Raw genomic sequence first — 144179 nt, 5'->3', positions numbered from 1 at the left:
AATGTAAATTAGAAAATTGTCCGGCTTGATGAGAATAATATGTGTACCGAGTTTGGTGACTGTAGGAAAAACTAACCCCCACTTTTGTCAAAAGGTGGCGCTACTGAGCCCCTCCACCACGCCCATTTCTATGGCTTTGTCCATGTCTACTGGTTGACAATATTGATGTGTGTGTCGAGTTTCATGCAATTTGAAGCATGTTAAGAGCCTCAAAAACACTCAAGAATATTATTACAGTTTGACCTGTTGCCATGGCAACAATATTTCAAATATCAAAAATCCTGTCATAGGTCTACATCTGCTGTGTATTGACATTACACTGATGAAGTTTGAAGCAAATCAGGTAAAAATAAGAGGGTGATCTCAAAGCATTTCAAAAAGTGATACACTTCCTGCTGCCAGTTGGTGGCGCTATAACTTTGACTCACAATAGTCACATCCATGTGATCAGACTCCTATAACGAACACACTCGTGAAGTTTCATAAAGATCAATATATGTATTAAGACGTTATAACACATTTCCTGTTTCCTTTTTCTCGCCATAAATTCGTTGCCTCGCCACGGCCAAACCGTTCGAGATATCAAAAATCCCCTGGCAATTTTTAATCATCAGTGTCTTGACTTCATGCTGACCGAGTTTGGTGGCGATCGGATTAATCGTCTAGGAGGAGTATATCAAATTCCAGAGCATGCGTTTTTCAAACAACCCTTAATAGCTGACTTCCTGTTGGCGTGGCGATTAACTTAGAGCGCGAAAGTTGTTCGGCCCGATGAGGTCTATATGTGTACCGAGTTTCATACTAATACGTGCAAGCATGTTTAATATATGGACCAAATTTTCAGACTTTTTTCAAGGGGGCGCTGTCGAGCCCCCCTGCCACGCCCGGGTACCAGCCTCTCTGGCGTCCTAATGGCCGCGGATTCCAATGTGTGTGCCAATTTTCAAGAGTTTTTGAGCATGTTAAGGCCCCCAAAAAGCCCCGGAAGACGAAAAAAAAAAAAAAAAAAATCCTTAGAAGAACAAGAGGGCCCTGCGCGAATTTTCGCTTGGGCCCTAATAATCCTTAGAAGAACAAGAGGGCCCTGCGCGAATTTTCGCTTGGGCCCTAATAAATATAGCTGCGAGCAGCGATGGCGGGCCCAAGCCCGGTGGCACCGCCACCCCGGTGGCTTCAGGGCAACTGTGCACAGCGGGCAATAGGCACTTAAAACGGTTAAACATCACAGGACTATGTCAAATTCACTCCACATTTACTGCACTACAAGGTGCCGCTATAGACCCCTTCCTCCCTGCCCATTTTCAAAGGATTACATGTGCCAAGTTTTAACATTATTCTGATGAATTTTGAAGCAAATCAGGTAAAAATAAGAGGGTGATCTCAATGTATGCTGAAAGTGACACATTTTCTGCTTCCAGTTGGTGGCGCTATGACTTTGAATCACAATAGTCAAATCCATGTGATCAGCCTTGTACAACGAAGACTAAGCCAAAGTTTCATCAAAATCAATTAATGTATGCAGAAGTTATAACACTTTGTTTCCCTTTTCTTGCCATAAATTCGTTGCATCGCCACGGCCAAACCGTTTGAGATATCCAAAATCCGTTTGCAATTAAACAACTTCAATGTGTTAGCAACAAGTTAAAAAAAGCTTGGTGTAAATTGGATAAACCCTGTAGGAGTAGTAGTATAAAATTCATAGCCTGTTTTTTCAAAAAATTAACATTCAAACCAAAATAGCTGACTTCCTGTTGGTCGGAGCTAATGAATGTAAATTAGAAAATTGTCCGGCTTGATGAGAATAATATGTGTACCGAGTCTGGTGACTGTAGGAAAAACTAACCCCCCCACTTTTGTCAAAAGGTGGCGCTACTGAGCCCCTCCACCACGCCCATTTCTATGGCTTTGTCCCTGTCTACTGGTTGACAATATTGATGTGTGTGTCGAGTTTCATGCAATTTGAAGCATGTTAAGAGCCTCAAAAACACTCAAGAATATTATTACAGTTTGACCTGTTGCCATGGCAACAATATTTCAAATATCAAAAATCCTGTCATAGGTCTACATCTGCTGTGTATTGACATTACACTGATGAAGTTTGAAGCAAATCAGGTAAAAATAAGAGGGTGATCTCAAAGCATTTTAAAAGTGATACACTTCTTGCTGCCATTTGGTGGCGCTATAACTTTGACTCACAATAGTTACATCCATGTGATCAGACTACTACAACCAACACACTCCTGAAGTTTCATAAACATCAATCAATGTATGCAGAAGTTATAACACATTTCCTGTTTCCCTTTTCTCGCCATAAATTCGTTGCCTCGCCACGGCCAAACCGTTTGAGATATCCAAAATCCGTTTGCAATTAAACAACTTCAATGTGTTCGCAACAAGTTAAAAAAAGCTTGGTGTAAATTGGATAAACCCTGTAGGAGTAGTAGTATAAAATTCATAGCCTGTTTTTTCAAAAAATTAACATTCAAACCAAAATAGCTGACTTCCTGTTGGTCGGAGCTAATGAATGTAAATTAGAAAATTGTCCGGCTTGATGAGAATAATATGTGTACCGAGTTTGGTGACTGTAGGAAAAACTAACCCCCACTTTTGTCAAAAGGTGGCGCTACTGAGCCCCTCCACCACGCCCATTTCTATGGCTTTGTCCATGTCTACTGGTTGACAATATTGATGTGTGTGTCGAGTTTCATGCAATTTGAAGCATGTTAAGAGCCTCAAAAACACTCAAGAATATTATTACAGTTTGACCTGTTGCCATGGCAACAATATTTCAAATATCAAAAATCCTGTCATAGGTCTACATCTGCTGTGTATTGACATTACACTGATGAAGTTTGAAGCAAATCAGGAAAAAATAAGAGGGTGATCTCAAAACATTTCAAAAAGTGATACACTTCCTGCTGCCAGTTGGTGTCGCTATAACTTTGACTCACAATAGTCACATCCATGTGATCAGACTCCTATAACGAACACACTCGTGAAGTTTCATAAAGATCAATATATGTATTAAGACGTTATAACACATTTCCTGTTTCCTTTTTCTCGCCATAAATTCGTTGCCTCGCCACGGCCAAACCGTTCGAGATATCAAAAATCCCCTGGCAATTTTTAATCATCAGTGTCTTGACTTCATGCTGACCGAGTTTGGTGGCGATCGGATTAATCGTCTAGGAGGAGTATATCAAATTCCAGAGCATGCGTTTTTCAAACAACCATTAATAGCTGACTTCCTGTTGGCGTGGCGATTAACTTAGAGCGCGAAAGTTGTTCGGCCCGATGAAGTCTATATGTGTACCGAGTTTCATATTAATACGTGCAAGCATGTTTAATATATGGACCAAATTTTCAGACTTTTTTCAAGGGGGCGCTGTCGAGCCCCCCTGCCACGCCCGGGTACCAGCCTCTCCGGCGTCCTAATGGCCGCGGATTCCAATGTGTGTGCCAATTTTCAAGAGTTTTTGAGCATGTTAAGGCCCCCAAAAAGCCCCGGAAGACGGAAAAAAAAATAAATAAATAAAAAAAAATAAAATAAATATAGCTGCGAGCAGCGATGGCGGGCCCAAGCCCGGTGGCACCGCCACCCCGGTGGCTTCAGGGCAACTGTGCACAGCGGGCAATAGGCACTTAAAACGGTTAAACATCAAAGGACTATGTCAAATTCACTCCACATTTACTGCACTACAAGGTGCCGCTATAGAGTCCCTCCTCCCTGCCCATTTTCAAAGGATTACATGTGCCAAGTTTTAACATTATTCTGATGAATTTTGAAGCAAATCAGGTAAAAATAAGAGGGTGATCTCAATGTATGCTGAAAGTGACACATTTTCTGCTTCCAGTTGGTGGCGCTATGACTTTGAATCACAATACTCAAATCCATGTGATCAGCCTTGTACAACGAAGACTAAGCCAAAGTTTCATCAAAATCAATTAATGTATGCAGAAGTTATAACACTTTGTTTCCCTTTTCTTGCCATAAATTCGTTGCCTCGCCACGGCCAAACCGTTTGAGATATCCAAAATCCGTTTGCAATTAAACAACTTCAATGTGTTAGCAACAAGTTAAAAAAAGCTTGGTGTAAATTGGATAAACCCTGTAGGAGTAGTAGTATAAAATTCATAGCCTGTTTTTTCAAAAAATTAACATTCAAACCAAAATAGCTGACTTCCTGTTGGTCGGAGCTAATGAATGTAAATTAGAAAATTGTCCGGCTTGATGAGAATAATATGTGTACCGAGTTTGGTGACTGTAGGAAAAACTAACCCCCCCACTTTTGTCAAAAGGTGGCGCTACTGAGCCCCTCCACCACGCCCATTTCTATGGCTTTGTCCATGTCTACTGGTTGACAATATTGATGTGTGTGTCGAGTTTCATGCAATTTGAAGCATGTTAAGAGCCTCAAAAACACTCAAGAATATTATTACAGTTTGACCTGTTGCCATGGCAACAATATTTCAAATATCAAAAATCCTGTCATAGGTCTACATCTGCTGTGTATTGACATTACACTGATGAAGTTTGAAGCAAATCAGGTAAAAATAAGAGGGTGATCTCAAAACATTTCAAAAAGTGATACACTTCCTGCTGCCAGTTGGTGGTGCTATAACTTTGACTCACAATAGTCACATCCATGTGATCAGACTACTACAACCAACACACTCGTGAAGTTTCATAAAGATCAATATATGTATGCAGACGTTATAACACATTTCCTGTTTCCTTTTTCTCGCCATAAATTCGTTGCCTCGCCACGGCCAAACCGTTCGAGATATCAAAAATCCCCTGGCAATTTTTAATCATCAGTGTCTTGACTTCATGCTGACCGAGTTTGGTGGCGATCGGATTAATCGTCTAGGAGGAGTATATCAAATTCCAGAGCATGCGTTTTTCAAACAACCCTTAATAGCTGACTTCCTGTTGGCGTGGCGTTTAACTTAGAGCGCGAAAGTTGTTCGGCCCGATGAGGTCTATATGTGTACCGAGTTTCATACTAATACGTGCAAGCATGTTTAATATATGGACCAAATTTTCAGACTTTTTTCAAGGGGGCGCTGTCGAGCCCCCCTGCCACGCCCGGGTACCAGCCTCTCTGGCGTCCTAATGGCCGCGGATTCCAATGTGTGTGCCAATTTTCAAGAGTTTTTGAGCATGTTAAGGCCCCCAAAAAGCCCCGGAAGACGGAAAAAAAAAATAAAATAATAATCCTTAGAAGAACAAGAGGGCCCTGCGCGCTTAATTCGCTTGGGCCCTAAAAAGATGTCTGTCGTATGCACATAGACACATGAGTTATATTGACACTGCTAATAGGGTAAACACACCTGCTTTCAACCACTTGCTCTTGTCCATTGTAGTATGTTGCGGAGGCAAACACTGTGGGAAAATGGGATCATCGTGTGTGCATGTCTTGGATATGATTAAGAATTGACGTTCACTTTGCCACTCGCTCTGGCCCTGATGAAGAAGAAGCTGCTGTCCAATATATGTGTTTTTTTAAACTGCGATGTATATCATATTTTTCACTGTCTTTGTTCTGAGCAATCCTCAGCAGTTTCTTTGATACTCCTAATAATATAAACAAACAAACTTTAATTCAGCCATGCAGAAAGATACAGTGTGTTTATTAAACACAATATAAAATAAAATAAAATAAAATAGTTCTGGTCAAAGGTATGGTTTTGTATCATACTGTTTTGTAATAAAATTGTCTGTAAAAAAATCTGTTTAAAAAATAACCAGTTTGTGAGACTATGCCAGTCATTAGGCACATAAACAACACATACCCCGACAGGATTTTTTTTCATTTACAGTTTCATTGCCTGGAATATCTAAGGTCAGAAAAGAGGATTCCTTCATTTAGCATGACTTCAGGGACAGTAGAACATACTGTGTCCCTGAAGCCATGCTAAATGAAGGAATCCTCTTTTCTGATTTATTTATGTTCAGGGTTAATCTTTGTGATATTACTTGCAATAGTAAATTATTATAAGCTAAATTATAATCCTCACCAACCTACCTGTTTAACTTTGAAGAAAGACGCACCATTTGCATACACTGCAACAGAAAGCTGGAGGTTCCCTGCAGGACTGCTTTGTATAATTGGCTGACTATTCAATTTCCTGAAGAAGTCACAGTGTGGGCAGCGTTGTTCCACAGAGAGGAATGTGCCAAATACTGTTCTCCGTACATTGGTAACACGTTGACACACAGGGCACTGCTCAAAGAGCTGTAGCAGGCAGTTTTCATAAACAATGTAAATTGCTGTCTTGTGAACCAGCTTTGAAGACTCAAATCTATTAGAATAATAAAGAATAAAAAAAATCTAATAGAATAATTTCCAAATTCCACATAACATAATAAAAAAAATTAATACAATCGAACTGATTGCAACATTAACAAAAAAATAGTCTTGTCACTTGCGTCACATCTGTTGTGTTTAGGACCCTTGAAACCAGATATGTTGAATAAAGACCCGGAGTCAAAGTTTAAAAAATGTCTCAAGTCTCAAGGAGTTCGTAGGCCGCTCTGTGTACATTCACATTTCCACAACAATTATACTCTAACAGAGTCAACTAAGGGTGTTTTCACACCTATGGATCGCTTGTTTTGTTCCGAAACAGGGACTAAATTTGTTACAATGTTGCTTTTTTTTCTTGGTTCGGTTCGCTTTCACATGGCAAAATTTCAAAGCGTACCAAAATGCGTTAAGATAAGTCACATGGGAGTAAAACTGTCCTCTTATTGGTCAGAATTTTCTCTGCGTCATCCATCAAAATAATGATTGACAAGTTCACTCCATGAGTTTATTGTGGCTTTATTTGTAACTGTCGAGACACACACAAACACTTTATAAATGTAGCTCTCTCCCGCAGTTAATTCATATTTGCTGCGGCAAATTCAAACCCGCGCTCTTTCTCTCTCTCCGTCTCTGGATTTCCCAGCGCTGTCTAGTAGGCGACCTGTTGTCCGTGTGTCTGTCGAGAGAGACCATTTGAATTTTATAATAAAGCAGAGCGGGAATTGAGACTTCGTCGGGACAGCATTCTCGCACGGAGAAGTGTAATTACACACCAGAGGCGATCGTTGGCTTTCAGATAATGTAAATAATGTGCTCACTCACAGAATCAGACATTACTGATTTTTATATCATATTTTCCGTTATGAAAATGATATAATTTGGTTCGTTGGTCCGTTAACTGGGTCGATTGCTTTCACATCTCAAGCGAACCGCTCCAGAGTTCGTTTGAAAGCGTACCGAGACCACCTCTTCAAGCAGGTCTCGGTACGCTTGTTTGGTCCGCTTTTGGTGCGCACCCGAGTGCGATTGCTGCTTTCACACCTGCCCAAACGAACCGCACCAAAGGGGCAAACGAACTCTGGTACGATTCAACCGAACTAAATGAGGCAGGTGTGAAAGCACCCTAACTTTGTCTTTACTTCAGGTCGAATTAGATATAAAAAAGTTAAAATTAGTAATCTTCAACACGTGGACAGATAGTCAGAAGCATATCTCCATCCATCACGATGTTGACGATCAGACCCTGAACTTAGGCACAGGATGTCCTGTTAAGTCATGAAAAAGCATCTGCAGGTCTCAAGCAGAATGCCAGTTGTCCATTGATACCAATACAGGACCTACACACAGAACACTAGAACACATATACAGATACACATGATTCACAGCTTCTTCAAGGCTGAAGTTGATCTGAGCTCTGCTCTGAACAGGAGACTTTGCCAAAACATACTGATAATATGTTCTTTTCTCTCATTGAGAGGAACAGACAATATTCATCATTATTCTCTAGTGTTTGAAGATGAATGCTTTAACATAAGGTGAAGAAGTCATTCAAATAATGGGTAACACTTTAGAATAAGCATTAGTTAAGCATTAGTAAATAGTCAATTCATCATTTATAAAACATTAATAGACATTAGTAAGCCATTTATAAATACAGCTATAAATGCTTGGTTCTTGATTATAAGCATATCTATAATGAGTTTATTTTCATACTTTATTAATGGTCAATTTATTATTTCTAAATTATGTATTACATTATTCCCAAACCAGTTATTCAGGAGTTGTCAGTTGTTCATAAGATCATTTAGGAAGTGTAAGTAAATGATTAATAAAATATTTAAATGTACATTTATGCATCTTATTATTTAGACATATAGTATTAGTTACCTGGTGTGTTAATAAAGGCTTTATTAACACATATTCCTAGTGTCAAAACTACCTCTGTACTAATTTTAAAACATTAGAGAACAGCAGTACAGAAGATCACTGAACCTTTAAATCTCATTTATAAAAGCTTTAGAAAGCATAAATAGTCCTCACTGTAGATAAGCTCACAAAAATAGTTAACTGACCACTTCTAAATGTTTTATAACTACCTGAATTAATCATGAATTGCAGTAGGAATATGTGTTAATAAAACATTTACTAACACACTAAGTAACTATTACTATGTGTCTAAATAATAAGATGTATAAATTAATGTTTTAATAGTTTATTAATCACTTACTTACACTTCCTAAATGAACTACTGACAACTTCTGAATAACTGGTTTGTAAATAATGTAATACTTAATTTAGAAATGATAAATTGATTATTAATAAAGTATGAAAATACAATTATTAAAGGTGCCCTCGAATGAAAAATTGAATTTACCTCGGCATAGTTAAATAACAAGAGTTCAGTACATGGAAATGACATACAGTGAGTTTCAAACTCCATTGCTTCCTCCTTCTTATATAAATCTCATTTGTTTAAAAGACTTCCGGAAAACACTCGGATCTCAACATAACACCGACTGTTACGTAACAGTCGGGATCATTAATATGTATGACCCCAATATTTGCATAATGCCAGCCCATTCGACGCATTAGACAAGGAAAGGCAGTATTAACGTCTGGATCTGTGCACAGACAAGGTAAGCAAGCAAGAACAACAGCGAAAAATGGCAGATGGAGCAATAATAACTGACATGATCCATGATATCATGATATTTTTAGTGATATTTGTAAATTGTCTTTCTAAATGTTTCGTTAGCATGTTGCTAATGTACTGTTAAATGTGGTTAAAGTTACCATCGTTTCTTACTGTATTCACGGAGACGAGAGTCGTTGCTATTTTCATTTTTAAACACGTGCAGTCTGTATAATTCATAAACACAACTTCATTCTTTATAAATCTCTCCAACAGTGTGTAATGTTAGCTTTAGCCACAGAGCATAGCCTCAAACTCACACAAAATCAAACGTAACCATCTAAATAAATACTTTACTCACATAATTCGAAGCATGCATACAGCATGCATACAGCATGCATGACGAACATCTTGTAAAGATCCATTTGAGGGTTATATTAGCTGTGTAAACTTTGTTTATGCGATGTATATAGTCGAGAGCTCGTGGGGCAGAGGGAACGCATCTCTTAAAGGGGCCGTGCTGAAAAAATCAGTGCATAGTTAATGATGCCCCAAAATAGGCAGCTAAAAAAATTTATTTAAAAAAATCTATGGGGTATTTTGAGCTGAAACTTCACAGACACATTCAGGGGACACCTTAGACTTATATTACATCTTGTAAAAAAACAATCTAGGGCACCTTTAAGCACATTATAGATATGCTTATAAATCAAAAATAAAGCAATTATAGCTGTATTTATAAACTACTTACTAATGTCTATTAATGCTTTATAAGCGATGAATTAACTATTAACTAATGCTTAACTAATGCTTCATAGCGTGCAGTTATTATAAAGTGTTACCAAATAAGGTAATATTTAGAAAGAAATTGTCAGGCAATAACACGGATTCAGTTGCAGGTAACAGAAAAGTTTATTTTTGCTCTCACTGAGCGCAGGGGGAAAAAGAAAACAAACAAAAGAGAGAGAATGTCCAAAACAAGGTCCTAGCGTCGCTTGTGACGCAGCGTGGAAGTCACTCTGCCCAGAGCGTTGACAGTGACGCAGCGTCGAAATCTCACCAATTCTCCAGGAGAGAGCGTTGAGATTGCTGAGAGGGGCTGGAGCGATACATCCAAGTCTCAACTGACACAAAGATAGTCAGGGCAGGGAGAAGAACAAAAATGTCTGGCAGAATGAGAAACAACTGATCAAAACAAAATAAATAAAACAAAGCAGCACTTGGAGTCTAAATACACGATACAGCAAGACAAGACAAACAAGAGAAGGACAAGAGCGAAGCGTTGGCTCAAACATACAACAACGGTCTGACAAAAGACTGAGCACAAGAGGATCTAATATAGGGGAAAGCTAATGAGGGATAAGTGGCAACAGGTGTGACAGAGAACACAATAGAAGATAAGGTAACGAGTGGGAGGGAAAAAACGCCACACTGACAGCAGAGCACATGGAGAGCTGTCAAAACAACAGATCAGCATGAAGACAACAGGGCACGCAGACACAGGACAAGACAACAAAACTGGGCAAATCAGACCGAAGTCATGACAGTACCCCCCCCCCAGGAGCGCCACCAGGCGCAACCGGGAGGGGCTCACCTCGTCGCCGACGGAAGTCCTCAATCAGAGTCTGGTCCAGAATGTCCCGAGCCGGAATCCAACTCCTCTCATCAGGGCCATAGCCCTCCCAGTCCACCAGATACTGGAAACCCCGACCACGGCGTCTAACGTCCAAAAGCTTTCTCACAGTAGACCCTGGGGAGCCATCCACTAGCCGAGGGAGGGGGTGTTTAGGGGAAGAAACAACAGGATTAAGAGTAGACCTAAACACAGGCTTGACCCTGGACACATGAAAAACAGGGTGAACCCGACCAAGAGTGTGAGGAAGCTTGAGCTGTACTGCCACCGGACTCAGGACCTTGGTGATGCGATATGGCCCAACGAACCTGGGTGCCAGCTTCCGAGAAGGCACCCGGAGAGGCAGGTCCTTGGTGGATAGCCATACTTTCTGACCGCAAACATACTGGGGAGCCGGAGTCCGGTGACGGTCAGCCGCCTTCTTGGTCCGTCTGGAAGCCCGGGCCAAGGCCTCCTCAGCCCTTCTCCAGGTGCGTCGACACCGACGGACAAAGGCCAAGGCAGACGGGACCGCGGCTTCGGGTTCCTGTGCAGGAAAAAGGGGAGGTTGATAACCCACAGAACATTGAAAAGGAGACATACCCGTAGACGCCACCGGAAGGGAGTTGTGGGAATATTCGACCCACGGTAGCTGCTGACTCCAGGAGCTCGGACTATGTGATGCCAGGCAGCGGAGAGCTCGCTCGAGATCCTGGTTGGCTCGCTCAGCCTGCCCGTTGGTCTGGGGGTGAAAACCTGAAGACAAACTCGTTGAGGCCCCGATCTGTCTACAGAATTCCTTCCAAAACCGGGAGACAAATTGTGGTCCTCTGTCGGAGACCACATCAACCGGAAGACCATGGATCCGGAAGACATGGTCCACCACCACCTGCGCTGTCTCCTTGGCGGAAGGGAGTTTAGGTAAGGGAATAAAATGGGCCGCCTTGGAGAAACGGTCCACCACCGTCAGAATCACGGTGTTACCTCTCGACGGGGGAAGACCAGTGACGAAATCAAGGGCCAGGTGTGACCATGGACGAGAGGGAATGGGTAAAGGCTGTAACAGACCAACAGGAGACTGGTTAGACGTCTTATTTTGAGCGCACACTGAGCAAGCCAACACGAACTGCCTGACATCTTGGGCCATGGATGGCCACCAAAATCGCTGACGGATGGCAGCCAGCGACCTCCGAACCCCAGGATGACAGGCTACTCTGGACTCATGCCCCCACCGAAGGACCTCAGGGCGCAGCGCAGCTGGCACAAACAATCGACCCCCTGGACACCCCCTTGGAACTTCCTCCCTCCGCACGGCCTCCCCCACCCGCCGCTCGACATCCCAGGAAAGGGACCCCACCACCATCTCCCTCGAAAGAATGGCTTTAGGGGCCGCCTCCTCCCCAGGATCCTCGAACAAACGAGAAAGGGCATCAGGCTTGACATTTTTGGAGCCTGGCCGATACGAGAGGGAGAAGTTAAACCGGCCAAAGAAGAGTGCCCAGCGGGCCTGGCGAGCATTCAACCTCTTGGCCGAACGGACGTACTCCAAATTCTTGTGGTCCGTCCAGACCAAGAAGGGCCGCGCTGCTCCCTCCAACCAGTGGCGCCACTCCCCCAGAGCCAGCCTGACTGCCAGCAGCTCCCTGTTACCTATGTCATAATTTCGCTCGGCGGGGCTCAAACGGTGAGAAAAGAAGGCACAAGGGTGCACCTTCCCATCTCTGGGGAACCGCTGGGACAGGACCGCGCCTACCCCGACATCGGAGGCATCCACCTCAACAATGAATTGCCGTTCAGGATCTGGAAGACAAAGAACAGGAGCAGAAATGAAACGGGACTTAAGATCATCAAAGGCCTCCTGAGCCTGGGCACTCCATCTGAACGGTACCTTAGGTGAGGTGAGTGCTATTAAGGGTGCAGCAACCAGGCTAAAGTTCCGGATGAATCGCCTATAGAAGTTGGCGAACCCCAAGAACCGCTGCAGCGCCTTCCGAGAGTCAGGGGTTGGCCACTCAGCCACGGCCCTTACCTTAGCAGGATCGGCTTTGATCCCCTCCGTTGAGATTATATGCCCCAAGAACGAAACAGACTTAGCATGGAACACGCACTTCTCCGCCTTGACGTAAAGCTGGTTCTCCAGCAGCCGTTGGAGCACCTGACGGACATGTTGAGTGTGTACCTGCAAGGAGGGAGAGAAGATGAGAATATCATCAAGGTACACAAAGACAAATCTGTTCACCATGTCTCTCAACACGTCGTTCACCAGGGCCTGGAAGACAGCTGGGGCGTTGGTGAGCCCAAAGGGTAGAACCCGGTATTCAAAGTGTCCCGTTGGGGTGTTAAATGCGGTCTTCCACTCATCCCCCTCGCGTATGCGGACCAAATGGTAGGCATTACGGAGGTCTAGCTTGGTAAAGACCCTGGCTCCCTGTAGCAATTCAAAGGCTGATGACATCAGAGGCAGAGGATACCTGTTCTTTATGGTGATGTCATTAAGACCCCGGTAGTCAATGCAGGGTCGCAGGGAGCCATCCTTCTTCTTAACGAAGAAGAACCCAGCCCCAGCGGGTGAGGAAGAGGAACGGATGAGGCCGGCATTTAAGGATTCCTGAATATACTTGTCCATGGCCTCTCTCTCAGGACCAGATAGGGAATACAGACGACCCTTGGGCGGAGAAGTGCCTGGGAGGAGATCGATGGCACAGTCATACGGTCGATGAGGAGGTAAGGATGTGGCCCGGGACCTACTGAAGACCCGACAAAGATCACGGTACTCCTCCGGGACTCCGGTGAGATCGACCTCCTCAACCTGAAAAACAGAAGACACAGAGACAGGAGACAAGGCAGCACCCAAACATGACGCAAGACAAGACTGGCTCCAAGAGAACACAGAATTACCAGACCAATCCACGTGAGGGTTGTGCTGCACCAGCCACGGGTGTCCAAGAACAACGGGAGCGCCCGGGGAATTTAGGAGGTACAGCTCGATCACCTCACGGTGATTGCCAGAAACAATAAGACTTATGGAAGGTGTGGTGTGGGTAATGGAAGAAATGAGGAGACCATTGAGGGAGCGGACAGAGATAGGAGAGGAAAGTGGAATGGCAGGAATACCCCACAATGCCGCAACAGAGACATCCAGGAAGTTGCCTTCGGCGCCCGAGTCGATCAGAGCAGAACAGGAATGGACAGTGTCTTCATACTGAACAGAGACCTTTAACAGTGTATGTGAGATGGGGGAGTCATGACAAGGAGTAGTGCCCACCAGGATCCCCCGGGTTACTGATGGGCTCCGGCTTTTAAAGGACACCGGATAGCTCGATGGCCTGGCTTCCCACAGTAGAGGCACAGGCCTCGAGTCAAACGATCCTGCTTCTCCTTAGGGGTGAGTCGAAGACGCCCCACTTGCATAGGCTCAGGGTCCACTGAAGGAGACGAGGAACAGGAAGCAGCACCGGAGACACCCTCCTCCACCATCCAGGAAGATTGAGTTGTCCACCGCTGGCGTCGACGTTGAAGACGCCCCTCCACACGAAGCGCCAGCTCCACAAGGGTGTCGAAATCATGAGGCAGGTCGTGAGTGACGATCTCATCCAGGATGTCGTCATTCAACCCTTCCCGAAACCTTGCACGTAAAGCCGCCTCGTTCCAGTCACAGGCGGCCGCAAGAGTTCTGAACTGGATTGAGTAGTCGGTAACAGAATGTCTGCCCTGACTCAACCGTGCCAACTGGGAGGCTGCCTCATCACCCTGAGCAGAGCGGTCAAATAGCTTTATCATCTCAGCTCGGAAGTCCTTGAATGTTGCACAAAATGAAGCTCGAGCATCCCACACAGCCGTTGCCCAGTCACGGGCCCTTCCTTTCAAGAGGGTGATAACAAATGCTACCTGGGACTTCTCTGTAACATAACGGCGAGGCTGGAGTGCGAAGACAAGAGAGCACTGGGACAAGAAGGCCCGGCAGGAGTTGGGATCCCCGTCATAGGGTGGCGGATTGTTGGCATGGGGTTCAGGCTCAGCATGAGATGGAGCATGGCCAAAAGTAGCAGCTGACCTGCTGGCCAAAGCTTCCCGCTGGAGTTCATGTATCTGTTGATTGAGATCCGCTACTTGAGCTGTCAGGCACTCAACCTCCCTTGAAGTGGCAGTTAACTGACTGGAATGCTGTCCCAGAAGAATTCCCTGTTGACTTACTGCAGTTCGGACTTGGTCTGCACCTGCTGAATCCATCTTTGGTCAGACCGTTCTGTCAGGCAATAACACGGATTCAGTTGCAGGTAACAGAAAAGTTTATTTTTGCTCTCACTGAGCGCAGGGGGAAAAAGAAAACAAACAAAAGAGAGAGAATGTCCAAAACAAGGTCCTAGCGTCGCTTGTGACGCAGCGTGGAAGTCACTCTGCCCAGAGCGTTGACAGTGACGCAGCGTCGAAATCTCACCAATTCTCCAGGAGAGAGCGTTGAGATTGCTGAGAGGGGCTGGAGCGATACATCCAAGTCTCAACTGACACAAAGATAGTCAGGGCAGGGAGAAGAACAAAAATGTCTGGCAGAATGAGAAACAACTGATCAAAACAAAATAAATAAAACAAAGCAGCACTTGGAGTCTAAATACACGATACAGCAAGACAAGACAAACAAGAGAAGGACAAGAGCGAAGCGTTGGCTCAAACATACAACAACGGTCTGACAAAAGACTGAGCACAAGAGGATCTAATATAGGGGAAAGCTAATGAGGGATAAGTGGCAACAGGTGTGACAGAGAACACAATAGAAGATAAGGTAACGAGTGGGAGGGAAAAAACGCCACACTGACAGCAGAGCACATGGAGAGCTGTCAAAACAACAGATCAGCATGAAGACAACAGGGCACGCAGACACAGGACAAGACAACAAAACTGGGCAAATCAGACCGAAGTCATGACAGAAATATGTTGATTAAAGGGATAGTTCACCCAAAAATGTACATTCTGCCATCATTTACTCACCCTCAAGCAGAATGCCAGTAACCACTACCACTAAGTAGTTACTACCATAGTAGGAAAAATAAATACTATGGCAGTCAATGGGGAATAAGATCTGTTTAGTTACTGACATTCTTTCAAATATCACCCTTGTTCAGCAGAACAAAGAAAGTCATACAGGTTAGGAACAACTTGAGGGTGAGTAAAGAGTTTCAGGTAAAGGAACGACTGCTTCAGAACATGAGTCAAGCCATGCGTTCCATTCGTTAGAGCTCATCCCTATGTCCTAATCCCTTTAAAGGGATTACCCTCTGGAGTGAGATCTTCGAAGGAATGAAGGGTGTCACGGTTCATGAATCCGCTGTCTCATTCTGGTGTCTGTGTGATGGTGTGGGTGTGTCACCTGATTGTTTTGTGTGGGCGTCGCCGCTGATTGTTGATCAGCGGCAGCTGTGAGCAATTACCATCTGCCTATATAACGCCTTGTCTTTCGTCTCTTGTTTGTCAGATCGTTGTACGGTGTCCGCGTGTTGTTTCCTGTGTTGCTTGTTGTGTGTTTCCCTGGACTGGACTTTGATTCATTGCTTCCTGGTTTTTCGTGTTCTCGTTGGATTACTCTCTGGGCTTCACGCACGGATTACTTCACGGACACTGCTCTTCGGTCATCACTCTTCACGGATCTTCACCGCCCATCGACGTCCCTGTGTTACCACTCTCCTGCTGACTGTTATATGTTCTTTGTGTATGTTGAATCTGACTACCTTCGGTGTGAAGCTCTATTAAAGAGATTTAACTTGCATCTGCATCCTTCCTTCATTCCGTGACAGAACGATCTGACCAATATGGATGCAGCAAGTTCAGCAGCTTTAACGGAGTTCATCAACCACAGCATCTCCCGCATGGACCAGCAGCAGGAGAGCATCACTTCCACCGGACGCGCTGTCCAAGCGCTGGTAACACAGGTGTCCGAGCTCTCCCGGGAGCTTCAACAACTTTGCGCTCCCACTGCGCCACCCACACCGCCTGTTCCCCCCGCGTCGCTGGAGCGACGCGATCTACCGGAGCCCCGCCTGCCTGTGCCCAGAGTTACGCCGGTGAGCCAGAGTTTTGCAGAGCTTTTCTGAATAAGTGTTCCCTGTATTTTTCTCTGCAGCCTCGTACATTCGAGCATGAGGAATCCAAGGTGGCGTTCGTCCTTACATTGTTGACTGGGAAGGCGGCTTTATGGGGAACGGCGGTGTGGGAGAATAAAGACCCATGTTGTTCCTCGTTCCAGGCACTCTCCGCCGAGATGAGGAGGGTGTTCGACCGTGCGGTGGCAGGAAAGGAGGCCGCTCGCCGAACTCAAGCAGGGCAGCCGCACGGTCGCGGATTATGCCATCCAGTTCCGCACCCTCGCAGCGGAGTGCCGTTGGAACGAGGAGGCGCAGTGGGATGTGTTCCTGCATGGACTGGCCGGCCGTATTCACCGCGAGATTTACACCCTGGACCTTCCTCAGACTTTCAACGGGCTGGTTGATCTCGCTTTACGGGTGGATTCCCGCCTCCAGAAACTGGAGTTTTTGGAGGTCCCCAGCACCAGACTACAGGGAGCGGAGGGCTGGACGGCCAGCGCTGCTAATACGGTCGGTCCCGCCACAGATCCTGAGCCCATGCAGGTAGGGAGAGCTCGGCTTTCCCGGGAGGAGAGAGAAAGGCGGAGATCCCTGGGCTTATGCCTATACTGTGGAGCATCGGGACATCTTCTCAGGTCTTGTCCAGTAAAAGACCAAGCCCGATAGTAAACTCGAGGCTACTATCGGGCGGGATCTCCGCTGAGAAGTCCTCACCATCACCTCTTCTCCCGGTAAGACTGAGATGGGCGTCTCACAACATCACCTGCAATGCACTCGTTGACTCCGGGGCTGAGGGGAACTTTATGGACACCAACTACGCACTACAGCACGGACTACCCATCTCTTCACTTACTCACCTGGTTACAGTCAACGCTCTCAACGGTCAACGTCTTCCTAACATCTCTCAGATCACGGATTACGTCACCCTCACCACCTCCGGTAACCACAACGAGAGGATTCAGTTTATGCTTTTGGACTCACCGCAAGCACCCGTAGTTCTCGGACACCCCTGGCTCACCAAGCACAATCCTCGGATCGACTGGCAACTCAACACCATCACCGAGTGGAGCACTTTGTGTCACAGGTCTTGTCTTAAGTCTGCTTGTCCCACTGTGTCTGTCTCTGTGTTACAGGAAAAGGCTGCGGATTTGTCTAACGTGCCCACGGAGTATCTGGACCTGAAGGAAGTGTTCAGTAAGTCCCGTGCTGCTTCTCTCCCTCCGCATCGTCCCTATGACTGTGCCATAGACTTAGTTCCGGGTAAGTCTCCGCCTAAGGGCAAATTATACTCTCTGTCTGTTCCCGAGAGGGAGGCCATGGAGAAATACATTTCTGATTCTCTGGCAGCTAAGTTCATCCGCCCTTCCTCTTCTCCAGCGGGGGCGGGGTTCTTTTTTGTGGGGAAGAAGGACGGATCTCTGCGACCTTGTATTGATTACCGAGGGTTGAACAACATCACGGTAAAGAATACTTACCCTCTGCCGTTGATGTCTTCAGCCTTTGAGAGGTTGCAGGGAGCGTCCGTTTTCACTAAATTGGACTTGAGGAACGCTTATCATTTGGTCCGCATTAGGAAGGGGGATGAATGGAAGACCGCTTTTAACACCCCTAGAGGGCACTTTGAATACTTGGTTATGCCCTTCGGGCTTTCCAACTCGCCCGCGGTCTTCCAGGCACTCGTCAATGACGTGTTGAGAGACATGGTTGATCAGTTCATTTATGTCTACCTGGATGACATATTGATATTTTCGTCGTCTCTCCAGGAACATGTTCAACACGTCAGACGAGTGCTCCAGCGTCTGCTAGAGAATGGGCTTTTTGTCAAGGCGGAGAAATGCGAATTTCATGCACAGTCTGTTTCCTTTCTAGGGTACATCGTCTCGTCCGAGGGAATTCGCATGGATCCTGACAAGGTTAAGGCTGTGGTGGATTGGCCAAGTCCAGATTCCCGTAAGGCCCTACAGCGGTTTCTGGGGTTTGCCAATTTTTACCGGCGTTTTATTTGCAATTTCAGCCAGCTAGCCGCGCCTCTGACCGCCTTGACCTCACCACGAACGACCTTCAGGTGGTCAGATGCAGCTCAGGTTGCATTTGCCAAACTGAAGAGCCGCTTCGTTTCGGCTCCCATTCTTATCGCCCCTGATCCTTCGCGTCAGTTCGTGGTGGAGGTCGATGCGTCAGAGGTGGGGGTAGGAGCAGTTCTTTCCCAGCGGGCGCCCTCGGACGATAAGATGCATCCCTGCGCGTATTTTTCTCATTGTTTGTCTCCCGCTGAACGCAATTATGACATTGGTAACAGAGAGTTGGTGGCAGTCAAATTAGCGTTGGAAGAGTGGCGTCATTGGTTGGAGGGATCGGGGGTACCCTTCATCGTTTGGACTGATCACAAGAACCTAGAATATATTCAATCGGCTAAAAGACTCAACTCCAGGCAGGCTCGGTGGGCACTTTTTTTCGGACGTTTTGACTTTGCTCTATCGTACCGCCCGGGCTCCAAAAACATCAAGCCCGATTCTTTATCTCGTATTTTTGATCCATCCGAGCGCCCGTCTACTCCCGAGTGTATTCTTCCTGAGACATTAGTAGTCTCCACTCTTACATGGGAGGTCGAATCGAAGGTCCTGGCGGCCTTAGAAGGGGTAATGCCTCCGCCCGGGTGCCCACCGAACCGTTTGTTTGTGCCGGAGGAGTTAAGGTCCTGCGTCATCAAGTGGGGGCATTGTTCCAACGTGGCTTGTCATCCAGGGGTTAATCGAACCAGATTTTTGGTTAAGCAACGATTCTGGTGGCCTGCTATGGCTCGGGACATCCGCAGTTTTGTTTTGGCTTGCTCGGTTTGTGCCACTGGTAAGACGTCCAACCGCCCTCCAGATGGGTTACTCCAACCGCTGTCTGTCCCTTTGAGACCCTGGTCCCACATCGCTCTAGATTTTGTCACCGCCCTCCCACCCTCCCAGGGGTACACGGTCGTTTTGACCGTAGTGGACCGGTTCTCGAAGGCGACTCATTTCATTCCCTTGACCAAATTGCCCTCTGCCAAGGAGACAGCGGTTACTGTCGTAGACCACATCTTTCGGTTACATGGCCTCCCGGTGGATGTGGTGTCCGACAGGGGTCCCCAGTTTGTGTCCAAATTTTGGCAGGAGTTTTGTAGACTGCTGGGCGCGACGGCTAGTCTTTCCTCTGGGTTCCATCCCCAGACCAATGGACAGACCGAGAGAGCCAACCAAGATTTAGAGCGTATGTTGCGATGTTTGGCGTCCAAGAATCCTTCCTCCTGGAGCCAACAACTCTCTATGATTGAGTACGCACACAATTCGTTACCAGTGTCTTCTACGGGCCTCTCTCCGTTCGAATGCAGTTTAGGTTACCAGCCACCTGTGTTTCCCAGTCTGGAATCCGAAGTCGCGGTCCCCTCTGCTCACGCCTTTGTCCAGAGGTGCCACCGCACTTGGAACAGAGCCCACGAGACCCTGTTGCAAGTGAGGGCGCGCACCAAGGCTAAGACTGATCGCCACCGGTCAAAGCCTCCCGTATACGTCGTGGGTCAAAAAGTGTGGCTTTCTACCAAGAACATTCCGCTCCGTTCCGTTGCCAATAAGTTAGCTCCCAAATTCATTGGCCTGTTTCCTGTCACTAAGATTATTAGCCCAGTGGCAGTCCGACTCAAATTGCCTCCGGCGTACAGGAGGATTCATCCCGCCTTCCATATTTCCAAAATTAAGCCTGTTTTTCACTTGCATCTTAATCCGCCTACTCCAGTTCCCCCACCGCCGCGGCTCGTAGACGGGGAACCAACCTATTCGGTTAATCGCATTCTGGACTCGAGGCGGAGGGGACGCAGATTCCAGTACTTGGTGGACTGGGAAGGTTACGGTCCGGAGGAGAGAAGTTGGGTTCCTGCTAGAGACATTCTGGATCACTCCCTTATCGATGATTACAATCGGCAGGTAAGGAGTTCTGGGAACGCCGTGAGGCGTTCCTAGGAGAGGGGGTACTGTCACGGTTCATGAATCACCTGATTGTTTTGTGTGGGCGTCGCCGCTGATTGTTGATCAGCGGCAGCTGTGAGCAATTACCATCTGCCTATATAACGCCTTGTCTTTCGTCTCTTGTTTGTCAGATCGTTGTACGGTGTCCGCGTGTTGTTTCCTGTGTTGCTTGTTGTGTGTTTCCCTGGACTGGACTTTGATTCATTGCTTCCTGGTTTTTCGTGTTCTCGTTGGATTACTCTCTGGACTTCACGCACGGATTACTTCACGGACACTGCTCTTCGGTCATCACTCTTCACGGATCTTCACCGCCCATCGACGTCCCTGTGTTACCACTCTCCTGCTGACTGTTATATGTTCTTTGTGTATGTTGAATCTGACTACCTTCGGTGTGAAGCTCTATTAAAGAGATTTAACTTGCATCTGCATCCTTCCTTCATTCCGTGACAAAGGGTGCAGGGGTAAAAAAAAAAAAAAACGCACTTCAGCGTCATCTTAACGAGACAGTCGAGGAGGACAGATTGTGCAAGCTGCGACTTTTGTTTAAAGTCAGTTTATATATTTATTCATTTTTGGTTTATTGCACCATAATTGTGTCTATGTATTTGAAATATTTGAATGGACTGATTAAGGGAGCTGTAAAGTATTTTTGTTGAAGTACAATGTTGTTTTGACCATATTAATGAGCCAAATCTAACTCATATAAATATTACAGTAGTATAGAAAAATAATATATAGGTAAATCGAACTCCGAGCCTCCCGTACACATTGTGTGATGTCAAACAACTTCCCTGTGCAAATGATCATGGGAGCCCAAAGTGTCCATCAGTTGTACCCTTCGAAATCCTTCATTCCCAAGGGCCCTTTGAAGTGGCCAGCTTTGAGCACTTTGGTATGGAATGACCCTTCAATGTGGCAGCCATGATTGTTTTCACTCTGAAGTGCCCTTCGGAGGGCACATTAACACAGGCACTGAGATTAAAAGATGAATCCATTGACTTTTGCATTTCTTATCTTCTCCTCTGAGTCCACACTTTCGTGACATAATGCTGCTTTGACTGCCGGGTAAAGTCCTCTGCGTAGTTCACAGACTTGAGTGCTCAAGTGTGCATCGAGGGCGCATAGTGGCCGCAAAGGAGGCATTCGCGAGCACCCTTCTGAAACCTAAAATGATGAATGGGACACCCTACGGTCTTGTGGACTTAACGGACACACACACGCGGCAGTCACTGTAAGTAGACAAGACTGAAAGTGCATAGAAGTTTATTTTTTCTTTTTTTATTGATGCTCAAAACAGTACATAATAACAAATAATAAAATACAGGGGAAAGGGGAAAAAACAACTGGGGGACTTATACAAATTGACAAATTATGAGAATTACATGACACTGAAAAAAGAAAAATAATTACAATTGGGGGGCTAGTCTGAATGAGGTTGAGGAGATCATTAAGGCAGCTCGCTCAGCATCTACTCCAGGCCCAAGTGGCGTACCTTATTTGGTCTATAAGCGCTGCCCGGAGCATCTCCAGCACCTGTGGAAGACCTTGAAGGTGATCTGGAAAAGAGGAAGAGTTGTAGTAGTTACACAATTCATCAGAGAGGCCCATAAGAACAGAGGCGACCTAGTTGTGGTTGGACCTGGCAAATGCCTATGAGTCCATACCGCACAAGCTGGTCGAGCTTGCTCTACACCTCCATCATGTTCCCAGTAAGATTAAGGACCTGATTATTACAATCATTTCAGGATGCGGGTCACTTCGGGGTCAGAAACATCAGACTGGCATCACATTGAGAAAGGAAAAATAACAGGTAGAGGAATGTAGAGGGCCCTTAACCAAGTCAGGCATACGACAGCCCCCTATAAGAGCCTATATGGATGATCTTAACATCACAACAACATCGGCCCCAGGAAGCAGGTGGATCCTACAAGGACTAGAGAGACTCATCACCTGGGCAAGGATGAGTTTCAAGCCCTCCAAGTCAAGGTCCATGGTGCTGAAGAAGGGGAAAGTGGATGAAACGTTCTGTTTTTCCATCTCAGGAACTGACATCCCAACCATCACGGAGCAACCTGTCAAGAGTTTGAGGAAGCTCTTTGACTCCAGCCTGAAAGACTCTGCCGCCATCCAGAAGTCCAACAAAGAACTTGGAGCTTGGCTCACCAGGGTTGACAAGTCTGGGCTGCCTGGTAGATTTAAAGCCTGGATCTACCAGCATTCCATCCTGCCCCGAGTCCTGTGGCCTCTACTGGTCTATGCAGTCCCAATGACACAGTTGAGTCCCTTGAAAGGAAGATCAGTGGCTTTCTTTGAAAAGTGGCTGGGCCTCCCACACAGTCTTACCAGCACTGCACTGTATGGGATGAGTAACATCCTGCAGTTGCCATTTAGCGGCCTCACGGAAGAATAGAGAAGCCTTACAGTACATGGACTCCAAGGACTGCAAGGTGTCATCAGCCAGCACTGAGGTGAGGACAGGAAGGAAATGGAAGGCTGGGAAAGCTGTGGAGGTGGCAGAGTCACGCCTGAGACAAAAGGCACAGGTGGGCACAGTGGCAACAGGCAGAGCGGGCTTGGGCTACTTCCCAAAGACTCCGGTTAACCAGGCCCGTGGCAAGGATTCTTGGATTATTGTTTAAATGAGAAATAAAAAACTTGAGAGCCATTACCAGTCCTGTGCACTTCAGCCTGTGATTCTTGGGGGTCTATTTTGTAGGATTCTTTACCTAACCTATGTAAGGGAATTTACAGTTAAAGACCCAAAGACCCAATATGATGAATGAAGACCCGGAGTCGGAGTTAAAAAAAATATATAAATTGAAGAAAATTTTACAGAAGAATAGTTTGCAATTTCATCAGCAGAAGCCAGCTTCATGTCTCACAAAGAGTTCATTAGCCACTCTGTGTACATTCACATTTCCATAACAATTATACTCGAACAGAGTCCGCTAACTACGCCATTACTTCAGATTAAACAATTCAGGCTTCAACAGGAAAGATTTCCAAACATACTGAGACTTTTCTCTCAGTGAGAGATACAGACAATATTCATCATTATTCTCTAGTGTTTGAAGATGAAAAGAAAAAAAATTCTTTAATAAAGTTGAAATGAAAAACATTGAATGAGCTAAAAATGATTATGATCTCTTCTTCAGCTGAGTTCATTTAAAAAACTACTTATGTTCTTCATAAAAAGAACTGAGTGACACAAATTCATTAAGGAAATTACACAAACTCCTGAAATTGAACTTTGTCAACTTTAAATGATGTTTCTTTTTCGTGTCTCATTGCAGCTGATCAGTACAGATTTCTACGGAAGAGATGCTTTATCGTCACGTTTGGTGTCACAGCTGGATCTGAAGATGATCTAGATACTGTGATTGTGACCGTACACTAGATCAGTGATCAAACTCTAACATGTTTCTCTCCAGTGTGAATCCTTTCTTGTGTTTCTAAGGTTTCAACATACAGCGCTGTGTCTTTTGTCCTGTAATATTAGGAATGAATCTTCAGGACTGATGCTCAATGAATCTGTTTTCTGCACTGATCACAGTTAAATGCCCTGCAGAAAAATCCATCTTAACCCAGCTACTTCCAGCTTAAACCAGCTACGACCAGACAACCAGCTTAAGCTGGTTTTAGCTGAATTTTTCAGCAGGGTGGTCTTTCCTCAGAATGAGAAGACGTGATTTCAGACGGCACTGCATCACATACAGGAATGCTACTGTAATGGAAATCACAACATGGGCTCAGGAATACTTCCAGAAAACATTGTCGGTGAACACAATCCACTGTGCCATTCGCCGTTGCTGGCTAAAACTCTATAGGTCAAAAAAGAAGCCATATCTAAACATGATCCAGAAGCGCATGCATTTTCTCTGGGCCAAGGCTCATTTAAAAAGGACTGTGGCAAAGTGGAAAACTGTTCTGTGGTCAGACTAATCAAAATTTGAAGTTGTTTTTGGAAAACTGGGACGCCATGTCATCCGGACTAAAGAGGACAAGGACAACCCAAGTTGTTATCAGCGCTCAGTTCAGAAGCCTGCATCTCTGATGGTATGGGGTTACATGAGTGCGTGTGGCATGGGCAGCTTACACATCTGGAAAGGCACCATCAATGCTGAAAGGTATATCCAAGTTCTAGAACAACATATGTTCCCATCCAGACGTTGTCTCTTTCAGGGAAGACCTTGCATTTTCCAACATGACAATGCCAGACCACATACTGCATCAATTACAACATCATGGCTGCGTAGAAGAAGGATACGGGTGCTGAAATGGCCAGCCTGCAGTCCAGATCTTTCACCCATAGAAAACATTTGGCGCATCATAAAGAGGAAGATGCGACAAAGAAGACCTAAGACAGTTGAGCAACTAGAAGCCTGTATTAGACAAGAATGGGACAACATTCCTATTCCTAAACTTGAGCAACTTGTCTCCTCAGTCCCCAGACGTTTGCAGACTGTTATAAAAAGAAGAGGGGATGCCACACAGTGGTAAACATGGCCTTGTCCCAACTTTTTTGAGATGTGTTGATGCCATGAAATTTAAAATCAACTTATTTTTCCCTTAAAATGATACATTTTCTCAGTTTAAACATTTGATATGTCATCTATGTTGTATTCTGAATAAAATATTGAAATTTGAAACTTCCACATCATTGCATTCTGTTTTTATTCACAATTTGTACAGTGTCCCAACTTTTTTGGAATCGGGTTTGTAGATCTGAAACATTTTTTACACAATTTTCAAAAATCAAAAAGGTTTTAGGAAAAAAAAAATCACTTGGGTTTTTGTGTGCTTTAGTCTCTCCTTTTATTTATTTTTGAACTGAAACAATGTAACTCTAGTGATCATTAGCATGTTCCTCAGCTTTATAATGAATGAAGAAAAACCTCTTTTTTTCTTCAGTATTGTGATGGTTCATTCTGCAGGCTCTGGATCACTGGTGTTCTCTCTGTCCTCCTCTTCCAGATGCTTTCTGGTAGTTCTGACAAAAACAAACATGTTTTATTTCCAACAGACAAGATGTGAGATGAATAATCAATATTTCAGACTCTGCTCAGGCTAATCATGTGTTTAAATCACATAATCCAGTCTTGGGTTTGATGTGGACCAAACCTTCAGTTTGTGTTGTTCAAAACTTTTACTAGGATTGGGACAACTTTCAGGAACAATGTAATAAAACTTTAAAATTGGTTAAATCCTACAATATTTATATATAGTATACACATTTTGCAGTTTATTTGTTTACAGTGATAAAGCACACACACATCCCTGACAGCAACATAATGTCGTCCCAGATCTGGCCCACATCTGGTCCGCATGTAATCCACATGTACCAGATGTGGGCCAGATCTGGGCCACATTCTGTTGCTGTCTGGGATTAAGACATTTATTAAAGCAGTTATCCTGTCAGTTAAGAAACTAACTTACACAGAAGCAACAGTTTCTCAACACATAAAGAGGCACTACTCACTGTAATTGTTTTTCGTAAGATGATAACTGAATGAACCTCTTCCCACACGGATCACGGTAATATGGTTTCTCCACTGCATGGATCTTCATGTGTATCTTCAGGTGACTTTTAAAAGAGAAACTCAATCCGCAATGATCACACGTGTGCGGCTTCTCTCTGATGTGGATCCTCTCGTGTACTTTCAGATATGATGACGCACTGAATCTCTTGTCACAGTGTGAACACTTGTATGGTTTCTCTCCAGTGTGGATCATCTCATGTGTTTTCAGATTTAATGACACACTGAATGTCTTTTCGCAGTATGAACACTTGTACGGTTTCTCTCCACTGTGAATTCTCTGGTGAAGTTTTAAACTGCTTGCTGCAGTAAAACTCTTCCCACACTCAAAGCACATGTACTCTCTCACATTATTATGAATTTTCTGATCCACTTGTAAACTGCAGAGCAGTGAAAAACTCTTTCCACACACAGAACATGAATGTGGCTTCTCCTTCGTATGAACTACCAGGTGTGTCTTCAGGTTTGATGCCCTAAGAAATGACTTGCCGCAGTGATTACATGTGAACGTCTTCTCTCCATTGTGGATCCTCATGTGAATCTTAAGGTGTGGTGATTGTGCGAAACTCTTCCCGCACTGATCACATGAGTGTGGTTTCTCTCCAGTATGGATCTTCATGTGTCGACTAAGATTAGGTTTTTGTGTGAAGCTCTTTCCGCACTGATCACATGTGTGTGGTTTCTCTCCAGTATGAACTGTCATGTGAAGCTCAAGATTAGGTTTGTTTCTGAAGCTCTTCCCGCACTGATCACATGTGAACGGCTTCTCTCCAGCATGAACTGTCATGTGACGCTCAAGACTATCTTTCCTTGAGAAGCTCTTCCCACACTGATCACATGTGAATGGCTTCTCTCCAGTATGAGCGCTCATGTGACGCTCAAAATTACGTTTGTTTGGGAAACTCTTTCCACACTGAGTGCAGGTGAAAGATTTCTTGGCTCTTCTTTTCTTTAAAAATGTATTTTTAGTCGTTGAGCGACTCAAAGGTTTTTCTCCAGGTTTGACATGATGTTTCTCCTCCACTTCACTCAGTTCTTCACTCTCCTCCTTCACTTCCATCAGCTCTGAAATGAAAGAAATATGAAGTGAAAGGACATAAAATATCCCTGATATAACAGCAGAAAGTAGACAACTGCTATAAAATACAACCATTTTGCTGTTTTTCTTCATTAATTGAACGAACATTCACATTTTATTGACTTCCATTCATACACATGTGAAAGTGGGACACCAGAAACAAAAGCTCGAGCGAGACGTCATATCACGACCGTTGCGGTGTCTGTAGAAATTTCACATGCTCAAAGTCGAGCGATCGTGGCTTTAACTAGTTTTAAATGTCTATCATGCAAGTCAAACTACTGGTTTATTTACATTACCACACTGGTGCACGATTATTTAATAAATAATTCACTACATTTGTGTCTGTATATTGTTTCACAAAGTAATGTTTAAGTGAAGCCTGATGTCTTTCACAAAAGAAAGATCCCAGTCGCTTCCAAACAGTGAGGTGTTGGAGATCTCAGAAGTGAAGACCAGGAGACTCAGTTGTGTCTTCAACAGGATTGTTTATTGAGAACATGTACTGTTGGTCGCTGCAGTCATCATGTCCAGCTAAGGCAGTGTAAGTTGCAGTTTAAATACATTTTAGGGATAGAGACTGTTAAATAATTTCTTATTTCTTGGGCTTCATTTTTTGACTATGTTTTTCTTGGGATTTTGGGGGCTCGTCCGGGATATTCCTAAGAAACCTAAACTTTATTTATTGACTGATTGATTGCATTATTATTATAATATGTCCTTATTATAATATATCCTTGGAGCTGTAGCTGCTGAGGAAAAATGAGAACAGTTATATTTGCTGTAGTTCACCGCTACATTACCAATATACTTCCACTAAACTGAATCTATGTTTACCCAGCCACAATTATATCAGTTCTAAGAACTATAGAAAAGTGAAAAGTGTCCATTAAATAGTTGTAACTATGATTCTAAATCCAAAATTGCTTCATGTGGCTTTGAATGAAAGATGAATCACTTGTTCATATCAGTAAGCAAGAGTTGTTGTGTAAGCTTTTTGTTATCATTCTTTGTCAGTTTAATATATTGTCAGGTAATATATTTTCCATTAAATACAGTATAAAAGGGTTAGAGCACTTTACCCCGTTGAAAAGTTGCAGTTAAAGTTAAGATACAGTACTCAGTATGAATGATCATACCCCTCTGAAACCCAATTTAGAAAATAATCTTGATATCCATTTTAAATCTGATGATTTGCTGGGAAGAAATATAATGCATAAATTGGGAGTGGAAATTGTGTTTACTAAAAATGATGTTTCTCTTTTCTTCTCTTTTGTGCTGATGGTATCCACTGAGCCACACCTTCATCCTGCTGATTACATGCTGAGTGAAGCTAAGAGTGAAGGACGAAGCAGGTTTCATCAATCATAAACCGTACACTGCAGATGGACAAAGTTGGCGACTGACACAAGATTTGAGGAAGATCGATGACCTGATCATTCCGCTTTCACCAGTGGTACTGGATGTGGTAACTATAATAAATGTATGTGTCACCTATACAGAAATTCTATAATGTCCTTGATATATGTTCTGCTTTTTGCAGCATACCGATATCTGAAGAGGCGCAGCCATTATTTTAGTTTACGTACAAACAACAACAATTTACATGGACAGGTCTTCCTCAGGGCTACGTTGACTCGCCTGCTGTGTCTGTATGACAAGGCTTTGCGTCAAGGCATTGATACCATAGCTCATCACAACAAACAATCAAGTGGACTGATGAAATGGATGCTGCCTTCAATGAGTTGAAACACTCCATCATGTCGGCCCCCGCGGCCCCCCTGACTACAAAAAGGACTTCCACCTTTATGGTATTGCAGCGGGGATACTGGCCCAGAAACACGGTATGAGTTATCGCCCTGTGGCGTATCTTTCCAAAACATTTGACAACATTGCACAAGGTCTGCCTTCGAGCAGTGGCTGCTGCCCTGATGGTACAAGATGCTGAAAAAACAGTCCTCTCACATCCATTGACATTACACACCTCACGCCAAGTAAATGCAATTTTACGTAATCTTAACACACAGCACATGACAGCACAGCGTCTTTCAGGTTATGAGGCAACGTTGTTAGCGAATACAAATTTAACAATTAAGCCAACATTCATTCACTGTCATTGCTTTGAGAGAGTTGCTCGGCACTGCCGACCAAACCACTGAGAGCACTGATGAGGTACATGATTGTACATGATTTACAGCCCTAGAAGAGGGGGATAGTCTATATGTTGACGGTTCATGTTCTAATCCATCAGATGGTGTATATTTATGTGGCTATGCAGTTGTTAGACTCCCTGATGAAGTGGTAGAAGCAGAATCATTAACATTCACATCAGCACAGGCAGTGGAACTAGTGGCACTAACAAGAGCTTGTGAGCTTTCAAAAGATAAAATTGTCACAATTTATACTGATTCTAAGTATGCGTACAGTGCAGTCCATGACTTTACCAAAACATGGAAACAAAGAAATTAAGACAGCAAATGGAAAACCAATAGCACATTCTGATTTGATAGGTGATTTAATTAATGCAGTGCAGCTGCCGAACAAAGTGGCCACAGTCAAGGTGAGGGGACACACAGCAGGAGATTAGGGCTGGGCGATATATAGCATGCGATTGTCACGCGCATTTTGTCAGTAAAGCCGGTTCCCTGATTACCGCTAAATCGCCATCACCTGCTTTCAAATGGAGCGGCATTTAATAGACAGAGCCGTAGTTCACTGATAAGCCACGCAATATCGCGTTCATATCGCAGATGTATCGCCTTCGATAATGAACGCGATATTGCGTGGCTTATCAGTGATCTACGGCTCTATCTATTAAATGCCGCTCCATTTGAAAGCAGGTGATGGCGATTTAGCGCTAATCAGGGAACCGGCTTTACTGACAAAATGCGTGTGACAATCACATGCGATATATCGCCCAGCCCTAGATGCAGGTATGTTCCGTTTATAACTTAGGTCGTATGATATGCGTGATGAAGAGGGAATCCTGGAATCCAGTCATGAAAATGGAATGTACAGTATAATGCAGCGATGTCAGGTAAAAACGCGCGATTTGTTGGACTGATGAATAAAACGAAAGCAGAGCTGTACTATAAATCAAATCGCGGCATGGTCTAGGCGGGGTCTGTGAATATTAAAGCGCAAAAAGACTGCTGTATAAATATATCTGTTTTGTTTTGCGTGTCTGCCTGTGTGAATGAGCTGTGCTGTTTCGTGTACTACATACTTAAGTATGCGCGACGCTCTTATTGTTTTTTCAGTGTTTGACGTCTCGTTATCTGAGGACATGAACACAAACATAGGTTGCTCTGAGCGCTTAATGAGCATTTCATCATTTTATTTGAGAAAAACCATTGTCAAATACACTGAAACTCAAAGCTCTTCATTACATCTTGTCAAAATAAAAAACAGCTTTTTAACCCGAAGTTTTTAACTCGAAACTGAAATGTATTATAATTGTTAAATAGAATGTACTTCTCAAAATAATAATAAAAAAGTTAATTTCATTTACATCATTTTTGATAATATTTGTATTAAAAAATAAAAGCCAGAAGAATTAAGTCAAAGCAGAATTTCTGAATTTTAATTATTAATAAAAGATCTTCTAATCCATAATCATTTATTAAATGTATTTGATTGTTTTTGATTATTGAAATCTGAATAGAGAAAACAAACATTTTAATTAATTTATTGGTCATTTTAATTGATGGTATAAATAATAATTGATTGTTTAATACCGTGATACTGTGATACCGTGAAACCGTGATATTTACTTAGACGGTTATCATACCGTGGAAATCTCATACCGTTACAACCCTAGTTATAATATAATGTAACCAGGGGTGGAAATGGGGGGTAACGCAGGGGGACGGCGTCCCCGGAGTGAATTCCAAGGGGGGACGGCGTTCCAGTTCAAATTGGTTCGATTTTTTTTTTTTATTTTTTTTTTTTTTTATAGAAATTAAGGGATTTCTGTATTTATTCACTCAATAGCCTACGAAAACGAAACCGATTCAGTTGCAAAAATTGCATGATTAATCATAAAAAGATCGCAATCTGAATTCAAACACCCATGCGATCTTACTCAGTGCTCGACGTGGGCCGGTACGCACCGGCACTTTAATCTGTAGCGTACCCACGCTTTGTCTTGCATACCGGCACTTCTCACATGTTGCCGGTACTCGATCTAACCACCACACCGAAACATAGAATCAGGCTGTTAATTAATTGTATATATCACGCGTTCTGAGCTTTTATAAGCATGAGTGGCGCACCGCACGCGAATCACCGCAGGCGCGTTCACCAGCGCGCTCCAAAAGTGTGATAAGATTTGCGCGAGCCGTTCCTATGATAAAATAGAACGTTCTCAACAGAATTCAAATGGGTTTCATTTGAATTATATTCAGAATGTAGTAAAACTTTATGGAGAAAGTCATCATGATCTAAAAACAGCCAGTAAAAAGACTGATGAAAAGAGGGGAAAACATGATGATGATCTTGCAAGCTTTTTAAACTTCTCGTGACCACCTTTACTAGAATTTATCACGTTCTATTGTATTTATTGTGGTACATTTTAACTAACTTGCTTGAAGAATTTAAAATATATAATCTATTAAGGCAATAGATTTAAAAAAGAGAAAAAAGTTAACATTGCCCTAAGCATGCAATGAGGAGCCATCAATGGTCTAGCTGTAATTATATTATTGTAACAATTACAAGAACTACTTTTTCATAAGGCCAAGTACAAGTTAGAATCATGGATCTTTTTGAATTATTGACTAAACTTTAGTTTTCCTCATGTGTAAAAATGTGTTCTGCTAATATGACAGATATGCCCATTAGGAAAAACCTGGCTGTATTCCAAGAATCAACAAGTTTGGTATAAGAACATTTAAGTAGATAGTTTGACTTCCCATGGTACTTTGTAAACAAGTAATTGTTAACTATAGGCTGTTACTTTATTGCAGTTGTGTTATCAACCAACTTTGCATGTGTGGACCATTTTTCAAAAATAAAGCAACAAACAAATAAACCTCACGAGGGAGCAAACCCAAACTCCTTGCAACCAAGGAAGACAACCAGTCCCCCATCCCAATTGGAAGTGAACAAAATAGAGTAAATTACCCTTTGAAAGTAACTTGATACTTCAAATAAAGATTGCGTCAATTGCATCGTTACACCAGCAGGTGGCGACAAATGATTGTTAAAAATGTATTCGTCATTGAATCATTCATTACAAAGAATTGTTCAAAAACGTTGATTTATCTATGAAACAAGTGACATCTTTATAATTGAGTCATTGAATAATTTATTCAAACCGATTTTTATAAGATAATTCATTCAAAATAATTAATGTTTTTTTGTAAATAGACTGCAGCAACTAACATGATGTCAGAATCAGTAAATTACATTTTTTTTTGTTGTCTATTCAGAATCATGGGAGAATTGCGAACACTATTTAAAAAAAAAATGATCCTCAATTTCCAGAATCTTATTGAGTAAAAATCAGCAGTTTAAATTATTTCAGCGAATATTAGAATAAAACTGCATGTTCAGGTAGCAATGTTTTTTTTTTTTTTTAAACTTCATGTCTATGGTAACATCCTCAAAAAGTTTTATAAAATGATAAACATCACATTTCAACCCTTTTAACCATTGTTTAAGAAAAGAGATGAGTGAATATTATTATATTTACATTATTATCCAAATTATTTTGCTTTTTAGAATGCACATCAGCTTCCTTTTGCATTAAAACTGGATTCCCTTTTAAATGTGTAATTGTTGATTTTCAAAGTATACTAAACTGAGCAGTAGCCATCCAAAACATTCAGTTTTTAACCTGAGGACGAATGTATTTAAAATGTTTGTGACCTGTTCAATTCAGTCTGCACCACATATGCAAATTCCTAGACAATGTATCTTTAATTTGGCCAAAATCAAACAGGTTATTTTCTCCAAGCAAAGATTCTGTTGAATTAACATGTTTGTGCCACACACAATTCATAAATGTTGTTCATTGACCTTTCAATGTGCTTGCTTGATAATTAAGAAAATATTGTTTGGAGGAAACATGAAATAGGCCTGTTTAATGTTAGCATATTATATAATTGTATAATATTTAAATATGATGAAAATATTTAAATATCTGAATATTTATATTTATATTTAAATTTAAATATCTGAAAAGTCATTGAAAGTAAAAAATAAAATAAAAAAAATCCTTCCCATATAGAGTCCCCCCAGTGAATCTCAGCCATTTCCAGCACTGAATGTAACAAAATTATTCCAAGCAGAAATGACGGTAAAAACTGTTGAAAGCATAAACCCAGAAATAAATGTACACATTTGTACCCAACAAACACCGTCAGTCTGTTGACACCAATGAAACGAGCTTTAAGTGTCAATTTACAGCAGATCTGAATAAATGAGGTGAAAACAGTGTTTTCAGCAGCTCCCTTAATACTGATGATCCTCAGACTATCAACACTCATTCAACAAGACATTCAGATCATCATCAGATCTGATTATTTGAGTCAGGATATATGAGAAAAGACTATAAACTGCTCTGCTGAGAGACATTACTGTTATTTCTCAAAATATGACATGGATAAAACACCAATAACACAAAAACACGAATGACACACACGTTCATATCCACAGCATAATGTCCATATTAATCTAAATATAGTTTGATTTTCTGACAAGTACATTCATTGCAGTAATTAAATTAGATCAAAACGACAATGATTATAAAATATTTAAAAATAAAGAACAGCACAAAGCGATATTTAATGTTTCTGTCAACCTGCTATATTAACATTTATGTATATAAATGTCTCACGTGGCTCATTATAGGCTCAATGTAAAGCATTTAACAGTTTCTGTTCCAGTGTATTTTAACAAATAACTTACCAATTTGATCAAAGATGTGAAAAGAGTGATAAAATGGCAGCAGCAACACCTGAGATCGATTCCCATCGATTCCCCTCACAGATCTCAAACTTTGACTTCACTAAACATTAAACAAACACACAAAAGCACTCAGAGTCGCTCAGGTCTGAATGAATTCAACACATTTTCCTCACACACTCCTGCCGCTGCTGCACTAATGTTATTTCAGCAGGAAGACGCCAGAAAAGACACAAAAGTAGCGCTGTGCCCGATGAAAACAACACAGAAACGAGCCTGTCTTAAACGAACTGTATCCACAAGTAGTGATGGCCGATTTCGAAACGCTGCTTCATTAATCTTTTTGTTTCGAATCAGTGATTCGGAGCGTGTATCAAACTGCCAAAGTCACGTGATTTTAGTAAACGAGGCTTCATTACGTCATCACTGTACTATACTTTGAACTTGAAGAGTTCACTCAAAAAAGAAAATAATGTCATTAATTACTCTCCCTCATGTCGTTCCACACCCGTAAGACCTTTGTTCATCTTCAGAACAATATTATATTATAAAGCGACAACAATATTTTTGGTGCACCACGTGACTTTGGCGCTCCGAACAGCTGATTCGACACAAAAGATTCATAACGCTCCGAAGCTTCCTGAAGCAGTGTTTTGAAAGAGGCCATCACTATATAAGTCGTTATTTTGTTTTTGTTTTTTGCACACCAAAAATATTCTCGTGGCTTTATAATATTAATATTGAACCACTGTACTCACATGAACTGATTTAAATATGTTTTTAGTACATTAATGGATGTTGAGAGAGGAAATGTCATTGCTCAGGCCTCACTGAGCCAGATTTCATCAAAAATATCAAAAATAATTTGTGTTCTGAAGATGAACAAAGGTCTTACGGGTGTGGAACGACATGAGGGAGAGTAATTAATGACATTATTTTCATTTTTGAGTGAACTCTTCAAGTTCAAATTAAGTACAGTGCACAGAATTTATGAGTACAGCTGACCACATCTGAACATAATGTTATTAAAAAAAAAAAAAGTGTCTTAGATATAAAGATTAATTTCTAAATTGGGTTTCAGAGGGGTATGATCATTCATACTGAGTACTGTATGTTAACTTTAACTGCAACTTGTCAACGGGGTAAAGTGCTGAAACCCTTTTATACTGTATTTAATGAAAATATATTACCTGACAAAGAATGATAACAAAAAAGCTTACACAACAACTCTTCCTTACTGATATGAACAAGGGATTTATCTTTCATCCAAAGCCACATGGAGCAATTTTGGATTTAGAATCATAGTTACAACTATTTAATGGACACTTTTCACATCTCTATATTTTTCAGAACTGATATAATTTTGGCTGGGTAAACATAGATACTGTTTAGTGGAAGTATAGTGGTAATGTAGCGGTGAACTACAGCAAATATAATATGTGTTCTCATTTTTCCCCAGCAGCTACAGCTCCTTAAAAATAATAATAAATCAAGTTAATATAGTATCTGGTAAGGACATATTATAATAATAATGCAATCAATCAGTCAATAAATAATGTTTAACTCACTTGCATCTGGTCCATTGATGAAGCCATGTCTAATCGTTTTACAACAGGCGTCCAATCACAACAGACTGGAAAAACTGAATTGTCCAATGACATTTGAGCTTACACTGAAATAAGTAAAGTCCCGCCCCACGACTGACAAAAATCAAAAGTGTTCGCGCGAGCGAAATAGAAGATCGAGCGCGAGTGTGGGGAATGATGACGCGCGTGCTGCGAGTCTTGTCCGAGCACGCGAGGGCTTGATTTGCGCGCAGAGGAGATGTCATGCGCGCGCGCGGGTTTAAAATGAGCTCGCGGGCTCCCGTTTCCTCGCGTGTAGATCTGTTATCCTCTCGCGGAAGTGATTTACTGCGCGCGCAAGCATCAGTTGTGCGCTCGGTCATTATTGGCAGTATAATGCCGCCATAATGGAGGTGGAAAGAGAAAGAAGGAGAGAGAGGAGAGGGAGGGAAGGAAAGACAAAAAAGGGGGGAAAGAGAGGGTTGCGGGTGTGTTTTAGTGATGGGCAGATCGAGGCTTCATGAAACAATGAAGCAGTTGAATCAAATGTGCCGTAATGATTCGAGGCTTCGAAACAATCTGACACCCGTCTCCACGGTGACACCTAGTGGTCAGAGCAGTGCAAATGCAACAAAAACTCAGGCCAAACATGCATTAAAAATACACTTTAACAAATGTATTCCAAAAGTTTTATTTAAAGTAAAATCAATTAAATGGAATTAACTAATCATCTAATAAGATTAAATATAGAGTGTCTGTATAATATGTGTTCTTTTATCAATTTTAAAGGCTTGTTTCTCTGTTCCATGGCTCAAGCTAAACAGGCCAATAAGATATTAATAACTACCACTATTAATTTTAATTATTCTAATGTATAATTAAAACATCTACAACTGTATAAAACTGAGCGGAGATCTCAGTGAATCTGCATGATTCTTGGCCTTACTTTATCATCGCCCTCTATCGGTGAACCATTGAAATTTCGAACTGTTTCGAAACAGTGATGACGTAATGACGCCTCGTTTACTAAAATCACGTGACTTTGGCAGTTTGATACACGCTCCGAATCACTGATTCGAAACAAAAAGATTCATGAAGCTTCGGAGCTTCATGAAGCAGCGTTTCGAAATCGGCCATCACTAGTGTGTTTCACTCGTTCTCTTGCAGCATGCCATGGGTGTGTGTTTCTGGCAACTGCATAGTGTAGGTTCTCTCCATCTTCTACAGAAGATAAGGATTCTCATCAGATTAGAGTTGTGCTCAGCTTTATGCTGCTTCACTCAGAGTTGGTAAGTACAGCTGAGGGAGCAATCAGAGGAGAAGAGAGCAAGAGGCAAAAACAACAACAGAGGAAAACACATCACAGTAGCATGAAGATATCACAAAAATATATGTCTTTGGATGTAACAACTATATATCAGGTCGGCTTTGTTGAGTTCAGCAGCCCTCCCTCCATGACACACATTATTCATTCCCGCACGCACGCGCGCTCTGCCCCACCTCGTGTTTGCTGCTGGCTGAAAACTATTCCCGGGAAAATACAACTGCTGTCTGGCGATGAGAAGCGAAAAAGAAAAAGCCCGAGATGAAACCTGTGCATCTCTTTAGGTACCCTATCTATGTTCACAAACATGTTAAAATTTTTCTTATTTAAAGGTGAGATTACACGTTTAACGCTGCATTAATAATTTTTCCACCAGTAGCGCATCTGATCTGATACTAATGTAATTTATGTCATGTTATAATTTCAGCTATTTTAATGTGCTCTGCAGTGCGTTTTGAACCATGTAAAGATATCTGTAGGGCCGTCAGTACCGGAAGAGGAGCTTTCCATGGACATAAATCCATGATCCATTAGTAGACAGTTTTCTAAAGATGCACGATTTATTGAAACCATTAAAAAATACATCATAATACAGCATTGCATAATGCTATCATTCTTAAAGTCCGCAAACGTCTTTTCTCCAGTGTTGTGACGTATTTCCAAGTGAAACAGAATATTGAATGGAGGGCAGAGTTTTACTTTAGCGCTCCTCCTCTCCATCTCACTCAGAGCAGACGAACGGTGCAGTGGAGTGGTTTACGTTTTTTTTTTTTTTTTTGTATGTTTGTTTGTTTGTTTTTTTAATGTTTTTTTTTATTTTATTTATTTATTCAAAGACCAATAACATACAGTATGTGATGACACAACATCAAAAGGAAAAGGGAAAAAAAGGAAAAGAACAAATTACAACAAATAAAACAGGGTGCCAGGGGGAAGTATATAAAAGATCAAAACATAGATAGAAAATATACATACATTATATATACATACATATACACATACAAATCAAATAAATGTATTATAGAATTCACAAGCTTTCAAAGTTCTTAAAGCTTTCGTTTAAAGAGTCTCTGATACTGTCAATATATATAGATATTTCAGTCAACAAAATAATAAAGTTTGGTTTCTTATTAGTAAATTTGCACTTATGAATGTCAAATTTGGTGAACAATATAATTAGATTTATTAGATAAAAACACTGTTCTTCTTGATCAGAATAATCAGCAAAGCCAAAGAGTACGTTTTCCCACAAAAGTGAAAGAGATTTTGAACACTGAATATTTTCGTTGATAAATTTTTGATCCTCACACCATAGTGTAACCGAGTATGAACAGTGCCAAAATAAGTGCAAGGCAGTTTCCTCATGTTTGTTACAAAAGATACAATTCACATTTATTCCTTTTTTAATTTTTTGTAAATAATGATTTGCTGGATAAAATCTGTGAATAAGCTTATAAGAATCTTTAATCTTATTTCTAAGATGATATTTCTGTGGCAATAACCACACTTTCCTCCAGCAAATCAATTTCCCACTTAGTAAAGAAATCCAATGAGACGAAACATAAGGGACAGTAACAATTTCTCTTTGGAAAAGAGTATGAGTAGCTCTATTATTATTTTTAGAATTTAACGAAAAACAAATGTTACCAACATAAGATTTTGTAACATCAAAAGACATTAAGTCAGGGGAATGTTTTTTTTATCAATACCTCTAGAAAGCATAAGAGTACCCGAGGGAATTGAACCAAAAACAATTGAAAACTCTCTTGGAGTAACTGGTATTTTATAATAAGAAAGGAATTCATCATAAGAAAAGAACATTCCTTCTTGGTTATATAATTGACTAATTTAATATTATTGTCAAACCAGTTCTTAAAAAAAGAGATTTGTGTTTGTATAGAATGTTTCTGTTATTCCAGATAAAATAATGATGAGGAGAAAAATTATGCTTATATATTAATGACCAAGATAGGAGCACTTGTTTGTGAAAGGCAGATAATTTTGCTGGGATTTTATCTATATTGTAATTGTAACAAAATTGAGACCACCAAAATTTGAAAAAACATAATGAGGAATAAAGTTCCAGACAGAAGTGGGATTTTTTTAAGTGATGTTTAATCCAATTAATCTTGAAGGTGTGGTTCATAGTGGTGAAATCTAAGAAATTAAGGCCACCATTCTCATATGTATTCATAATGACAGGTTTTTTTTAACATAGTGTGTTCGATTTTTCCAAAGGAAATCAAAGAGCATTTTATCTATATTCATATTAGTGTGTTTATCAAGATAGAGAGATAGAGAGGCATATGTGAGTCGGGCTATTCCTTCAGCCTTTGTAAGGAGAACTCTCCTCTTTAGGGACAGATCTCTTTGAAGTTGAGTTTCCTTCTAGTTTTATCAATTATGGGTTTAAAATTCAGAGAGCATCTTTCCAACTGGTCTTTAACAATAATGATACCCAAGTATGTTACATTATCTTTTACAGAAATGTTATAAATATTGGTTAAATCTCAATCTTTGACAGCCATTAGTTCACATTTATTAATATTAAGACAGAGACCAGAAGCACCAAAAAAATTATTAAGAATATTAATTGCAATTGGAATTTGGTCACTATTCTTTAGAAAAAGGGTTGCATCATCGGCTAACTGACTAATAATAATTTCTCTGTCCGCAAGTTCCATGTTTTAGTTTAATTGAGCAATTTGCATTATTATACAGGGTTTCAACTGCTGTACAAAAAAAATCACCAAATCCAAAAGCCTTTAGAGAAGAGAATAAAAAAACTATGTTCCACAGTATCAAAAGCTTTACAAAAATCCAAGAATAAGATAAAACTATCTTCATTAATTAAATATGAATAATCTAATATATCTAATACTAACCTAATGTTATTTGAGATATGTCTATTTTTCATAAATCCTGATTGAGTTTCATCTATAATAGAATCTAGGACATTATTAATTATTTTAGCAAATATAGAAGCAATTAATTTATAATCATTATTCAAAAGACTAATTGGCCTCCAATTATCGATAATAGTCACATCTTTTTTGGGCTTGGGGATAAGGGTAATTAATCATTGAGTCATAGTAGATGGAAACTTTCACAAAAAACTAAAAGAAGAAAAGGGGCTAGCTGCTCAGCAAATAATTAATAAAACTCAGATGTTAGATCGTCAGTTCCGGGAGATTTATTATTTTTTAAATGATGAATTGAATTGATTATTTCTTCTTAAATAATAGGTTGGTCACACATATCCCTATCTAAATTATTTATTTTTTTAATCTCACCTACTGAATTTAGGAAGTCATTAGAGGCTTTAGCGTCAAATTGTGATGCATATAGGTTACGGTAGAAGGTGGAGCAATACTCTGAAATCTCTTTAGGGTCTTTTGATATGTTATTATTAATTTGTAATTGATGAATAGTATTTTCTAGTCTGAAGAAATAGGAGGTATTCTGTTCACCTTCTTCCAACCATCTTTTCCTAGACCTTATAAAGGCTCCTTCAGCCTTTTTTCTATAGATATTGTCTAATTTGTTTTGTAAATCTGTCATATTTATTTGATCTATATCTGAGAAATTATTAGATCCTTTGTTTAAGAGTGAGGTAATTTCAGTTATAATTCTGTCTTCCTGTTCTTTATGAATTTTAGCAAGGTGACTACCAACATGTCTTAAGTATTTAGAAGCCTCAAATTTAAAAAGTTCCCAATTAATGCATTTTTTTTCTCTCTCTGTATTAGCCTTTAAAAAAAATCTTAATGAGGCGAGTAATTTCTATTTTTACTGATTCTATTTTCAATAAAGAATTATTAAGTTTCCAATAAGATGATTTTGCCAAACTGTGATAAGGGGATATCTGCATATTGAGAAAAATGGCTTTGTGGTCAGTAAGAGGAGTTGGAAATTTGTCAACAGAAATATTATGTAAAACAACATTTTTAGAAATAAGCCAGAAATCTATTCTTGATTGTCTGGAAAAATTAGTATTACACCAAGTATAGTTTGTTTTGTCTGGATATTTTTGTCTCCAGATGTCTATTAGGTCATATTTCTCCATAAAGGTTTTTAATAGCAAATTATATGGGGCATTTTTTGGTGGGATACGATCTAACATATTATCTGGAGCAATATTAAAATCTCCTCCCAAACAAAGTATACTAGATGGATATTTGTTTAGCCAAAACACCATTTTGTTTTCAACCGTTTCAAACAAAGCTTTGTTTTCACTTAAAGAATTGTAACCATAAATGTTAACCAAAATAATGAAAATATTACTGATCCGGAGAATCAAAAAGATAAAGTGCCCGCAGGGGTCACAATAGTAATGTAAAAGATCACCAGGAAACTTATTCTTTAGTGTTAAGACACCTGCGGAGCGTTCAGATCCATGAGAAAACCATGCATCACCTCCCCACTGTGATTTCCAAAAATTACAGTCATTTATAGTTGACTGAGACTCTTGACAGAAACAGAAAACTGTATTGTATTTCTTTCCAAAATGAAAAAGAGCTTTACGTTTCACAGAATCTCTCAAACCCCTGGCATTTCGAGAGAGAACAGAGATAGAAATAATGAACAAGTTAGTAAACAAAAAAGTTACAGTAAGTGCAAAAGAGCACAACAAGTAGTGAGTACTATTAAACCTGAGAAACATAGCTCAGCTGAACATACTAAATGAAAATACCACTGTCAAGGTATGACAACTGGTTGCCTTAAGGAAATGTACTTAAAAACGCAAGCCGTAACAGAGGCATCATCTGTAGATGTGAACGTAGGCTAATGGGTAATCGAAAACTTAGTTTGTTGAGTTTGAAACGTTCAACGACAACAACCTGGATGGAAAAGGGAATTGTTCATAAAAGAGAAACTAATTTGTGATTTTTCTTTTTCTTTTCACTTTTCAACAGACGCAGGCAGATGGATTTTAATACCATCAATGTAGGCGCGCGCTCACATAGTAAGCAGCCTTTCCAGCTACGCATGCTTCTTCCACGATAGGCCACAACTTCTTTCGTCTTTCTCTATCCAGCGGAGTAAGGTCTTCCATAAACCGGATCCCATTGTCCTTTAAGAAAGCCGAAGATTTCGCTGCCTTCCATACCGCATCCCTGTTAATGCACGAGATAAACTGTACTATGACAGCACGAGGAGAAGACTTGCTGCCAATTTGATTCTGCTTTTTTCCCAATCTGTGAACTGAATCTATGGCAAAAGGGAATTTGCCCTTCCCTTCAGGATATGTTTGCTCACATGCGAATGACTTCATCCCTGATGTTCTTCTTCTCTTTTTCTGGAAGCCCTCGCAGCCGAAGGTTCCAGCGCCTCGAGTATCTTTCCAGGTCAGCTAGCTGAGTTTCACACATCTCAATTCGTTGCTCCCCGAGTTGTAACCGAGAAGCTGGGTGATCTACTTTAACTTTTACATCTTTAACTTTGGCAGAGACAAAGTCCACAGTCTTTTTCAGCCCCTCAATTTTCATAGCGTTAGCACTCACCAACTTCTCAAGGGAATCAGAGCACTCATTGATCAGTGATGAAATTGATAATAACTTCGCGATCACATCTTCCAAGGTTTCAGTTTTCCCTTTCTTAAAAGTAGGTTTAATTGGAGTGTCGGGAAGATGAGTTGAGCAAAGATCTACGGTATTTCCAATACCGGGATCAGAAAGTGCGTAGTCGTGCATATCTAGATACATCCATCACCCGTTCTTTGCATTTTTCTGCACTTTTTGGCATGTTTAAGCCACAGTTACATCCTTAATATAAACACATAAGGATTACGTACAGTAACCAGTTGAAAGCAGACAGTTTATGTGAATTATTGAATTTCTTGTCAGCAGAGCTACTAAAAGTTATCTTAACATGCCGCCATCTTGGAGCTTTTTCCGAGGAGTGGTTTAAGCGTTTTCAACCCAAGCCGTCAAATTGACGTTATCAGAGAAGGAACGCCATTCCAGACCGGAAGTAACTTTTCAGATTTTGATTAAAGATTACCATGACAAACAATTTTTTTCTGTGTTTTAACTTGCACGGATTAATTGTTTACCAAAGACTAGTAATATGAACTGTAATGACTGAGGCAAATCAGACACAATTATTGGTTAGTTAACCAATAGTTTTAAGCTCACTCTGGAGTCTGTCCCCATCCCCCGGGAAGTTTTCAGTTACAAGTTTATTGCGCTGAGGAATGTGGTTGCCGCATGGAGAACAGAGTAGAGACACAGAAAAACGTGCATCTTCCCTGCATTTTCCACACATAACACAGACTCTATGGCATTAATGTATAGACAGACTGTGCTATAAATGAATCCTTCTCAGGAAATGGTATCCATTATTACCATTGCTGTATTACAATCGTTGTATTCACGTATGTATGTGTATGTTTTATGATGCATTTAAGGTAACTTCAATCATGCCATGTTTAGTGTCTATGCGTTCGTATCGGGATGATTTAAATGCTTGTGTATGCGGTATGTCCATACCTGTGCAACACATCAGTATTACAAGAATCTTTAATAGTTCTTATTCAAAAACTCAGCTTGTTAATCTACTTGGTCATAAAAGCCCTGACAAGGGGGTGTGTTGTCACCCGGAATTACAACATCTTCATTGGCCCCCATCATTCCTAAGAGGTGTGACTTTGACCAGAGGTTAAAACCCAGCGAACTTTGCCACTCTCTCTCTTCTTCCTTGCTTCTGGACGACTGAACAGGTCTCCTTGCAGCCGGCCTCTCTAGGCCCGGCCGCAAGGCTGATAGGCCCCTGGCCTACAACACCCAGCCATGTGCTCATCACCCAACAGATTGGCAACAACTTCAGACGATAACCTCAAGATTTATCCTCAACCTGCAGATCCGACGCTCCTCAGCCTAAGGGCACATTGCAAGTATCGTACATTTTAACGCTAAACAGCGATTTAGTATTTATTTGTAAGACTTACCTTTGCTATTGCTGAAGAAACTGATTCCTTTCCTTTCCAGAGTGCCTTTGACTTTCCTATAGCTCTAGTAACAGCATCTCTTCCGGTTCAACTCTATCATTACTCATTCTGACCTACATATGTGTGTGACCTTTGTGTATGTTATGTTATGTGTTTGTTAGTTTAGTTATGTGTTTGTGAGTTAGTTAATAAAGACTGTGCACAATACCTGTTTGGTTCTGACTCCGTCTGCTAATAAATTGCCTCTTAAGTGATTTAGATCCTGACTACATGCTCTAAGTAGCACAGTACAATAAGAATGTTATTTTTCATAACCTGGAAATGAACATTTCTTAGAATTATTAAACAATCAACACTAAGTGTTGCCTGGACAACAGGTTAATTGATTGTAATATTAAGATTAATGTAGCTATATCCAGTAAATCTGATTAACTGATTTACATATTCATAATTAATCATAATTAATAATCATATTGAGTTATGAATAATTATTAATATTTCCCCTTTGAGTTAATTCGCTACAGAACTAACAAAGTAAATAGAGTCGATTTTGATTTCATGTGTACTTTAAATCTACGCTTACACAGGAGAATACATAATAAAAGTCAATAATAAAAGCCCTCGCTCTGAATGTGCATTTTTAGATGTCCACATATTCTTGTTCAAGACGTTACAATCTGCAGGCTTCTGGCGCCCTCTGCAGGCATTTGTTATAATATTATATACTTCTAACATTTCAGGAGAAAAGACTCTTGATGTGTTTAAATATGCAGATTAGCTTGAATTGGTTAATATACAGATAACACAGATGCTAACAGATGGAGGGTAATAGGCTTAAATCAAACTCCATCTAAATGTGTATTTTGGAAGTTTTCTTTCCATTACAGTAGAAGCCTTGGAAGCAAAATAGACGAAAATCTTAAAATTGTCCACAAAATGAAAGAAGTATTCCAATAACAACAAAAGAATTAAAATGATTTATTGATTTGTGCAATATATATATATAATATATATATATTAAGCTTACTGATATTTTAAATATTATTGTGGGATTCAATAGATAATAGAAGGATCTAAAATTTGAATACATAAATGCTTTTTAAATGTGTGTGTGTTTTTTGTTGTTGTTGTTGTTGTTGTTGTTGTTGTTGTTGTTGTTTTGTTTTTTGGTTGTGGGACAGCAGTTTACACCAATTCTGTAGAATGCCCATATGTCAACTGATCCATTTTTAGCTCATAGGCTAAAGGCTATACTAGTCTTCTCTGTCTCTTTTCAGTAAGTTTGGGAAAATTATAATATTCCTCACTTTATAATCTTTGGCCAGCTGTTTCTGTAGGTCTGTAATTGATAACTTCTGCAGTTTGTCATTGTTATCAGGTCCATAGTAACCCTGCACCATGACCACACCATTCTTTACACAGCAGGTGGCTCTCCAGTAATACTTAGAGACAGTAACTCTACGGTTATTTGTTGGAATTTTTATGTTGATATCAGGAACTACACCAGTCACTACATAAGCCAAAGCATAGTCACAGCCTTGCAGATCAACTTTAACAGCCTTCTCATGTGTCTTCCATGCTCCCCGATTGAACGTTGAGTTCTGTGGAGCGGCGTTGGTCAGGGTGGAGGTGGCCAGCATGGAGAGATGATTGTTCGTGTGCTGCACCGGGTACAGATGACCTTTGTCATAGCCAGAGCCATCGTAGTCACTATTCACAGCCTGATTATTAATGATTTTGCGACCTTTAGGACTCATACACGGATCAGCATTATTTCCATTACATGGATCAGCATCTCTATCCAGCTAAAGGACATGAGGGAAAAAAAAGTCATACATCAAATGCATTATTGTCATTTTTAAATAAATATACTGGTCCCACTTTAAATTAGGTGTCTTTTACTAATACGTAATAACATTTAATTTAATCATTTGCTACAATGCACTTATTGTGTATGTACATGTTTATCATTACATGCAGGTGTTTTTTAAAATACACGTACAATTACAGCTGTAATTAATTTCTGTAGTTACATCTATAATTATTGACCAGAGTTTACCTGTCCTAACTTCACCTGTATTCACCTCAAGAGCAGCACAGGTGTTTACAGTACAACACCAACACAATAAGCCTATACTGTACCTTTTTTTTATGTAACTACATAGTAGTTAAGGACACCTAATATAAAGCATCACCAATATACTGTAATAATATACAGTTGAACATTTACCTGAGGTTCGATGTACCAAAGATCACACCGTCCAATGCTACGGGGCTTCTCAAACACATAGGCAGAGTAGATGGGGATCCTCCATGCTGTGTTGTACAAAGTTGCATAAACATAAGTTTTCACATCGCTCTCATTCCAAACACACTGACAGATGTGTGCTGTCGAGCTCAGTGGTGGTATGAACCGAGGAGGGACATTTTTCAAAAAGAACTGACTGCATTGATTAAAATCCTGAAAAACCTCACTCAGAGAGAGGTAAGGCAACAGAAGAAACACCAGAAGCTTCATGATGTGAGAGCGAGAGAGTAGAGAATATAGATGCACTCTGTCTTTTATAGAGTTTAAGACACAAGGGGAGGGAATAAAGTCACATGTTTGTAGGTTTCACAAACAAGTGTTTAAAAAAATAGCTGAAGAGGTTAACTGTGTACTGCTGCATCTTATGGACCATATACCTTGAGTGAAAATGAAGAGGAAATTATGCTTGTTTTGTTGTATTGTAGCTGCGGGTATAGAGCCCCTCAGACAGATTGCAAATCAGTCATCTTGGTGTCCACTTAGCAAGATTGTTCTTAAATAGTGAATAGACCTAATTTTATGAGCACTCATTGTTTAGTGATGACTGTAAGAGATGGCCCAGTGGTCAGAGGGAATAATTACAATCAAGCTAGTCAGAGGTTTAGTGGATCCCAAAAAGGTGGTTTATTGCCGTGAGGTGAGGGAAAAATTATAAGGTCACATACTGGAATCAGTATGAAAAGTATCAGCTGCTATTCCCCCCTTCCCCCAGACAAACCTATGGTTCAGTCCAATTAGAGACATGCTAATGCTATAAAAACCAGATTGATCCAGGAGGAGGAGGAGTGCGGTTTGGCAACACTGGATTGTGACTGGAGCACTGATGGCAGGAAATGACGGTAGCTCTGGTAGTGATCCGGAAATGGAAGATGAATCGTGTAGCGGGAGTACAGGGGGGAATGAATGGTGGAAAGTAGTCAATCGGAAAAGAAAGAAAACTAATAGTCAAGGATCATTTATGGATAGTGGAAAGGAGGATCGTGTGAGTAGGAAAAACATTGAAGAATATAAAGTGATGATGAAATTTGCAGAATCAGGCATGAGGATAAACCCAATTAAACTGACAAAATCTCTGAATAAAGCGTTTGGAGAAATAAATAGTGCAAAGACTCTGAGAGATGGAAACTTGATTATGATGTGTGAGGATGAAAATCAACAAAAGAAGGCACTAAGTATAAATTCGATGCTCGGTGTCATGCACATTGATGAAGACGAAACCCTGGGTTAGAGGAATAATAACTGGAATTCCTACTGATGTGAATACTGATAAAATTAAAAGTTGCATCGAAGGGGGGGAAGACAATTGGAGCAAAATGGCTGCGATATGTGAAAAATAAAAAAAGGATGGAAAGTCTATCAGTTATGCTTCAATTTGATGAGGAAAGAATGCCAGAGAGGGTAAAAATAGTTACCAATAACGTAAGTTACCCAGTAAGACCTTACGTGCCTCCTCCGCTTAGATGCTTCAAGTGCCAGAAGTATGGCCATGTTAGTGCTGTTTGCAGAGGAAAACAACGTTGTGTGAGACGTGGGGGTGACCATGAAGGCAAAATGCAGCTGAGAGATACTTGAAAGTAGCAGGTGTAACACTGGGGGAAAAATGACATGCTTAAGACTCAAGTACTCAAACAGCATGTGGAAGTACATAATAGTAATGGATTTAGCGATTCTCCAATGGAATCCCAGAAGTCTCATTGCAAATGGATCAGAATTTAAAAAGTTTATAGACCTATTAGATAAGAAACCAAGCATAATTTGTGTACAAGAAACATGGTTAAAACCTAAATTAAATTTTGTTCTGCAAGGATATAATATTGTAAGGAAAGATAGAAAGACAGGTAATGGAGGTGGGCTGGCCACTTTTATAAAAAATGAATTAGAATTCAGAGTTATTGATGAGATTGAAGAATATGAATTGATGGTTATAGAAATATATACAGAGAAACATAATTTTACAATAATAAATTATTATAATCCTTGTAATAGATTAATTAAAGATTTAGAAAAGGTTATAGGGTCAAAAAAATTGGTGTGGAGATTTGAATGCACTTTATGGGGAAGTAGTAAAGATGATCATAATGGGGATGTTGTTAAAGAAATAATAGATAGTAATGGGTTAGTTTGTCTGAATGATGGTAGAAATACAAGAATAGATTTGGTACGTGGTATTGGGTCAGCTATAGATTTAACATTGGTTTCTGAAGGTATAGATAATAAACATGTATGGGATGTTTGGGTAGTGATCATTATGTAATTATATGTAAGGTAGGGATGAGTGTAAGAAAACATAATGTGATTTTAGCTCCAAGATGGAGATTTAATAAAGCAAACTGGGAAGCATATTAATATCTAAGTGAGGTAGAACTAAAAATGATGGAAGACATAGATGAATGTAATGGGGAAATATGTAAAGTATTTTATAACTGATTATATTATAGGAAAAAAAGGACAATGTAAAAAGAAGAAAGCAGTTCAATACATAATAGGAATAAAGCATTTAGAAAAAGTCTAATTTATTTAAAGATTTTATTAATTATAAGAAAGCACAAGCTGAAGAATAGTACGAGCAGCTAAAAAGAAGTTCTGGAGAGATTGGTGTAATACAATAGGTGAAGTATGGGGATCGGTTAGGAAAATGGGAGGAATTTATAGAAATCAAACTTTACCTGTTTTAAAAAATGATGAAGGAAGAATAGCCGTGACAGATTTTGGCTAAAGTTTTCGTTAAAGTCCATAGTGATGATAATGTATCAGAGGATTTTAAAAAGAGTACAAATCAGAACAAAAATCATTATCCAGATTTAATGATGAAAAGAAGTTCTTCTGGTGAAGCTTTAGATGCAGATTTTACTATGTAGGTATGAATTAAAGATAGCTCTAGGGGGCATTAAACATTCATCTCCTGGAAGAGATGATTTATGTTATTGATTCAACATTTATCAGAAAGATCTTTAAATATTATTTTAAATCTTTTCAACAAGATATGGAATGCAGGAAAGATTCCTTCTTCATGGAAGCATGGAATAATTGTACCAGGCGGTAAACCTGAAAAGGACAAATCTAATCCAATTCATTATAGGCCAATTGCTTTAACTTCTAATTTATGTAAACTGATGGAAAAAAATGATCATATGTATCAGAGTGGATTCAGGGCAGGTCGGAATACGATGGACGCTGTTTTAAGTCTAGAAGCCGATATCAGGAAAGCTCAGGCGAATAAAGAAGTATTGGTAGGGGCTTTATTTGATATTGAGAAAGCATACAATATGCTTTGGAAAGAGGGACTTTTAATTAAACTTCAATGTATGGGAATTGGAGGAAAGTTATACAACTGGATTATGGATTACCTTCTAGAAAGAACAATACAAGTACGGTGTACGAGTATTCTAAGACTTACATGATAGATAATGGAACTCTGCAAGGAAGTGTGTGCAGCCCAGTATTTTTTAATATTATGATTAATGATAATTTTAGTAATTTTAAGGGTGACATTGGAAGGGCATTATTTGCAGATGATATGGCAATATGGAAAAGAGGATGTAATATTGCATGTGTGTCCCAAAGATTACAAAAGGCAGTAGATAAAGTGTAACTATGTGCAAATAATTGGAGCTTTAGATTATCTGTGGCTAAAACTCAATTGATATGTTTCACAAAAGGGAAAATAGTATCAGAGGTTAAGTTAAAGTTGTACAATCAGAAGCTGGAGCAAGTAGTAGTTAAATATGTCAGTGTATGGATGGAATCTAGATTGATGTTTGCAACGTATGCTAAAAAGCTGATCAATAAATGTAAAATAAACAGGAGTAAATATTTTAAGATGTTTAACTGGGGTAGAATGGGGAGCTTGTAAATTGTCTTTGAAAATAATCGATTGTATTTATTGTATTAATTAGACCAAGTTTAGATTATGGAAGTATTATTTATGGATTTGCATCTGAAACAATGCAGAATCAAGCTCTAAGAATATGTTGTGGTGCGTTTAAAACATCTCCCATTGCAGCCATGCAGGTAGAAGTTGGGGAAGCTCCTTTATACCTTCGTAGGTTTAAAATAATAATGAATTATTGGGTTAATTTAAAAGGACATAAAGTGTCTCATCCAGTAAAGGGGGTTGTTGAAGAATGCTGGGAGCATGGGAAAAAAATCATCAATAGCTTTGGATGGATTGCTAAAAGGGAAGCACAAGTAGTTGGTATTGCAGACTGTGATCTTAGCCCAACTGTGATAGTATCCAGAATTCCACCGTGGATTTTAGAATCTATAGTGATATCAATATAATTTTGTGTGTGTGTGTGTGTGTGTGTGTTAGTTGCTTATTAGTGCTTCACACTCCAGTCCAGTTGGTGGGGGTAAATGCACCAAATGTTGGTTTGCCATCCACCATAAAAAAGAAGAAGAATGGTCTGTTTGATGGTGCAGCATTACCCTGCGTTCTATTCGGAAGGGCTCATCCCTATGCTCTAATCCCTTCAAAGGGTTTACCCTCTGGAGTGAGAGAAATAAATGTAATATATATATATATATATATATATATATATATATATATATATATATAGCTGATGACGTCTGTATAGCAGAATAAAGAAAAATCTCTCATCAGTCAAACCATTGTTATGGTTTCTATGGAGTTCATCTAAAATCCAAACATTGTATGGTATGCACATGAATAATTCTTTATGAATTGAACATACGAATCTATGAATACTTAAAATAAATGTTTATGTTCACACTCAGACTAAACAGAAGTTAATAAACTAGCTTCAACTGATCTCTAACTCTGTTTATTTCAGTAAACACAGATGAACCGATCAAACCGATCAAAAAGTATTTGCTTGTATCCTGTGGATCTGAATTCACCATGGATGACGCCACCAGCCCCGCACCCACCCCAGCGCCCAACCAGAGCCCACTGAACTGGGTGGAGCAGCTGGAGCTCACCACAGACGTTGAGCCCTTTTGTGCCAACCATCAGGGGCGTGTGAGCTGAACAGTTGGAGACACTTGATATTAATCAATGTTTTTGATCTGCCTGCATTGACACCAATGTATGCAAACTCAACTCTTTGCAAACTGAATGCTTGTATCTTCTATCATAAAGATGAAGATAGACATTGTGTTAATTAAAAAAAAGCACTTTAATGTTGTAAAAATAAACAATTTATGTTCTGTTAGATATGTTTTGACTACTTTTTGTATGTTGTTTAATTATATCTCTAGGTAATGGAGATATTAACAAAACAGCTTTTAGAAGAGCCTCATTAAATAATTTTGCCTGGGGCTCCCGCTTAATGTTGATTCACCTCTGGGTGTGTGTCTCATTATCTCCACTACTTACGTTCAGTTCTGTTTGAGTTTCATGGTTGGGTCTCATCCGTGTGTATTTTTTCCTGCGTGTCATGTCCAGGGCTCCATAGATTTGGAATTTGCCTTGTGGATTATTAAAGCTGGTTATACTTCATTCTATTTCATTGTGTGTTTGTTTTGCACCACAACCCATGACAGCTAATTTACCAGTATCACACAGACATTCAGTATACAGTTTAAAATAAACTGATAACCAATATTAAAAGACGCATGACTTAATGGAAGGCCACATAATTACTTACACATCATCTAATGTGGCTCATCCAAGCTACATGTACAATACAAATGAACAGACAGTGCACAGTGTTACCCATACACAAGACAAATCAGCATCAGGGTAACATACATGACACTGAAATAACAGAAAATGCAACAGAAAACACTGCAATTTATATAACATCCTCCTTTCGTGATACTTTCTGTCATGATCTTTCTTTTTCTCTCTTTATCTATTCCCAGAATGCAAACTAGAGCTATTTCTGCTGATCAGAGCATGCTCTAGCAAACAGTTAGCACACATTCTCCAGATACGTTGAGCTGTGATGCTTACCTTCATGACACCTCATACAGCATGTTATTTAAGATCCCTCTCCACCCTGCATGTGTGCTTGGCAGTATTGGGAGATGCAGCCACTGGTACACTGAACCTTAGCCAAACATTCACAACATCAGAGTATTTAACTTCGGGTGGAACATGAACAGAGAGCCTGACGAGATGAAGTGGATCCTTTTCCCTTGGTCATTTGAGAAAGGCATGATATTTATGTTGAAACCAAAAAGCAGAAGTAAGGCTGTGTTGCACAGTTGTTTGTGTACTAGGTAATAAACAAGCCTGAGCTTCATAAGACAACCTGCCACTTTATTAACGAGGCGCAGCGCCAACAGCACTGGAACATCAACGTCACAACAGGATACAGACCATATATGGAATTCACCGTGTAACATCTCCCTTTCTTTAAAGAACTGCAACACTTCACTAAGAACCCCCTACATTAATTAACAACCACAACCCCCAACATGAGGGTGTTTGGCGTCAAGGCGTGTGTTTCCAGGCGGACCAATAAAGAATGTGACACACACGACTCCCGGACATCCTGTAGAATTCAACCAACCAGATGACAACCTCGAAAATTGCTGCTTTCCTTCCTCCCTGCATCTTATTAATTGAACTGTGCGGAGTGCTTAGCCCTCACAATGTGCCATGCACATCCAACACATACAATTGCAGATTCAACTTTCCCAAACATATCAAATACAGTATAATAAATATGTAATCTCTTCACAGCCGACCAAGAAGTCCAAGACTAGGAAACTCTGCGGGCACGTCAGCCACGGGCATGTTAGAAAGGTCACATAGGCGGAAATACAGATTCAGTGTTTACAAAGCGAATATGCAAAGACTAAGAAAGAATGATTGCAGTGCAGGGGACAGACTCAGACATGAAATCATGTGTGGGGAAATCCGTTTGATTGTAGTTTAAATGAGAAATAATTGCAGCTATTCAAATAAAATAGAAATGGCACACTGAAGTTTAAAGCTGTATGATGAAACCATTTTCGTGTGTGTGTGTGTTTATGTACACTGTACAGGTCTGATATAAAGAATGTTTTTGCTCAGGTGGCCAAAATGTGCGCTCAACAGAGAAAAGTGTTGCTCAGCGAGAAAAAAAAAAAAAAAATAGAGGGAACTATGATTAGCACCCTTGGTAAAAATGATCAGAGATGACTGTAAAAATAAATCTGCATTGTTTATCCTTTTGATCTTTCATTCAAAAAATTCACAAAAATCTAACCTTTCATTGAAGTTAAACAATTGAAAGTGGGAGGAAACTTACATCATGAAATAAATGTTTTTCTTCAAAACACATTGGCCACAATTATTGGCACCTTTTTTATGAGTAGAATATCTCTGAAGTATATTCCCATTCATATTTACATTTTTTTAGCACACCAGGGTGACCATGAACATGAAATTGTCCAGCCATGTAGAAGCTCAAATGTGCTGCGTAACAACATTTTAGCAGCAGATAATTAAAAAAAAAAAACATCCTTGATGCAAGTAAACCTATATTTACTGTGGTTGGTGATAATGACCATATACGTCTATACGTCTCTTGAGCTGTCACAACCTTTTTGCCGCTCTTTAATGTGGTGTAACAGATTATGATGAGTAAAATGTACCACTTCTCAGGAGCAGGAGTCTTGAATGGGATTGATGGGGACCGCTGACAACATGCCGGCGGTGACATGACCTGTATATCAGAAATTTATACAAACTATAACTTTTGTGTTTAGCTGTTACGTTGGTGTTGAAGTGAAGCACAAATGAAACATTTTCAGACAATTAGTAAAGGCCTTCTTTTTGCGCTTGGGCACTACAAATAGAGAAGCCAGTGCCACCCTGTTTTAAAATGACACTATGAGGTATATGCGTCCACTTATTTTATCACCCTTGCCCATTATTTCATAAACTATTAAGTTGTATTTCACAACACTGAAGAACAATTCCAGACTATAATTTCTAACTTCATATAATTACAGTAATATAATAACTATAACTTCACCCGTGTCCTGCATATCAAGTCTGCATATCAGTCTCGACATCAAATGAGGGAAACCTCATTGATTTCCAAAGCTTAAAAAGCAATGAATGAAAAATCACAACTTCAGATAAACATACAGGTTTTATGCACAAGTTGAGGCCAATAATTAGAAATATCCCAACTGATACCTGAAATTGGTGTTATAAAGACGAGACTCGCAGTAAACATTTTGTTATTTATTTAAATATCTATATCTACACAAAAGGTGTGTGTGTGTGTGTGTGAGAGAGAGAGAGAGAGCATGCATAATGGGGTTAACATGGAAATTTGTGGTGGAAAACATAAATATAAAATAACCATTATAAGCAGTAGATGGCAGCAGAGGACAACTTATTGGCTCATTCTGCTCACTTATATGATCAAAGTTTACCACTTCATTTGGTTTCACCAGTTTTCAGAATCAGAATGAGATTTATTGTCAAGTATCCTTACACGCACAAGGAATTTGTGTTGGTGACAGATCCACAGTCCAGTGCACAGACTTAATGACAACAATAAGACAGATAATAAAAATGAAATAAGTGAATAAATATATATACTACACAGACAAAAATAGACCAGTATGTACAGATGTTATATACAACATATATAGCAAAAAAATATAATCATGTTGGGTATTGCACATGTTTTTAGTGGGGAGATCATTAAACTGTTCAAGAGGTAGATGGCCTGAGGGGAGAAACTTTTCTTGTGTCTGGCTGTGGTGTTCAGCTCTCTGTAGCGCTGACAAGATGACAATAGTTCCAAGAGGAGCTCTGGATGAGTCCAGGGTGATTTCCTTTTCCTCCCTCTGGATGAGTACAGTTCTTGGAGAGTGGGAAGATGAGTACCAATAATTCTCTCAGCAGACCTGTAGTCTTCTGAGGTCTGATTTAGTAGCTGAACCGAACCTGACAGTTATTAAAGTTAAGTTTTTACAATTAAGCCACATTGTGATTACAGTGAAACGGTGTCAGCCATACATTTGGGGGTGGCCAAGACCCTGAAAGCATAAGTAATAAAGCTCTTAAAGGGGACATATCATGACTTTTTCTGTGTTTAAGTTTTTATGTCAATAAATTATAGCTGCATTAATCTGCACGTTTCCACCCACGGCGCCGCCACTGTGTTTTCACAAGCGTCAATGGTGTACCAGTTCTAATGCCAAGACAAAACATGCAACAAAGGCCATGTTGGGCTGCTTTAGAGAAGAGGAAGAGTTGTTGTAGTCGAGTGTTGTTGTCATGCCGTCATTTTACGCCGGACTGCTTCACAAACGAGGGTCAATTCAACACAAAAGATGAACATGACGGCACATGCTAGTGGATGAGTTGATCAACTCCACAGCAACTACATCAATTTATCCACTAACCCAGGGGTACTCAAGTTCAGAGGCCAAGAGGGCCGCATTTTAACCCAATGAAATGCGAAGGGCCACAAATTATAACTTGGATCGTAAGACTTTTATTTAGGCCTACTTAATAAGACAATATTTGTAGTTTTACTGTTTATTTACCAAAAGTGCAGTTTATTATCTAGCTAAGTCTTAATAGTATGGTGTCCTTTTTAAAGTGTCACTGAACATGGTAAATGGCATTTAAAAAATGATTAATAACTTGTCTCGCTGTATTGTTAATGTACAAAGTTTTTGTCCATAAGACGAAAACATTGCACTTTTTATAGTCTTTTTATCCTCCATTGCACCTTTTTAACACTTTAGCACCTATTTATACTCAGAGAATAAATGTTTTATTATTTGTATTATTATTACCTACCTTTTAATTTGGTCAGAATCCAAAAATCTTTTTTTTCTTTTAATTTTCAATCACAATTATGAATTATCTCAAATATGAATTATCTAACTATAACCAATGTTGTAAACATGATAAATAAGATATTCTCCGTGAGCTCAATGATGTGATGACAGATCTGTAATGGGAGCGCTGCTTGCTTTCTGTTTATAACACATTGACATTAAGAATAAAAGGTTTGTTTTTCATGATGAAAAGTTTGGGGAATGTCAACTGCATTTCATCATGGAAAAATAAGGTTACTTTGTTTTTTACTTGCGCGCACAGTCACGAGCCTTTGATGGCGTTCACGAACACAAGTGCTCGACACATGCGCACTAGAGAGATTCATGCTTGTCTAGTCTTTTTCGCTCAAATAGTTACAATAAAATGTCTTTGTACTTGTTTAAAATTAGAGTTGCTGCTATCTTTTAATCCCCTCAAACGAGCGCTCTTCAACGCGGTCGTTTGTTGTTACTCTTGTTCTGTCTTCTCCGTTTCTTTTCAGACTGAAACAACAGCCCGTTTCAGTGCTGACACCTTGTGGACAAACTAAATTAGTGCAAAAAATATTCAATGCGTGTGCAAAGTGCTTTCAGTTTATATTGTTCTTTGCGGTTAGAAAAACTGTGCTGCATGCGTACACTGTACGCGTTCTCTGCTGATAATTACAGCGTCACACGCACTGTACGCCTACCCTAGTGTACGTGTAAAAAAATGAAATAACGTTAATATTCACGCTAATTTTGAATGCAAATTATAATAAAAATGCATTTATATGTAGCATGATGCGGGCCACAAATTTAATGCTGACGGGCCGGATGCGGCCCGCGGGCCGCCTGTTGAGTACCCCTGCACTAACCATTCAGAAACGTCTAAAAGTTGTAACTTCTTCCTGAGTCTCTCCATCAGTGTCGACTCCGGTTTGAACAATGTAAGGCTGAACACTTTCCTCATTTTGGCTGCGTGAGATTCTCCAGCTTTGTTGTTGTTGAGCTGTTAAAGCTCCGCCCTCTTCTGGAAAGCGGAGCTCATTTGCATTTAAAGGGACACACTCAAAAACGGTGTGTTTTTGCTCACACCCAAGTAGGGGCAAATTTGACAAGCTATAATAAATGATCTGTGGGGGATTTTGAGCTGAAACTTCAGAGACACATTCTGGAGACACCAGAGATTATATTACATCTTGTGAAAGGGGCATAATAGTATTTGAACCCCGATAATCGGTTGCAAATTTCTTAGAATTCTTTTATTAATCTAGTATTCTGACAACCCAAAACTTATAATGATTTAGTAAGTTATTATGGCTTTAAGAGCTGACAGACCACTTCCCCCAATATACAATATTGCAGTGACAATTTTTTCATTCAGCTTTATTCCATTGAGCAAGCACAAACAGTGCTTTCAAGTGATTGCATCTGAAAACAGCAAAACACAGAGTCAACAAAAATAAATTAGAATTGGAAAAAAATACTCAAAAAAGGATAAACAATCAATTGACAGATTGGAGGATAAAACCGATAAACAGGTATTATAAATATTACTGGTGTCAAGTTTACTGAAGCAAATCAAGGAAATGAGCCATTGTGTTTATTATGAGGAATTGTTCCACAGAAGAAAGAAAATCATATGTTTGGAATGACATTAATAAGATAAGTATGATAACAGACATTCACTTTGTAACATCTACGGTTTGAAGTCTGCCCAGATGAAAAACAAGAAAACAGGAGGCGAGAAGAAAAACCCGAGGCAAATGAACTGGTAGTCCCACAAGTCTTTATAGATGGTTCGCACAATATAGCACACTCTTCACATACATGCAAAAGAGTGAGGATAAACAGGAAAAAGAAAGCACTCTGATAAACGCTATGAATCAATGTGGAAAAGTAACATTATTACACTGGAACATCAGTCAGCAGTAGAGCAGTCATCTCTCTCTCGTCACACGAGCATTCTCTCTCAACACTGTGCGTGCGCGCTCACATGAGAACAGCGTGCACACTACAACGTACGCCATAGAAGAAGTTATCTTAAAGGCACATCGACATTAACGTCATGAACAGTATTTAACATAATTTAGGTGGCTGTTACAACTTCTGAAGAATTCTGAAGCTCTGCGTTCAGTCTGAGTATGCAGGGTATGAACAGGACACAAGGGCTGGGTCTGCTTCCTCCAGGGGCAGCGCTTGCAAGTTCACCAAATGGGGTAAGTAAGGCTGAGGTGCCTGAGCATAACAGATCTCGAGAGTGAGCTACAATGAGCCATTCATCAAGATAGTTTAGAATGCGAATGCCCACTTCCCTTAGAGGGGCAAGGGCAGCTTCTGCGACTTTGGTAAACAACCAGGGAGACAGGGACAGCTCAAAGGTGAAGACCTTTTATTGGTACGCCCGACCCTCAAAGGTAAACCGAAGAAACGGTCTGTGTTGAGGTAGAATCGAGACATAAAAGTACACATCCTTCAGGTCGATTGCTGCGAACCAATCCTAGGAATGAACCCATGTGAGAAAGTTTTTTTCTGCGTTAGCATCTTGAACGGGAGCTTGTGAAGGGCCCGGTTCAAGACTCACATATCCAAGATCGGTCGTAATCCACTGCATTTCTTGGGTACGATGAAGTAAACACCGACTTCATTGGGGGGCGGTGGTGGTGGCCTGGTGGCAGGGGTATCATCGTGGGGCAGGATGTGTTTAATGGCCTCCGTCTGCTTCTGGCCTGCCAAAAACTGATGGACGAAGTCCTCGACAGTACTGCCAAAGAGGTCACCTTGCAAGATGAAGGCTAGCCAAAGATGGCACCTGTGGACCACCAAGGTGGCCATCATCTGGGCGAAGGCCTGTGCTGTGAATGTCATCACCTGGAGGGTGAGGTCAGTCTCCGTACACAGGTCCTGCATCAACCCCAGCTCAGAACTACCCTACTGTGCAGTAATTTCGGTGCTTTGGCCTTGTGTACTTGCAGGCCATTGCATGCAAGGCGGAGGCGGCCTGACCAGCGACACTGTAAGCATTAGCAGCCAGAGCTGTCGTCATCTTACAGGCTTTGGATGGGAAATATGGACGGTACCGCCAGGTGCACCACAATTGCACGCTCCACCTAGGAGAATATCCACATACCTTCTGGCGGCCCCACCATTGAGCATAGTGAGAGTGGGTAGGCTGCAGAGTGGCTTTGGGCAGTAAAAGGTCCTTTTCACAAATTCTGAACCTCATGCACTTCCGGGAAGAAAGGCACCAGGGCAAAACGTGGCTGTGAACGGGGCGCCGCACCCAGAAACCAATCATTCAACTGTGAGCACTCAAAGTGGAGGGTCTGATACACGCGGCAGCCTGGGCAAGCATGGCCGTCAACTCTGAATCAGACTCAGTATGAGTTATCAACCTGAAGGGGAAAGCTAAGCCTCATCTTCCTCTCCAGAGTCAATCGACATCTGATCCTCAGCCGGAACAACGAATGACATGATGGGTCCCCTGTAAAGCCCCAGGTATACTTCACTTTCCGCGCCCGGACGTGTCACATGCGCAGTCACGTCCGCGCATCTTTCAAAGTATACTAAACCAAGGATGCGCGCAGATGACCGAGTTCGACACATGCGCAGTGCAATTTTTTCTATACTATTACCAGACATCATGTCATCAACCGGACATTCGCTGGGCAGGATCGGAGAAGAAAAATAGTGCATCCACCATTGCAGCATAGTTCAGAAGATACACCAAGAGAACAGGAATCAAAGACGATGGAGAAGGCATGCTTTTGAGTTTTTTCGTCTTATTTTTGAATCACTTTTCTTCGACGACTACACATTGTGCTCAGTACTGTGCGTATTGCCACCTAGTGCACTCTTCTTTCCTGCGTGCACATGCGCTGTTGCATGTGCACCGTCCGCGCGGTCTCGAAATTTGGGCTGCACACGGACAGGGTGTGAGGCCAGCCGTGAGCCCTGCACATGATGAAAATTACATCATGTGGACTGTGCACGAACGAGGACGGCTGAAGTATACCCGGGGCTTAAGAAGACAGCTTAGGGGCACACAACACCCTAGAGGAGCGGGAGGTCCGAGGGGACTGGCCTGGTGGAAACGCTCCCACTATAACACTCAGAGTGTTTTGTGCAGAGGCAGCAGGCTGGGTAACATCAGAGGAGACTCTAGCCTTCGAGACTGCAGTGTTGACATAATTGTCTTCGCAGGCAAAACACCACTGACTGCACCTTAGATCTTCCAGCTAAGAGAGATCCCTTCTGCAACTCTTTTAAGCTCTTTTTAGCAGGTGAATGGAAAGACTGACTGCTGTGTGCAACCACTCGGCTCCGAAGTAAACATCTGAATGAGTAGATGCATGCTGCCATCTTATATACCCGTATGTACGGGGGAGTGGCTCGGCATGCAAATTCTAATTTCATTGGCCGGCGAGAGCCTGGCATGAGAGTGACAAAGACCACACAATAATAGCACAAACACATCTTTCCATTGATTTGTCTTTGGGGGCTTCCATCCATCCAGACATACAGTGTGACTTCTGACTCTAATAGTAATAGATAATAGACTCTAATAATAACAGCTCTTTTAATGAATTATTCAAAGACTCGCAAACTCACGAGTTACCTGTTTAAATAAGTCTGACAAATCCTTCACTGAAAGAACTCATCCAAATCTGTTGAAATGTTTGTTAATAAATCAGATTTAAAATTAATTATCCTTAAATTAATCAAAGATGGTGTGATCAGTCATAGAGAAAATCATAATTGCAGCTATCAGGCACATGGATTAATCTGACATTACAACCCAAAATACTTCCACCTACACAAAATTACTTATTAAATTATATAATTACAACTAAATTACTGAAAACTGCAAAAGTAAGCAATACAATTTGACAACTGAAGTAGACTTTATTTCTTTTTAGTCATACATTACATTACACAGCTACACAAATCACTAAAGAACATTGTGTTTCTGGTTTAAGGCAAGCAAACAAGATATAATTTATATGCATTAATTTAGTAGACATGTAAGGCAGTAAATAATAAACATCATACTTAAAAAAACAATATGACTGCTCTGCTTTATATTTAAGACCATATAAATATAACAGCACAGAAATGGTTTATCTTTGGAGCTTGAAAGTTAGTTCGTGTCTTTATGTGGTTCCTCGTGAGGTTGAGCTGTGTTTGCTTTTACTGTACAATCCATTTGGTGCAAAAAGTAAATGTTGATCAAACCCACAAACCTCAGAACAGTATACAGATGTGTTAGAAACCTAACAGTCTATGTGACTTTCTAAATGATTCTGTATAAAAGCTAAAACATTACTGGACCTATTATGGAATTAATGGTTTTCAAGTCTGTTACACTCTATGAACACGATGTGAATAATGTTCCACAAAGTTAATGCTTGCTCAATGTACAGATAATGAATACGCTATTAAGCACCATTAAATATGAAAAGCGTCAAATGTACAAAAGAATTAAAGGCATCAGAAAAATACCATCATACAACGAATGTGAAAACATGAATTTCCGAGGTACGTTAGATTAAAAGAATGAAAGAATCATCACAACGACGCATTCAGAAGAATCAGTAAAGGCCGTCCACTTAAAAGAAGCTTGGACGATCCAAAAATGAATATAAATATTTAAAATTAATATCTATAAGGATCAGCGTAGGATCTAATTGCATTGTGACCTCTGATTATGTTTTGACGTCAATTTGTCCTAATAATTGAAATGTTCATTAAATTAATAAAGTTCCTATAAATCCTTACGATTTCTCCCATATTTAGTCTTTGTCATTAAATAAGGATTGGAGATATTTTCAATCACATGAAACTGCAAACAAAGCAACCAGAAACCTTAAGGGTTGAAATAAACTAAATTAAATATCACATTTCAATCAAAATATCTAACAGCCCTTTTTATGGTCAAACTGGTAAATTGTTAATTCGATTGAGGTTTTAATGCCTATGAGCATTTCATCAATGTATAAAAACAGTTCAATTTGATTTAATGTGATGGTTATGATATTTACATATGTCATTTGTTTAAAGAATCAATTAGTAGGAATAATAATTATTCATAGGCTAGAAACATACTCAAGTATGTAAAAGTGAATGCTTGGCCAACGTGTTGCAAGCATGTGGTTTCGTACCTTACATACTTTAACATTTGAGCTTGGTATCAATCTATGATAATAGGTGCTAAAAACCTCAGGACTCAAATGGGCGATAGATTTACAATGTTTGTTTTTATTTCATAGGACTACTTGAATATTACAGGCAGGTAAACTGCTTTACGCTGATGTCGGCCACCTGCTACATTATGAATCATACTCTGACGCAAAGATTCACAAAATCAAGCTCACGTAGCCAGAAATGTTTTTGTTCACATACTTGCGTAGAGTATTTTTTGGGCCTTAGCATTTTCCCAGGCAACAGGGAACGTTCTGGCAAGGTTCTCTCAAAGTTATGAACAAACGTTATTCCAGTAACATTAATAGAATGTTCGTTTAAAGTTTTCTGCTCTTTAATAATGTTCTCAAAATGTTAGCACATAAACATTATTTATACATCAGTCATGGAATTTTTTCTGAAACGTTTTAGTTGGATGTTCAACTAATGTTTTTTAATGTTACTATTTGTTTCAGAACATTCAAAAGTAACGTTGCCATAATGTTTGAAGAATGATAATATGGAAAAAAACTGGACATTTTGAATGTTGAGAGAACATTCCGAAATAACGTTTTCCTAACTTAATGGGAACGTTCTTAGAACATATTTTGTTAGCTGGGTTGTTGTCATTAGTAAAGTTCATGGCTGCTGTGGCACATTCATTGAAAGAGAAAAACTGAGGAAGATGAATATGATAAAAAGAAGCGTTGAGCACACAAATCAGTGTGAAGAACTGTACAATATGAAGGCAAAGGCAGTGTGCACTGGTCACAGGCTTTACTTTAGACCTAACGGCACGTATTCGTCAGTGGAATGTAAGGGTAGAGACTCTGAGGCTGCGGACGTCAGTAGTTTTTGCAGGGCGTGTGCGATATGGAGCGTGAGCGCATTAGAGGACTGTGACGCGTCTCCTTACTCGTCACGCTGTCCTCCGTCCGTGTCTTTCCCTTCTCCTCCTTCATGAACAGATCCATCATGAGGATCTTCTCCTTATGGATCTGCAAGCTGATGTCTTTGGGAATATCTGGGATGATCCAGTCCACAACATCACTCATCAACATCACCACATTCTGCACAAATAAATCACAAAGTTCACCACAGTCTCATCCATGATGGCACTACAATAAGAAACATCCAGGGGTGCATTTCCGAAAGCATCGTTAGGCAAGTATGGTCGTAAGTCCCATTGAACTCTATTGGTAACGAAGGAACTTGCGACCATAGTTCGCTTTGGGAAACGCACCCCAGTTCACCTGATGTACTCAACTGTACTCATTTTCTGAGCAACTAATTGTATTTGATTTTATTTTTTTCTTTGGGAATCATTTAAGGTAGCGCTGCACTGATACCGTCTCCATGAGCCATTAGATATCAGACACTCACCTGAAAGACAATGACAAATGCTAGTCTGGCTGCCAGCACAGCCCAGAACTCCTTAGAGATCTCATACGGTGTTGGAGACCATGGAGGCTCTCTGTAGTCTTTATACCTGGAGGAGAAGGTCATTAAACACTATGTAGAGTGTTAATGGAGTTGTTCTGATAGTGAGCACTCCGTACCTGCAGATGTCCACACGGAAGCCCAGGTGGAACGGCTCCAATGGGGCGGTGCCGTTCTGGAAGTGACTGACGTTGAAGTAAGACAGCGTGTGATTGACAAAGCCGTGCATCGAGCCGTCTGGACTGTACATGTACTGATAGACCAGCCGTGGAATGAAGTCTGAAGTGAAGGAGATCACAAATGCCTGCAGGAAAGATGGCGGTTTATAAGAGGTTTTTGACATGTGATTGTGCAAAGGTGTTGTACTAATGTTATAGTTACTTTTTTCATAAATTTAGAAAAATATTAATGGGGAACTATAATGCCCCTTTTTACAAGATGTAAAATAAGTCTCTAGTGTCCCCAGTGTGTGTGTGAAGTTTTAGCTCAAAATACCCAACAGGTAATTTTTTATAGCATGATAAAATTGCCACTTTTTGGGGGTGAGCAAACAAATGTTTTTGTGTGTGTCTCTGTAAATGCAAATGAGCTGCTGCTCCCGGCCCCATTTCAAGAAGAGGGCGAAGATTTAAGAGCTGATACTCCGGCATACCAGCACCAAAACAAAAACAGGACAATCTCACACACTGAAAATGTCAGTAGCAGTGTTCGGCCTTATATTTTCAGTTATCTGACTGTATTGTGCATAATAAATGTGCGTTTATAAATTATGCAGGTGGTGAGCATGGTAGGACAAAAATAATGACATAGTTTCCTGGTGCCTTCACGTGCTATCAGAAAATTACAAGCTTTCTTCGGGACATTTCCTCCAAAAATAAATTTTAACCACGGTGTCCTCAGTGACTCAGATGGCAGGAGTCTATGGAGAATCTTATGTGCATTGTTACATCCTAAAACACAACTGTGGTAAGGGGGGCGTGGTTCAGCGAACGCTGCAGCGGGGGAGAGCGTCAGGAGACGCGCAGTGGATGAGTGGGTTAAGCGGAAATAACAAACACCTGTCTCTTGTTGCAGTAATTGGCGTGGAGAGAATATTTAACGCCTGGAGAAACAGGAGCGAGCGAGAGAGAGAAGGACTACTGGCTGCCACACTCCTGGAGACCTGCTGAATGTTGGAGTGAATTATTATATTGTTTATGACTGTTTTTGTGCCTGTCTGCACGCCTTTTTGTTTGGTTCAGCCAATAAAGCAACCAGTAGTCATAGCCGACCCTTGTCATCTTCCTTCCTTTTATTACGAACTCTGTTACACTGGTGCCGAAACCCGGGAAGGAAGACGGACGTCACCGCCATGCAAACGCCCTCCGCCACACCATTTGCAGAGCTCATCACGTCCCTCGCGGTCATGCAGCGAGAGCAACATCAGGCCCTGCTGGACTTACGTAAAGATCAGGAGAGGCGGTTCCAAACTGTCCTCCAAGTCCAGCAGGAAGACTGCGAGAGGTTCCGGAGCTGGATGGACCGGGAGGTTTGGCCGGAAGCTCTGGAACAACGAGCTGTGCCCACACATATTCCACTCCACAAAATGGGGCCTGAGGACGACCCGGAGGCATTCCTTGACCTATTTGAGAGGTCGGCGGAGGTATGTGGTTGGCCAAGGGACCAGTGGCTGATGCGCCTGGTCCCGCTGCTCTCCGGGGAGTCCAATGGCGGCGGCACAGCAGCTTCCGGTGCAGAACCTCCTGGTGTTTGAAGATCTGAAGAGGGCCATAATCCAGCGGGTCGGCCGGAGCCCTGAACAACACCGCCAGCGGTTCTGGTCCTTGGAGCTGGCGGAGTCCGGTCGAACCTTCGTGATGGCCCAACAGCTCCGGGACTCCTGCCGCAAATGGTTGCTGGCCGACAGAAGCGACGTGGAGATGATCATCGACCGAGTGGTACTGGAGCAGTTCATCACTCGGCTGCCCAGGAGGACGGCCGAGTGGGTCCAGTGCCACCGCCCCACGTCACTGGAGTCGGCTATTCATCTTGCGGAGGACCACATGGTGGCGTGCCCAGGGGTCGGCGAACCTCTTCCATCTGCTTCTCTCTCTCCCTCTCTTCCATCTCCTTCTCTCTCTCGCCCTGTCCCTCTACCCAGGTCCCGTCCACCCGGCCCTCCTCACGTCCCACCCCGGGAGCGGGGCGGAAATAACCACGTCCCCTATGCGGCGCCACGAGTCCCACCCAGGAGGGCGGGGCTACCGTCGGCCGGGGTGGACCCCGCTCCTGTTTCTCCGCTCTCTTCACGCCAGCTGCTTAATGCCTGCTGGCATTGCGGGGACCCGGACCATTTTGTGGACAGGTGCCCAGTTATGGAGGCGGGGACAATGATCCGGGTCCCGGATGTCCCGCAGGCTGCCCCCGGTCAGGCTGGGTGGTACCAAATACCTGTGAGTATCAAGGGGGGTACCTAACAGGCATTGGTGGATTCAGGATGTAACCAAACCTCAATCCATCAAAGTCTGATACAATCCGGGGCATTGGATACGGGTGCGGTGTGATGGACAGGGTGTTACGGCCCCATGCTGCATATGCGGCTGCCTATCTAGATGATATTATTATATTTAGTAACGATTGGCAGCAGCATATGCAGCATCTGAGGGCGGTCTTGAGGTCGCTGAGAGGAGCTGGGCTCATGGCCAACCCGAAGAAGTGTGCGATTGGGCGCGTGGAGGTAAAGTATCTGGGCTTCCACTTGGGGCATGGACAGGTGCATCCCCATATTGATAAGACTGCAGCAGTTGCGACCTGTCCGCGGCCCAAGACCAAAATGGACTGGTGGGATATTACAGAAGGTTTGTGCCTAATTATTCGGACCTCACCAGCCCCTTGACCTTGATCTTACTAAAAAGGAAGCGCCTGATACGGTCCAATGGACGGAGCCGTGCCAGCAGGCGTTTACCCAGGTAAAGGCTGCTCTGTGTGGCGGGCCGTTGCTTCACTCTCCTGATTTTTTTCTCCCTTTTGTGTTGTAGACTGACGCGTCGGACAGGGGGCTGGGTGCTGTCCTGTCCCAGGAGATAGAGGGGGAGGAACGGTCGGTGCTGTACATTAGTCACAAGCTCTCTAAGAGAGAGACTAAGTACAGCACCGTGGAGAAGGAGTGTTTGGCCATCAGGTGGGCTGTGCTCACCCTCCGCTATTATCTCCTGGGACGGGAATTCACCCATCTGTTCGGAACACACCCCTCTGCAGTGGCTCCACCGCATGAAGGATACCAACGCGTGGATCACTCATTGGTATCTAGCTTTACAGCCTTTTAAATTCAAGGTGGTCCACAGGCCAGGTGTTCAGATGGCTGTGGCTGATTTCCTCTCCAGAAATGGGGGGGGGGGTACTCATAGCCGACCCTTGTCGTCTACCTTCCTTTTATTACGAACTCTGTTACAACAACACATGTAATGCCTCTTTGGTGCAGATATTGTACAACTCCAGCTGCTACAGCGAGGATACAGAAATGGCGGACTGTGTGCTTCTCACTCAGGGCTGTGTCTCTGCTAATGGAGCAGATCATCAACGGCTGTGAGCAGGGCTTCTCCTTACCATGACGTCATTGTTGGGGAGAATGTGAATCAACGCATTTGAAGAGACTGCTTTTGATTTATGGGAATTCTAAAAAAAAATGAGTGAGTGGATTTTTATTACAGGCTGGTTTTTCTCACACACTGCGGACACCTTATTAAAGTGAATTTGGAATAATAGGTACCCTTTAAAATGAACTCATGAATCATAATCAATGTGTAGAATCTTTCAGAGTTTTACAACTTCTGAGCACTTTTACAATCTTAAGACCTCTGCAGATGACTCGTTTGTAGTCATTTTTGACTTCTCTCCAATTCCTCATCAAGTGAAGCTCGCCAAAATTAAAACAGGAACGGTGCAAACATAAACTGTTGTTATGTGACTTTTGGAGTATTTGTGGAGCAACTTTAGTTTAGACCATTTCTAGTTTTAGTCTTTTAATAAGTTTAAGTGAAATCTGTAAAAACATTTGGTTGTTGTGTTTGTTGAGGGATATCTCTGGATCTGGATTGTATGACAACAGCTCTTCAGAAAATCATTGGTTTCTGCTACATCAATCAGACTGCCTCCAATGTTATCAAACGAGTAACAACCTCACTCTAGCGCGTTACCTCGTTAGCGCGACTAACGCTAGAGACTGTGGTCTTTAGCTTCTTTGTTAGAGCGCCTGACTCACGTGCAGATGGACAGGGGTTCGAGTTTGAACTGGAGAGGCTACAGTGGTGGCACCGTATGGGAATGGGAGTGTGGTTTAGGGGTGTGAGTGTAACAGCAGTAGGGTAGTAAGAGCTGTGCTTGTAAACCTCACTCCCCTGAACTCAAGAGGCACACTAGAGCACCAGTCTCCAGGGTCTGAGTCTCACTTAGAGTGGGCTGTTTAAACCAGAGGGGCTACAACACAAGTCCTAGTGCTACAATTTTAGTTTTCAGTGGAATTAACTCAATGGGGAGTTGAGGCACTACAGTTTAATTAATTCATCTCATCTAAGTCATCACAGTTGGAATCCACACTGAAAATCAGTGGTCTCAAACTCCTAAAGAGAGCACTGTCCTGCAGAGTTCAGCTCTAATCCTAATGAAACACACCTGAATCAGGTCATCAAGCTCTTCAGGATCACTATGAACTTCCAGACAGGTGAGTTGGAGCTGGTTGGAGCTAAACTCTGCAGGAGCAGTATTTGAGACCACTGCTGTAAAGAATCCTGCCTGATGGACTATAGCCCTATATGGATTGTAATTGTTTCTCATTGGGACATAAGATAATTTCAACATTTACGGGGGTTTGTCAGTGATTTTATTGCCGTCCGAATCCAGATTGTTAGTCTTTTACTCCAGCCACCCTCATAAAAATTCCTAGTCGAATCACAGACAAACAACAAGGTCTGAGTTTATAAGAGGGGATCAATCCAGAAGTCATTTTGTAAATTCTTTCTGTCCACTGTCGAGCACCATACGGTAATTGTTGTGCTTCATGATAAAGTGCACACTTTTCAAAGATGAAGGCAATAACAGACATTTGTTTATGTGAGCAGTGTGTTCCCGGGTTCGTATGATCACAGAACTCAGACGCCATGCAGTTTCTACAGAAGTCCTCATGAGAAACTGTTATCATCTGAATAGACTGAGAAATGTTCAAATTTCAAAAGGTTCCTCATGCAAATTTGACTAGTGAATTTGCAGTGCTGACCGTGGGTGATGCTTCATCAATGCAACACTAAACATTCAGTATCTATTCAGACACTTCTTTATAATGGCACTGTTCAAGACTATGAAGTGCAGGAGAAATAGAGGTGGATTCTGTTCAAAGGTAAATGTGATTTTCTAGCATTAGAAGGACCACATAACAAACAAACAGACTTACATTGACAATAACTGCCACTTTTGCGACTCCTCTGAGAATATTATACCAGATTCCTGTAAAGACATCATGAAGAACACCATCAGTTCATCAGGTGAACCTCTTAAAATAAACGCAATGGATGATGCAAAAAGAGTTATTGATGTAAAGCTTTGCAAAAATATTTCAATAATATAATTTATATTCCATAAATATTCCACTCTTTTTCTCAAACTGGAGTTCAAATGTTTTTTTTTTTAAAAGTGCAAATACAGACCGATGTCTTTGCCTCTGGCTGCATCTGGTCTTCTGAGTTCTGCCACGAACTTCTTGGCATCCAGTCGTATTTCAATGATGTTGTTGAGGAGGGCAAACAGAGGCGCCAGCGGGAAAGATGCCACAAACAGAGTCACAAAGCCAAACTGGATTACTGCAGGAATGGAACAGTAATAATTACTGCAGTAATACCAGAAATGAGCCATCTTACAGCTGAAGCTTTATTACAAGATCATTACAGCTCATGAGTCAGCGTTTCTGGTGTTAGTTTGACCCATATCAGATCTAAATGAGAATTAAAAAAGACCCGCACCATTCTGTTCCAGTGAAATAGATATGAAAACAGAGAAGTGATGAAGAGTTTATGTGGTCTGATGATTTGGTCTGGACACTCACTCATCTCCATGTACTCGGGCGTGAGGCCAACAAAGGGCTCTAGGAAATAATCCGTCTCATAACGCTGCAACTTCTTCTCATTTTCCTGTTCCTGGTAAGAGCCTCTCTTGGATTTAATGTATCTGATCAGTTTCTTCAGTTTACTGCAATAAAGCAAATATGACCCAAACCACAGCAAGGCAAAGCGTTCAGCATGTCCATAAAGCCGGTCATGTTAAAGTGTGTGTTAGTGCAGTACTCACGGGATGCCGATCTCAAACAAGTTGTTCTGGATGAGCTGTTTTCCCAACATTGTGATGCTGAGCTGGATGCAGAGCTCCATGAGACAGCCGCCGTGAGCGCACTGATCAAACACATCAAAGCAGCCATCATTCACCCGCTGCAATCAATCTGCTCATTACAGAACTCACATGTGTCTGATTTATACCTCCTCCATGCGATAGGACTCAAACACGTAGAGATAACTGCCTGGACGCCCACCGAGTCTGTGCGGAAACACGGCTTCAGCATGAACACATTCATATTCAGCGTGGATTCAACAATACCTTTTAATAATAAGTCTTTAATAAACGCACATAGAACTCTCCTCATAATTTCAAAAAGACTGTGTGAGATAAAACGGGTCTGCAAATGATGGAAGCTTGTTTCCACCACAGAATACAAAAATTAAAAAATGTAATTGCTACTTTTTCTCACAATTCTGACTTTTTCTTGCAAGTTTGCATTTATAACTCGCAATTCTGACTTTTTCCTCACAATTTCGAGTTTATATCCCACAGTTCTGACTTTATTTCTTACAATTCAGATTTTTTCTGGGAATTTTAAGTTTATATCTCACAATTCTGACTTTTTTCCTCACAATTGCGAGTTTATATAAATATTTGGTTTATTTCTCGCAATTCTGACTTTATTTCTCACAATTCTGACTTTTTCTTGCAAGTTTGAGTTTATATACCACAATTCTGATTTTATTTCTTACAATTTTTTCTGACTTTTTTCTTGCAATTCCAAGTTTATATCCAGCAATTCTGTTGTTTTCTTCCAATTTCGAGTTTATATCCTACAATTCTGACTTTATTTCTTACATTTCTGGCTCTTTTTTTGCAATTCCATGTTTATTTCTCATAATTCTGACTTTTTCTCGCAATTGTGAGTTTATATCTTACAATTCAGACTTTTTCTTGCAATTTCGAGTTTATATCCCACAATTCTGACTTTATTTCTTACAATTCTGACTTTTTTTTTGCAATTACAAGTTTATTTTCTCATAATTTTGTGTTCATATCTCACAATTCTGACTTTTTCTTGCAATTTCGAGTTTATATCCCACAATTCTGATTTTATTTCTTACAATTCTGACTTTTTTCTTGCAATTCTAAGTTTATATCTCACAATTCTGACTTTTTTCTCACAATTTTGAGTTTATATCCCACAGTTCTGACTTTATTTCTTACAATTCAGATTTTATCTTGAAATTCTAAGTTTATATCTCACAATTCTGACTTTTTTCTCACAATTGCAAGTTTATATCAATATTTGGTTTATTTCTCACAATTCTGACTTTTTCTTGCAAGTTTGAGTTTATATCCAGCAATTCTGATTTTATTTCTTATAATTCTGACTTTTTTCTTGCAATTCCAAGTTTATATCCAGCAATTCTGATGTTTTCTTCCAATTTCGAGTTTATATCCTACAATTCTGACTTTATTTCTTACAGTTCTGGCTCTTTTTTTGCAATTCCATGTTTATTTCTCATAATTCTGACTTTTTCTCGCAATTGTGAGTTTATATCTTACAATTCAGACTTTTTCTTGCAATTTCGAGTTTATATCCCACAATTCTGACATTATTTCTTACAATTCTGACTTTTTTTTGCAATTCCAAGTTTATTTTCTCATAATTTCGTGTTCATATCTCACAATTCTGACTTTTTCTTGCAAATTCAAGATTATATACCACAATTCTGACTTTTTTCTTGCAATTCCATGTTTAGATATAAACTCAAAATTGTGAGATATAAACTTGGAATTGCAAGAAAAAAGAATTGTGAGATAAAAAGTTGCAATTAATTGCTTTATTTTGCGGCAGAAACAAGCATCCATAGGATATTGAATACCCACCTGCCTCTGAAAAATGCGATGTATATGATGGGAGTGAACGCATTCACAAACTTCAGGATGAAGGTTTTGAAGATCAACCTTTCTTCAAAGCTCTTGTCTGTTTTAGGAACCTCTGGGAAAACCAACAGAAGACAAATGATTGAACTAACCCTTCCATTTAAAGTTTCACACAAGAAGTCAAATGTCATTAAGACTGGTGAGATAAACGCATGATGAGAGAAGCACTGCTAATCGAAGCGACTGACCGAGGACAGTGAGCCAGCGTGCCACGGCCCCATACACTTCATCCAGGATGAGAATGACCACCAGGTTGATGATGGCCGCAGTGGTTTTAACCGTCAGCCTGACGTTGGAGCGGGTCATGGGGTTTGAGCTCATAGCGAGAGCGGCTTTGGTGGAGATCCGGTATAAAATCACACCAAACACAATAGCAAACGTCACACCGATCTGTAAAACAGTGAGGGTGCACTTCATTCAGCGTGTTTTCAAGCACATACATGTGTTTTATTGTAAATGAAGACAGCTATTATGAGTACACAACTGAAAGTACAATCAGATAAACACTAGCATGAAAGCTGTGAAAAACAGGATAAAATAATAAAAATGATATGCCATGATATGATGATGATATTAAGTATTTAAGTACATGTTAAATGCACTTACTATAGCAATGACAGTAAATTATGTATAATTACATGCAACTAACCCAAAACCAAGTTTAGGTTTAGTTGCATGTTGTTAATTAATAGTATGCAGTACTTAAATTTATATTTACACAGTAACAACAACACCTCAAAATAAAGTGTAACTAAAAATCTATATATATATATAAAAAACACTGAACAGATTTTGAGTATCATATTAAATAAATATTTGCAGGTGTTTATTTACCAATTATTGCTTTGATTCAGGATGAAAAAAAAAAAGATAAACAATAATATAAATGTTACTATGAATCTTTCAGTGCATTATCAACAAAGGACACATTGCTTTATTAAATTAAAACAATCTTTAATTTAATATTTTTAGTTTTCATGTTAATTTTAGTTTAATTTTTAGTTGTTTTTTAGTAATTTTTTAACATTTAATTTTTTGTTGTGCTTTTTTATTTTATTAGTATTATGTTTTTATGTTTTTATTTTTATTTATTTCCACTTAATTTTAGTGCTTCACGTTTTTCAGCTAATATGTTTATTTCAGCTTTATTTTAAGAAACAGAAATGCCTTTAATAGTTTTAGTTAAGGATAATAACCCCGCTCTGTACTTGACATTTAAACAGTCAACAGGGTGTGTGAGACTCTTCCTGTAGCTGCCCATCAGATTGTGTTGAGAAGCTGGAGGCGTTTTGGCCCAGTCCCGTTATACTGAACTATTTCTGTTCATGTGTATTTTTGGGATGTCCCAAAAGCTTCAGTGTTTGACCGTAAGGTCGTGATTCTGGACCAGTTTTTTGCTTTTCTTGCCATTTGTTGTGAGTTTGAGATAACAGCAGATGCCTGGACATTCTGCTGGAGAACGTATGACTACATGATGGGGATGAAACCAGAAAATTCTGCCCTCTTTACCAGCCCAAAACAAACTGTGTGCCATCTTTGAGGATAAGACAACTGTTCATTTTGTAGAGCTTCATATCAGGATCTTTCAATAGACAGCTGCAATCTCATTTAAAGCAAAAAAGTTGGAAGACTATCTGGAATCTGGATCACCTCAGACACATTAATGGGTGTAGGACTCGAGAATAAACAGCAAACAATATAGAAAAAATAAGATTCAGTTTTCAGTGGGCAACAAGAACTGACCCACACTACCATTCAAACATTTTTTTTAAATGTTTTTGAAAAAAAGTATTTTATGCTCACCAAGTCTGCATTTATTTAAACAAACATACAATCTCACAACTTAATGCTGAAGTAAATTTTCAATACTGAAATTTTAAAAATGTAACGATACTAGTAATACCAAGTACTGACTCATTTCGGTACCGGATACTTTCAAACACTATTTACAATGTGTATTTGCAGCATTGAGCACTGTTTATTCAAGCACATCATTATTTGTTTAAATTCATGTGCCTCAGAAACTTGGATCAAAATAACTTTCTTTCCTCTTGCAGCAACATCTTTTCTCTTCTCTGATGATGAGGGCGGGACAACCTGTCACTCACATGAGATCCACTAATAGCAAACCACAACCATCCAATCAGTTCCTCATGGACAAAATCAATGTGAATATATTGTAAAATGTAATTTATTCCTGTGGTCAAAGCTAAATTTTCAGCATCGTTACTCCAGTCTTTAGTGTCACGTGATACTTCAGAAATCATTCTATTATGCTGATTTGCTGCTCAAGAAACATTTATGATTATTATCAATATTAAAAGTGGTTCCCTTTCAAAGTGGAACTTCACCGCTGTGTCTCGGTGTTGACGGTATGGGGAACCCCATCAGCGTGACTGGTGTCTGAGGCAAAGGTAAACAAATGTGCCACAGTAGTCATTGGTAGAATGCAGTCTATGATGTCACATGTAGAATGCCAGTGAGTATAAATATCAGCTTTTTTGTTTCAGGATTTGCTTGTTTGTATGCATAAGATAAGAGTCTGTTGGAGCGTGTTCAACTCTCGAGGGAGCTGTTGCATTCTCGGTAAGAATCTTTCTCCTCGATGCTTTGATCTCACACTCTGAACTCTTGGGTCTCCTGATGAGGTAGTTGTAAGAAGATTATAGAGCTGGGGTCTCAATCAGCAGCTTTCAGGAGATATATCCCTCTCTGGGGGTCCGTGAGGGCTGAAGGTTACACCATTATGGTTGATGCAGGGTGAACGGAGTTGTGCAGGGCAGTATAGATTCCCTCTACTTCATCTACCTCCCTCCCAAATACTGTTGGGTTTTGAAGTAGGAATGTATGCTCTCCTTTGGATGGGTACTCTACTATAGCTCTGGTTCAACAATACTCATAGGTAGAGGAAATTTGCCTGCGGGACAACCGTCCTTATCTGTCGCATACTGTGGTCTAGTGCTAAAAGATAAAGATGAAGTGCTAGCTATACTGGGAGTTAGGTATAGTGCCTTGACTCAAGGCAGTGTATGATCTGCTCTTTAGTTACATTGAAGACCCTATGCCCCTTGGGCTTTACAGCCTGGGTGATAAGAGTTATGTCCTGCTCTCGTTTGCCTCCCTTTCCTGAGTAAGGGTAAGGATGCATGCTTCCCCTTGGATGAGTGGCAATAGCAATTACTGAGGTTGTTAGCACTTTACATGCTCCCTTTGGTAGGCTGCTCAAGTACCCTTTAGGGAGCTACGATGGGCAATTCACAAGAGTCCCTCTGTTTCATTTACCTCCCACCCAAACTGTTGTTGGGTCTTGAAGAATGGATATTCTCCCCTTTGGTGGGGTGCCTCTATAGGGATGATCCATGTTACAAACTGATGAGTAGAGGTGGCTCACTGATGGCATCCCTCCTTATCATTGTAGCATTCTATCATTTATTCATAGAGTCCTGAAGAAGTGCCTTTACTGTCAGGGTATGAGATATTCTCCCCTGATCACTCTAGGATCATTAAAATGGAGTAGAAGCTCCCCTGCAGTAGGCTGCTCCCTAAGAGCCTTGTCAAATATTGCTAAGCTATGCCTGACATGGCTGAGGCTATGTTGGGTATTTTCCCCTTAGAGCTCTGCTCTTGGGGCCGTATAAGGCTAAGGTATGTCCCACAGGGAGGAGGAAGGTCTAACAGCTGGGACTTCCCTTCTTGTAGAGCATAGAAGCTTGGGGATCCTTCCTAGTATTGCGGGGTATTGGCTTAGGGAGTAGTGCCACTATATGAGTCACATGGGATGGGGTTGAAATGCTTCTGACATCAGCTGGGTAATCAATAGTGTCAATTTACGTTATGCCCACTTTGTTTGTGCATATTCACAGCCTAGTGAGACAGGCATTCCCTCAGCATGGTGTAGTAAGTATTGGTTCCCCATAGCGTCATTACCAAAATGCAGCATTGAGGTTCCATTTTGAAAGAGAACCTTTTAAGTTACGACTGTAACCCTGGTTCCCTGAGAAGGGGAATGAGACCCCTTTTCCACCAAGGTAGTTTGAGTGCTGGTTCAGAGCCAGAGCCTAGTTTCAAATCAGTTTTTTGTCTTTCAACACCCAAACACCAGTTCTGAACCAGGAAAAGTGGTTTGTAAGTAGCACCCAAACATTGCTGGTCTAGAAGTAAGAACCGTTTGCATCAGGGGCTGGGTTACCATGACCAACAAGATGAACAGAAACTTGTGACTGCCATTTTTGAAATAGCTGATAATTGAGCTAATAGCAGCTCAATTGTAATCTCAGTTTATACAAATTATGGCAAGCTTCACCATGTTTGGATGCCAATGTAGGTTCACATGAGCATCAATAGTAATGCAACATCTGCCATTGTTGATGGAAGGCTTGTTCGAGATGCATTGGCGCTTTGCAGACCGATCAGTATATGACCTATATTAAAGTACAGTGAGAGCATATGACTCCTTATGCTTTTGAATCGCTTTCATGGTACTTTGATGTCATACATGGATCGGGCTGCGAGAAGCCGATGCATCTCAAACAAGCCTGTTGTATTTGGGGTTGGCACTGCTGTGAGACATATACAGTGACAAAAGACCTGGCTCTTTGGTGGCTCTCCAGCCTGTGGAAAGGCAAACAAGTTGTTAGATGGCTCGTCAGTCGAACCGAATTCGAACCGGTAATAGCACTAGCTTTGAACTAGCAACCAGTTCATGCTGGTGGAAAAGGGGTATGAGACGCTACTTCTATGGCACCTGCCTATCTCCTTTAGACAAAATGATAACATGTAACTCAGGAACCCTTTTATACTTGCAGGTGCTCTGTGTGTGACGTCATGGACTGCTGTCTGCCATTGATTATTAATGTTTGTTCACACGTGTTTCAGACACGGGTCACACTGATGGCGTTCCCCATCGCATCGATACCAAGACCCAGCGTATTGTTCCCCTTCTCAGGGAACCAGGGTTACAGTCATAACAGGAGATGTTTTCAACACTGTAACACATCTTTTCAGACTTTTTATTCTTTACTGTCACTTTTGACTTTTGATCAGTTTAATGCATCCTTTCTGACTCTACGTATTCATTGCTGACCTCAAACTGTTGAATGTTAGTTTATATTGTAAATGCCCAGTGAAGAGATGTACATGATGCATGGTGCCCACTACCACAGTGAACAGCAACAAATACATTAACAATACCCAGTGTTCCTAAGATCATATTCTATTGAAAAGTGTATTTTTACCTGTCTGGATCTCCTGGAATAAAAGACAGAAGCTGATATTCCAGAGGCAGTTGATGCTTCATCACTTTCGTCAGCCATGTTGAATTTATGTTGTCGTAAATAAAGAACACAACGACATATAAAGAGCAAAGTCATATAGAGTGATGGGTAAGGGTCAAAGGTCATCGCCCGTGGTGGTTTGGATGGTTAAAATGGTAAAGATCTCTAGTGGACACCATGCATCAGAGGGTTACATGAAATTATGATGTCTATCTGTGCTATTCATGACATTCATGACATGCTATTCTATCTGTGGTATTCATGACAAAATATTCATATTCACATGCGAGACTGAATATGAATATTGAATTTCAAATGGGGGTAACACTTTACATTAAGGTTTCATTTATTAGCATTATTTAATAGCAATTACCAATGCTTTTACAGCATTTATTCGTCTTAGTCTATGCTAATTTCAACATTTACTACTGCAAAATCAAACACTGTATCAACAGTTAATGAACATGAACAAATATTAAATAACTGCATCTCTATTAATAACATGAAGGTTAAGAAATGCTGTTAGCTAATGCATGAACTAATGTTAACAAATAAGACTTTATGGTAAAGTGTTACCCAGAGGTGGGGTCAGATGTATGGATTCATAGGAAACACAAGCCTTACCATTAAAAGCATCATGATGAGGTTTGTCATGTATGCAGGGAATCTGTCTCTACATGTCAGCTTCTCTTTCTCTGGCTAAAGAACAAAAGATCAATAAAACATGTCAGAAAGACACTGAAGCACAAAACATATTGAGCTACGCTGCAAAAAAAAAAAAATGTTCTTCCTCAGTATTTTTGCTTTTTTTGCAGTACAAATATCTAAACATTTTTAAAGGGGACCTATAATGCCCCTTTCACAAGATGTAATATAAGTCTCTGGTGTCCCCAGAATGTGTCTGTGAAGTTTCAGCTTAAAATACCCCACAGATCATTTATTATAGCTTGTCAAATTTGGGTGTGAGCAAAAACACAGCGTTTTTGTGTGTGTCTCTTTAAATGCAAATGAGCTGCTGCTCCCGCCCCCTTTCCAGAAGAGGGCGGGGCTTTAACAGCTCAACAACAACAAAGCTGGAGAATCTCACGCAGCCAAAATGAGGAAAGTGTTCAGCCTTACATTGTTCAAACCGGAGTCGACACTGATGGAGAGACTCAGGAAGAAGTTACAACTTTTAGACGTTTCTGAATGGTTAGTGGATAAATTGATGTAGTTGTTGTGGAGTTGATCAACTCATCCACTAGCATGTGTCGTCATGTTCATCTTTTGTGTTGAATTGACCCTCGTTTGTGAAGCAGTCCGGCGTAAAATGACGGCATGTCAACAACACTCGACTACAACAACTCTTCCTCTTCTCTAAAGCAGCCCAACATGGCCCCGCCCCCTTTGATGAGTGTTCTCGGGGGCGGGGTTTATGTAAATTTTGGGATTGGGATGTCACTAACCCAGGAAGAAGCTCGTTGTAGTCCCTACCAGCCGTTTGTTGTAGTCCTTAAACAGAGATTTCTGTAAAAGAAAATATCTCTCTTTGCATTGAACTTTGAGCGTCGTAACTTTGCAGATGTTGTTTATGATCAAACAGCAACATTACACACTGACTAAAGTTAAAAAAAGTCAAATCATAATCAACCACTCCTTTAAAGATAATTTTACTGGAGAAGAAAAAGTCTTGTTTACTAAAAAAAATAACCAAAATTGAGTGACTTTGTGCTTAAAACAAAACAAATGAATATCTGGCAATGGGTTCAGAATTAATTAATTCTATTTTTTCTGACCCCACTGGCAGATACTTGTTCTTGTTTTCAGCAAAAAAAATTTTTTGCTTCTCTAGTAAATCTTTTTTGATTTAAGAATGTTTACATATTTGTGCTGGAAAACAAGACAGTGATACTGAGGAAGAACACCATTTCTTTCAGTGTACACATCAGAGAGGAGTATTTTTAGTGCTGGCAAGGTCAGGTATCTTATTTTAATCTAGTAATTCTATGGTTATAAATATTTAATCAAAATCTATAACTATTAAATAATTTAAATAATAGATGTACTTGCAAACATTAAAGGCTACTGCACATATTTCCTTTCATTTCGGCAGTACATACTGTTTCAAAGCAGCTTCACAGAAATGCTATAGAGCAGCGCAAACATATTCATAACAAAATCACCTTCTGTGATTTGTGGTCTTTCTTCAACGTTTTTTGCATGACTCTGAATTCATATTCGGCTCGCGGGTGATCCTGACATAAGCAAATGACAAAATATATGAAAAATTGACACAAAACCATTGCGAAAGAAAGAAAGAAAGAAAGAAAGAAAGAAAGAAAGAAAGAAAGAAAGAAAGAAAGAAGTGAATTCTTTCTGTATGGTTTTCTTCAGGTGAGTGTTTCTGAGAGCCTTCAGCACTGTAAGAAAGCGCATGCTAGAAATCCTGCGAAAGATTGGTTAGGAAAGTTATGAGTGGAGGATAAAGGGAAAACAGTCAGAGATGATGTGGAGAGATTTTAACATGTTCAAACCTTTAGTGCTTCCTACACACACACACACACCGGGGGAAGAAGAGGATGACAACATTAAATGACAGACTAGAGAAATGAGCTGCAGTGATCATGTGACTGTGTGTGTGGTCATGTGTTCAGACCTCCTCGTCCTCATAGCCGGTGAGATCCCACTCGTAGTTGAGGCGCATCTGTCTCCTCTTCCAGTGCTCCATGAAGAACGCCGCTGAAACACACACACACACGCCAGCATTAATCACACTGACACCAGGAAATGAACTCCATCACACACCTGAGGAACTGCTGCTAAATGTAGCAGGAAATTATCAAATATTAACATTTCAATTATAAAGGTGACTAATAATGATGAGAGCAGCTAAATCAGTCTGAGTGTGCAGCAGACTTTCACACATTGCCGAATTAATGGATGAGAATTCAAATGATCGAACACAGACGCTTCAGTTTTCCATCCATACAAGAGCTCAAATAAAGAACAACGAAGATTTCTGCCCACGGCTCTCGAGGAGCTGTTCCTCCAGGCCTTCGGTGTACTTTAAAACCTTCGCTGATACTCGTATCTTTGTATTCAAAGAGCAGCAGCTGTCATGTCTCTCTTCCAAACAGATGGAAGCGCACTAAATCTGGTGTGTGAACTTCTGCCCTCCTAACAGAGCCGAAGTCACGACTTCCTGTCCAAATCCCACAGCACACGACACTGAGCAGAGCAGAGAAACCTCACAGAAACGAGCAGGTCTGCCTACAGTCACACAGACACACGGATGATAAACCCACCAGACGAGAGATGTTTAGTTTAAAATGGTGAGATATAGCGACGCACACTGAGAGAACGGCTCTAGATTCTCCAACAAACACACATTCACAAAATAGTTGCTAAATTGAGCTACTCCAGATTGCACTTGTAAGGCAATATACTAAACTGTGTCTTGAAGACAGAAAATGATCATTTAAGACACTTGTAAACAGCTAATATTCAGCATACATTGGTTAGTTTTGACCCTTGAATGTGTGTTTTTTTGTTTTTTGTTTTTTTGGAGGGACGATCCAAGCCTGCTGATATAACAGTCCAACAGCACAGCGATGCTTCACTGTTACAGACCGAGCGCTCAAGCGCTTTCATTTCAGTGTAACGCTTGATTCTGCTTTTCTGGCTAAGTTTGGGACTCTTTGCATTGGCAAAGCAAAAACAGACAAGTTGGTAAACACATTTTGGTTACACTTTATTTTAACTCTTTACCCGCCAGTGTTTTTTAAAAAAAGTTACTAGTCAGCGCCAGCATTTTTGATAATTTTCAGAAAACTTTGTTGTATGAATATCTGAACCATTTTATTCTAGCTTTATGCATTCTGCATTCTTGAATTCTTGAAAATCATGTTTTTGTCAAAGACTTAATCCAGATGGGATTCAAAACACAGATGGAGTAGATCATCAATACCTCAAAGCGTCACAGTCCTATAGCTCGTCCTGGGTCGACATTTCATTCAGTAACGTTACGCAGTTTTGATTTAAGCAATGCTTCTATCACTCGATTCTGCTTCTTCTTCTCCTGTGTTTTGATCGGGAGATTCTGTTCTCTTTCAGAAGATGTGTAATAGTGCCTCCTACTGTATAACAGTGAAAACATGGATTGACGGGAAAGAGTTAAGGTGTCCTTGTCACAGTGTTTACCATTACACAATCAAGTACTGAGTATTATTAATGAACAACATTATGGTTTAGTTGCTTAGTTGTTATGGATAATTTACTGTTATTTACTGGAGGAAGTACATGTGACATGTAACAAGCACACTGTACACTCTTATAAAAAAGGTTCAATGCGGTTCTATATAACTCTATTGTTCTCGACTTGATTTTAAAGAACTCTTTAAGCCAAAAAGGGTTCTACATATGGAGAAATGTCTTAACTGACAGCATAATACTTTCATTTTTAATGGGTTATTTCCATCTTTTTTCTAGAGATAAAATAATTTTTACAAGCTGCTTAATTCATAAAATGTAATTAAACAAAAATTAATTAAAACAAAATTAATGAATAATAACTAAATCCATAAAATTATCCCATAAAAGGCTCTAAATATAAAGCACCTGACAAGCAATTTTCTTCTAAGGGGCCATTTACATGATGCCATTTTCAACTAAAAACGGAAAACTTTTTATGCGTTTTGGCCATTCATTTACATGATAATGGCGTTTTAGTGGCCTGAAAAATCAAACTTTTGAAACTGGGTTTCATAGTTTTAAAAAAAGGTACAATTATCATCTCTGTGTTAACTGCAAAAAAGCAAATCTGTGAAAACGTGTGTATTACGTGTTTAGTCTATCCAGTTTATGTTTCAGAGAGTTTTCTGTGAATGTGCGAGACTTTATTAGCTGATAGGAAAATAATCTCATTATATCAAATAATCTCAGAATATCAAAGTGCAGTAAACTGTAAAAATAAGGTGGACAGACATGCGCGAGGCGAGTGCTCTGTAAAAGAATGCATATGCGCAATCGTTTGCGCAGATTGGTGTGAACAGAGATAGTTTTAATAATGTTGTCACCTGTACAAAGAAAAACTTTTACATTTTTAGTACATCGTTGTCATGTAAACATACCCTAAGGGTGTAAAATAAAGTGTTAAAAAATTTGGTAAAAGTTTGGCCTATTATAGTTTGACAAAAGTTTTCATTTTGCACATTATTGTCAACTAAAATTATTTTATATTTCAGTCAGACTGAAATGGACTAAGATGACAATGAAATATTGACTAAAATTAAAGGATTTCTTTGTCAAAAACAAATAAAAGTACAAATCAGTGTTTTATTTAAATCGTCAGAGCTGTTTTCTTGGCCAATGATGAGAAATTATGGAGAATAATGTTATGATCAGGCATATATTGAGATATATACAGCACAGATTGGGTGTCTTTAACTTCTATGTGCTTAAATTAAATTTGGTAACATTATTTAGTAGCACTTTATTTTACAGTCCTGCTCTGCATGTACATATTATCTACTTATTATAGCAATTACAATAACTGGGTGATAACTAGGGACTAACCCCGAACCTACCGCTAAACCACACCTTAACCCCAAGTTACCCAGTAGTATCTTAGTTCACTGTTAGTGAATGTACTGTAAACTTCAGCACAACCCTTTTGGCACATGCATTTAAAGGACATCGCTGACTGTCTTTCAACCCTGAATCACCTGCACCTACCCGTATACAATCCTCAGTAGGTGCAAAAGTAAATCAGGCAAGAATGTGCAGGACAGCATGTGTGTGAGTCCAAACAAACAGGAGCAGAAATGAGGAAGGCCTGATCTCACCCCACAGTGCCATGAAGATGGAGAAGAAGACGGTGGTGGGGTTATCAAACAGATGGCTGGCCCGGGCCGTCCCACACGCGATGCTCAGGTTCCAGTAACTGCACACGCGGTCACACAGCGGACACATGGTGATGTTCTTCCGCTGGTCACAGATTTCCATACTGCCAAACAGAAAAAAAGGCTTGCGTAGAGCTACTAATGTAACTACCCCACAACCCTGTTACCTTTGTGCTGTTTTTACATACTTCTCTTCATTTTCTGAAGGTTAATCAATTCCTATCTCCCGTTCTGTCTTCACTCTCATGGACAAACACTATAAAGCATAATTTTAAATTAAACTAAAATTAAACTATTTTATAGCTATTAAACTATTTTAGGTGTAGTTTCTGGATAAAAGCCGCAGGATCAGCTCCAGCAGGCTCTTTTCAGGCTGTCATAATATCCTGACAGTGACAAACTCCAGAGGGACTTTCAGACAGATGTTTGGTTTTATATGCTCTTTCTCAGAGTATGAACTTCCTCTTGAGCAGTTTGAGGGTTTAAGCTCAGGATGGGGGGCTCGCACTTTATTACCCAACAGTGTTTTTTGGCGTCACAAAGCAAGACTGTTCAGAAACTGTTATGCAACTGTGCTTAACTGAGACATGAGTTAAAAGTAGTTCCAGTTATTAAAATAGAACTTGTCAAAGATGTTATGGAGAATACACTGTTAATTTTTACCCAGACTGCTGGGTTCGGTCATTTTGGTGAGTTATTTTAAAAAGTGTTGGGTAATGTTGGGTTCCTAGATAAATGTAATTGTTTAGCAATATACAATGCTGGGTAGTAACTGATTACATGTAATGTGGATTGCGTAATCAGATATATATAGTGCTGGGTAGAGCTAAATCCTATCATACTAAAATAAGGTGAACCAATTTACTTCTGAAATCTAACATTTGTAATTTTCTGATTGAGAGTAATAATGAAAATGCAATGATAACACTGCTTTGTTTTACAGTTATTAACAACAAACACATATGAGATTGTGTCTCGCACTTGGTGTCCACTGACCTGGGAATGTCATCATCAACAGTAACACATCCATAGAGGAACACAATGACGCCTACTAAGGAAGCAGGGATCAGCATTTGGGTATAAACCCCAAGCCAAGCGAAGTAGAGGCCGATCTTCTCCCCGAAGTACTTCCTGTCAGATAAGCGAGAGATTACTAATGAACCTGCAGCTCTGAAAGAGCAGTTTGAGAGTTTGAGATGTACCTGATCAAGCCGATGGGCTGGTACTTGTAGAAGACACTGTAGCTGGCCCACTCTTCGTACAGCAGCTGGAATACAGGCAGAAACATCATGACAGGCCTCACACACAGAACTCGTCTTCACAATCAAATGAGACCGTCGGCTTTTCGACTGCTTGCTGCGGCAAGCAGGGCGGGGCCGAGAGCCATGGGAACGGAGCGAGGGCAGTAGTGCGAGTGTTGATGAGCGTCACCTGCATGACACATCGGTCTTGAGCCACACAGAGGAGCTCCAGAAGGGTAAAAGGAGGAGTGACAACAATGAAGGATGAGAGAGAACAAGTCCTGGACGTTACATTGTGTTTTGTTTATGTTTGTGAAGCAGTCGTCCATGAGTGGCTGCCACTTTACTTTCATTCTGTTGTTTGTTTATTTTATGATTAAAGTTACATTGATCGGTTCCTGTCTCCTTCTTCCTTGAACTTTAAACATGGTGGGTCTCCAAACTCTTAAAAATAAAAGTTTTTATTTGCATCAATGGTTCCATGAAGAACCATCAACATCCATGGAATCTTTCTTTTGCACAGAAAGTTCTTATATTCTGAAAATGTTCTTCACACTAAGAAAAAATAGTTCTTTTAAGAAATGATCACTGGTTTTCTTTAGGAAACCGAAATGGTTCTTCAGTGGCATCACCTTTTGGAGACTTTATTTTTAGGAGTGCAGGACCAGGATTAAAAACCTGATAGATATGGTGACGGATGAATTGTTTATTAAGTTCTGCACATGTGGCTTCCTCAAGCTGATGACACATTAGCTACATTTACCTGCACTCAAATCATCTATTAGTGATGGGATTGATGGCTCAATTGGACTGAAAAGACACCTCAATCCGACTGAGCTCGATCCCAGTGACATTTCAAGAAGATTGAAAGCACTGCTGACGTTATTGCAGTGGCTCTCTTGACCGACTCACTGCCCATACGTTTAAGTTTTGTTCGGAATACGTGTAATGCACATATAAAAGAATATGTTAATCAGATTGCAACATTTAAATAAAGGGTTCAAATAAACAGAGCATTCAGAATCTGAAATTGGTTTGGTTTCATTTCAATTGGTGAAAATTAGTGCATGCAACCTATGTTTGGCTCAACCCATGCTGTTAGCCACAACTATGCTGTTATCAGGGTGTTGTGCTGTGTTTGATTTTGGTCAGTATCCTGATTTATAAAGAGATCAGCTTTAGTTTCTTCCAAATGGTTTGGGTTTTTTCCACAGACATGATGTAATTAACTTCATTCTACCGTTCCAGTGACTGCTGGTTTCTCTCGATGAGACACTGTCAGTCAGTGTGAAGTTCTTGTCTGTTTGCTTAATTGCACAAATCCATTTACTCCTGTTAAAAGTCTCAATCCTTTTTCACATTCACACAGAAGACACTACACACATCTAGAGGTACAGACGGCACTGAAACTCACCTTCCTGTCATTTGGCTCAGCGTTTTCCCCTTCGACATCACCCTGTTAGTAAAGAAAATAATCATATTTAACAGATCTGAAAAAGCCCATACATTTACCCACCCATAGACCCTCCCCTCAAAGAAGTGGTAGAAAGTGGACAAAAGAGACAGATTAAAACCAGGCATAAACAGGAATGTCTTCCTCGTCTACTTGTGATCCGATTGCATCTTAATGCCAGGTGGAAACAGAGCCCTATAGATCCATCCAGTGCTACTAATGTGCATCCATTAATCAAACAACTCTGTCACTACAATAATGCAACTGTTGATCAGCTCTGTACATATAGCTTAAGATCCACAGAAACAGCAGTAGTGACGGATACTCACATCATGTAGTGGATAGGCAGCCAGATAAACGCCGCTCCCAAGCAAGCTAGTTATTCCTGAACGACATGTCAAAAGGATTATTCCATCAAGTACAGGTCAATGGTGCAAATTAACTGGGTACCAAAGTGTATGGAGCACTGAAACTTATGTACAAACAAAACAAAAACTGTATAGACAAAGTAGCAACTTACCCATGCTAAATTTGGCTTTTGTGCACTTGGTTCGCTTCAAAACTTCACATACCTAAAACAATACACATTATCAACCTCAAAACATTCAAATGAGAAAATATTAGGGGTGGGAATCGGAGGGTACCTCACGATACGATACGATCACGATAAATGGCTCACGATAACGATAATATCGCGAGTCAGCGATTCTGCTATAATCGATATATCGCTAGACAATCCTATAATGATACATCGCGATATTGGTCTTAACATGAAAACAAAATGCACGTGAAAAGGTTAAGTGCAGGTTAACGGATAAATCCGAACTTATATGTACATTTAATAGAGTTCACATCACCGAAAGCAAGAAATATGAGGTGCATTTTATTGACCATCAGTTAATTTCAAAATCAAAGACTGCAATAGGAGAGACCGGCAACAGCACTGGTATAAGGTCTCATTACTTTTAATGAAGATAATTGTGTGTTATGCGTCTGCGACTTACTTTCACTTTCATATGCGGCAGTTTGCGCGTCAGCTTGCTGAAGAGATCTGCGGTGATGTGTGATGCAGTAGCATTGTCATATCTGACTCTCACATGTTTCAGTTTTAGTATCTTTGGGAGAAGTAAAATTTACATATGTAGTTTCAACAACCAGATGTATTTAGATTGATGCATAGACAGTTTTGACTGGAATGCATCCCAGACCATCTCCTGAAATGGTTTGAGCGATCGGATTTAAATCCGTCTCAAATGCGTTTTTAGGCATTTAGACCTGGTCTTTTCACGATCAGATAGCTATCCGATCAGAGAAAATGCATGAAGTCACCAGGTGCAAACAGACCCTTTGACGTTCTTCAAGCGCTTAGATATACACGGGAGCGTTTGAAAGCAGGCGTCTATCAGAGGATCCCTAATATATGCTTTTGAATGCTCCCGTGTATATCTAAGCGCTCGGTGAAGAACGTCAAAGATGTCTACAACTGTCACATCAATGGTATAAAAGTGCGTCAAGACTTTGAACTTAAACGTGGCTGGGGCATCTATTTTACTCACACAGCTGTCCGCCATCCTGTTAATAACCTCTTTTTCTTAGGCTAGTTAACTTAAGTTCACGTTTCCCTCATTCATGTGTCGAGCGCCGCCTTGAAGTAGGACGTTTTGAGCAAAGAAATCGTCTCAGGTTACAGATGTAACCCTGGTTCCCTGAGTAGGGAACGAGACGCTGCGTGGTAACGCATTGGGAACCTTCTGCGTGATGTCGTCACTGAAGCACTCATGTATCTAACCAATCGCGTAGCGAGACGTCAGAGACGGGTGACGTCACGGACCAGGAAACTATAAAGCATACCCGGATGCAGAGCACGCTAGCTTCTGGATCAGTCTGAGACAAATGCTCGCAAGTATGCAGGGGGTACGGCAAGAGACGCAGCGTCTCGTTCCCTACTCAGGGAACCAGGGTTACATCTGTAACCTGAGACGTTCCCTTTCGTGGGAACTGTCGACGCTGCGTGGTAACGCATTGGGAACGCTATCCCAACTGTGCCGTAGCGGCAAATACTTGCCAGGTTATCTTGGCAGAACTGATGACCCCGGAGTGGAGCCGACATCAAGGTTATAAAACCTTACAAACGTGTGCTGACATGACCAGCCAGCCGCGTCACAAATGTCACCGATGGAGACACCTGACATCAAGGCTTTTGATGCCGCCATACCCCGCGTAGAATGGGCACGGACATTCAGAGGAGAAGGCTGTCCGGCCGCATCATATGCAAGTGTGATGGCCTCGACCACCCACTTGCTCATCCTCTGCTTAGATGCAGGGCCCCCTTTTTTAGGGGACCCATAACAGACAAAAAGCTGATCAGTCTTACGCCACAGGGCAGCTCTGTGGACGTAAGTATCCAAGGCCCTCACAGGGCAGAGCAGATTTAGTTTTTCCTGATCCGAAGATTTAAAAGGAGGAGGGCAGAAAGCCTGGAGCACAATGGGACCTGGAACGTGGGTAGGGACCTTAGGGACATAGCCCGGTCTAGGATGCAGGAATGCTTTCACCATTCCTGGAGCAAATTCAAGGTATGAGGGAGCAACTGACAGTGCTTGTAAATCTCCTATCCTTTTCAGAGAAGTGATAGCAAGTAGGAAAATAGTCTTTAGAGTGAGGAACCTCTCAGGAACCTCCTCTATTGGTTCAAAGGGCGCCTCGGCCAACCCTTGTAAAACCACGGCCAGGTCCCAGGCCGGAACCCTTGTGCGCACTGGAGGCCTCAACCTCAGTGTGCCACGGAGGAAGCGAGTGACCAGGGGGTCTCGACCCACCGAAAGGCCACCTACAAGGGGAATATGAAAGGCAGATATAGCCGCAACGTAAACCTTTAACGTTGAAGGGGATAGGCCCTCCGAGAACTTTTCTTGGAGAAATGTAAGCACGTGGCTAATAGAGGCGTGGACAGGGTCCACATTAATACGTCTGCACCAGGCAGAGAACAGATTCCACTTGTATAAATAAAGCTTCCTCGTGGCGGGAGCTCTGGAGTTTAATATGGTCTCCACAACCTCGGTTGGGAGACCAGCATCTACGAACCTGGCCCCCTCAGAGGCCAGGCCCATAGTTTCCATAATTCTGGGCGGGGGTGTATTATCCGACCGCCCGCTTGTGACAGGAGGTCCTGTCTGAGGGGAAGCTCCATTGGGGAGCCGTCTAGTAGGGACACTAGGTCCGAGAACCAAATTCTGGTTGGCCAAAAGGGAGCCACCAGTATTAGGCTGACCCCCTCCCGGCGTACTTTCTCCAGAACTCCCGGGAGCAAGGCGATCGGGGGAAATGCATACAGACGCCGCCTCGGCCACGTCTGTACCATGGCATCCAGCCCCAGAGGTGCTGGATGGGTGAGGGAGTACCAGAGTGGACACTGGGTTGACTCTCCCGAAGCAAATAGGTCGACTTCCGCTCGACCGAAATTTTTCCATAGGAGATCCACCACTTCTGGGTGAAGTCTCCACTCCCCGGGCCTCGGGCCCTGCCTCGACAGGGCGTCTGCTCCCATATTTTGGCGCCCTGGGATGTAAGCTGCTCTCAGGGAGGGCCCACAGGAGGATCTGACGGGCCAAGTAATAAAGTTGGCGAGACCGCAAACCCCCCTGATGATTTATATAGGCGACCACAGCAGTGTTGTCCGTGCGGACCAACACATGATGGCCTCTCAGGTCTGGGAGAAAGTGTTTCAATGCCAGAAACACCGCCATCATCTCCAGCCGATTTATGTGCCAGGAGAGCTGATGGACCTCCCATGAGCCCTGAGCTGGATGGCCACTCATGATCGCCCCCCAGCCCGTGAGGGAAGCATCTGTCGTAAGCATTACGCGACGACCAGAAGTCCCCAGCACGGGTCCCTGGGACAGGAACCAGGGATCTTTCCACATGACCAGAGCACGAAGGCATCGTCGTGAGACTTTGATCATGCGAAAAGGATTTCCCCTCGGGGAGAATCCCCTGGTCCTGAGCCACCACTGTAAGGGTCTCATGTGCAGGAGGCCAAAAGGTATCACGTTGGACGCAGCTGCCATCAGACCCAACAGCCTCTGGAACTGTTTTACAGTGAGTGACTGGCCTAACTTCACCCCTTTCATAGCCATAAGAATGGCACTCACCCGAGCGGGAGACAGATGTGCCCGCATCGTGGTGGAGTCCCAAACTACCCCCAGATAAGTGATAGTTTGAACCAGAACTAGCACACTCTTTTTCGCGTTGAGCCTCAGCCCAAGCCTCTCCATGTGACGCAGAACAACATCTCGATGCTGGACTGCCAGTTGCTCTGACTGAGCTAGAATCAACCAATCGTCGATGTAATTCAGCACGCGGATGCCCTGAAGCCTTAGCGGGGCCAGAGCCGCATCCACGCACTTCGTGAATGTGCGGGGTGATAACGATAGGCCAAACGGAAGAACCTTGTACTGGAAAGCTTCGCCCCCGAAAGCAAACCTGAGGAACTTCCTGTGAGAAGGATGGATGGACACATGAAAGTATGCATCTTTCAGGTCTATCGCCACAAACCAGTCCTCGGACCTGATCTGTGGGATAATCTGTTTGAGTGTAAGCATCTTGAACTTGAGCTTCTGGATTGAGCGATTTAACACGCGTAAATCTATGATAGGACGTAGTCCTCCATCCTTCTTTGGAACAATGAAGTAACGGCTGTAGAAGCCTGACAGCTTGCTGGGAGGAGGGACCCTTTCTATAGCTCCTTTTTGCAAGAGTGTCATAACCTCTTGTTCCATCACCAGAGACTGCTCGGGGGTCACCACTGTGGGAAGGACCCCATTGAATATGGGCGGGCGAGACCCGAACTGTATTCTGTAACCCTTTTCTATCATGAGCAGCACCCAATTTGATATATTTGGAAGTAGTTTCCACTCTGCCAAAAAATCTACTAAGGGAACCAGTCTCTCGAGACTGGTCTCTGGTGTTTTTTGAGCACTTGGCTCGGTGATCTGACACGGCGCGCCGGCAGACAACCGAATCAAGTGGCCGGCCCTCCTCGAAGGACCGGCGGGGACCGCCGTGCCCTGACGCACACTGGGTGGCAGGGTTGACGGACTGTCCCCCTGAGGGTGCCGAAGGGAAGCGGGGATTAGATGTATTTTTTCCCGGCTTCCTCCGGAGGGGACCACCCTCATTGGGTCCTGACCCACAGATGTCAGGACCGCTTTGAAGCCTTCCTGGCGATGATAACGGCCCGCAGGTCCGTTTTACCCTTGGAAGGCTTCTTATGAGCGGACCGACCCGGTCCCCAAGCTGTTTGTGGGGGAGCTCGAGTGGCCATGCTCACTTTCTGTTGCGCTCTGTGGTGCGCCGAGGAGCTCGTGGACGGCCGAGGCTGCTCCCGCTCAGCAGCCTCGGGGGGAATAGAGCGGCGGGGGATGAACCTCTGGAACGCCGCTGATTGTTTTTCCGCCTCCCGGAACCTCTCGACGACTGTATTTACAGCGTCGCCGAAGAGGCCCGCAGGGGACAGCGGCGCGTCCATAAGGGCAGCTTTGTCTCGCTCCCTTATATCCGAGAGGTTCAGCCACAAATGTCTCTCCGTAGCCACCAAGGCTGCCATAGACCGGCCGATTTCTTTGGCCGTCTCCTTGGTGGCACGGAGAGCGAGATCAGTTGCCATCCTGATCTCTTGAATACAATCATAAGTGGCCTCCCCGCTCTCATCAATCTCCCCCAGCAGGTCTGCTTGATATGCTTGAAGCAGCGACATGGTGTGTAGACATGCCGCCGCCTGACCTGCTGCCGTGTATGCTTTGCCCACCAAGCTTGATGTTGTTCTTAAGGGCTTGGTGGGCAATGTCGGGGCTTTTAGTGACGATGCCGACTCGGGCGAGAGATAGCCCGCAAGCGTCTCTTCAACCCGGGGCATCGCCGCATAACCGTGCCGTTTCAACCCCACTATATTACTATATACAGACGTTTGGGGGCTGAATACGCGGTGCTGCACGGGCCTTTTCCACGACCTCGACACCTCGGTGTGGAGGTCCGTGAAAAACGGCAACCCCGACGCTGGGGTAGCGACCGAGCGGGCAGAAAGCGCTCATCTAGCTTACTTTTTGGTTTCGGTTCTGCCCGCTCTGCTGGCCAATCAATCTTTAACTTGGCCACAGCCCTGGTCACTACCTCCAGGAGCTCCTCATATGCTGGGGAAGAGGATGGCGGGTCCTCTTCCCCAGTCTCGACGCTCACCACATCAACCTCCTCGGAGGAAGAGAGGTGAAGCGCCGGTGTCTCTCTCCGGGGGAAGAAACCGCAACGCGTGCTTCCGCCGCCTGAGAAGAGACACTGGGGCTGGCGGGTAAAGGGCGAGATAAGGCTGGGCCCGTCTCAACCCCCTCCGCCAGCTCCATCTGCGAACCCCACGACAGTAGCCGGCGCTGCGCCTCAGCAGCAGCAGGACCCGACCCGCAGGGAACGCTCGCCGAGGCACCCTCCTCGAAGAGTGCTCGGCGAGATCTCAACACTCTGAGGGTTAGTCTCTCGCAATGCACACAGACAGCTCCCTCGAGAGCTGCCTGGGCATGCTCAAGCCCCAGACAAAAAACGCACATATCATGTGTGTCCCCGTCAGGAATGTATCTGGGGCAGGGATGCACACACTTCCTGAAACGTTTTTCCTCCGCCATTACAATTGTCTTATTTCTATATATATATATATATGTGTGTTTGTGCAACTCTTGTCCTCAGACGAAGAGATATTGTAGTGATACGGGACAAACAACACCAAATAAGACAGACAAGATAACATAGAGCGCTTTGTTGAAGACACAGAAGCTAGCGTGCTCTGCATCCGGGTATGCTTTATAGTTTCCTGGTCCGTGACGTCACCCGTCTCTGACGTCTCGCTACGAGATTGGTTAGATACATGAGTGCTTCAGTGACGACATCACGCAGAAGGTTCCCAATGCGTTACCACGCAGCGTTGACAGTTCCCACGAAAGGGAACTATATATAGCGCTTTATTTTTTAAAATTAAAATATCGATATTTGGCGCAGCGATACGATTCTCGTATCGCACAGAGAAGGATGACGATATATCGCCATATCGATATTTTGTCCCACCCCTATAAAATATGGCAGTAACAATGTGCATTTGACAATACTTTATACTTACTAATGAACTTCTTGTTTTACTGTCGAAAAAGGAATCTTTGTCGGACAAATCAAACCTGTAAAGACAAAAGGTCACAAGTATGTTTTTCAATGCTTTTTCTGCATCCATCCGATGATCATTTTCTAGTTTTAAGGCCCATTCACACAAATTATATGTGAAAATCTCATTCTAGACACCTGAACAAAATCAACTGCAATCAACTTGCTGTAAACATTGATCAAATGTAAGGTAGCAATTTAATTTAATTGTGAATCACCTGTTTTAAACAAACGCCGAACAGAGGAGAGTCTGCTGGCAAAAAGACAACGAGACAGAGCCCGTAATAAAACAAGAATCAACATCGGCTCTGCTTTTCAGAGATGGCAAGAACTGAGGGATGTGAAAGATGTGGAGATGTGGAGATGATTGTTTTTTTATTACTCAACAGGCGAGTAAGGTGTTTTATTGAACAGATAAATTACTATATGTAGCTCTCTAACAGAGTTTACTGTAAAGCATTATCTATTGTGATTATGGTTGTTGTAGCTGTGCTGGAATTTATTTTCAAGGAAGTACCGTCTATTAATGTGTAAAGCTACAGTAACGTCTTCAGTTAGTCAGCTTGAGATCCTTTCCATCTAAACTGGTTATATCTCTTAAGCCTAGTAGAGAATGTTTTATGCGCAGTAGGATAAACATATTCATCCGCATAGTCCTGCAGAGCCGACGCACAACCAAAACAATGTTCTTCCACAAAATGTATTTTGTTTTTTAACTACTAGAGGGTGAAATGTTACATAGTGTACCTTTAAGCATGAAGGTCTTTTGAAAAAGTATTTAGCAACACTACAAGCTACTAACAAACACCACGCATCAAAACTGAAGCATACTTTGGTCTAAACTGTGCAGAACATCTCAAGGGGCGTGTTCCTCTTTATATCCTTGTCACGCTGAAAACTGAACTCAGTGAGAATAGGCCTTTGAAAGGTGAGCATGATGAAAGTGTCACACTGACCGTCTAACCATACATGCAACAGACATTAAGATGTGTTTGGTGCTTGAGAATGGAGGCAGACACTAACAGATGCTGCTTTTCTCTGGAGAACGGGTACGAGAGGTGCTTCACGTTCTGTATCCGGTTCTCTTCTAGGTTGGGATGAAGAGGATCTGTGAGCTTGCTGATGAACGCGTTGATCTTTTCCATTACGCCGCTGATGTGTTTGACTTCATACACCTACAGTAGGAGCACAGCATCATCACAGTCACTCATCACATCTCTGCTTTACACACAGCAGCCCTGCATGCTGGACAAACCTTACTTTTTTGGTAGGCATCTTCAGTTTCATGAACTCAGCCTCGCGGCAGAGCACGTTCCACGGAGCATGAATCTTCACAAAGCCCACTCCTGGAGTCTTGGTCTGGAAACACACAACAGATTTTGAAGCAAACCCTTTTCATGATGGCTCATCCCTGCAGAAGCACACACTGATACAGGCACAGTCTCTCTGAAACCTGGGAATGACTTTATTTCCTGGAGGACTGATATATATCCAATCAGACTGGAGCTCTCGGTTTAGCTTGACATGTTTGAATGCAGTGTATCTCAGACCTGCGTTTCCTGCAGCACTACACAGAACCAGCAAAATATGTGATTTGTGAGCATGCAGTCTGAATAAAATGAAAGGAGTTAAAAGACAGCGAAATAGCCACAAAATAACACTCATACTGCATGTAAACACTCAACATAGACGCACTAATGTAGCCTCTTATTTATAATACATTGCACAAAAGTATTTAAAATTGTGTATTTAAAAATGTAACAGTCTTCACAGTCCTATAGCTCGACTTTATATGCTGTTTAATGTTTGATGATCATGTTATTCTAAATGAGCATCAGCAATTTTATATCACTTGTTTCTGCTTCTTGGCTGATGTCTGGGTTTGTTTTTGCCCAGTTTTTTTGTTTTTCTATTGCCTTTTAATTTGTGTTAATAAAGATATTTTTGAGATTTTTTTTTTTTTTTTTTTTTTTTTGCTTCCCTCACTGTCCTTTGCTTGGTTTCTGTTTGCAAATCTGTATTTTTACTGACTGGCTATCTACAATGACACAAAATAAATGCAGGATTTTGTAAAAAAAAAAAAAAAAAAACGTTACATTATATTTCACATAATTAAAACATCTAAATATGCTATCAACATATCAACAAGTATTCATATAACTTTAGCGGCGTGTCTATTTACAGTAAGAGTAAATAGCCCACACGGTTGGCAGAGGCTGTTTTCAGTAACTCCGCCCACCAACATCTGATCGAGCCAGACAAAATCACATAGAAACCTGTTTGCTAGTTAGCTTTTGACACAAACAACCTAGGTTTGAATCTGCCTTTTTCCAAACTTTTAATAAATATAAATACATACACTGAATATGTTGTTTTGTTGCTCCCTATATTTAAAGAGACCCTGCTTTGGAAGCACTTCAGTGAAGACATGCCAAGAAGTGACAGTGAGAAGACGGAGTGATGGAATCAGGAAATGAGGCGAGTCAGATTGGGTTTCCTCACACACAAGCGTCACACACGGTATGCTGGAGCATGTGCACTACTATGAGCCCTACATAGACTGCAGCACAGCGGATCCCATGTCACAGTCTCACAGCCAAGACCAAAAAAACAAACAGCTGCTATCATCATTACTTTTGCCAATTATCAAAATCATAAAACTTTACAAGGCATTTAATGACATAAGCACATGAGCTGGACTATACGTGGTTTTATATGCATTCATACACTCTCAGAAACCATGTACTAGAGCAGGTGCACACATGTAAATCTCATTCATTCAATAGACCAGATTAATCACAGTCTGAAGAAGACACATTACGACACATCTAAAGGCCATTGTGTCTAGATTCACAACATTGCACGGTCCTTCATTGTTCATAAGGCCACACACCAGTTAAAAAAACAACTTGCTGTTTTATTTAAATATATAAATAACAGAGAAACAATTTCACAGCAGATGCATGCGATTCATTTGACTCTTGGAACCGAATGAATGAGTTCTTGAGTTATTTAGATCATGTGTTGCTACTGTCTCACTGCTGAAGTTGTGCCAAAACTGGTATCAGGTGACAAAACTAGTTTGCTTTATTAAAAAAATATATTAATAAATCAAACACAATCTAATATGATTTGAGCCAAAATAAGATTTAATGCTGTCTGTAATTATATTCCAGAAATATATATATATATATATATATATATATATATATATATATATATATATATATATATTTATATATATATATATACACAACAGTTTGTTCTGGTTCTCAAATCTGAGAACCTGAGAGGTTTTTCCAGCCATGCAATATTCTACCAGTATCACCACGTTTCACCATTTAAATCACTCCGCTTTCAGTTTTTTAGGTGAGAATGTAGTTTGTTTTGACCTGAAATATGCAATTTATATGAAAACATAGTGCCTAAATTTGTTTAAATGCTCTCGGAGATGTGAGCTCCAGGCCGTCAGCAGCCGTTCAGCGCTCATGTGCCCGCAGAGAACTGCTTCATCTCTGCCATTCCTTCGGGAATTTGCCGCTGGCTCTTATGTAGATAGTGTTGAAACATGAGGTATAATTCGTTTTGGGTATATCAAAGGGGCAGTCTTTGGTCTTATTAATAAATTACTTGTTCCAGAGCTAATAGATTTGGCTTAAGGGCTATAAAGCACTGCTTTTGTACGTTTGACTGAACTGTTTGCTTGTGTTTATTTCCTATTTTATACTTTTTATACTGTAATAATGGCTGTTGTTGTTAATTTAAATGTTATTGTTCAATAAATAATATTTTATATAAATAACATGCCATATTTTTTGGTATTGAAAAAGTCCGTTACTGATTTCGACTTCAGTGAAAGTTACTTTAATAGGCCATGAGATGACAGCAAAGACTGTCTTTATGAGTGAGTCAGTCAGTCACAAAGACTTTTATATTGAAAGGGACTGAAACAAGGAAACAAGGACATTGTTTTTACTTTAAGCAACATCTTATGGGATGCAACTGACAGATGCATTGACTAGCGCTGTCATGGGAAATCCTCTTAAATGTTAAAAGGACAAAGATATCGCTTTCCTCAGCGTACATTCAAACTGATTTTGTAATTATGAATATAAGATTGACCTGAAGAATATCAGCTAAACGCAGGTAATGCACTCGCTCAGGCGATCTCTCTTTCATAATACTCTACATATTACAATGAGTTTCATTTAAGCGACTCAACGTTCCTAGATCTACAGTGATATTTTAGAATTAGTAACGAAGGCTTTGGCTCAACTGTTAAACTATATATATATATATATATATATATATATATATATATATATATATATATATATATATATATGAATTTCCTTCATCTATGATTTTATTGTATGGAAAAAAAAAAATTGAGACAGTGTACATTAAAAGAATAAGTGAACTGAATGTAATGTCTGCCAAATGAATAAATGTAAATGTAAAATGTAATGTTTCTGGACACTTAACTGCATGTTAAAAGAAATTAAATGAAAATGTATTATAGTTTACATTTGTATCAAATGCAGTTAGCTGAATTTTAGAGTGCTTTGTATTGTACTGACAAGCATTTATGGCAAAATAAATTATACTATAATGTCATTTATATTGAAACTTGAATGTCATGTTTTTAAATACATTTGTAATCACATATTTTTAATGAAGTAGAAATTTCATACATTTAAAATCTAATAACGGATATAATTATAATTTTGTGCTGTATGTGCTTTATTATGTTAGTCAACACATCAAAATGAGTGTGAAATTACAATAAAAGATGATTACAACATAATGTTTTAATATGTACTTTACAGTAAAGTGTTTCATTTGACATCACAATACTTTTTAAAAGTTAAAACAAAGTATGTTAAGAAAAGGTCATGAAAGTGTATCCTCTTTACGTAAAGTGGCCTTTTATTTCATTATATAATCTGCAAGTACATGTTTATGAGTGTTTGAATAAGACATTATTCCCCTTCTTTCTGGAAAGCTATTCAGAAACAAGAATGCATGGAAATTTGGTAGAGCAAATTAAGTTAAGGTCACAAATCAAATGTTCTTTTACTGGTGTCACTATATATTGTGGTTCCGCTCCTCAAATGTGATTGTTTGAGCAATAAGCTGAAATCCAGTAGTGCTGACAGTCCAACAGCAATGAGACGTTTCACGGTTTGTAATTGATTCGAGTACAGAGAGAGCGAGTGATATTCAGTGCAACAACACTATTGAGCAATATGTTAGCATGGCTGGACTGCTTTACTGACCAATCAGCATTCAGGACCACAGCTTGAATTGTACAACAGCAAACAGCATGAACGAGCAGCTGCAAGTGTGTCCGCTCCACACAGGAGTTTTGAGTCTCATAGTCAGAGCGACAATGTGTCTTTTGTGCTGAAGTAAAACAGCTGAGCTCAGCCGAAAGACAAAACAAACCTGCAGCGGACAAAAGCCCTGTGAAGCAGGACTGGACAAACACACGTACCTCTTCGTCTCGCTCCAGCTCCAGGCCCATCTCCAGCAGGTTGTTCTCGAACTCTTCCCGCCGTAAAGCCTTGTCGTCGTCGTGGTGGTCCGCGCTGTGGTCGGGCGAGCCCAGCTCGGCGTCGTCTCGGTGCGCCGGCGGAGGCGGGTGGCGACCCCGCCGCAGGGTGCGTGTGAAGGCGTTGTCTCTGAGACGGGACGCGTGCCGCCACGCGCTGCTGCTCTTCTTGATGTGGTAGGTGAGGATGTAGTCCACTCGCCTCCTGCCGTCCTGGAAGTACAGACCCTGCCGGCATTGAGTGTTCTCCTCGGGAGTGAGAGACTTCAGGAGCTGAGAGGAGAGAGGAGGCCAGAACATGAGTGAGTGTGAGTATGTGTGTGTGTGGGACTGCAGTGGCTGGTCAAAGGTCAAGATCAGGCAGCGTCTGAACTCAACACATCAGCTCTAAGTGTTTGTTAGACCTCATTGTCCTCAATAATGAGTTGAGCAAGTAAACTCAAATCAGCAGATGATGATGATCGTTTTGGATCAAAAGTTTTGGAATGTATGTTTCATGACCTTAAAAACGTTTTGATCTCAAGGCTTCTGCTTGGACGTAGTTTGAAGACAAATATAAGTTGTTGCTTATTATCATATTCTTTAGTAAACTAAAGGCACAGTTGCAGTGGATGTGGAATGAAAAGAGTGAATGTTCAGAGTCAGCAGAAAGTGTTCAGGTGTGTCACCACATCATTCTCATACTTTTTCGGATGACTGGAGTGCATATTACAAGAAAACACTTTCTCGTTTAATTAAGTGTGTTACTGGACATTTCTTTGGAATTATTTGTGAAATTTACTAGCAATTCCTGAGTAAAAATTGCTTCAAAGTCATTTCCCCCCCAGTGTATTTACTGTTATTCTAAAATGTGAAAAGCAGTAGGCTGATAATGACAGATGTAAATGTTTTTACAGATTATCTGACTTATGGCACAGGATCTTTATCATTAATGCCAACTGGAGGACATTGCCAAATGTGACTCTGAACCACAAAACCAGTCAATATTTTTGAAATTGTGATTTATACAACATCTGAAAGCCGAATAAGTAAGCTTTCCATATACGTATGGTTGTATGGAAAATCGCCTTCAAAGTTGTCCAAATGAAGTCCTTAGCAATGCATATCCACTCACAAAAATAAACTTTTGATATATTTACAGTAGGAAATTTACAAAATATCTTCATGGAACATAATCTTTACTTAATATGATATTTTTGGCATAAAATAAAAATCAATCATTTTGACCCATACAATGTATGTTGGCTATTTTGTTGTTGCTATGATATTGTTGACTGATTTTGTGGTCCAGGGTCACAAATGTGTATTGAGCAAATCACAAGTGATCAATGTGATGGAAATCTTTTAGTTTTCTTAAGTTAATCAAAGACAATAGGGACACAATATGAATGATGTTGATGCATTTTGGTTATTGAAAATGTACACAATAACCAAGAATACAAAAGCATTTGGTAAATGTCTTTATAAGACACTCAGTGCTACCAGTCAAAAGTATGGAACAATTCAGATTTTTTTTAATGTTTATTTTAAATTTAACTATTAATTTATTTGATCAAAAATACAGTATTAAAAATTGTAATTTATTCCAGTGATGCATTTTTTTTTTTTTTTTTTTTTTTTTTTTTTTTGTGGAAACTGATACACCACCATTCAAAAGTTTGGAGTAAGATTTTCTTGTTTAATTATATTTCACAATATCATTAAATTGTGACAGTAAAGGCATTTATAATGTTAACAAATGATTTCTATTTCAAATAAATGCTGTTCAAAAAAAATATATCCACATAAATATGAAGCAGCAAAATCTGTTTTCAACACTGATAATAGTAAGAATCATTATTAATTATTGCACACCAATAACAACTGATAACTGAGCAGTAAATCACTATATTAGAATGATTTCTGACAGATCATGTCAAAATACAGTTATCTGAAATTGTAATATTTCACAATATTACCATTTTTACTGTATTAATGGAGCCTTTGTGTCTTTTTTCCAGAAACATTTCAAAAACTGATTTAATCCAAACTTTTGACTGGTACTGTAATAAATATAAATGAAGATAAAAAAAATAAATAAATAAGGTCCAACATTATATAGGCCTTCTTTGAACTGCCAAATGAATATATTCTTAATTATGAAAATAATTTCACATGAAATTTGTGACTAATATATTTTATACAAACAAACAAAAGAATAAATGGTGAGTCTGTGCTAAACGTCTGCCTTTCTTCCTCCTCCTCCTCCTCTTCTATACAGCAGAATATGGTAGTCATGAGTAATATTTCACAATGCAGTGATGATCTATGAATGAACCGGTGTTAACCAGCAATGTGAGGTTCAGCATGACTGGATAATCCTATCGTCAGATGAAGGAGCACGACTCAATCAGGTGAATATTCATTCATCTCTGTGTAGTTTTGTGAATGCCATAATTATTACTCCTATAATGTTTCGTAACTTCTCAACCTCTCAACAAAACAAAAGGAACATTCATTTTAGCGTTGGAGTTTAAACTGCTGGAGGTGTTGGTGAATGTTTTGATCTTAGTTCAGCACCTTTGTTCCTGACAGCTCCCAAAACGATGGCAGATCTGAGTCATGTTTGACATGCAGCTGCTTATACACTGTTAAATCATGTTCGACATTAACAACCTTGAACTTGAGACTGTCAACTATGAGCTCCTGTTACATCCATATGAACCACAATTAATAACAGAACACAAATGGTGCATAATATGAGATTTATATATACTATCGACATCTGTGGTTTGAGTAAGCAGGTTTCTGTTGCACTGTTTAGATAAGTAGGTCTGATGTGTTCCCTGCGAAATGTGCTCTGGACTCCAGCGCAAACACACTATGCGACAGTAATCTTAGATAGAAAATATTTTTTGAAGTCCATATTTATGAGGTCAGCTTTTTCGGTAGAGCGACTGCAACAGATCCAGCAACTGCTGACTGTGTTATGGGGTGTAAGATTTCCTCTGGTATCCCCCTTCATCTTATGGGGACATGCGCTCATATTTTAGGAGCAAAAAGCATTAGTACATATAGATCTAGCACGTACTCGTGTACTGTACCTATTGATCTATATGTGCTTCAAGTACGTTTACAAACTGTCAGTTAAGCAATTTCCGTAATATTCAGCATTAATAGCAGGTATTGGGTATACATTATTAAATATTGGGTATAAAAATCCTAAAACTTCCTGAATAATCATTGATACATGCCACACGCACCTGAAATTTGCCATGAAACAGCACATCCCTTAAGAAGTGTGCTTGCTTGCAGGCAGTCTGAGGTTGAGAGCCACCAATTTCGTTTTCTGTTAAATCCATCTCCCAATCACAGTAAGAAACCTGCCTCCGATCTGTTCTCACACTCCCTTAATCTATAACTCTGTTCTCTTTCTGTCTGTTCTTTCTGTCTTTCAGATTGAAGCAAGCCGCGGGTCACCAAGTGATCCCTGTTGTTACTTGAGAGGAGTGAGAGGAGCCAGGAGCTAATATTAGACTCAACTATAAAGCCATACATCAAAGCCTCCAAGATGCCCTTACTCACACACATGGCTTTTGGTAAGAAGTCAGCTTAAGTCTGTGTATAAATGGAACTTTTGGAATTGTGTCAACATAATTAGGTATGTTGTTTTTACCTTTGTAAAATCTCTGTAATATGGAAACTTATTTCCACCATGGAATAAAAAAATTAAAAAGGGAAATGCGACTGTTTATCTCGCAATTCTGACTTTATTTCTCGGAATTCTGACACATTATCTGTCACGATTATATCTTGTCTCGCCCACACTCCCGTCGCTGAGGTTTATGCTATGAGCTGGGTCCCCGCTAAATTATTGATAAAGTGGATTATGACCTACAGTCTCCACTGGTCCTGACTAGTTCCAAGTATTTTTCATCACGGATAGTCCCATCTAGCTTCAAGTCTCCTTCACTGTGGTTGGTCCCGTCGAGCTCCAAGTCTCCTTCATCATGGATGATCTCATCCAGCTCCAGGTCTCCTTTATCACAGATGGTCCTGTCTAGCTCCAAGTCTTTTTCATCGCAGATGGTCCAGACCAGCTCCAAGTCTCCTTCATCATGGATATTCCTGCCAGCTCCAAGTCTCCTTCATCGCTGATGGTACCATCCAGCTCCAAGTCTCCTTCATCGCAGATTGTCCAGTCTAGCTCCAAGTCTTTTTCATCGCAGATGGTCCAGACCAGCTCCAAGTCTCCTTCATCGCAAATGGTCCCATCCAGCTCCAAATCTCCTTCATCATGGATATTCCCGCCAGCTCCAAGTCTCCTTCATCGCAGATGGTCCAGTCTAGCTCCAAGTCTTTTTCATTGCAGATGGTCCAGACCAGCTCCAAGTCTCCTTCATCGCAAATGGTCCCATCCAGCGCTAAATCTCCTTCATCATGGATATTCCCGCCAGCTCCGCTCCAAGTCTCCTTCATCGCTGATGGTACCATCCAGCTCCAAGTCTCCTTCATCGCAGTTGGCACCGTCCAGCTCCAGATCTCCTTCATCATGGATGATCTCATCCTACTCCAAGTCTCCTGCATCAGGGATGGTCCCATCTAGCTCCAAGTCTCCATCGCAGTTCGTCCTGTCCAGCTCCAAGTCTCCTTTATCGCAGAGGGTCTTGTCCAGCTCCGAGTCTCCATGTCAGGTGGTCCCATCTAGCTCCATGTCTCCTTCATCATGGATGGTCTCGTCCAGCTCCAAGTCTCCCTCATCGCAGATGGTCCCATCCAGCTCCAAGTCTCCTTCATCATGGATGGTCTCGTCCAGCTCCAAGTCTCTTTCATCGTAGATGGTCATGTCCAGCTCCAAGTCTCCTTCATCATGGATGGTCTCGTCCAGCTCCAAGTCTCTTTTATCGCAGATGGTCACGTCCAGCACCAAGTCTCCTTCAACATGGATGGTCCCGCCCAGCTCCAAGTCTCTTTCATCGCAGATGGTCCCATCCAGCTCCAAGTCTCCTTCATCATGGATGGTCTCGTCCAGCTCCAAGTCTCCTTCACCTCAGATGGTCCCATCTAGCTCCAAGTCTTCCTCACTGTGAATGGTCCTGTCCAGCTCCATGTCTCTTTCATCGCAAATGGTCATGTCCAGCTCCAAGTCTCCATTGTGGATGGTCCCGTCCAGCTCCAAGTCTCCTTCACTGTGGATGGTCCCATCCAGCTCCAAGTCTCCTTCATCACAGGTGGTTCCATCTAGCTCCAAGTCTCCTTCATCATGGATGGTCTCGTCCAGCTCCAAGTCTCCTTCATCGCAGATGGTCCCGTCCAGCTCCAAGTCTCCTTCACTGTGGATGGTCTCGTCCAGTTCCAAGTCTCCTTCACTATAGATGGTCCCGTCCAGTTCCAAGTTTCCTTCACTGTGGATGGTCCCGTCCAGCTCCAAGTCTCCTTCAGCATGGATGGTCCCGCCCAGCTCCAAGTCTCCTTTATCGCAGAGGGTCTTGTCCAGCTCCAGGTCTCCATTGTGGATCGTCCCGTCCAGTTCCAAGTCTCTTTCACTGTGGATGGTCCCGTCCAGCTCCATGTTTCCTTCATCATGGATGGTCCCGTCTAGCTCCAAGTCTCCTACACTGTGGATGGTCCTGTCCAGCTCCAAGTCTCTTTCATCGCAGATGGTCACGTCCAGCTCCAAGTCTCCATTGTGGATGGTCCCGTCCAATTCCAAGTTTCCTTCATCATGGATGGTCTCGTCCAGCTCCAAGTCTCCTTCACTGTGGATGGTCCCATCCAGCTCCAAGTCTCATTCATCATAGGTGGTCCCATCTAGCTCCAAGTCTCCTTCACTGTGGATGGTCCCATCCAGCTCCAAGTCTCCTTCATCATGGATGGTCTCGTCCAGCTCCAAGTCTCCTTCATCGCAGATGGTCCCATCCAGCTCAGAATTTCCTTCATCATGGATGGTCTCGTCCAGCTCCAAGTCTCTTTCATCGCAGATGGTCACGTCCAGCTCCAAGTCTCCTTCAACATAGATGGTCCCTCCCAGCTCCAAGTCTCCATTGTGGATGGTCCCATCCAGTTCCAAGTCTCCTTCACTGTGGATGGTCCCGCCCAGCTCCAAGTCTCCATTGTGGATGGTCCCGTCCAGCTCCAAGTCTCCTTCATCGTGGATGGTCCCGTCCAGTTCCAAGTCTCCTTCATTGTGAATGGTCCCTTCCAGATCAAGGTCTTCTTCATCACGGATGGTCTCGTCCAGCTCCAAGTCTCCTTTACCTCAGATGGTCCCATCTAGCTCCAGGTCTTCTTCACTGTGGATGGTCCTGTCCAGCTCCAAGTCTCCTTCACCATGGATGGTCCCGCCCAGCTCCAAGTCTTCATTGTGGATGGTCCCGTCCAGTTCCAAGTCTCCTTCACTGTGGATGGTCCCGTCCAGCTCCAAGTCTCCTTCATCATGGATGGTCCCATCTAGCTCCAAGTCTCCTTCACTGTGGATGATCCCATCCAGCTCCAAGTCTCCTTCATCATGGATGGTCCCGTCCAGTTCCAAGTTTCCTTCACTGTGGATGATCCCGTCCAGCTCCAAGTCTCCTTCAGCATGGATGGTCCCGCCCAGCTCCAAGTCTCCTTTATCGCAGAGGGTCTTGTCCAGCTCCAGGTCTCCATTGTGGATCGTCCCGTCCAGTTCCAAGTCTCTTTCACTGTGGATGGTCCCGTCCAGCTCCATGTTTCCTTCATCATGGATGGTCCCGTCTAGCTCCAAGTCTCCTACACTGTGGATGGTCCTGTCCAGCTCCAAGTCTCTTTCATCGCAGATGGTCACGTCCAGCTCCAAGTCTCCATTGTGGATGGTCCCGTCCAATTCCAAGTTTCCTTCATCATGGATGGTCTCGTCCAGCTCCAAGTCTCCTTCACTGTGGATGGTCCCATCCAGCTCCAAGTCTCATTCATCATAGGTGGTCCCATCTAGCTCCAAGTCTCCTTCACTGTGGATGGTCCCATCCAGCTCCAAGTCTCCTTCATCATGGATGGTCTCGTCCAGCTCCAAGTCTCCTTCATCGCAGATGGTCCCATCCAGCTCAGAATTTCCTTCATCATGGATGGTCTCGTCCAGCTCCAAGTCTCTTTCATCGCAGATGGTCACGTCCAGCTCCAAGTCTCCTTCAACATAGATGGTCCCTCCCAGCTCCAAGTCTCCATTGTGGATGGTCCCATCCAGTTCCAAGTCTCCTTCACTGTGGATGGTCCCGCCCAGCTCCAAGTCTCCATTGTGGATGGTCCCGTCCAGCTCCAAGTCTCCATTGTGGATGGTCCCGTCCAGTTCCAAGTCTCCTTCATTGTGAATGGTCCCTTCCAGATCAAGGTCTTCTTCATCACGGATGGTCTCGTCCATCTCCAAGTCTCCTTTACCTCAGATGGTCCCATCTAGCTCCAGGTCTTCTTCACTGTGGATGGTCCTGTCCAGCTCCAAGTCTCCTTCACCATGGATGGTCCCGCCCAGCTCCAAGTCTTCATTGTGGATGGTCCCGTCCAGTTCCAAGTCTCCTTCACTGTGGATGGTCCCGTCCAGCTCCAAGTCTCCTTCATCATGGATGGTCCCGTCCAGATCCAAGTCTCCTTCACTGTGGATGGTCCCATCCATCTCCAAGTCTCCTTCATCACAGGTGGTCCCATCTAGCTCCAAGTCTCCTTCACTGTGGATGATCCCATCCAGCTCCAAGTCTCCTTCATCATGGATGGTCTCGTCCAGCTTCAAGTCTCCTTCATCGCAGATGGTCCCGTCCAGCTCCAAGTTTCATTCATCATGGATGGTCTCGTCCAGCTCCAAGTCTCTTTCATCGCAGATGGTCATGTCCAGCTCCAAGTCTCCTTCATCATGGATGGTCCCGTCCAGCTCCAAGTCTCCTTAATCATGGATGGTCTCGTCCAACTCCAAGTCTCTTTTATAGCAGATGGTCACGTCCAGCTCCAAGTCTCCTTCAACATGGATGGTCCCGCCCAGCTCCAAGTCTCTTTCATCGCAGATGGTCCCATCCAGCTCCAAGTCTCCTTCATCATGGATGGTCTCGTCCAGCTCCAAGTCTCCTTCATCGCAGATGGTCACATCCAGCTCCAAATCTCATTCACCATGGATGGTCCCGCCCAGCTCCAAGTCTCCATTGTGGATGGTCCCGTCCTGTTCCAAGTCTCCTTCATTGTGAATGGTCCCTTCCAGATCCAAGTCATCTTCATCACGGATGGTCTTGTCCAGCTTCAAGTCTCCTCAACCTTAGATGGTCCCATCCAGCTCCAAGTCTCCTTCATAAAGGATGGTCCCATCTAGCTCCAAGTCTATTTCACTGTGGATGGTCCCATCCAGCTCCAAGTGTACTTCATCACAGATGGTCCCATTTAGCTCCAAGTCTCCTTCATCATGGATATTCACGTCCAGCTCCAAGTCTCCTTCACCATGGATGGTCCGATCCAACTACAAGTCTCCTTCATTGCAGATGGTCCCGTCCAGCTCCAAGTGGATATTCCTGCCAACTCCAAGTCTCCTTCATTGTGGATGATCCAGTCCATCTCCAAGTCTCCTTCATCTCAGATGGTCCGGTCCAGCTCCAAGTCTCCTTCATCACGGATAGTCCCATCCAGCTTCAAGTCTCCTTTGTCGATGCTGTTCCCACTCAACTCCAAGTCTCATTCATTAAGGATATTCCTGCCAACTCAAAGTCTCTTTCATTGCAGATTGTCCCATCCAGCTCCAAGTCTCCATCGTGGATGGTCCTGCCAGCTCTAAGTCTCCTTCATTGCAGTTGGTCCCATCCAGCTCCAAGTCTCCTTTGTTGCTGCTGGTCCCTCCCAGCTCCAAGTCTCCTTCATCATGGATATTCCTGCCAACTCCAAGTATCCTTCATCGCGGATGGTCCAGTCCAGCTCCAAGTCTTCTTCATTGCAGTTGGTCCCATCCAGCTCCAAGTCTCCTTTGTTGTGGATATTCCTGCAAACTCCAAGTCTCTTTTATCACAGATGGTCTCATCCAGCTCCAAGTCTCCTTTATCATGGATGGTCCCATCCAACTCCAAGTCTCCTTTGTCACTGCTGGTCCCGCCCAGCTCCAAGTCTCCGTCATCGTGGATGGTCCCACCAGCACCAAGTCTTCTTCATCATGGATGGTCTCATTCAGCTTCAAGTCTCCTTCATTGTGGATGGTCCCATCCAGCTCAAAGTCTTAGGGTGCATTCACACTTGTAGTTCAGTTCATTTGGTTCATTTGGTCAAAAAAACAAAAAAACATTTAGTCCAGGTCAGATTAGCATTCAGATTTTATCACTGATATAGATACCGAACCTAAAGGTACAGGGTTACTTTCACAACCTGATTGGTCAGATTTTATGACGTATTGTCTATTTTGAGACAGAACTTGCAGAACATCCAAAACAATGCTGTGTGCTGAGATAAATGCACTTAACTAAATTCTTTGTTTGCCTTAGTTCTAGTTTGTTACTATGGTTTCTGAGTTTACATATAAACTAGGAAGTGCAAAAAAGTAAGAATTGTGAGATAAATGTCGCAATTATCTTTTTATTTTTATTTTTTATTATGTGGTGGAAACGAGCTTCCGTTATGTCATCTCTTTTTAAACTTTTAGACTTTTTAAATTTATGAGACAAGTGCCACAGTGTGTTGTCTTGCATGTTGGCCATCATTCAAAGTAAAAAGTGTTGCTTGTGTAAAACGTATACATAAATTTGAATGGACTTACTACAGAATCTTGAGGATCATAACAAATAGCACTAACGATGTTCTGTTGCTTGTCTTTGATTGGTACAGAAGGAAACTCTTCATTGTTCATGATGGGTGCTTGTGTTTCCAGCACTGAATTCCTCCAATAGATTGTGGATCAGAGTTTAACCTGTAGATGAAAAACAACATGAAATACAGGTAAACGTCACAAAATCACAACTACAATTACAAATCCCATCTGAGTATAAAACACATGTTAAAATGAAAAATGATAAACAGAATTAACCCATCCTACAAACACCCATCTGATTAAGGTCTGCTGGTCACAAACATGGTTGTGTCCCAGGAATGTGTGCTGAATTTCTTCCAATAGTGATGATCGATTCTTGAACTAATCATTCTTTTATGCCAGTATCCAGTCGAGCTGGTTCACAGATTGAACTGAATCGAAACAGTAAACTGAATGAGAACTTGAATTAATATCTGGTCCTTTAGATGCAGTCTGTAAGCAATCACATCATTACCAAATGGCACAAGCTGATTGGCCTCTGCTGATCCTGCAGCCAATGAGATTGCTTGTTCATCATTTAAATATTCTAGTTCAGCGTTTGCTGTAGGCTAGTCCTGCAGTGCACTCCGAGTTCCTCTCTTAAAATAGTCAATGGTCTTTTTATTATTTCAACACACTAAACAATGTTGAATGATCTGCATTATCAATGAATCAAACATGTTCAAAATCATGTCTGATGTTTTACAGTTGCGCATGATGCAAAAGAGTGAATAACTAAGCATATAAGCAAAGCTAGCTTGAAAATATGCATTCACACATGAAAGTTGAGACATATGCGCTGTGACAGCAGGTTTAGAGGTTCAGATTCTGCAAAGCAGATGTATGCAAATACATATGTGACCCGTGCTGGCAAAATGAGTCGGAATGTGCATGGGCTGAATGCGAGCTAGAGGCAAAACAAGTGAGAAAATGCCAATTTTGGTCAAATTTGAGGTTTTCACAAACATTTGCTCATTAAGCCCTCATCTAGTGATCCCAATGCTCCAAATAGCAATTAAACATCTAAAAGTATCTTTATTTGTACGTTTTCTGAGAGGAGTACCTTTCCTTTGTCCATGAAAAATGCAGTTTTTCTCTGCTCGCTTCTGGACGACTGGCGCTTGCCTCAGCACAAGTTTGATATCATTTTAAAGCATAGCATTCCAACTTTGTAAATATTCATAGCGAATTTTCAATGGCATGTGATTTTCAAATTCATGCTGATGTAAACAAAACAATCTTACTCATGCTGACTGACAGATCCAAAGTGCGCGTTCAAAGACGCAAACATTGGGCCCTATCATACACCCGTGCAATGCGGGGCCAGGCTCAGCACAAGTGTTTTTTGCTAGTTTCAACCCTTCGAGACCATGTGCCAGGCACGCTGAACATTTTATCCATCGTTAAACTAGCAAAAGAGGATTCAGACATGCCCTAAGTGCACTTGCGCCATGCGCTTTAGACCATGCCCTTAGATCGTTAAAATAGGGCCCTTAATCTGTTATGTCTTAAGTGAACGTTTAGTTAACTGTTGGGGAAAAAAAAACATCTGATGTGTAACATTATATTTGGTACAGTAGGTCTTAATATATAGGCTGTCTGTTTCATTAATGTTGATCAAACAATTGTAGAATTATGGAAAAAAGGTTGAATATAGGCCTATATTTTCCTAAAGATATTTGGTTTTGACTTGGTGTGTGTCAGATTTGGTGTTATTACCAGGGATTTTAAGGTTGTTTTGGAACATTTATAAAACTTTAACTCAATTTTTCTCAGAATTGACTTTGCTAACTCTATTTACTTCTAACAGGTGTAGCTCAGTCATTCTTTGTCTGATTCCAACAAATCATACATTGAAGGTTTTTTTAGTAAAAAACAACAACACAATAACTCATTTTTGAAAATTTGCTCATTGCGACCCATTTTGCTAGCACGGGTCTCATATGTTGTAGGGATGTGTCACGATTTTCGAATATTCGTTTAGTTGATTTAATTATAGAATATTGAATAGGTTGTGCGATTGTCGTCTTGAAAAAAATCCTCATGTTTTCAATGGCGACACCATAGACTGTAAAAAAAGATGGACGACGCGACGTCGCTTCCTTCCATTGTATTGAACTGAAGCCAAAATGGGCTGATGAATGGGCGCTGACACGTTACGCAATATGTCAAAAAAAAAAAAGTTTGGAGCCTGGATGTAACGATCACCGTCTGCTCCTGTCACTCCCCGGACTACACTTCCCACAATTCTCTCTGCCAATCACCTGCACTCACTCCACCAATCACTACACTAATCACCACACCCAGCTGCCATGCATTACCTGGACTATAAAAGACTCACACACTCATCACCTGATCGCGAAGTCTTGTTGTCACTTGTGTCACATTTCTGAGCGTTTCCTTGCATCCTGTTTGCCTGTCTGTGATTGATTTTGCCTGATTCCTGTTTTACGACCCATTGCTGCCTGCCTCGATCCTAGCCTGTACCCTGACCAAGACTCTGCCTGTTCCTTATTGCTCCTGTTTGTTCCTGTTTGACCCTGCCTGAACGACCACGCTCACTTCTAATAAAACGCTGCACTTGGATCCCCTGCCTGAGTCTCCCATTCGTAACACTGGGCATGCGCAGAAGGAATCGTCCGTTGAGCCGGAGGCGGAGTCGCGATATCAAACTTCCGCCCAGACGACTGCGTCATCATTCATGTATTTTAAATAGACTATAAAAATTATACACAATTTAAAAGTCTACCTATAAAATAATAGGCTATTCTGTTTCTAGAGCAATAATATTTTTGAAACAGCAAATTCAGTAGATAAAATCAATATAATACACCACTAGAAACAACTCTAAATCGTCAGAAACGGTCCTGCCATTTTAAATCAAGTTCAACTAAAGTTACAGGAGATCGACTGCTGTAATTAGAGTAAGCTATCATTAGTTTTGTCCTGCTAATTATTATTTTATACCCATAAAAATAATAAGTAACTGCCAGATAACGATCACCTGCTTTTTCCCGACATGGTTAACATTAGGTGTGTTATCTTAACTAATAACATTTATTAATTAGCTTATAACGCCCACATTTGATGTTACAGAAAAAGGTTCAGTGATCCGTCAGATCCTGTAGGTCGGTTAGTACAGTTTACTGCTGAACAACTCATTTTGTTGGTGTTAATGACAAAGAAATCGAAAATTAACAGTTAGTTAATACATCTTCAATCTCCCCTCGAAGCTCCGACAGTCCTCAGACAACCTGTCAATCAACTTCGAATCATGACGACACGCCCCGTTTTTATAGCATCAAATTGCTAGCTAAAATCTAAATCATCACAAAAACGAACAATTGAATATATATCAGTGTGATAACAACTACCTTAAATGACCAAAACCATCTTTCAGAAAGTTTTATTTGAAGCAGACTTTATTTTTAAGTTTTCACTGAAGTCTCATTCGACTGCATTGAGAGGGCGGGGTTTATGACCTGTACTGCATCCAGCCTCCAGGGGGCGATCAAAGAGCCCGTGGCTTCACTTTTCAGAACGTATGAGACACACACGGGCGACACGTTCATGTAATCAGAGGGTGGCGCACACTGCCAATAACGCACCTAAAGAGCTGTCAATCAACTTCAAATCAACAGTAGAACATAGACTAGCGTGGCATATAACAGAGACGTTAAAATCAATGTTCACACGACACAAGTGCCGTCATTCAGGCTGTTCACAATGTTTGAAACGCGTTTAAGCAGCCTAAAATCAACATGGCTTGAGGTAGGCTTGTTTCAATAGTCTGTGTTGCCGGTGTTCAGGATCAACACCGGTATCATCACTTGTCACCGCTCCCGATTTGGCGCTAATTTGAAAGTGAAAGTGAAATCCCCTCGTTCATTCATGGTGCGTGTCCACTGGTGGAGAGAGAGCGTTTTCAGTTTATTCCTATGGAAGCTCAACGTAAGAATTAATTGAAAACGCTTGCTCTGCTTCACAACATTATGAATGGCCATGCAGATTTTACTTTTACTTATATTAACGAACATATTAATATGTTTCAGCACATTACAATCATTATATGGAGTTAAGACAGCATATTCCCCAATGAATTAACAAGTTAACGAGAATTAACGAGTTTCAACCGGTATAACAAAAAGTGCTTATATTAAAAAATTGCCTACTCTACCTTTAACATTGCCATATTCATTAACATGCTAAAACAACATGCAGCAAAATTCACTTGCCCTTTTTGATCGAGCTACTTTCGAAATTAAAGCATTGAGCCAAAGAGTAACTGTTTCAAGTCAGTTTAACATGAAGCAATCAATGTTTCAAGGACAAACCTGATTCAGTGGTGTAACATGAATTGTTCAAATACAGTGAACAGCATCAAACATCTTGTTTAAACCCATTCTTTCCCATTATTCTCTCTGGCTTTAATGTGCCCAAGAACTATGAGCATAACTGTGGACTTTTACATGATGTTTACGACCTGTGATTGTTGCTTGTAGCAACATTTATTATTTCTTTCTTTGTTTACGATCAAGTTTTTATCATTCAAATGAACTGTTTGACTTATTCCTTTGTAATCTTCTTCTAACAATGAAGTTGAACATGAAAACTTGGCACAAATCACAAGACGCCGACCAGTAGGTGACCATCCTCAAAGCTCTGGATCTGCTTATTACTCTCTATAAATACATTAGGATGCTTGACTTGACTTTTCTGACTAAATGAATAAGAGTAATGCAATAATGTTAACAACAAGCTGATCGCCATCTATAAAACATTATCATCCATTTTTTTCCTGCTTCTGCATTTCTGACAGACAGTTACATTTTGCATTCATGTTTAACTCATGAATGTGTAAGGAGACTTAAAATCAGCAATTAAACAAGTATTAATCAAACAACTTCATCTTGTGAGAACTGCATGCATTAAAAAGGAGCGCGTATTATGAAAATAATGCACTTTAAAAGATTAAACTTAATTGCGAAATGAATGTAGTTTTCTGGATGTAAATTGCAATTAATTGAAAATGTATTATAGTTTAAATTTATCAAATGCAATTAGTCCACTTATGCAGGACTTAAAATACAGCTTATGTAATTTCATAATTATCACTTGAAATATGGTTAAAGTTTACTGAATGTACTGACAAGCATTTACCATAAGCTAAAATATAATTTAATGTCATTTCTATTGAAATTTGTATGTCATGTATTTAAATACATTTTTTAATAATAAAGTTGCAACTTTAAATGTAATAGCAACAGTTAAAATTATAATCAAGTAGTTCACATGTGCTTCAGTATGTTAGTCAACACATCAAAACAAGTGTGCTTCTTTAGAGATCACTGAAACATGACTTAATTCATAATATCCTCTATAGAAATAGTAACCGCTTCGTGGAAAAGTATTAATGTTGCACTGTAGCATAAAACATCATATTAATGCAGCTCTAAAAACTGTGAAACATTCAATTCATTCGTGTCAATCCTGTCAAAAGTGTTATTAAATGCCTTATTCAGCATTTAAACAAGTGTTTAAACAACTTCTGTGTCATAAAGACACACATGGATATTGTCAAATGTCATGCCTTCACATCGAGGAAAACATATTACAGTGAATATTATCAGCAACAGAATGAACAAAGTAAAATAAACAACCGTAAAGAATTAGCCTACCTGATGATGCTCGTCCTGTTATAAATCTAACTAAAGACACAACATATCCACAACAATCCACCACAACGTTTGAAATTGTATAGCCTATTATTTAAATTCTTGCCAAGTATTTCGGTGCTACTTTGTGCTACTTTATATGTGTAATAAGCGATAAAAAAAGTCAAAATAGACAAAAGTTACAAAACTCATTTAGAAATAGGTAGTTTATAACATGGAGCGTATTTCAGTGAGATGTGATTTTAATAGTACCTCAGACAAACAGAAGTCCCGTGACAGTCTACAGGTGAAGCGGGTCCGCGTGAGGAAACATCACTGTAGCGCGCGCTCTTCACGCGATTCTTAAAAAAGCGCGCGGGCGACAGCCTCCCTCCAGAGAGCGCGCGCCTCTCTTCACGCGCTCCTCTGTGACTATCTATCTATCTATCTATCTATCTATCTATCTATCTATCTATCTATCTATCTATCTATCTATCTATCTATCTATCTATCTATCTATCTATCTATCTATCTATCTATCTATCTATCTATCTATCTCATCGTTCAGATGAATGTGTCATGAATTTGAACAGTAATGTTTGGATGGCTGTTCTCTGGAGTGGCGGAATCCCTCAGGGATCTGACCCTGGATGAAACAGACCGTGGGAAGGACATCGCATCCCATGTTAGAGTTTGAAACAATCAACAAGTTTGTTTACAGATTCTTAAAAAAAGCTGTCAGGATAATAAATTTACAGTCCATGCAGAGGAGCATAAAATATCCTCATTATAATTACTTTTTTTATTCTCACAAGGCCCTTGAGAGGCAAAGTTCACCTTTCTTTGTTTTAAGCTTTAATTGATTCGATTATGGCTAATCAAATACATGAGATTTGATGGCGAACTCAGATGCAGACTGTAGTCTCTCAGGGTTTATGGATATTTATGAGCACTTGATAAGCGAATGTTTTGGGGCACAGATCAAAATTCAGGATTAAAAGCCAACATTATTTTATCTTGTAATCTCTGCCACTTTCTGGAACGCGAAATTATTGCGGAACGAGAAAGGGCCAAAATGATTGGTAGAAAAACAGACGGTTTAATTAGAATATTACAATGATGAAGGCTCGACTCATGAATATTAATCAGAGTGCGGACACCAGGACTGCCGAGCAACATTAATGACTATATATCTAGTTATATACTTATATCGAAACCCTCTTTGGATTCAGAAAGCCTGTTTTTAAAAGTGAATTATATTGTAGTGGGGACTGCTGGTGTGTCAAAAAAACTGAATGGGTTTGGTGGTGTATTACTGTAGGCGCCAGCTAACGCCACTAGGTGGCAGTGTTTACTGACTGAAGAATCCCTTGCCAAAACAGGCAAATTCTGATCTCAGTTCTGATCCTTTTTTATCAATTCACCATGCTCAGTGTGGATCAGTTCAGTGGATCAGTCTTTTAAATGCAGGAGATGTTGATGGGTTTTATTTCTGTCACGTAGCCTACACTCGTTTAAAAGTCTATGAGATTTTAAAAAAATGTTTTTGAAAGGCTTTAATTATTTAATCAAAAGCACACATTGTGAAATATTACAATTTAAAATATCTGTTTTCTATGTGAATATATAATAAACTGTAATTTGCATTACTCCAGTCTCCAGTGTCACATGATCCTCCAGAAATCATTCTGATGATTTGCTGCTCAAGAAACATTTATGATTATTATCAATGTTGTAAACAGCTGCTTCAGATTTGTGTGGAAACCGTGATAAATTTAATTTTTCAGGATTCTTTGATGAATAGAAAGTTCAAAAGAAAATAGAGATGTTTTGTAACATTATAAATGTATTTACTGACACATTTGATCAATTTAATGCATCCTTTATGAATAAAAGTATTTCAATCATTTCAACTCTCGGAATGAATTTAACCAGTCTATATTAATAAGCATGTAATGTAAATAGGTTTGGTCTTGGCAGACTAGATCTTCTACACTGCTGCTGCTGCTGCTGCTGAATGAGTGAGGATACATCTAAAATGCACATGAATTGAATTCAGGCTGCTGCAAGGAAACATAGGGGGAACCCCTGAGCAGCTCTTGGCAGGTGGTGCTGGGGAAGGTGGAGGGCCAACGAAATCCCACGGCACGCTGCAGTGAACTGATCCGATTCAAATGTTTTTCTCCAAAACATGTTGGCCACAATTATTAGCACCCTTTTATTCAATACTTTTTGCAACCTCCTTTTGCCAAGATAACAGCTCTGAGTCTTCTTCTATAATGCCTGAGGAGTTTGGAGAACACCTGAGAAGAGATCAGAGACAATTCCTCCATACAGAATCTCTCCAGATCCTTCAGATTCCCAGCTCCATGTTGGTGCTTCTTCTCTTCAGTTCACTCCACTCATTTTCTTTAGGATTCAGGTCAGGAGACTGGGATGGCCATGGCAGAAGCTTCATTTTGTGCTCAGTGACACATTTTTGTGTTGATTTTGATGTTTGTTTTGGATCATTGTCCTGATGGAAGATCCAACCACAGCCCATTATTGGATTTCTAGCAGAAGCGGTCAGGTTTTGATTTTTTATCTGTTGGTATTTGATAGAATCCATGATGCCATGTATCTGAACAAGATGTCCAGGACCTCCAGCAGAAAAATAGGCCCACAACATTAAAGATCCAGCAGTATATTTAACCGTGGACATTGGGTACTTTTTATCCATGTGTGCACCAAACCCATCTGGTGGGTTTGCTGCCAAAAAAAGCTCTTTTTTCATCTGACCATAGAAGCCGGTCCCATTTGAAGATCCAGTCTTGTATATGCTGGAGATTGTTTCTGGATGAGAGCAAAGGATTTTTCTTGAAACCCTCCTGAACAAACATGTGGGGATGTAAATTGATCATTTTTTTAGGCTTTCTGAGACTCAAGACTCAACTAATCTCTGCAATTCTCCAGCTGTAACCCTTGGAGATAAGTGTACTATCAGAGAAGTAATAAAGATGTTTGCTGTCATAATGATGACATCAGTGCAAACAAAGTAGTAGCTGTTCATTGCTCAGGCATGGTTACACTGACATGTGAGCCCAACCGAACCGTGCCCTGGCCCACCTCTTCCAAGCGGGCCAGGGACAGCTAAACGAACCACGCCAGGGCATGGAACGGAGCGATCACACTTGTCAAACGAACTGGGCTTTGAGTCAAATGCACTCGGGCACGGTTCAGAGCACCTAGTGAGAGTACACCCTTAGACACACGCCCTCTTCCAGGCAGATTTGTAACATCTTTAGTTAATTGGAACTTCTTTATTGCCCTGATAGTGGAAATGGGGCTTTTCAATGCTTTAGCTATTTTTTTACAGCTACTTTCTATATTGTGAAGCTCAACAATCTTTTGCTGCACATCAGAACTATATTCTTTGGTTTTTCTCATTGTGATGAATGATTGGCCTGTGTTTCCTCATGTTTATACTCCTGTGGAACAGGAAGTCATGGCTGGACAATTTCATTTTCATGATCACTCTGGTGTGCTAAAAAAATGTAAATATGAATAAAAATCTGAATATACTTCAGAGATATTTTATTCATAAAAAATTCTAGATTTTTTATAATTTTATTAATTAAAGATCAAAAGTATAAACAATGCAGATTTATTTTTACAGTCATCTTTGATTTATCAAGGGTACCAACAATTTTGTCCACGTCTATATATACAGTAATATATATATATATATATATATATATATATATATATATATATATATATATATATATATATATATATACAGTAATTCAACAATGCGACAGCCCGTGACTTTAGTGTGACTGTGAGTATAAATGGAGCACCTGGAGTACACATCAGTATTTTGTCTGAAAGTGACCCGGCCGAGTAAACCGAAGCATGGCAGCGAGACGCAATGCCTTGTTCCCCTTCTCTGGGAACCATGGTTAAATGCATAATCTGAGACGTTCCCTTTCAAATGGGAACTTGCACTGCATCAAAGGCACTTTGGGGAACAAAATACCCTCTCCGCCATGCTGAGGGAATAACCGCCTAAATGGGGATGACATGAAACAAGAGGTCTAAATGGAAAAAAAATACGGGAAGCCAATTCCTTCACCATGTCAGCACACTGTCAGTGACACTCTTCCTTAAGGCCAAAACCCTACCTCAATCCCAAAAGCAGAGCAGAGCTCAGGTCTGTTAATACAAAACAGAAAGATAAGTATCACCTTCAAGGGAATACAGGCAAGGAAAACAAGTTCCATCACCTTCTCACGATATGAGGGGGATCTGGTTCAACCCCTAACGGACTCAGGAGAGATGAGAGACAGAAAACTCCAAGTCAGTGACTCTGCCTGAGAAGAAATAAGGTAAACCTTATTCTGAATTCAACAAATAAATCAAGAGATTATTTGTTATTAACTGATATCAGCTATGCAAAATCTAATGCAAATCAGATATACACTAATGCCAAGGTCTATATATACACTAATGCCAAGGTCTTTAGAAAGAGGTTTGGTAAATGATATTTACGTCTGCCTGGTCCTGCTGAATCTGAGGGAGATGTCTTCCACTTGTTGAGCTGGGAAGTGTTGCAGTGGGAAGAAAAGATTTGGAATCCGTTTCACCACCTTGAACACAAGGAACTTGAACGTTGAATTCCTGAAGCACAGAGAAGGTCCTTTTCCTAGAACATGCAGAAGAAGCCTTAAAATTGAAGGTTCTGATGTCTGTGCAGATGATCCTTATTCTCTGGAACACGCAGATGGAAGGACCTTTAGATTCTGATGTCAGTGCAGATCCAGGCAGTCTGGAGCACGGAGATCTGGAGGATCTTTGATGTGAGGATATTGAAGTTGGTGCAGAAGATATTTTGAAAATGGGGGCGTTGTCTCCGTTGCAGTTTTCTGACTCCCCAAATTCACTTCTTGCAGAACTTCTCTCTTTAAATCTTCAGAGTCTTGAGAGAACAACTTCACAACTTTATATAGTTGGACTTAGCTTTGCACATCTTGGGACCATAACCTTGAACCAGGACTGGAACAGGAACTGGAGCCTGGAACCAGAATGGGAAAACTGCAGCAACCCAGAAACTGGAACAATTATCTGTCTCAGAGACAAGCCTTTTAATCTCTAATGAAATGCATTTGCATTTCATTAGAGCCTTTCAGATCCAGTGTTTTGATTGGCTGATGCTGTCAGAGGTGGCCACTGGACGGCTCCTCTCTTGCATGAGGTTCATTTGCATAGCTTAAAGTTCATGTTTAGAACAATGTCTTTAAGGTTTTCCCTATGCATAATTCACTTTCCAAACCAATTTCAGATTAACCTAAGCATTGTGAATGAAGTCATAAAGTCAAAACATCATTGGGTTATGTTGAACTACCTTAAAAGGTAACACCAGAGGGATTGTCATGGACATGCAAAATGAAAAAGTAAAATTGTCTGGACAATTGAGACTGGTTGGTAAAATGTTAACAGGAGTTTGACAACTGATGAATCCTTCGGCTGAAGGTGAAGCTTGACAAAGTACAGGGACTGAGTGCCTGCTAACTCTGATGACCCTGTCCAGTTATGGGCTACCTCCCTTTCCCTGGATGTTCTCCAATGAGATGTTAGGTAGAGGGGGAGGGGCCCGACCTGGTCATGCTGAGATCAGGTCTCTGTCAATGAAGATGTGCTCCTCTGACTTGTGGTCCCAGGTGAAAAAAGTACATTTCTATAATATACTTAAAATGCTCTATTTTCACGCACTAACTTAAAGCAGAACTAAGTAACTTTTTTACCTTCATAAATAGTTTTCTAAGTCCTTACGATGGTTAATTGACTTGTAGTGGTGTGTTTGAGGTGAGCACTAACCCCCTCTGGCACGTCTACACCAGAAAACAGCACTTGCAAGTTGAGCTGCACCGACCCCACACAATCTCGCCTCATGTTCACGTTCACGCGAGAGTGACAAAATGCTTTACGGTAATTCAATATACACATAGCGACCTCACTTTATAAGACAATTTCGAAAATTACCCACCTCCATCAAGATTTCTTGTGCTGTATTTGCACAACTACTGCGCTGGTGAGCGTTGTAGTCGTTATAGTCCAGAGCTGCGCATGGAGTATTTACGACAGTGTAATTCACTGAAGGAACCTGTAGGGGGAGCTTCGCAAATCTTACTGAGTTCCGCTTTAATATACTAAAAATTCGTCTTTAGTACTTCTTAAGATCATCTTAAGAACATCTAAGTGTACTCAACTGTGCTATTTTGAGACACCATGAAATATGAACTAAAATGTGCTTTTAATATACTATCTCTGTATTTAAAAAATGTATTTAATTACCACTTGTAGTACATTATGGGTTCAAATGAACTCAATCAGTGAACAAGCTCTGAACCATTTGATCTTGATTGAGTGGTTTCTGTGCTAATGTAAATGCCGGCCAATGGGCAATTTCATTCATGCGCTCAACAGACACGTACCATTGTATGGTAATCTGTTCATCAGCCGGTACCAAAAATATCATTGGTTATATGATCCACAATCTGCTCGTTCCTAATGACTCCCGACCCACACCGCAAAGAACAAACAAACCTGCAGCACTCTAAGATGATGTTTGGATTACAATTAGATATTTCAGGATATTGTTCCTGCAGTCTGCCATTTTGGAACAAAGAAATTTCATCTGGAAACAGTCAAATTAAAATTACATTTGTGTGTCCTGTGGATCATTAATGTCATATGTCAGTTTCATGCCTGTTTAAGTGATGAACAACATGTTATTTTCAGAGATGGTAACAAATGTTTTAATACTTGTGCTACATTGGAGTGACCTGTGCAAAAAGAAAAAAAATTCCTTTCTGCTTTCTAACCTCAGTAACACCAGCACTATATTGCTTATCTACGGAGCCCCGGACATGACATGCAGGAAAAAAACTGTAGGCTAAAACATGCACACGATTTATTAATTTGTTCCCTCGGTTTACTATTTTGTTCCCTCGATTTACTAAATCGTGCACACGATTTAGTAAATCGAGGGAACAAATGATTAAATTTTTTTTCTTGCATGTCATGTGTGGGGCTCCGTACTTATCATTGCCGTTGTCGTAATATTTTAAAATGGTGCAGTAGATGTGGAACATCACCGTCAGTATGATCACACTGAACATCAGAGTTACTCTACGCTCAGGACTCTGCACCTGGTCATAAGTGTGCTTGTGCTTTATCGTGCCTCCATCCATTTGCATAGTTCTCTCGAGTAAGCTTTATCTCTTCACTAAGGTATTGAACGATGATGCTCGTGTCGTTGTCATTTTGCAAAAGTTTGCATAAACTATGCTAGCATTTGCAGGCTTCAATGGCTATCTTAGGTTTAATTAGCTAGTAAAGCATAGTAAAGTACAAGCGTTCTTATCACTCTGCAAGAGTATTGTACGATGACGCTTATCAATCTTCGTCTTTGTTCTATGTATTTTGAGTATTTCATGATGATCTGGTTTTCATTTTGGGGTTCTCTCAGCAGATTCTGACCTTCTCATGAAGTGCAGTGGTTTAGATTCCTCCTAACTGCAGGTAAAGAGAACTGTGGTTCCCTTTCATGAGAACACAGCGTCTCGTTCCCTATTCAGAGAACCAGGGTTACGGACGTAACCCAAGACGTTTTTCAACTCCTCTCTTTTCGGACTGGTGCTGCTTCGAATGCAGCCAAACATGGGTTTCAGCCTCCTCTATCAAAGTGCTGTGTACTTGGTCAATCCCAACAAGATCTGACTCTAAAATGAACTCAAATGCCCAGCAGGCACAGTCAAGTTATAATCAAGGTATATTTCTACTTGCAAGCTTCTGGTGGTGGTTTCATTCTGTTTTCCTATGATATTGACTGGCTTCAGTCTCCACAAGTGCTTCTCTTCTTTGCATAAATAACATGGCCTACCACAGCCCTTCGCATTACATGGTTGATCGGTGCCCTGTGCTTACACAGCCTATCATGGCCATCAGGTAAGACTGACTGTTATTGTTAATGTAACTCAGCCTTTTGAGGCTCTCCACATAGCACAGCCGATCAGGGCCATCAGGTAAGATTGACAACTATCGCTTTACATAACCCAGCATATTGTGACCCTTCACATATTTGGCCATTCAAGGCCTTTCATAATTGTATTCATTTAATTGGCCTATTGTGTCCCTTTGCAAAGCACAGCCTATCGTGGCCATCAGGTAAGACTGACTGTTATTGTTAATGTAACCTTTCTGTGTTGAACAACCTAACGTGGCTTCTCATGCCCATAGCTTATAAAGTCATTTGTTAAGAAAAGCCTTAACTGGTGGGTATCAATTCAGTAGGTAGGCTCAGTCCCTACCTTCGTCTTCAGGCAGGATCAGCCGAATCTGCATCCCTCAGGATTCGGACTAAAGACTAAATCACTTATTTATAAAACTAAACTTGAATCATTGTCGCTCACTATCTCTGTTAATACTTTATGGAATAAATATCAAGCAAACGCTGAAACTCCGCCTCCGTAGAAGAAATCAACGCCTACTTCATCATTGCAGCGTTAGCCCCGCCCACTGGTGTGTTAGTGAGATGAAGAGGAGAGAAGAGCGATACAGGACTGAAATAACCTTTCAAAGGATCCTAATGCAGGAATATGGTGTCACGGGGTGAAGAATCACTCGACAAGGGGTACGTGAAATCAAAAACCCCGGAGGGTGGATTTATTGAGTACTGTGGGGTGCCTGGTGAAATGTGTTGCTCCGCTTTCTGGTGGCCGGTGATTCCCGTGTGCTCCTCGTGCTTTTCTGTGCCAGTTGAGGTGAAAGTGGGTGTCGAGACGTGCTCCAAAGTGGCTGGGCTGTCGGTCACTCGCTGCTTTCTGTAAAGAGATGAGACAGGGATTAGACCAGCGTTGCATTCGGTTCGAGACCATCGTTTGAGTGCAGCGTGTGCTCCTTAAGAGTGTGCTGGCTGATGGGGAGCAGCTGTGACCGATCAGCCGGTGACGAGGACGTGCAGGTGTTTTCCGTTGGTTGCCAGGGCGACGCTGATTCCTCTGGGCGTGCTCGTCACATTCCCCCCCCCCAAGCGTCGTTCTAGTCCTGTGAAGACATGTAGAGAGTAGGGGTGAAATTAGGGGAGGGTGGGGAATGACCCCTGACAGACATGCGTAAGCTGTCCAGATCCGGGAGAGGCCATCGGCGTTCGCATTGGTGGCCCCAGCTCAATGGCGAACTTCAAAGTGGAAGTCCTGGAGCACTAGGAACCAGCGAGTCACCCTGGCGATGGTGTCCTTGGCGCGGGCCATCCACTGTAGGGGCGCGTGGTCGGTTACCAGGGTGAACTTGCGGCCCAGGAGGTAGTAGGAGCTCCAGGACTGCCCACCTGATGGCCAGGGCTTCCTTCTCCACGGCGGCGTACTTCCTCTCGGCAGGGGACAGCTTCCTGCTGATGTAAATGATCGGATGCTCCTCACCTTCTTGAATTTGGGAGAGGACCACTCCCAGTCCTGTGTCGGAGGCATCCGTCTGCAGCAGGAAGGGGCAGCTAAAGTCCGGGGCACGGAGTACCGGCGAGGATGTGAGTGCCGCTTTAACCTGGGAGAAGGCCTCTTCCGCCGACGGGGTCCAGCATACTTTCTCCGGCTGCCCCTTCCTGGTCAGGTCTGTCAGGGGGGCGGCTAAAGAGGAGAAGTTGGGGATAAAACATCGGTAATAACCCGCCAACCCCAAGAAGGCTCGTACCTGGGTCTTTGTCCGGGGTTTTGGGGCAGCGTGGATGGCCTCGACTTTCTTGTCTTGCGGCCGGATGAGTCCTTGGCCGACTTGGAAGCCCAGGTACTTGGCCTCAGAGAGGGCAAGGTGGCATTTTCGGGGGTTGGCGGTAAGTCCAGCCCGCCCGAGCTCCGAGAGCACCCTCCGCAGACGATCCAGATGTTCGTCCCATGCCTCGGAGTGGACCACGACGTCATCCAGGTAAGCGGCCGTGTAGGCCTGGTGGGGCCGCAGGAGGATGTCCATCATCCGCTGGAATGTCGCGGGGGCCCCGTGTAGGCCGAAGGGAAGGGTCCGGTACTGCCAATGGCCACTGGGGGTGGAGAAGGCGGTCTTCGGCTTGGCAGCGTCAGAGAGCGGTACCTGCCAATAGCCCTTGGTGAGGTCCAGGGTACTGATGTACCGGGCCCTTCCTAGGCGGTCCAGCAGTTTGTCCACTCGAGGCATGGGGTACCCGTCGAATTCTGAGACTTCGTTCAGGCGACGAAAGTCGTTACAAAAGCGGAGGGTGCCATCCGGGTTTGAGACCATCACAATGGGGCTGGACCACGGACTCCGGGATGGTTCTATTACCCCCAACTTTAGCATTTGTTGGACCTCTTCCTCAATAGCCTGCCGACGAGCCTCCGGGACTCGGTAGGGCCGTTGCCTAACGACGACTCCTGGGGGCGTCCGGATGTGGTGTTGAAGCACATTGGTCTGCCCGGGCTGAGAGGAGAACACATCCTGGAACTGACTGACCAGGTGCTGCAGCTCCGTCTTCTGGGCAGCCGAAAGGTGGGGGTTGACATCCACAAGCACGGGCTCGGTGAGGCTTAGGGCAGCTACCTGGTCCCGGGTCCCCACCCATTTCTTCAGGAGGTTGATGTGGTAGAGTTGCTCCGCCTGCCGTCGTCCCGGGTGTCTCAGGTGGTAGGTGACCGGCCCAATCCTCTCCACCACCGAATAGGGTCCTTTCCAGGAGGCCAGAAATTTGCATGCGGAGCTGGGGACCAGGACCATGACGCGGTCTCCCGGTTGGAACTCCCGTGGTTGGGCTGCCCGGTCGTAATGACGTTGCTGCGCCTGTTGGGCCCTGGTGAGGTGTTCCCGGACTAACGGCATCACTCAGTCGATCTGTTCCCTCATTTGCCGGACGTGTTCAATGATGGTACGATGAGGGGCCGGCTGCTGCTCCCACGCCTCCCGGGCCACGTCCAGGAGGCCCTGAGGTTGACGGCCAAACAGGAGCTTGAAGGGGGCGAAGCCAGTTGAGGCCTGGGGAACTTTGCGGATCCCAAAGAGCACGTAGGAGACCATGAGGTCCCAATCCCGCTTGTCCTCCGCCGCCACGCGTCTGAGCATTTGCTTGAGGGTCTGGTTAAATCTCTCTACGAGCCCATCGGTTTGGGGGTGATAGACGGTGGTCCTCAACTGCTTCACCCGCAGCAGCCGGCAGAGGTCTGCCATTAGCCGGGACATGAAGGGGGTTCCCTGGTCAGTCAGGATCTCCGAGGGGAGGCTGACTCGGCTGGCCAGCAGAAACAGCTCCTGGGCGATGGACTTCGCGGTGGCCTTCCGCAGGGGGACTGCTTCTGGGTACCGGGTGGCATAGTCGACGATGACCAGGATGTGCTCATGCCCCCGGGCAAGGGGAGCGAGAAGTAAGCCCTCTGTGCTTCACCGGTGAGGAGGGGTGCCAGCGCACGTGCCCACTCGTCCTCGGGCCATCCCTCTCGGTGGGCGGTGTTTTCGAAGACCTGAAGGAAGGCTTCCACATCGTCATCGGCTGTCATTTTGGGTAACAGGCGGGTGGCTTGTGCCCGAGGCTCAGGTAGTGGAACGCGCTGGGCTGCGGCCGCCCGGACGGTGGCGAGTTCATCCTCCGTCCTGCCCAGGCGAGTGGCGAGGTGTTCCACCATTTGCTGCTGGCGGATGCTTACTTCAGCGAGGCGTTGTAAGACGTCCTCCATCGCGGGGACGCGCGCGCGCCGCCTTCTGTGGTGCTGGTGACACAAACAGGGAAAGAGGGAAAAAATTAGGAGTTGGGGCAGTGATCTTGTCGGTGATTCCTCACTGTTCTGCCCGCATTCTCCACCACTGTCACGGGGTGAAGAATCACTTGACAAGGGGTAAGTGAAATCAAAAACCCCGGAGGGTGGATTTATTGAGTACTGTGGGGTGCCTGGTGAAATGTGTTGCTCCACTTTCTGGTGGCCGGTGCTTCCCGTGTGCTCCTCGTGCTCTTCTGTGTCAGTTGAGGTGAAAGTGGGTGTCCAGACATGCTCCAAAGTGGCTGGGCTGTCGGTCACTCGCTGCTTTCTGTAAAGAGATGAGACAGGGATTAGACCAGCGTTGCATTCGGTTCGAGACCATCGTTTGAGTGCATCGTGTGCTCCTTAAGAGTGTGCTGGCTGATGGGGAGCAGCTGTGACCGATCAGCCAGTGACGAGGACGTGCAGGTGTTTTCCGTTGGTTGCCAGGGCGACGCTGATTCCTCTGGGAGTGCTCGTCACAATGGTTATTTATTTTCAACAATGTGAATGTCTCAGTTGAGCTTTATTTATTTGTATTCGGTTCATTTCACTGTGGATTCTTCGGTAAATCAATCGCATTTCAGCATTATCAGACTTTTACGATATGGACTCGACAGTAATGCAACAACATGTGAGTAACTGTGTTCATTCTAATGCCTGATCTGATATTAATGATTCATGTACAGTCACCTGATCTTTGTCTGTGTGTCAGTAAATCAAACCCGTGACTAAACGCTCAACTTCACCTTGTTTCTCTTAGTAGGATGAAAGTTATTAGATTAAATTATATATAGAAAGCGATCAAAGAACACTCCCTTTACATTCCCTGGAGCTGTCAAACATTGCATTTATCAGTGTCTGAGCTCTGGACTTGCGCCAAAACTCCCCTTTTATTCAACGAATCTCTTAGTTACATTGAGTTTGCACTGTTAGTTATGATGAAAACATTCGTTTGTTTTCAGAAATTGAGTTGTAATGACAAGATCACTGCTTTCATGAGCTCAACAACATGTCTGTGATCGACTACAGCATTCATCACTGCAACCTTTCATCTCAATATAATGCCTTAGATCTAAGTGTAATGATATAATCAACACTTTTCACGATTAGTTAACCTTGAGAGCTGTAATAGTAAAAACATGCTGAACGTTTTCGAGAGATTAATACTGAGCTATTTCATAGGCAAAGATGTTAGCCAAAAACACATCTCAGATGTGATCTGCACGTACCAAGCAAACATCCAGCAAGAAATGAAGTTACAGTGTGCATTCATTCCTGTTCAAGAGTTTAGTTTCTCAATCACGTCACTGGTCATTAGGTGGCATCATCTCCTCCTGTGCTGCGGTCAGTCAGGGTCAGGGGTTAGTGACACACAGAGACAATACAGTAAACTTCATCAATGGCAGTCTGTCTCCAGAGGAAGAACATTAATGACTGGAGAAAATTTCTTCTTGTGGTTTGGGACACTTTACTTGACAATATAAAAGGCCTTTTCTCCCTGAAAAACTTGTATAATCCACTAGGGGTCAGCAGAGTACTAGTAGATTTTATACAACAGGCTTTTCTTCAGTAAACTAATTCACGTTTTAGAATTGAGATGTTAGGCAATATAGGGTTAAATTTGAAACCGATGATGCCACAATAATAAGTCACTGTGGGAGAAACTGGTTAAAACACAACCTAGGCCAATATAACCCTGATGCAGTGTTTTAAGGTTTTGGACACAGCCTAAGACAAATTAATTATGTTTATTTGTGGTGCTGTACTTAACTGTACTTAACATAACTGTACAGTTAATTTTCCTTTGTTTTCACACACTGAGGGACGAGTCCAAGTTATTTATTTTCTGGGGTATTCAGCAGATACTGCTGATGAAGCTTAAGTTTTATTTAACCCAGAATATATATATATATATATATATATCTATCATGACAACTCTTGGAAGATTGTTAGCATGGATATGACAATGTTAATGTATTTGGTCTTGGCCGAATATATCTGCTACTCTGCTGCTGATTATTGCTGCTGCTGCAGAGAAAGTACAGGAACTTGCTTCTGCCATTAGAGTGCCTCAGGGATGACGCCTTTTTTTTAGGCAAAACCCGGAAGCGAGTTAGCATTTTAGGGCTTCCGGTTCCAACGGTGTAAAGTCTATGGGTTTTTTGAATGGGTTTTTGCTAAATCGCCTGAAATAAGGTCTGTGGTTAACAAAGCCTCTAAATACTTTCACGTTTTGATCTATGACATAAAACACACCAGTTATAACCCGCTTGTGATTTTCTAAACTTTTACTGTGTCTTAAAATCGGCGGTTGCTAACAAATTGCTAAAAGGGACTACTTCCTTTGGCGGGGACTTTAGACGTCATCATGACAAACAGGACATTTGGACAGCATTACTCATGAAAAAGTGGATAAGTATTCATACACAGCGCAGATCATAATCAGCGAGCGTGTTTTTAAATAAAGTTGTTTTCTAAATGAAGTGTGAGGAAGCTTGGTGGTGACGTTGATCCGCAACTGTAGTCCATTTATAGCCTACTGTTAGCTTTTTATATCTGACGACTTCAAAATCTATAAATGTTGTGTTAACTTGTAAAGATTATCTTGACAGACAAAACGTGTAAGTGTCATAACCCTTAGTTAAACACAGAGCTTATTTTCTGCGATTTTCCAAAAGTCTATGGGAAAAATTAATAGGCTTTCGATCGAGGGAACCCATGCGCTGCGAACTTCCGGGTTGGCCTACAAAAACACGTCATCCCTGAGGTACTCTATTCATACGCCGATACGCTGCTGTGAATAAGACATAGTGCCACTGCACAAATAGCATATATTAATAACCCATAGCAGATCTATGCAGGTGGATCTGGGGAAGGTGGAGGGTTTTAGAGGAACTCTGAAGCACACTGCAAACTGCTATAGTGAATATAACCCGCCATTTAAATGTGTGAGCAACAAGCTCATTGGCTGCAGATGTGACATCAACCAATCAGCTTGTGCCAATAGTTAACACTGTAATTATCATCAGCTTGTGTTAAGACCATCAGCCTGCGCCATCTAGAGTTTCATGACTGAACTATATAATTTTGTTTTTTACATTTTTGTACAGTGACAGACCTCTCAGCTCTCCTCCTCTGATTGGTTAAAATGTAGCAGTGAATGAGGACATAGTTTAATTGTGTTGTGCAGGTACACGTGTGCTGTGAGGTGATACAGCAGCACCTTACTGAAGATTGTGTTGAAAGCCAATGATCACTGTGAGCTGCTCCAGAGGAGAATGATAAAATGATAAAGTTGAGCTGATAATAAAGATCAGATTTAGAAGCTCTCCCAGACAGCATGATGACGTTGATACAATGTTGAGTTTTGATCAAACCATTTTAGTTGAGATTGACATTTCACCATTTAAAGTGTGTTGGATCAGCATTGAAACTCTGATGAAAGTCGACAGCACACATGTGTGGAGACAGTGACAGTGAATGAACAGTGATTTGTAGTTGATGACCTCGAGATCCTGCAGGTCTGTAGAACACTAGAGGGACTATTTTAACCCACAATGGGCGGTAACACTTTACTTGAAGGGGTGTGCATAAGACTGACATGACACCTTCATAATCATGACATGACACGTGTCATGAATATGAAGGAGGTTTTATGAATGTTTATGACAACTGTCATTAAGTGTCATTCGCTCAATTATGTCATTTTTAATGCAAAGATGACATTGTTTGAGATATCCGAGTTATGACAACTTGACATAAACCAACACATCATAACCTGTCATTGTCTTTGTCATGACAACTTGACATCATTTAGCTTTATGGGTTAACATTACATTAAACTGTCATGTGGTTGGTTTTGACATTGGCTGTCATGAGGCCATTATAACAGTGTCATAAATATATATCTTGAGCTCAAGTACAGTGGTACAAATTGAACTTGTCATTAAAATGTCATTAAGTGACAATACTCTGACAAATAATTTTATAACAGAGTCATGACTATTTTTCATTTCATTTCATGTTTTTTTTTTTTTTTTTTTTTTTTAAGTTTCCTCCAACAGAAGGTCAGATAATAGACAATTTCAAATTTCTTAAAAAAGATGACACTGTTATAAAATAATGGTAACACTTTATTTTAGGGTCTTTTAACTAGTTGCTTATTACTATTAGCATTAATATGGCTAAAATATTGGCTATTTATTAGTACTTATAAAGCACATATTAATGCCTTATTCTGAATGATCTTATTCTACATTCTTAATCCTACCCAATACCTAAACCTAACAATTAACTATAATAAGCAGTAAATTAAGAGTTTATTGAGGGAAAAGTCAGTTAATCGTTTATATATGTGTTCCCTATACTGAAGTGTTACCAAAATAATGTAATGTAATGTTAACCCATAAAGCTAAATAGTTTTTTTAAGTTTGATAATTAATCTGCTCTGTCATGTTTATGACAGGTTATGATGTTTTGCTAATGTCAAGTTGTCATGACAAAGACACTGACAGGTTATGATGTATTGGTTTATGTCAAGTTGTCGTAACAAAGACATCTCAAACAATGTCATCTTTGCATTAAAAATGACATAATTGAGCGAATGACACTTAATGACAGTTGTCATAAACATTCATAAAACCTCCTTCATATTTATGACATGTGTCATGTCAAGATTATGAAGGTGTCATGTAAGTCTTATGCACACCCCTTCAAGTAAAGTGTTACCCAATGGGCTTTTCCTCAATTTGCTCTGATCCACTAGGGGCTTGGTTTAGGGGCGGGCCTTCATGATTTTGGCAAATCTGTTTAAAAAATGGTTGAAAAAACATCCATTGTAGCTTGAAATATAGGTGTGTTCACACGGCCTCGTAATTCCTGTAGTTATGAGATTCTAGCTTGTAAAAATCATTCACATTCTCGTAGAGCACATAATTACAGCTTGTAAGCTGGGAGTTTTCTGAAAGCTCTCACATGTACAACCTGACCGCTGTAGGCGTTGATAGTGGTGCCATAGAAACGCATAATTCCCAGTCCAAGGACCAAAAGGACGTGAACAGCTCCAAATTCCGGTAAATAAGAGGTGGGTGAACGCAGCATTGGTCACATTGATTGGTAAACGCCCATTTTGGTTTTGCATGTGCACTTCTCAGCAGTCTAACTGATGCTTCCCCATTAGAGAGAAAACACAGGTGCTTCCCATACAGAAGTCTTGTGTGTTCAACCACCTGACATATACTCACATGACTTCTCTAGCACAGTTTCAAACAGTGCTGCATCGATCTTATTATTTCTGTTCCTTTGTTTTGCATGCTTGTTATTTGCGTTTGATGTGTATTGTTACTGACTGTAAGTAGATACATTAAGAAGTTATTAAAGTGTTTGAATAAAGCATCAATTCTTCTACATACTTTAAAAAAATGCATCTTGCTTTAGTAATGTTTATTAGGAAGAATTATCAAGAATGCCACACTTCACACACTGAAGGAGTGAAGGCAGATGAATATGGAAGATTAAAAAAAGTAGAAGCACACTCCTGGGGCCCGTTTGATTGTGATTTGTATTTATCTGTTTTGTTTCTTTTGTGGGTGGTTGTGGTGGTGGCTGATTAATCCGAAAAGAAATTGTGGCATATAATATCTCTGACTACCCTTCCATTCTGGAAATCTGCAGGGAGGATGGGGTCTTCCTCAGGGTCTGGTATTTGTAGGGCAGGGTGTTGCTCCCCTCTAATTATGGCAATATTATGGAGAACAACACATGCCACAATAATGTTGCAGGCTCTCTCAGGGGTTACCCTGAGGTGATGTAGGCACTGAAAACATGCTTTCAACAGGCCTATGGTCATCTCCACCCGGGCTCTTGTCCTGCAGTGAGCCACACTGAAGCGCTGCTGGGGGTCTGGTTCAGGTTCTGGGTAAGGGGTCATTAGTGTTGGTTGGCATGGGTAACCCCTATCTCCTAGCAGAAAGCCATCAATCTCTCCTGTAAGAAATTTAACATTGGTTTAGTGCTGCATAGAAGTGCCCCTGTAAGTGTGTAGTACATGCACTGAAATAAATGTAAAGAGCTTACATACTTACCACATTCCTATTCGTGAGTCATGAACAGAGCCGGGTCACTTGACCTCCACATTTGTGATGATATGTACAGCATCACATATGATCCTGACAGTGAAAAGAATTACACATATAAGTTATTGTGATGTAGTCTTTGACCATTAGAAACAGTCAGTGTACCTGCACATTAATACTGTGGATGGACTTCCTGTTGACAGTCAGCTTCATTTTTGGAAGGTGCGATGATGGGAACATGTGTGCCATCAATGCATCCAACCACATTAGGAAATCCTAAAGGAATGATTATTAGGTTACTTCCATAGAGTCACAACAAGATGTTATTAACCGATCATCATTTTTCAGATTAGCCTCATTTAAAACGATTTCTACACCACTAACCTGTAGGGTTGGGCATCAAAGGTATAATGCCGATCCGATACGCATCTCGATACAAAGTATCCGATCCGATATATTAACGATACATGTCATGTGTGGCATTTTGCGATGCAATACGATACGATTCACACCCATATCACGATACGATGCGATAATTCAGCATAATTTAGCTAATTAGATCAAGTTTATGTGGTGATGTGAAAGAGGATGCGGTGCCATTGAATTAGTTTGATTATTTATTAACCAAGTAAAACCGATACTTTTTTACAAACTGGCTTTTCTCTCAAAGCCTGAGTGTCGGTTTACAGTAGAGGGCAATTTTAGAACACATGGCACATATTATTTAAGTATTTCCAAGATAAACAGAACGTATAAGTGCAATATATATTAAAAAAATCTTTGCACTCTTTCTGTGCTGCCCTCTGGCGTTTAGTTATAGTTTCTAGTCAGACTCGTTTCAGTGATGGACCTATTAGAGCAACAGCGCAGAAATCATTCACGAGTCTGCTTCATTACACAGCTTGGTCAAATATGTGTCTGTAAGTAATTACACGTCAGAATTGTAGTTCTTGTATGATGTATACGTTTACATTCTGTAATGTATTTTACTACGTTCGTGGCTGTTTTCGTTTTCTCGCGTATACTCTAGATCTAAGCCTTTGTTTTTCTGACGCTCTGATGTATCTGTTCAGCAACGAGCATCGACACTTCGCGTCAGATTACCTTAGTTGGTCTGCTTTCATCTGCTGATTTGCATAGATTATGCATGTAACAGTGTAGCAGTTAGTTTGGTGATACTGATGATGTTTGTTTGATTTCTATGCATTAAGAACATCTGTAGTTCATTATGTAAAAGTGTGATATAGAGAATATTGTTTAATTTTACTGAGTTACTGGGTAACTTTATATTTGATTGTAATAGATGCAACAGACGTTACACTTTTGTAATGTTTATTTGTTCTTTTTATGTTTATTTTTCCAGTCTTACAGACTTAAATGGAGAAAAGATTAAGAAATAAAACTGAGGAAGAAAAGAGAACAAAAGATAAAACATCAATCCTCAACAAGACATCTGGAGTTTCCCTTCTTCATTGCTGTTAACTATCTGTCTAGCTGTACAAAGCAGACGTCGTACATGTGAGGGCAGAATAGTAAGAAGACACGAATGCACTAAGTTCATCACGAAGCAGTTCAACTCTCTACGCTGATTCAGCGTTGCTGACCCATCGTCATCCAAGCAACCAGGATGGATGAACGGAGTAACACAGAAGAGATGCATCAGTCCTTGGTGACTAGATCCATCGCCCAAGCAAGTAGCAAATCATCAACAACAAGCTCTGCTGCACTCAGAGCTCGAGCCAGAGCCGAAGCTGCCCGCATGCAGGTTTCATTCGCTCAGAAAGAAGCAGAGATGATGGTCGAAGAAGCAACATTAAAAGCAAAATGCACATTCTAAAGAAAGAAAAGGAGGCAGCTACAGCCGCCGCAGAAGAAGCAGTGTTTGTGGCTGCTGTGGAAAAAGCAGAGCTAGACTCTCGCCATGACATTGACTTACCACTCTCGCCATCCAACGCTGCACAACGGACAAGTGAGTATGTTTGGCAACACAGCTGTAGTGCATCAGAACCCATATCTATGCACACATCTTCACAACCTGCCGTGGAAACAGTCAAACAAGAAATGAGTAACCTCAGAATCGACAATGAAGATTCTCATCAACAAATAGCTCCTAAAAATATGAAACCTCAAATAGCAGTGGACACAACTCAACATATTCCTGGAAACGTTCCTTCTGTGCAGACACAGAAGAAGAGATATTTAGATCCACATGTAGATGCAACTGACCTGAGACAGCCTGCAAAGCAGAGGTGGGACCCTGTCAGCTCTGTGAAGCATACAGCAGCCACGCCAGATGTTGCAAAATACCTAATGCGAAGAGAAGTGGTTACATCTGGTTTAACGGAGTTTGATGACCACCCGGAAAGCTTTTGGGCATGGAAAAGTTCCTTTCAAAGTGTCATTGAGGAACTCACCTTAACCCCAAGAGAAGAGTTAGACCTCTTGATTAAATGGCTCGGGCCAGCGTCTAAGGAACAAGCAAAAAGAATACGAGCCATACACAGCCACAACTCAGCTGCAGGGCTAGACATGGTTTGGCAAAGACTAGAAGAGACCTATGGAACCCCAGAGGCAGTTGAGCATTCACTTCTGAAAAGGATAGAGGAATTCCCCAGAATCTCAAACAGAGACAATGTGAGATTAAGAGAGCTTGGAGACCTTTTGCTTGAACTTGAATATGCAAAAGAAGGAGGATACCTCCCTGGTCTAGCATATCTTGATACGTTACGTGGAGTGAACCCCATATTAGAAAAGCTCCCATTTAGTCTCCAAGAAAAGTGGATTTCACAAGGGTCTAAGTACAAAGAATACAACCATGTTTCCTATCCACCTTTTACCTTCTTTTCACAATTTATTCATTCTGAAGCCAAAATCAGAAACGACCCTAGTTTTATGATATCTCAAGCTCAATACTCGGGTCTAACCAAGTCCGAGAGACCCACAAAATACAACAACAAAGCATCAGTGTCTGTAAGGAAGACTGGCGTGTTTTCTGAGGCTAAAGCAGCTCCTACAGGTTATGTCGAAAAAGGTGCTACAGATCCAGACCGCATATGCCCTTTGCATAACAAACCCCACGCACTCAGAAAATGCCGTACCTTCCGTAGCAAGCCAATAAAGGAACGTAAAACCTACCTCAGGGAGAAGAACATCTGCTTCAGGTGCTGTAGTTCGACCAAACATAGAGCAAAAGACTGTGATAAAGAAATAGTATGTAGAGAATGTGGCAGCAAGACTCAAACATCAGCTTTACATTCTGGTCCAGCACCCCGGTTCTCAGAAGTTCCAGCAGATCAAGGCGAGGAGGAGGAGACTCATGAGACTCCTCCTGAAACTCTCCCTGCAGTAACATCAAAATGCACAGAGGTTTGTGGGGGAAACACCAACGCCAAATCCTGCTGTAAAATATGTTTAGTGAAAGTCTACCCTGAAGATCGACAGGAAAAGTAATTAGGACGTATGCAGTATTAGATGACCAGAGCAATCGTTCACTTGCTCGCCCTGAGTTCTTCAACCACTTTGACCTCTACGAAAAAGCATCTCCCTATACATTAAAGACTTGCTCTGGTGTTATGGAAACCTCAGGGAGGAGAGCAACAAACTTTGTGGTGGAATCCTATGATGGAAAGATCAAAATCAAGCTTCCAACCCTTATTGAGTGCGAAATGATTCCAGATGACCGAACCGAAATCCCCACACCCGAAATAGCTTGCCATTTTCCCCATCTGAGACATGTAGCAGATAAGATACCACCACTCGATGAAAATGCGCAGATCCTTATCCTGCTAGGGAGAGACATTTTGCAAGTGCATAAAGTGAGGCAGCAGTATAACGGAGATCATGAAGACCCCTATGCCCAACGTCTCGATCTCGGGTGGGTTATAGTAGGAGACGTTTGTCTAGACCGGGCTCACAAACCACCCAGTGTCAGAGTGTATAAGACACACACACTGCCTAATGGACGGACATCCATGTTTAGTCCCTGTCCTAACAAAATTCAAGTGAAAGAGACACTTAAGAGAAAAAACCCTCACCAACCAAGAATTCTGGAATGCGAATTAAAATGTGAGGAGACAGAAAAACTTGGAGCCACGGTCTTCGACAGCCACCCAGATGATGAAAAGGTAGCTCTGTCAGTTGATGATCAAACATTCCTGGACATCATGAACAAAGAGGTTTATATGGATCAGGCAAACAACTGGGTAGCACCGCTGCCATTCTGCAAACCGCTCTGCGACGATTTTTATCTCTCAGACGAACTCTAGACAGACGCACAGACATGAAAAGGGTATTTGAGAATGACCAAGCAGAACTAGCATCAGAACTTGAGGAACATCAAGAAAGGTGGTACTTACCTCTGTTCGGGGTCTACCATCCTCAAAAACCAAATCAAATAAGAGTGGTTTTTGATTCTAGTGCCAAACATGATGGTGTGTCCCTGAATGACGTGCTGCTCAGCGGACCAGACTTAAACAATAATCTGCTTGGTGTCTTAATCCGTTTCAGGAAAGAGAACATCGCAGTCACCGCTGATATTCAACAGATGTTCTACGCGTTTGTTGTTCGAGAAGATCATCGTGATTATTTGCGGTTCCTTTGGTACAAGGATAACGACTTGAACAATAACATCACCGAATACAGAATGAAAGTGCACATATTTAGCAATAGCCCCTCACCATCAGTTGCCATTTATGGTCTAAGGAGAACTGCACAAGAACATCAGGATGAATACGGCACAGACAGTAAGGAGTTCGTCATGAGGAATTTCTACGTGGACGATGGATTGATGTCAGTTCCGACAGAAGAAGAAGCTATCAGCCTTCTGAAGAGGACTCAAAAAATGTTAGCAGCATCGAACTTAAAACTCCACAAAATCGCTTTCAATAGCAGCAAGGTCATGTCAGCATTTGCTCCCGAGGACCTTGCAAAAGACTTAAAAGACCTCGACTTTGGTGCAGATCCTCTCCCACTTCAGCAAAGCCTTGGAATGATATGGAATCTGGAGAGTGACAGTTTCGGTTTCCAAGTATCCCATGAAGAGAAACCGTTCACAAAAAGAGGCGTCTTATCAACCGTTCAGAGCCTCTATTATCCACTGGGCTTCGTAGCTCCCATCATAGTTCAAGGAAAAGCTCTCATCAGAGAACTGTCGTCCAAAGAATATGATTGGGATGATCCTCTCCCATCAGACAAGCAAGAGTCCTGGAAGTTGTGGAAAGAGTCTCTCCTGGAACTAGAGAAGCTACACATCAAAAGAAGGTATGTGCTTATCCCTCTTGTCTCATCTCAAAGTCGAGAACTCTGTTTATTCTCTGATGCTTCCACTCAGGCTATCGCTGCAGTAGCATATCTGCGTGTCACCAGTGTTGGAAACCAGTGGCACGTAGGATTCATTATGGGCAAAGCGAAGTTAGCACCGCATCCAGCCCATACCGTTCCACGTTTAGAGTTGTGTGCCGCTGTCCTGGCAGCCAAGATGGCGGACACAATCTGCTGTGAGATGGACATTGAGATGCATGCCGTGAGATTTTTCACTGATAGCAGGATTGTTCTCGGGTATATCCATAACACCTCCAGAAGATTTCATGTTTATGTTGCCAATTGAGTCAATCGCATCAGGAAATCAAGTCATCCACAACAATGGCAGTATGTTGCCACCGAACAGAATCCGGCGGATCATGCCACCAGACCAACGTCTGTTGACATCCTCAGGGCCTCAAACTGGTTCTCAGGCCCTGAATTCTTGAAAAGCGGCATTGAACCTCCACAAAGCAACAGCTTTGATCTTGTTGACCCAGAACTTGATGTTGAAGTTCGGGCCCAAGTTGCTGTCAACTACACCAAAGCTACAGAAGGTCAGTTGAGCTCAGCACGTTTTGAACGATTTTCTAGCTGGAAGAGACTGCTGCAAGCCATCATAAAACTTATTCAAGTAACAAGAACATACGCCAAAACTCAAAAAGTGGACGCCGTTGATGCACGTTGGCAAGCTTCATTGTGTCCAGAAAGAGTTCTATGGAGAAGAGTTCAAATGTTTGGGAGATGGGATTCAGCTCTCAAAAAAAGAGTCCACTGAGAAAGTTAAATCCTTTCATCGACGAGGATGGACTCCTTCGGATTGGAGGACGCCTTACTAATGCTGACTTACCCAGAGATGAAAGACATCCTGTTTTACTGCCAAAAACTCATCACATCGCAACTCTCATAGTGAGACATTACCATGAGGAAGTTTTCCATCAAGGTCGTCATCTTACTGAAGGAGCCATCCGGTCAGCAGGAGTCTGGATAGTGGGAGGTAAACGTCTGGTGTCTAGTGTCCTCTATAACTGTGTGACCTGCAAAAAACTGAGAGAAAAGTTAATGGAACAGAAAATTGCACCACTACCAGCTGACAGACTCACCGCAGAACCCCCTTTTACTCATGTCGGCCTGGACGTCTTTGGGCCATGGAGCATTGTCACTCGGCGCACTCGTGGAGGTAGCTCTGAAAGTAAGCGATGGGCGGTGTTATTCACATGCATGAGCAGGAGAGCGACACACATCGAGGTATTAGAATCCATGTCCACTTCAAGTTTTATAAATGCTTTACGACGATTCTTTGCTATCCGTGGGCCGCCCAAACAGCTTCGCTCTGACAGAGGCACAAACTTTATTGCAGCGTGCAAAGAGTTAAAATTCAACACCAGTGACCAGAACTGACAAGCTACCTTGACAAGCAAGGATGTACGTGGACTTTCAATTCTCCCCATTCATCTCATATGGGAGGTTGTTGGGAAAGACTGATAGGAGTAGCACGTCGTATTCTGGAAGGGATGTTACTGCAATCTAACACGAAACACCTCACTCATGAAGTGTTGACGACACTGATGGCAGAAGTCGTGGCCATTCTAAATGCCAGGCCATTGATTCCAGTGTCAACTGACCCTGACAATCCGTCTATATTGACACCTGCGATGATCCTCACGCAAAAGATGATTCCAGTGACAACGCCTCCAGGTGACTTTGATCATAAGGATCTTCACAAAAATCAGTGGAAACAAGTGCAGTGTCTGGCTGAGAGTTTCTGGAAACGTTGGAGACAGGAGTATCTGGTGACTCTGCAGAAACGTCACAAGTGGACTGATGACAACCCTACCATACAAGTGGATGATGTAGTTCTGATGAAAGACAGTCAGGCTAAACGTAACGACTGGCCAATTGGACTTGTGGTAAAGACATTGCCTAGCAAAGACAACAAAGTCCGCAAGGTTGAAGTTAAAGTTGTGAGGCAAGGATCAACAAAAACTTACATCAGACCAATCTCGGAACTTGTTTTTCTTATGTCTAAGGACTCATGAGGTGAAGGGCATTCTGATAAATTACAATAATGTTCATAAATGTAACTACTGATAGATTGTATATTCATTTGGTTGATTAGTCTTTGAGTAATTAAAAGATGTTGATAGTGGTATAATAATATACCAGGCGAGGAGTGTGCTGCCCTCTGGCGTTTAGTTATAGTTTCTAGTCGGACTCGTTTCAGTGATGGACCTGTTAGAGCAACAGCGCAGAAATCATTCATGAGTCTGCTTCATTACACAGCTTGGTCAAATATGTGTCTGTAAGTAATTACACGTCAGAATTGTAGTTCTTGTATGATGTATACGTTTACATTCTGTAATGTATTTTAATACGTTCGTGGCTGTTTTCGTTTTCTCGCGTATACTCTAGATCTAAGCCTTTGTTTTTCTGACGCTCTGATGTATCTGTTCAGCAACGAGCATCGACACTTCGCGTCAGATTACCTTAGTTGGTCTGCTTTCATCTGCTGATTTGCATAGATTATGCATGTAACAGTGTAGCAGTTAGTTTGGTGATACTGATGATGTTTGTTTGATTTCTATGCATTAAGAACATCTGTAGTTCATTATGTAAAAGTGTGATATAGAGAATATTGTTTAATTTTACTGTCTAGCTGTACAAATCAGACGTCGTACATGCGAGGGCAGAATACTTTCAACAGAAAGAAGGCTTACCATTGCACAACAGGAATTGTGATTTCACTTTTCAACTATGAAAATAAGTTTTACAAAGATATATTTTGACACTGAATATTCAAAACTTAACGTCATGAACTAGCAGTGTTATGCTGCTTTTACTTTGAAACATCAATGTCACTGTAAACAACAGGCTAATAAAATAAAATTAAATAAAACTTCCTTAAAGCAAACAGGAGGACACCTTGTGGCCTTTTAGAATAGTACACAACATTGGTCAGTCACCTTCAGTTAAAGGTTTTTCTTCAGAAATATCAACTGATCAACATGATCAGGGTGAAGCAAGCTACGCTGAGCTGTAACTATGTCTCCAGCTGTGCTGAAAACTCTTTCAGCTGGTACGCTTGTTGCTGGGATGGACAGATATCTCTTTGCTAAAGCTGATAGTAGTGGAAGATCTACTTGCAGTCTCCACCACTGCAACACATCCCCATCCAAACCTAAAGTGTCCCTCTCTCTATATTTTAAGACTTCATCCTTAGCTTTCTCCCTGATGGTCTTTGCTGGTGGTCTTGCACTCAGGAAATCTCCAAACATCTGGTCCATGGCAGTCTTTTTCTTTGGAGGGGGATCATCTACAGAAGAGGGCAGAGGAGAGGCTCATCAATTGTGCTAAAAATATTCCTTTCATTTACAATCTGAAAATGACTTGACTATATTGCATCTTCACTACATACTTCTGTACATTTTTGGCATTGTCTCCATTTAAACCAACCTGTCTTGTCCTCTTTGGAAGGGCTTTTGTCGCATTCTGTTTCAACTGTCTGGTCCTCTTCCATTGTGCCTGTTGCCTGGTCTTCATTCGGCATTGCTGTGTCACTGGCCTCTTCCTTAAAAATGCATAAACATGTAATGCATATTCATATATTATTAATTCTAAACTGCAATAACGATCTTACTTTAAATGTTCTTACCTCTCCATTCATCTGTACCACCTCTGTTGTTATCTTCATGAATACCATATCCTTGGCATCACTGTCATCCAGAAAAGCCAGGTCTTTAAAACGCAGGTCAAGTGCTGAGGCACAGTGGAGAGTGCCTTCAAGATATGTATAATGGCCATCAAAGTCCTGCCTGAATCTGTCTTTCATATGGGAAATAACCTCTAGATCACTCTCATCTCGTTGGAATAGTCTCTGCAATTTGGCTTGGATTGGAGATATAATGGAGATGGTGGGATTTTTTTCCTCACTGAGGAGTGTGGTTGCCACTTTCAGAGGTGACATTAATTTGATGATCTCTGGGATCAGTGTCATGTCATCTTTTGTCAAACTGGCCATAGCCTCACGCCTCTTTATCTTCCTGGACAGCAGGCTGCTGCTCCCAGAAACGCTCCAACATGTCGAGGGTACTGTTCCATCTGGTGGAAACGTCATGGATGAGCTTGTGGTTGGGCAGGTGTAACTGGGTCTGTATTTCACGCAGAACTTCAGTTGCCTTGGGGCTTTTGTGGAAAAAGGAGACAAGCTTCCTAACTTTCACCACCAGCTCAGAGACACTGTCCACCTTAAAGGCTTTTTGAGATGCCAAGTTCAATGTGTGGGCGATGCATCTCATATGTGGGTCCATCATATGTGGGTCCATCTCAAGTGAGATATCAGATTAGTCGTACTGCCCGTGTATTTTACAGATGCGCGGCACACCTTACAAATTGCATCTGTCTTGTCAAGTCGTCCGTCTTTCTTGTAAAATCCATAGTGTTCCCAAACTTTAGATTTAAAATTCAGTGGAGGATAAATTATCTCGGCGTCCGACATGTTTGTTTTGCTTACTCCTCGCGCTTCCTGACCACTACCTTTGGGCGCATCACTCATCCGTGCAGCTGATACATTGAGTTGTAGTGTACAGTACACACATCCGCACGTCCGTTGCTTAGGCCTACTTTATGTAGGTTGATTAAATTATGCGCAAAAAACAGGTTGACAACACTTGTTAATAAATAAATAAATACATTCTGTATTAAAAGGATAAGCTGTATCTCGGAAAAACCGATGCGTCTCACAAAAACCGATGCATCTCGATTTGCTTCCAAAATTTCATTCATCCTCTGCTGCTCTACCGATGCACTCGCATCGTGCAAGCGCATGACCTCGTATCGATACATATCGGTTAATCTTCCCATCCTTACTAACCTGCAATCCTGTGAAACTCCTCTTTGATGGCTCTCAGGGGTTAGTGCCCAGAAAAAAGCACAGAAATTCACAGAAAGTGCTTGAGAGCAAGGCAATCCCTGATATTATACAGAAAACTACCGTTTGCAAAGAAACATAAACCAACACAAAGCATTTTCACTTTGGTGGAAAGATTGGACACCCCTACCATAGTGCTTTCTTTTGATATTGAAGCATTAAAAGATTTTGGAAAAATAGACATAAACAGAGTTTAATGATTTGTGAAGGTCTCATGTTACCTCTAATTACTCCTATTTCTTGTGTGTATATTCCATTTATTTTGGTTTATATTTGTTTGGTTTATTTGCATAAATGTCTGTTGTTTAAAAATGACTTTGGGTTATTTTTCCTAGTCTAAGGTGCACATTAGACCAAAGAAAAAGGACACCAAGAGTTTTCTTTCTTTATTTTACTTATAGTTTACCAACTTCATTGTCTTACCTTTTGTCTCTGAGTTCATGGCTGCAGCATGGCTCCAGGGGTTTAAGAGGAAGTGTGGCCTTCCTGTTTTATTTTTTTATGCAATGCAGAGGAATTATGGGTAATGTAGGCATAGACTACTTATCAGTACCAGCAGGGGGTCATTGTTTCATTGTGTTTATTTGAATGTATGTATAAATGTATTGTTTTGTTTATTTCTTGTATTTATTTGAGTAGTATTGACTGTTAAAATTTATTTTGAATTTTATATGTTTATTTTATGTGTTTATGTATATGTATAATTTTTCTATTTTCCCTGTGATTATGATTTGGTTTGACTCCTGAGATTGAAAGGGCTCACTGTGCTTGTCAGAGTCAGTTCTGGTTGGGGCCTCCATGAGGACGGTCAACACTAGTGTCTCGGGTTTAATGCGTTTTGTTTTTTTGTTTCCAACTATTTGTAAATAGTGAGAAAATTGCAATTTTAACCAAGGCTCCGGGACGTGTGAGAAGTCGCCTGTCAATGGCGTCATACCCACATTACCCTCGGTTTACGCTTTTATTTTGTAGAAACCATGGAAACACCAAAGATGCTTTAATATTTACATGTTTTAAAAGACAAGGAAACATGATATATTTATAGACAGAAAACTAATTATTGTTATATAGCTCAACACGCTTATTCTTATTGTTTGAATCTAATTTTCTTGATTTTTTGCGAGTCTCATGCTTTACCATGCCTCAGAGAAAAACACTATTTTGTGAAGTAGCTAACATAGCATAATCAGATGCAGCTTTATTTTTAGTAACAGTAATACAGCATTTTCTCCATCATACAATACGTTTTAAAATGAATTGCATGTCATTTATCAATACAATCCATCCAGCATTTAATCTGATATTGTAAAATGGATCTATCTTACTGCAGTGTGTAACAGTGTCTCACAGCAGCCGCCGAGCGAACGCTCAGAGTAACGTTATAACATCATTTTCAACACTCTCAAATGTATCTAATATGATGTGTTTCCTCACACTCATGACCGGAAAAGCGGAAGCAGCGTCTGCGACTGTGTCATAATAAAAGTCCCGCTGCTCGTGAGGCGTGTGTTGCTCAATCGCTCCAGCTCCTCGTTCAGCTCCACAACACTCGCTCCTGCTCTGCTTCATACTACAGTAACGTTAATAATCACATCCATGAACATGATTTCTGCCCGAGTCCAATCCCTATTCTTTTGCACCGTACGTTGAGATGGAGACCACATGTCCCAAATTTCCGCGCTCAAACTTGGCATCATCAAGCTACGCCTTTGTTTTGAATAGGCCTCTAGCGACCTCTAGCTGACTGATTTATTACATATTGCACCTTTAACATTCTTGAATGTGACTGTATGTATGACAGCTGAATTGACTTGTTCTGAAGTAACATCATGCTTTCTGTTTTCAGATTTCAGAGAACCCAAAGGAAAAGAGGCAGTAGTCTGATGCAAGCCAGATTTTTAAAACATAGCATTGCCTTCAATAGCATTCAATAGCATTGCCATTGATTTTTGTTCATTATTGTTTCAACATTAAATATGGATAAAAATGTGATACTGAACCAACATCACTTCATAATGTTGATTCAATGATATTATCATTAATTTTTTCATTATTATTGAACATTGCTTCAACATTAACAGAGGGTGCAAGAGTGATACCGAAGCAACATCACATGTTACAGTGATGCGTCAAAACACTTAGTGTTAACGCATCAACACTGACTGAAAATAACAATTCTCCACCTCTGTTTAAGCTCTACAGCACAGTTTTTCATCTGATAAGAGCTCG

At 41.4% G+C, this 144179-nt stretch overlaps 2 protein-coding genes and 2 long non-coding RNA genes across 6 annotated transcripts; 2 read left to right on the top strand and 2 right to left on the bottom strand.

Moving 5' to 3' along the window:
• Positions 1–45239: 45239 nt before the first annotated feature.
• Positions 45240–46504, bottom strand: LOC137014844 (endonuclease domain-containing 1 protein-like). Its single transcript, XM_067379349.1, has 2 exons — positions 46217–46504; positions 45240–45791 (listed from the first exon to the last, which is right to left on the bottom strand). The coding sequence occupies exons 1-2, from the start codon at positions 46502–46504 to the stop codon at positions 45240–45242; spliced, it is 840 nt and encodes a 279-aa protein (XP_067235450.1).
• A 14415-nt stretch (positions 46505–60919) lies between these two features.
• Positions 60920–114312, bottom strand: LOC137014865 (anoctamin-1). Of its 3 annotated transcripts, XM_067379376.1 has the most exons (25): positions 114151–114312; positions 108194–108343; positions 98431–98760; positions 94194–94292; positions 93957–94108; positions 92896–92950; positions 86257–86308; positions 86066–86121; positions 85698–85739; positions 84245–84309; positions 84039–84173; positions 82986–83146; positions 79799–79881; positions 79326–79397; positions 77788–77862; positions 72079–72280; positions 71834–71945; positions 70141–70198; positions 69956–70056; positions 69714–69856; positions 69319–69471; positions 69066–69118; positions 63760–63944; positions 63584–63689; positions 60920–63270 (listed from the first exon to the last, which is right to left on the bottom strand). In XM_067379376.1, the coding sequence occupies exons 2-25, from the start codon at positions 108281–108283 to the stop codon at positions 63046–63048; spliced, it is 2805 nt and encodes a 934-aa protein (XP_067235477.1). In that variant the 5' UTR covers positions 108284–108343; positions 114151–114312; the 3' UTR covers positions 60920–63045. The 3 variants fall into 3 exon arrangements, with proteins under 3 accessions (XP_067235477.1, XP_067235476.1, XP_067235478.1); XM_067379375.1 differs by lacking the exons at positions 108194–108343; positions 114151–114312 and adding an exon at positions 101730–101897; XM_067379377.1 differs by lacking the exons at positions 98431–98760; positions 108194–108343; positions 114151–114312 and adding an exon at positions 95293–95327.
• On the top strand, positions 98779–100807 carry LOC137014867 (uncharacterized). The gene is made up of 3 exons (XR_010893902.1): positions 98779–98795; positions 99074–99146; positions 100748–100807. It is a non-coding gene; the product is annotated as an uncharacterized lncRNA (long non-coding RNA).
• Positions 101944–133172, top strand: LOC137014866 (uncharacterized). Its single transcript, XR_010893901.1, has 3 exons — positions 101944–102065; positions 108262–108372; positions 133089–133172. It is a non-coding gene; the product is annotated as an uncharacterized lncRNA (long non-coding RNA).
• The last annotated feature ends 11007 nt before the right edge of the window (positions 133173–144179 follow it).

This window comes from Chanodichthys erythropterus, chromosome 24 (genome assembly GCF_024489055.1).
Source record: "Chanodichthys erythropterus isolate Z2021 chromosome 24, ASM2448905v1, whole genome shotgun sequence".
NCBI classification, from domain to species: domain Eukaryota; kingdom Metazoa; phylum Chordata; class Actinopteri; order Cypriniformes; family Xenocyprididae; genus Chanodichthys; species Chanodichthys erythropterus.
The sequence above is the reverse complement of the archived record's forward strand: the minus strand, read 5'-3'. Positions and strand labels throughout refer to the sequence as shown.

Coding starts and splice junctions, on each gene's coding strand:
- LOC137014844 (XM_067379349.1), bottom strand. CDS start 46,504: ATGAAGCTTCTGGTGTTTCTTCTGTTGCCTTACCTCTCTCTGAGTGAG. Junction 45,792..46,216: donor TTTGGTACATCGAACCTCAG/GTAAATGTTCAA, acceptor CATGTCCTTTAG/CTGGATAGAGATGCTGATCC.
- LOC137014865 (XM_067379375.1), bottom strand. CDS start 101,828: ATGGATTTAACAGAAAACGAAATTGGTGGCTCTCAACCTCAGACTGCC. Junction 94,109..94,193: donor TGAAGATGCCTACCAAAAAA/GTAAGGTTTGTC, acceptor CTCCTACTGTAG/GTGTATGAAGTCAAACACAT. Junction 71,946..72,078: donor ACGCTGGCTCACTGTCCTCG/GTCAGTCGCTTC, acceptor TGGTTTTCCCAG/AGGTTCCTAAAACAGACAAG.